Source organism: Hoplias malabaricus, chromosome 17 (assembly GCF_029633855.1).
Source record: "Hoplias malabaricus isolate fHopMal1 chromosome 17, fHopMal1.hap1, whole genome shotgun sequence".
NCBI classification, from domain to species: Eukaryota; Metazoa; Chordata; class Actinopteri; order Characiformes; family Erythrinidae; genus Hoplias; species Hoplias malabaricus.
Genome location: NC_089816.1, coordinates 20,220,978 through 20,363,733, shown reverse-complemented (window position 1 = coordinate 20,363,733; position 142,756 = coordinate 20,220,978). Strand labels below are relative to the sequence as shown.

General features: G+C 42.5%; 6 protein-coding genes and 1 long non-coding RNA gene across 14 annotated transcripts; 3 read left to right on the top strand and 4 right to left on the bottom strand.

Annotated features, from left to right (window-relative positions):
- Positions 1-40,268: 40,268 nt before the first annotated feature.
- On the bottom strand, positions 40,269-56,520 carry ids (iduronate 2-sulfatase). Of its 2 annotated transcripts, XM_066648763.1 has the most exons (9): positions 56,374-56,520; positions 55,820-55,956; positions 51,924-52,101; positions 51,530-51,618; positions 50,764-50,964; positions 46,291-46,461; positions 45,158-45,284; positions 44,067-44,240; positions 40,269-43,231 (listed from the first exon to the last, which is right to left on the bottom strand). In XM_066648763.1, the coding sequence occupies exons 1-9, from the start codon at positions 56,444-56,446 to the stop codon at positions 42,720-42,722; spliced, it is 1,662 nt and encodes a 553-aa protein (XP_066504860.1). In that variant the 5' UTR covers positions 56,447-56,520; the 3' UTR covers positions 40,269-42,719. The 2 variants fall into 2 exon arrangements, with proteins under 2 accessions (XP_066504860.1, XP_066504861.1); XM_066648764.1 differs by lacking the exons at positions 51,530-51,618; positions 56,374-56,520 and having other exon boundaries at positions 55,820-55,953.
- Positions 56,521-57,827: 1,307 nt separating this feature from the next.
- LOC136673358 (lysozyme g-like) lies at positions 57,828-61,697 on the top strand. Of its 2 annotated transcripts, none has more exons than XM_066648766.1 (5): positions 57,828-57,961; positions 58,889-58,972; positions 60,207-60,403; positions 61,036-61,174; positions 61,332-61,696. In XM_066648766.1, the coding sequence occupies exons 1-5, from the start codon at positions 57,958-57,960 to the stop codon at positions 61,463-61,465; spliced, it is 558 nt and encodes a 185-aa protein (XP_066504863.1). In that variant the 5' UTR covers positions 57,828-57,957; the 3' UTR covers positions 61,466-61,696. The 2 variants fall into 2 exon arrangements, with proteins under 2 accessions (XP_066504863.1, XP_066504864.1); XM_066648767.1 differs by lacking the exon at positions 57,828-57,961 and adding an exon at positions 58,264-58,356 and having other exon boundaries at positions 61,332-61,697.
- A 1,176-nt stretch (positions 61,698-62,873) lies between these two features.
- On the bottom strand, positions 62,874-70,069 carry LOC136673989 (uncharacterized). The gene is made up of 4 exons (XR_010795988.1): positions 69,979-70,069; positions 65,373-65,444; positions 64,923-64,980; positions 62,874-63,502 (listed from the first exon to the last, which is right to left on the bottom strand). It is a non-coding gene; the product is annotated as an uncharacterized lncRNA (long non-coding RNA).
- A 12,348-nt stretch (positions 70,070-82,417) lies between these two features.
- Positions 82,418-87,048, top strand: LOC136673434 (lysozyme g-like). 2 transcript variants are annotated; one of them, XM_066648900.1, is made up of 4 exons: positions 82,418-82,519; positions 85,597-85,793; positions 86,425-86,563; positions 86,721-87,048. In XM_066648900.1, the coding sequence occupies exons 1-4, from the start codon at positions 82,516-82,518 to the stop codon at positions 86,852-86,854; spliced, it is 474 nt and encodes a 157-aa protein (XP_066504997.1). In that variant the 5' UTR covers positions 82,418-82,515; the 3' UTR covers positions 86,855-87,048. The 2 variants fall into 2 exon arrangements, with proteins under 2 accessions (XP_066504997.1, XP_066504998.1); XM_066648901.1 differs by lacking the exon at positions 82,418-82,519 and adding an exon at positions 82,830-82,913.
- A 1,303-nt stretch (positions 87,049-88,351) lies between these two features.
- zgc:66433 (uncharacterized protein LOC321250 homolog) lies at positions 88,352-121,939 on the top strand. 3 transcript variants are annotated; one of them, XM_066650054.1, is made up of 14 exons: positions 92,596-92,889; positions 95,920-95,976; positions 103,083-103,165; positions 106,319-106,487; positions 108,085-108,217; positions 109,464-109,634; positions 110,833-110,898; positions 115,966-116,121; positions 116,206-116,317; positions 116,477-116,862; positions 117,273-118,641; positions 119,138-119,250; positions 119,690-119,777; positions 120,397-121,939. In XM_066650054.1, exons 3-14 carry the CDS (start codon positions 103,099-103,101, stop codon positions 120,558-120,560), a joined length of 2,994 nt encoding a protein of 997 aa, XP_066506151.1. In that variant the 5' UTR covers positions 92,596-92,889; positions 95,920-95,976; positions 103,083-103,098; the 3' UTR covers positions 120,561-121,939. The 3 variants fall into 3 exon arrangements, with proteins under 3 accessions (XP_066506150.1, XP_066506151.1, XP_066506149.1); XM_066650053.1 differs by lacking the exons at positions 92,596-92,889; positions 95,920-95,976 and adding an exon at positions 88,352-88,389; XM_066650052.1 differs by lacking the exon at positions 95,920-95,976.
- A 279-nt stretch (positions 121,940-122,218) lies between these two features.
- Positions 122,219-128,677, bottom strand: si:dkey-74k8.3 (voltage-gated monoatomic cation channel TMEM109). Of its 2 annotated transcripts, XM_066649788.1 has the most exons (4): positions 127,887-128,677; positions 126,797-126,856; positions 124,135-124,237; positions 122,219-122,825 (listed from the first exon to the last, which is right to left on the bottom strand). In XM_066649788.1, exons 1-4 carry the CDS (start codon positions 128,070-128,072, stop codon positions 122,464-122,466), a joined length of 711 nt encoding a protein of 236 aa, XP_066505885.1. In that variant the 5' UTR covers positions 128,073-128,677; the 3' UTR covers positions 122,219-122,463. The 2 variants fall into 2 exon arrangements, with proteins under 2 accessions (XP_066505885.1, XP_066505886.1); XM_066649789.1 differs by lacking the exon at positions 126,797-126,856 and having other exon boundaries at positions 122,224-122,825.
- A 1,901-nt stretch (positions 128,678-130,578) lies between these two features.
- Positions 130,579-139,611, bottom strand: rnf20 (ring finger protein 20, E3 ubiquitin protein ligase). 2 transcript variants are annotated; one of them, XM_066648986.1, is made up of 22 exons: positions 139,477-139,611; positions 138,227-138,386; positions 137,726-137,794; positions 137,542-137,640; positions 137,299-137,446; positions 136,659-136,841; positions 136,449-136,570; positions 136,212-136,358; positions 135,966-136,040; positions 135,762-135,881; positions 135,467-135,646; positions 135,011-135,146; positions 134,797-134,918; positions 134,554-134,710; positions 133,923-134,205; positions 133,680-133,797; positions 133,127-133,276; positions 132,604-132,816; positions 132,336-132,461; positions 131,826-131,966; positions 131,369-131,470; positions 130,579-131,253 (listed from the first exon to the last, which is right to left on the bottom strand). In XM_066648986.1, exons 2-22 carry the CDS (start codon positions 138,380-138,382, stop codon positions 131,077-131,079), a joined length of 3,024 nt encoding a protein of 1,007 aa, XP_066505083.1. In that variant the 5' UTR covers positions 138,383-138,386; positions 139,477-139,611; the 3' UTR covers positions 130,579-131,076. The 2 variants fall into 2 exon arrangements, with proteins under 2 accessions (XP_066505083.1, XP_066505084.1); XM_066648987.1 differs by lacking the exon at positions 139,477-139,611 and adding an exon at positions 139,392-139,469.
- Positions 139,612-142,756: the final 3,145 nt, after the last annotated feature.

The following is a 142,756-nucleotide window of genomic DNA, read 5'->3' as shown; positions in this document are numbered from 1 at the left end:
AAATAACCCACTCCAGGGAAAGAGACGTTCTGTGTCTTCTGCGAATGAAGCATGTAAATATCTCATCCACACAGAACTCAGTCCATTAAAGATCTTCCAAAACCCGCGCCGATGAAGAGACAGCATGCACTGTGATGTTCTCCACGATTGGCAAGGATGAAATAACTGAAAAACCAATAAAACCATTAAAACTGTTAGTGAGAAAGTAGCTTCACCTGCCATTCATGGACATCAGAATCTGGATTTATTGAAGGCCATGACCTGGGCAGGCTTCAGAGATCAGTTTCTAACTTCATCAGAGGATTCAGTTTGATCTCCATTTGTTTTATTCTTTATTTTGATCAGAAATGCCTTGTAACTAAAGAACGTACATTTGTAAAAAGGAGAAACTATTCGCAGTCGTGTTCAGTCTGGTTTTGTCTCATGTACAGTACTGAGTGGTGCTCCATCAGTCGTGTCTTTCAATGTTAAGGATTGTATCGGAACAAGGTGTAGCGTTTGACTTTACTCGATCTGTTGCCTTGAAACACTGCGGATTAAAAGGTAATCTCTTGTCCCCCCCGCGGCAATTTTTATTATTCACAGCCCTTTCCTTCACATTTCACTTCCGGCGCTCCATCGTCGTCTTCATCCGGAGCTCCCATCACTTTATTTCCTTTTGATTTCTGTAAAGCCGAGTACGGCTTACTGACACTAAAGGGATTTCCGAAGGAACGGCTTTTGCTTTCACTTATCTTTCCTACTTAAAGGGATCGTTTGACATTGTTTTATCAAACAAATCTAGAAAAAGAAACAGACTTTGTTTATATATTATTATATTTATTAACAGTCAGAGCATCCAAGGCTTTATGAAAGATACAGCGGTGGTTCTCTAAAGAACCATGGCAGAGAAGAGAGATATGAAGAACTTTAAAAGTCTTATTCTGAAGAGGATGTCAGTGTAAAAACAGATCCTGTTATAAAAGTCCACTGTTTTATAGGTTCTCTGTTCTTCATTGGCACTGTGTAAAGAACCCAGAGCTTGTTATTTATAAAAAAATATCTGTACAGTAACATCATCAGTTTTTTCTGTTATGTAATCGTATATAAATGGAGTTCACCCACTTCTTTTCCGAGGGCCTGTTTTCATTACGCTAAGTGCTGTTGACTCTGCACTGAGAGGGAGAAATTACCACTTATGAATATTTCTCGTTGAGTCTGTGTTAAATACAAAACGGGTGATGAAAAAAAAGTTGAACCGTCCCTTTAACGTGGATAGATAATGGCCATTAAACAAAACCAAAAGGCACAATAAATAAAAGTGATGTTTTAGCATGCGAAAATCCCACCGAAATTCCCGATTCTGCTGGGAATCTCTCTGATCAAATCTGGAGCAAGCCTTATGGGAATGATCAGAACAACACGGATGTTGGTAAAGCTCTCGCTTCTAGAAAAGCGTAAAACATCTGTTCTTCGGGTGAACGTTTGACGTCATGTTTCGAGTGAGAGCGACAGACGGGCGTTTGTGAATGTAGGTTTTATACAGATACGTTAACGTCTGGCCACGTGTTTACATTTGTCAACACTTATATTCATCCTCACCTTTTCAGCCCACTTTTAAATTCACGGCTGAAAAATAAAAAAAATCTGTGAAGCTTCCCAGAAAAGCTTCATTGCTACCTATTGCCTAAAAGCGAAAGGGTTTCTACTCCAAGTAAATCGCCTTTATCTCATTGGGGTACAGACCATTTCAAACAGACGTTTGTTGTACACAGTAACTGCAATGACAGAAGATTTCAGTGTTCTGGCATGCTGTAGACTTTAGGGGTTTCTGATTGTTTTATTTCCTTTGTACAGAGCAGGGCACCTGCAGTGCTATGAATTTATACATGTATAGTTGTAAGAATTCATTTTAAAATGCATTATGTATCAAAGAATCTTCCTGCCTGGTTAGCTTTGTATTTCAAATGTGTTGCACAAGTTTGGCGATTTTTTTATCATTCTTTTTTGCCTATTGTATGTTTATTTTATAATAAAACTGTCAAATGTAATGAAGAAAAATCTGAGATGTAGTTCTGCTGTTTTTAAATGTTTAATGTCTGTATAAAAATGCTGAATAAAACTGGTATGAGCCAAACAGGAGCGTTGGAAGGTTGCTTTTTCATTTGTTTTTTTTTTGGTCTGCGGATCCTCAAACGTGAGCAGTTATGAACGCAAAGGCAGAAACAGGTTGCATCTGACTGTGTGGTGATGCTTATTAAAGCTTTATAGAGGGAGTTCCACCGAGTATTAAAATCAAAACACAATATCATTATTATCATTGAACAAATCACGATAGCACCCCCTTGTGGAGAAGTCCCTAAATCTGAGCGAGTATGTGAGAAACACTCCCCTAAGTTGCAGTTCCTAACTGTAAATGAGTGGGTGAGTTTTGTATGGAAGAAGAGCAATAAAAAATAAGTCTGAGCGTATATTAAACTCTGGAGTCTGGTTCTGATCCTGACCACTGTAAAAAAAAAAAAAAAGCCTGAAAATGTCAGTACATTTCTCTAGAACAGCATCACATTGTCACATTGTTTACATCTTAACCAACTAAAGTAGAACCTTAACAATATCAGTGGCATTCCCCTTTAAAGCCTAATAGAGAGCTGTAAGATGCTGCTGGTGACTTTGTTCCTATGTCTCCAGCAGGACAGACGGAGGAGAAGAGAAAAATAGGCCCGTGCTTATGCTGATGTTAGCATAAAGTCAGCAGGGACCTTGAATTTAATACATGCATTCCGCTCCTCTAATAAATCCCTGTGATCACACACACTCCACACGCTCCTATAAATTAGCCTGTGGTTACTGGCCCTTATTACAGCAGCTTCTTTATGAAACTAATGGCTCCTTATTTATTCATCACTCAGAGAATTTGTAAGCTCAAGCATGTCTGGTTAATTTATGCGCTTCTTCGCGCACGAGCATCACCCACTTCCGGTTCCTTCCTTGTGGCCGGTTAAGATCCGCACCTGCTAAACAATGTCCCAAATGATGTGTCAGGAGCCTTTTATTTACTGAATCAGAGCTTTTCATTTCTGCCTGGCGTGAGGCCAGCGAGCTGACACTTCAGATTTATTGATTTAATTGCCTAAGGTAACCAAGCAATAAAATCATCGCTAAGATAAATTTCCATGGCACCGTGAGCCACGAAGGTAATTTTTCAAGCGCCGCAGCTCCATGTCTGTGGGTTACAGGTGCAAATTTATAAGTCAAAGTCTCTCATTAACATGACGCCTCCGAATCATTTGAGTGGTGAGATGTGTAATGGTTTCATGAGCAGGATGTGAGCGATCGGCCCCTGAGCCGGGCCCTTCACTAATTGACAGCTCCAGGAATAACAGCTCCTCCACACACTCAGGGGTTTTAAGCTCAGCTTCTGTGACCGTGCGGTCTTGTGGCACATGGGAAGCACTCAGAAGTGACCACGGCATCGTCTGGATGCCATCATCTAACTACTATTTAAACCTGTCGAGTGATGAGAATGGATGAGTGTGAGAGTGTTCTGGGTGAGTGTGTGAAACTGCTGTCAGGTGTGAGTGTGAGAGTGACTGGGTGAGTGTGTGAAACTGTTGTCAGGTGTGAGTGTGAGAGTGACTGGGTGAGTGTGTGAGTGTGAGAGTGACTGGGTGAGTGTGTGTGTGAAACTCTTGTCAGGTGTGAGTGTGTGAAACTGTTGTCAGGTGTGAGTGTGAGAGTGACTGGGTGAGTGTGTGAGTGACTGGGTGAGTGTGAGAGTGACTGGGTGAGTGTGTGAAACTGTTGTAAGGTGTGAGTATGAGAGTGACTGGGTGAGTGTGTGAAACTGTTGTCAGGTGTGAGTGTGAGAGTGACTGGGTGAGTGTGTGAGTGACTGGGTGAGTGTGAGAGTGACTGAGTGAGTGTGAGAGTGACTGGGTGAGTGTGTGAAACTGTTGTCAGGTGTGAGTGTGAGAGTGACTGAGTGAGTGTGTGCATGACTGGGTGAGTGTGAGAGTGACTGGGTGAGTGTGTGAAACTGTTGTCAGGTGTGAGTATGAGAGTGACTGGGTGAGTGTGTGAAACTGTTGTCAGGTGTGAGTATGAAAGTGACTGGGTGAGTGTGTGAAACTGTTGTCAGGTGTGAGTATGAGAATGACTGGGTGAGTGTGTGAAACTGTTGTCAGGTGTGAGTATGAGAGTGACTGGGTGAGTGTGTGAAACTGTTGTCAGGTGTGAGTGTTAGAGTGACTGGGTGAGTGTGTAAGGGACTGGGTGAGTGTGTAAGGGACTGGGTGAGTGTGAAAGTGACTAGGTAAGTGTATGAAACTGTCGTCAGGTGTGAGTGACTGGGTGACTGTGTGAGTTTGTAAGGAACTGGGTGAGTGTGAGAGTGACTGGGTGAGTGTGTGAAACTGTTGTCAGTTGTGAGTGTGAGAGTGACTGCGTGAGTGTGTGAGTGTGAGAGAGACTGGGTGAGTGTGTGAGTGACTGGGTGAGTGTGAGAGTGACTGGGTGAGTGTGTCAGTGACTGGGTGAGTGTGAGAGTGACTGGGTGAGTGTGTGAGTGACTGGGTGAGTGTGAGAGTGACTGAGTGAGTGTGTGAGTGACTGGGTGAGTGTATGAAACTGTTGTCAGGTGTGAGTGTGAGAGTGACTGGGTGAGTGTGTGAGTGACTGGGTGAGTGTGCGAGTGACTGAGTGAGTGTGTGAAACTGTTGTCAGGTGTGAGTGTGAGAGTGACTGGCTGAGTGTGAGAATGACTGGGTGAGTGTGTGAAACTGTTGTCAGGTGTGAGTGTGAGAGTGACTGGCTGAGTGTGAGAGTGACTGGGTGAGTGTGTGAAACTGTTGTCAGGTGTGAGTGTGAGAGTGACTGGGTGAGTGTGAGAGTGACTGAGTGAGTGTGAGAGTGACTGGGTGAGTGTATGAAACTGTTGTCAGGTGTGAGTGTGAGAGTGACTGGGTGAGTGTGTGAGTGACTGGGTGAGTGTGAGAATGACAGAGTGAGTGTGTGAGTGACTGGGTGAGTGTGAGAGTGACTGGGTGAGTGTGTGAAACTGTTGTCAGGTGTGAGTGTGAGAGTGACTGGGTGAGTGTGTAAGGGACTGGGTGAGTGTGAACGTGACTAGGTGGGTGTATGAAACTGTCGTCAGGTGTGAGTGACTGGGTGAGTGTGTGAGTTTGTAAGGGACTGGGTGAGTGTGAGAGTGACTGGGTGAGTGTGTGAAACTGTTGTCAGGTGTTAGTGTGAGAGTGACTGGGTGAGTGTGTGAGTGACTGGGTGAGTGTGAGAGTGACTGAGTGAGTGTGTGAGTGATGGGGTGAGTGTGAGAGTGACTGGGTGAGTGTGTGAGTGACTGGGTGAGTGTGAGAGTGACTGAGTGAGTGCGTGAGTGACTGGGTGAGTGTGTGAGTGACTGAGTGAGTGTGTGAAACTGTTGTCAGGTGTGAGAGTGACTGGGTGAGTGTGTGAAACTGTTGTCAGGTGTGAGTGTGAGAGTGACTGGGTGAGTGTGAGAGTGACTGGCTGAGTGTGAGAGTGACTGGGTGAGTGTGTGAACTGTTGTCAGGTGTGAGTGTGAGAGTGAATGGGTGAGTGTGAGAGTGACTGGGTGAGTGTGTAAGGGACTGGGTGAGTGTGAAAGTGACTAGGTGAGTGTATGAAACTGTCATCAGGTGTGAGTGACTGGGTGAGTGTGTGAGTTTGTAAGGGACTGGGTGAGTGTGAGAGTGACTGGGTGAGTGTGAGAGTGACTGAGTGAGTGTGTGAGTGACGGGGTGAGTGTGAGAGTGACTGGGTGAGTGTGTGAAACTATTGTCAGGTGTGAGTGTGAGAGTGACTGGGTGAGTGTGTGAGTGACTGGGTGAGTGTGCGTGTGACTGAGTGAGTGTGTGAAACTGTTGTCAGGTGTGAGAGTGAATGGGTGAGTGTGAGAGTGAATGGGTGAGTGTGAGAGTGACTGGGTGAGTGTGTGAAACTGTTGTCAGGTGTGAGTGTGAGAGTGACTGGCTGAGTGTGAGAGTGACTGGGTGAGTGTGTGAAACTGTTGTCAGATGTGAGTGTGAGAGTGACTGGGTGAGTGTGTGAAACTGTTGTCAGGTGTGAGTGTGAGAGTGAATGGGTGAGTGTGAGAGTGACTGGGTGAGTGTGTGAAACTGTTGTCAGGTGTGAGTGTGAGAGTGACTGGGTGAGTGTGTGAAACTGTTGTCAGGTGTGAGTGTGAGAGTGACTGGGTGAGTGTGAGAGTGACTGAGTGAGTGTGAGAGTGACTGGGTGAGTGTATGAAACTGTTGTCAGGTGTGAGTGTGAGAGTGACTGGGTGAGTGTGTGAGTGACTGGGTGAGTGTGTAAGGGACTGGGTGAGTGTGAAAGTGACTAGGTAAGTGTATGAAACTGTCGTCAGGTGTGAGTGACTGGGTGACTGTGTGAGTTTGTAAGGAACTGGGTGAGTGTGAGAGTGACTGGGTGAGTGTGTGAAACTGTTGTCAGTTGTGAGTGTGAGAGTGACTGCGTGAGTGTGTGAGTGTGAGAGAGACTGGGTGAGTGTGTGAGTGACTGGGTGAGTGTGAGAGTGACTGGGTGAGTGTGTCAGTGACTGGGTGAGTGTGAGAGTGACTGGGTGAGTGTGTGAGTGACTGGGTGAGTGTGAGAGTGACTGAGTGAGTGTGTGAGTGACTGGGTGAGTGTATGAAACTGTTGTCAGGTGTGAGTGTGAGAGTGACTGGGTGAGTGTGTGAGTGACTGGGTGAGTGTGCGAGTGACTGAGTGAGTGTGTGAAACTGTTGTCAGGTGTGAGTGTGAGAGTGACTGGCTGAGTGTGAGAATGACTGGGTGAGTGTGTGAAACTGTTGTCAGGTGTGAGTGTGAGAGTGACTGGCTGAGTGTGAGAGTGACTGGGTGAGTGTGTGAAACTGTTGTCAGGTGTGAGTGTGAGAGTGACTGGGTGAGTGTGAGAGTGACTGAGTGAGTGTGAGAGTGACTGGGTGAGTGTATGAAACTGTTGTCAGGTGTGAGTGTGAGAGTGACTGGGTGAGTGTGTGAGTGACTGGGTGAGTGTGAGAATGACAGAGTGAGTGTGTGAGTGACTGGGTGAGTGTGAGAGTGACTGGGTGAGTGTGTGAAACTGTTGTCAGGTGTGAGTGTGAGAGTGACTGGGTGAGTGTGTAAGGGACTGGGTGAGTGTGAACGTGACTAGGTGGGTGTATGAAACTGTCGTCAGGTGTGAGTGACTGGGTGAGTGTGTGAGTTTGTAAGGGACTGGGTGAGTGTGAGAGTGACTGGGTGAGTGTGTGAAACTGTTGTCAGGTGTTAGTGTGAGAGTGACTGGGTGAGTGTGTGAGTGACTGGGTGAGTGTGAGAGTGACTGAGTGAGTGTGTGAGTGATGGGGTGAGTGTGAGAGTGACTGGGTGAGTGTGTGAAACTGTTGTCAGGTGTGAGTGTGAGAGTGACTGGGTGAGTGCGTGAGTGACTGGGTGAGTGTGTGAGTGACTGAGTGAGTGTGTGAAACTGTTGTCAGGTGTGAGAGTGACTGGGTGAGTGTGTGAAACTGTTGTCAGGTGTGAGTGTGAGAGTGACTGGGTGAGTGTGAGAGTGACTGGCTGAGTGTGAGAGTGACTGGGTGAGTGTGTGAACTGTTGTCAGGTGTGAGTGTGAGAGTGAATGGGTGAGTGTGAGAGTGACTGGGTGAGTGTGTAAGGGACTGGGTGAGTGTGAAAGTGACTAGGTGAGTGTATGAAACTGTCATCAGGTGTGAGTGACTGGGTGAGTGTGTGAGTTTGTAAGGGACTGGGTGAGTGTGAGAGTGACTGGGTGAGTGTGAGAGTGACTGAGTGAGTGTGTGAGTGACGGGGTGAGTGTGAGAGTGACTGGGTGAGTGTGTGAAACTATTGTCAGGTGTGAGTGTGAGAGTGACTGGGTGAGTGTGTGAGTGACTGGGTGAGTGTGCGTGTGACTGAGTGAGTGTGTGAAACTGTTGTCAGGTGTGAGAGTGAATGGGTGAGTGTGAGAGTGAATGGGTGAGTGTGAGAGTGACTGGGTGAGTGTGTGAAACTGTTGTCAGGTGTGAGTGTGAGAGTGACTGGCTGAGTGTGAGAGTGACTGGGTGAGTGTGTGAAACTGTTGTCAGATGTGAGTGTGAGAGTGACTGGGTGAGTGTGTGAAACTGTTGTCAGGTGTGAGTGTGAGAGTGAATGGGTGAGTGTGAGAGTGACTGGGTGAGTGTGTGAAACTGTTGTCAGGTGTGAGTGTGAGAGTGACTGGGTGAGTGTGTGAAACTGTTGTCAGGTGTGAGTGTGAGAGTGACTGGGTGAGTGTGAGAGTGACTGAGTGAGTGTGAGAGTGACTGGGTGAGTGTATGAAACTGTTGTCAGGTGTGAGTGTGAGAGTGACTGGGTGAGTGTGTGAGTGACTGGGTGAGTGTGAGAATGACAGAGTGAGTGTGTGAGTGACTGGGTGAGTGTGAGAGTGACTGGGTGAGTGTGTGAAACTGTTGTCAGGTGTGAGTGTGAGAGTGACTGGGTGAGTGTGAAAGTGACTAGGTGAGTGTATGAAACTGTCGTCAGGTGTGAGTGACTGGGTGACTGTGTGAGTCTGTAAGGGACTGGGTGGGTGTGAGAGTGACTGGGTGTGTGTGTGAAACTGTTGTCAGGTGTGAGTGTGAGAGTGTATGAGAGCCTGGGTGAGTGTGAGAGTGACTGGGTGACAGGGTGAGTGACTGTGTGAGTGACTGGGTGTGTGTGTGAGTGACTGGGTGAGTGGTGGAAATGTCTTCTGGTGTGTGTGTGTGTGTGTGTGTGTGTGTATGTGTGAGTGTGTTGCTCTGTTCAGGGTCTGTTTGTGCCTTGCTCCCAGATCAGAATCGATGAATGAATGAATCCACACAGACCCATAAAGCCCTCTTTGATACACAGTGTTAAGTGTTTATTGTTCATTTTCACATTAGTCTAAACCCAAAGGCCAAATATACGCCACGTCAGAGACTGAGACTCAGAGGAATCAGGCCGAACGCTCTCTGCTCCGTCTGCTGGAGGAGCGAGGGGCCGTGATTTCCCCTCAGCAGCACTGACTCCAGTGTGTTAAGCGCTTAATTAAATGATTCTTGATTAAAGCCAGGGCCTGGTGAGAGGAGCACATCACATTTCACTGCTTTGTAATTGGCTCCTTGTTAGATTCCCTCAGACTGTGATGTGCAGAAGGCACAATTTATTAGATTTCCATTTCACTCGCGTTCCTTTGCCGAGCAATTAGCCCGGCTCTTTAAGTCCTGCCCCACATGGCTCTTCTCCATCATCTGGAAAAGTGAGGGATGTTTTGACAGAGTTTACAGCCTCGGTTTTAGACACGAGTGAAAATGAAGGAGAGGATTAAAGGCTGATAATGTAGACCATAAAAAGTTTGGTAAACCTACTCCTACCAAGAGTAAACAGCTCGACGTAGAGAGAGATACAAGGAAAAGAAACAAAACACAGGGAACAACAAGAAGAACATAAAAGAAAGGAGGTGTGAGAGGTTTATTACGATAACTCATCCATGCAGATCTTCTTTATGAACGCACACTGTTTGTATAACCTTTGTAGAAAAGCACTGGCCAATAAAATGCAGCCTAAAGTCACCAAGCCCCAAACTTAAAAATAAAGATACTACAAAAGGTTCTCTGTGCGATGCCATAGAAGAAGCACTTTTAGATCCATAAAGAACAATTTTTGTGATTGCTTTTTAAACTTTAAAATGTTTCTTCACACATCTCTTAAACAACACGGTTTTTATGGAACCAAAAGTGGTTCTTCTATGTCATCGTTCAAAGACCCGTTTGTAGCACCTTTATTTTTAAGCGTGCAAGAGTCTGCCGTAGAGGGATATAAAGCCCTGCAGCACTGGTCTGTGAGGCAGTGGAACTGTGTTCTCTGGAGATCTCTCCATTCAAAGCTCTGAAAGAGTTGGAGTGGTGTTTATGATCCAGAACTAATCACTGGACATCGGTGTCTGACCTCACTAAGATTGATGCGGCCAAATGCCGTAAAGACCTCACATTAATATTCTACACCGTCCGAAAGAGGAACACACTCCTGATTAACCCCCTAAAAATATTGGGTGAGCATTTGTCCTAACAACATAAGCCCCGAAGCGTGTGTTCTTGTTAAAAGCTGAAGTCCACTGTCTGAGCGTCTGTCAGAACACAAGCGCCCCTCGCTGTAGATCAGCTGGGCTTTAGGCCGTGAGATTCTCCTGGCGTTTACGACGCTGTGCACTTGACAAAGAGCAGCTTTCTCCCCAGGAATCCACCGCTGAGCTTCCCCAAGGTTAGAATAAGAATTTATCCCCCCTCCCACCCTCCGGCGGCACACGGAGGCAGGAGGATGATGTATGAGCCATCGCCTGTTATTTATTTGCCAAACTCTTCCAGATGTGGAGCCATCATTTATCTACTGACAAATCAAACCCTGTGACCAGCCTCCGGTGTGACCCTGACCAGGGCAGAGTATTCTCTCTTTCTTTCTTTCTTTCTTTCTCTCTCTCTCTCTCTCTCTCTCTCTCTCTCTCACACACACACACACACACACACAAAACAAGCTCTCCCTGACCCCAACAAGAAAAGCAACAGCAGTAAAACCTAGTGTAGATACACAGGTCTCTGCCTCACCCTCATCAACAACATAGACTTCAGCAGGAGCTCTACATATCTCCATTTGTTACATGAAAATAGCAGCTCATTTTCACACAATTTCAAGATTCACCCGGAGGAAACCCATGCGGACACAGAGAGAACACACCCCACTCCTCACAGACAGTCACCCAGAGGAAACCCACGCAGACACAGAGAGAACACACCCCACTCCTCACAGACAGTCACCTGGAGGAAACCCACACAGACACAGAGTGAACACACCACACTCCTCACAGACAGTCACCTGGAGGAAACCCACACAGACACAGAGTGAACACACCACACTCCTCACAGACAGTCACCTGGAGGAAACCCACACAGACACAGAGTGAACACACCACACTCCTCACAGACAGTCACCCGGAGGAAACCCACACGGACACAGAGTGAACACACCACACTCCTCACAGACAGTCACCTGGAGGAAACCCACGCGGACACAGAGAGAACACACCACACTCCTCAGACAATCATCCGGAGCAGGACTCTAACCCACAACCTCCAAGTCCCTGGAGCTGTGACAGAGACACTACCTTTTCCGTTTCCCAAAAAGCTGCTCTGTTGTAGATATGAGAATTTGTCTCAAATTAACACATACACATCTTCAGAAATGCACTAATTCTGACATACACATTAGAGCAGAGTTATTGTGTTGCTGTGGGTCACACAACTGAGGTTCAGCTTTAGCTCACACCAGAATGATCCAGAAAGAGAAGAACAGGGCAGACCACAGCACACTCACTTTTCTCTTCAGGAGCTTAAAGGGACACTAGGTAAGATTTGTGTTGCTTTGCTCCTGGGGCTCCCCCTAGTGTAATTCATATTTACAGCACTGTACTACAATCTATGGGAGGGGATTGGTTTTCTACCCTCCTCCAAAAGTTACGTAGTGCAGTTTCTCCAGTGCTGAGCCCAGAGTAGTAGGGACAGAGGCTCTATTTTAGCTATTACAGCTCAGTGTAGCAGCCCCGTGATTTTGAAGCTGTAAATTTAAATATATTACACAGTGTTTCTTTAAAGCAACTGTAAGTAGTCTTTTTATCTTAAACATACAGCTTCGAAATCATTGTGATGCTCCACCAAACTGTAATAGGGAGAAGAGAGCTTCTGTCTTTGCTACTCTGTGCTCAGCACTGCAGAAACAGCACCATGAATCCCTTGCGATAGTCTACAACTGTAATGGAAGCCCAGGATCAAAAATATCTAATCTTACCTAGTGCTGCTTTAAAGAGCTCATATATTAGTTCTTCCACTTTTATAGGGGTCATTATTTTACCCGTGAAACTGTATTTTACTGGAGGATGAGTTTAGGAAATTCACGCTCTCTGAATAATAATATACGGTTATTTATGAAACAGGCTTTACTCCTCGCTCTGTGTTTACTTCGGGAAGAGGATCAGTCCGCAGTTCCGGGAGCGCAGAGAGACGGTGTATTCATCTTTCTGCTGTTTCCTCCACTCCAGCTGAGTCAGCTTTATCACCACACAGCATCGGGACGTTCGGGAACCGTCTCTCAGGCGGCAGAGCGGCTGGGTTTGTGCTGAATGAGCAGGTGGAAAGTAAGCAAACTGAACACACACTGACCCCTAAGGGCCGGACACACCCTGGGCACACACTCAATACACTCCCCCAGCGCAGGGCAGAGCAGCAAACACAACACTGTTCACACTTCTCCTATGCACGGAGTGAGTGATATGTCCAAGGACAGATAGAGCACACTCTAAGGTCAAAGACCACCCATAGTTTGTGTGTGCACTGTCAAAATGACCATTAGGTAAACATTATTAATGTTCAGCATCAAGGGAAAAACAGGACAAACACTGATTAGCCACAAGATTAAAACGACTGACCGGTGACGTGAATAACACACTCAGTCTGGTTACAGTGCCCCCTGTCTATGGAGCACGGGAACGGTCAGTTGTTGAAGTTGTTGCTGGAAGCAGGAGGGTCTGAGCAACTTTGACAAAGGCCATACTGTGTCTATATTTTGCTTTGATTGCAGCTTCCAGGAGAGTCACTTTCAGTTTTTTCAAACAATTCTGTAGTCACACTTCCAAAGTTCAGTTTTAGAAGTTGGCTGGATTATCTACAAGTTAATCCCAAACACATTCAGTGATGCTGAGGTGTGGGCTCTGGGCTCTAAAGGTGATCAGACCAAATACCGGACAGCTCTTTGTTTAATATTTTCTTTTGTCTCTACTCCCTTTTCAAAGTAAGGACTTTTTGTTAGCTCCATGTTCTTTCAGACCCCCAATGCTGATCTGTGATTTTCTGTGAGATGTGCTTTCTTTATTTTCCAGGTGATGAAAAAGGAGAAACTTGTATTTAATGACCATTTTAACTGGAAATAAAATAAACAAAAGCTTATAAACTGCACAGTATTTTTCTGTGTTCCTATCAGCTGTGGACCTTTCAGCAGGTGCAGTAAAGTGGAACTCTTGCGCACGGTCTTGTGATTTTATCTGCACTTTCTAAAAGAGGCTGTTGAGATTTCTTCAGCAGATACTCACTCTATTCCTCACTCTCCTTTTTCTTTGGTGAATGGCTCAGTTCAGTTCTTTCACATTTCCGACACCACTGCAGAATCCCAGACCGGACTGGACGTGTGCCCACGGCTCTGGCTTCATAAACAAAACATTTCTTTGGTTTTATGACAGCTGGATGGACTGTTAATCCAAAGGAATGCAAGCTAAGGGGCCTATAGTGTCTGCAGGAGAGATCCATATGCCTTACATCCAGAAGAAATGAGACAGGTTTAAATCACAGCTCACCTACTTTATAATAACCAAGAGCTTTTGCATCATTATTCATATGTGTGCTCATTTTGGACACTAAATTATAGGATATTTTTTCCACACTTCCAAAGCTCAATCCTAGAAGTTGGGTTTTATTTTCTGCCTTGTCTTCTATCTCATTTTCTTCCTTCCTTCTATTTCTCTTTCTTTGTCTGTTTTCCTCTCTCAGACCCATAGTGTTGAGTTGTTCTACTGACAGTGGACATATGGTCACAAGCAGGTTTGTGCGTGTGTGTGTTCAAATCTGAAGCCACAGTACAGCTTGATGTTCCCCTCTCGCTCAAAGTTGCAAGCTTTAGGTGAATCTTATGTTATCGTACCTTTTCCATCTAGTTTAAGTGATTCTGCTCCAACCCAACATTCAGCAGCACACGTTTAACTAAATTGCAGCATGAGGTCTTGTGTTACTCCATTTCAAGAGTGCCATCACTAACCTGCTGTAATGTTCAAAGCCGAGTTTAAAATTTCATTATTGACTGCATAATCTAGCGGCAGACAGCCCTTCCTCTGGAGTCTTATTCCAGTAATAGGTCTCTGAAGTCCACAGAAAAAGAAACTCCTTAACACATCTAATAGAAAATGAGAAACTAAACGGGGACAGAGGTTTCACTGTGAGGGTCCATTTTCACTTGTAGCACATTCAGTTTTCACTGGCTTTTTCTACACTATGTTTAAGATATTTTTCTTTTTCTGTCTTTTAAATCTTCAGAATCTTTGCGGAATTGACTGAATAAATAGCTCAGCTATTTATAAATTCATTATTGGTAGTAATTTTTCTAATAGCTGTAGAAGCAATAGTAATTCATTGATTCATTCATTCATTATCTGTAACCGCTTATCCAGTTCAGGGTCGCAGTGGGTCCAGAGCCTACCTGGAATCATTGGGCGCAAGGCGGGAATACACCCTGGAGGGGGCGCCAGTCCTTCACAGTGCAACACACACATTCACTCACTCACACCCTCACACCTACGGACACTTTTGAGTCGTACTAGTAATAGTAGAATAAAATTAGTAGCCTTAGTAGAAGTAGTATTGGTAGATTTGCAAGTAATAGCAGTATTAGCAGCAGTGGTGGTGGTAAAAGTAGCTATAGTAGCATTAGCAGTAGTAACAGTAAAGGTATCAGTAGTCATAACAGTAGTATCAGTAGTAGCAGCATAGGGTTAGCAATAGCACTAATGGCAGCAGTAGCAGCAACAGTACTAGCAGTACTATCAGTAAAAGTAGTAGTAGCAGTAGTAGTAACAGCATCAATAGTAGAAACAGCACTGTGGTAGCAGTAGCAGAAGCATTAATATTAGCAACATCAGTATTAGTACTAGTAGTAGCATTATTAGCATTAATAACAATAGTAGCAGTAATGCTAGGTGGTTTATACAACAGTGCTAATAATCATGGTAGGAAACAGTGGTGGTAGTAGAGCTAATAGCAGTAGGGTTAGCATGTTTAATTACGAGTTGTTATTAGCTGCAGATGTTCGGGTAACAGACTGAAACATACCTGTGTATTTCTTCCTGGCAGTTAGATGCACGTTTTCCCAATGTCAGGAGTGAGTGAGTGTTTTATTCAGTCGGGAAAGTGTGAGTAAAACATGAAAGGCTCACTAGTAAACTACTCTTGAACTACTGAGGTCAAATGGCAAGAGAGGTCATGAAGAGGCCTCTCTCTCTCTCTTTCTGGCCGAAACTCAAATGGCTCCCTACTCACTGTCTAGTGCGCTACAGAGTGCACCTTTTTATCTTGTGAACCACATGTGATTAAAAAACACACCAGACTTTAACAAATAAACCTTGCACAAAATGTTGAGTAGAGAAGTGTGAGGCTTGTGTCTGAATCCCAGAAGTGTCTCTTGGATATATTCAGTGCATGCTTTAGACGCTGAAGCTATTATTTTATGACCTTCCCTGCGCACTGTGCAGGAAGTAGGGAGCAATTTGAGATTCAGTCAAAGAAAGGTTTAAAGAAAAGCATTTAATGGTTTCAAATGAAAAGTGTAAACATGAGAACCTTCATGTGGAGCTGTATTTCCCACTGACGGCTTGAGGACAGTGCTGAGATCTGGATTCATCAATATCTCCGTTGCTGTGAATCAAACCTGAATTATTGTGATGGCTGGTAGGAGCAGGAATTACACTAAAAGGTGATACAGCGTATTAAAACAAAAAAGCAAAGGACAAATGAGGAGAAAAGCTTTAAAATTGTGACAGAGGAGAGGGGCTAAGTGTGTTGTCCAAGAGTGTGTGTGGTGGGCTGTGTGGAGCTCTAACACTGCCCCCAAATGGTCTTTGTGCAGTCCTGCATCTCTCCTGGGGAATATAAGGCCTCACCTGTGGTCAGTGAAGCGGATGATTGAAAGTGCTAAAAAAAATCAGGAGCATCAACAGAAACCTTGGTGCATGAGGCTTATTTTCTATCAATTTACAAATCCAGTGGATTTCAACTTATTTTTCTGGAGGGTGCACCAGGCCACACCGATTTAAAGCTCCCACAATGTGCACCAGTCTGTAAATATTCAGACAATTATAGTATTTTATTTTTATGCCTCTGCACTCCGTACAAGGCTTTACCTAAAAACTCAAGGAACTGATTATCCTCCAGGACAGAAAAGCCTGGTTGCAACGGGCTACAAAATTCATTTTTACTTTAACCTAAATATTCACACTTCAGATTCAGATGAAAAAAATCTAAACTCAGGGAACAGAGCTTTACTTCACATCAAAACCATTAAAGTAGGGGGCTGTAAAACCAGGTGATACCTCAGACCTACAGAGCACCACTGGCCTCACTCTCCTTTTCACTCTGCTTGCTACTACAGCAGTCTCTCGGCTGATTTGACAGATCTGGGCAGTCTGCATTCCCCTCCAGCTCATTAAAATGTTCCAAATATTTATGGTCTCCACTGTTTAATTTAGCACATCTACCATGAGAATCTTTAGGTGCTGGTGAGCAAAAAAAGAAAAATGCTCAAATATGACTCTGTATCTGTACAGTGAGTCAGAAATCACAGCTACGCAAAAGTTAGTTCATTCCTGCTGAACCAAAGTGATTAAACATGTTAGAGTTAAGATTTTTCATCCATTAGCCCTCACAGAAATGTGGCAAGCTCTTCGTCCACCACAGAGATTCTAGGAAATGAGCTCCTCATTGGTAATGAAGCAGCTTGAGCTCCAGAGTCTGAATTACCCTTGATGAGAGTGGGGGAGATTTCTGGAGAGTCTTCTTTCACTCAAACGACACTAACGAGCCGGACACGGGTCATTAAAAGAGGATCATAAGCATCATGAGACACACAAGGCTTTCTCCAATGTCCAGTTCTGTGAAGAACACTCCAGTCCAGGCCAAAATGGCATGGAGAAGTTGGCATTTGTTGAGCAGCAAGAGAAAAAATGAGTAAATAGTTTCTGACACCGCAGCATGCCGGGCCCATGATGCACTTAGATGAAATGTGCTTTTTCTTTGTACTAAAAACACAAACAAAGCAGCTGTAGCACTCACGGCCAAACTCAATATTTTTCTTCTGCGGAACCGGAGCGAGATCAAATGTGACCCCGGAGTGGAGCCGCTCCCTTCAGAAGAAAACAAGCATTTTTCTTTTAATTTGCTGAAAGAGCCAGGAGCCCAAGGTCTCGTCTGCGCCGGTGAGGAGAAAATATGAATCGGAGGTCGCTCACTGAGAAACTCGCTGAGAAAGGGAACCTATTCCTTTTTTTCTCTGTGTTTATTTATTTATTAAGCACCTCGAAGCCAAACTGAATTTTCTGCGAGAATTTCAGCCTGCAGCCTCCTGGTATTAGAACCAGAAATCAATTACAAGCAAACGCTCAAGCCTTTGTTGTTAGACTTTTCCAGGAGCCGCAGAGTTACTCTACAGACACCAACACAAACACAAAACACTGCAACTCTTATACTCCCTTATATTAATGTTTTCCAGGAGATAAAGTAGGATTTTCCTGGACGGAGCGGTGTTCCGATGGCCCATCTGCCCGAGTCAACACAGAATGAGGAACAGCTTCATTCAAACACAGCAGATGCTTTTACATGAAAACAGTCTGAGATCAGTGGAACAGAAGGAGAGAAGCTAGACATCTTCATATTAGCCAAAGGACTGTTATTCTAATCATGTTTCTCTTGTAGCTCGAATTGAACCTTTAACACATGTTTGTACAGAACTGCACTTCCCATGTCCATCATTTCTCAGGGGGAAACTGCTATTAGATGATGCTTCTGCATAAATAAAAGAGAAAACATTTTTTGAAAATTAGTTAAAAAATAACATTTCCAAAATATGAGACTCTTAACAACCGCACAATAAAACCATCCCTGTCAGATAAACAGCTGCTAGACTTCATCATCTTTAAGAGAGAGGAGAACATCAAGCTCTAATCTCTACTGTTGTGTCCATCCTTCCACTGTGAGAAGAAGGGTTCGGCACCATGGGTCTGAAAGGATGTGAGTCTGGAGAGAAGGAGCCCACACTGAGAAGAGAAAATAGACACAAAAGAAGAATGTAAATCAAATAAAATTAGGAACTGCTGTTGTGTCTCAGTGCCTGGGGCCTGACCCCAAAGACCAGACCTCAACATCTTTAAACGTTTGATATGTGACTTTTTAAACCAACTTCTGGGACTGAACTTTAGAGGAGTTGACGTCTCTTCAGTTTTGGTAAAAGCTTTCACAAGTCGAAATAAAACAGACGATAAGACAGGACTCTGTACACCAGCAGGTGGCGCTACACAAGGCGCTGTAACTGAGGTGTGGTTCACAGATGCTGCGCTGCCCCAGACAGCCTTCAGCCAGCAGGCCTCTTAACTCTCCTCCTCAGGACTGAGTAAAGCCAACTGTGAGTGGTGTGGGACAGACAGCAGTAAATGGGCGTCAGTGTTTGTGAGGGTGCGATAAATGTCCTCGCAGGGACTTAATTTTGTCGTGAGTGTCCCACGGCGAATGAGACGTCCCTCCTCGGACGCGTGTCTCCGCTCCAGACGCTCGACGATGACAACAGCGTTGTTGGAGTATTAAGCTGTCACTCAGCCTGTCCCTCGTGGAGCCACATAAAAGAGAGACTGACGGAATTATACCCTTCAGCTCCCAGAGAGACTGCCACACACAAAATCATCATGTAGTTGGAGAAGAGTGCGCCCCAGAGTTATGATTAATTCATCTTCAACCTACATGAGTGCCGTACAGCACAACAATCTAAACGTTTCAGTGCGGCATTCAGAGGAGGGCAGCTATTAATTCAGCGGAAACAGGCCTGGTGCCGTCTAATCAGCGTACACGACTGGCATCTGTCTTTCTGAGCATTTAATGGAACAAATGTAGGAGAAAAGTGTCTCCAGAGCTCCATCAGTCAGTCACTCACTCACTCACTCACTCATCCTTGTCTTCTTTCCAGAGGTTCCTCACAATGAGAGCTGTGTCACTTAAGAAGATACCTGTCCAATATAATACCCTCCAGTCGACACTTGGTAATGGACACGGTGAGCATAGGCTTAGCACATGTGCAACTGCTCCAAAGCATCCCATTTCAGTTCCTGCACTTCAGTGGAGATCATACACAACCTCTGTGCACCGCTGCACCTTTGCACCTCTGTTTTTGTAGTGTGTGGGTGTCCACAAGCTTTAACTACACACGTCTGTGCGAGATGTATAGCTCTTCAGCACTGCCGAGAGAATCACACTGACAGATCCCTCCTATGGCGCCGTGCCTCATCCTCAAATCAAATTTGAGGCTTTTACTTTTATTGCGGCATGTATTTCACAGGGATTAGGAGTTAATCAAGGAGCCCTGGCTTATAAATGTATAATAAAGCAGCCAGTGGCAGCAGGAGAACCTCTGTCACTGTGATAATAAGCGGATGAGACGTGTGATAGGGCAGAAGCTGCTGTTCTTTCTGCTCTGACGCACCTGCTCTGAGCTTTAACTCTGAGAAAAACACCGTGGAATGAATTGAGATTGAGTTCTGCAAGGACGTCTGGATCTCACACGCTTTCAAACGGGGGATCTATACCGGAGTGAATTTCACTGAAGGAAAAATACAGCCTGAATGGCAGGAGCGAGCCCTGAGTTATAGCATGACATTGCATGGCATTTACCATGTGTTTCAAGCTGAACATCCCGCTTTATATGTGAAAAAGGATCTGCTCTTTCTCCAAACAAAACAATCCTGATAGACTCTCAATAAAGTTAGGGGCAAAATCACAAAGTGCTCCTGGCACTGGCAGGTCTGTCATTTCTGAGATTTGGTGGGTTTTATTGTTGACATTGTTTGCTAAACAAGAATGCACAGTGTCACTGTTGCGAAGCTCTGAAGTGCGCTCACTGCTGAGCATTTCCTAAACGTAAGTGACAACATATGAGTGAGCGAACCACAAGCCAATTCCATGTGGTGCTTGGCATCCAAAATCAGAAGTGCTTTATAATGCTCCACTATGTCCATTAGATCCACAGCACAGCAGCCATTTTGACAGAATGCAATACACTACAGGAAGGGTAGGGGGCGCTATAATTTCTATAAATTATAACTTCTATAATTTAATTTACAACTATCTCTGTGGTGTTTTAAATGTTCTTATGATCCACTCAGTTTCTCCTGATCTGTGTGATATCTGTGTTAAATTAAATATTTCCTTATTCAGCAGACAACAAAACAAAACAAAGCTGCATCAAAGTGAGGCGAGGAATTGCATTTATGTATTTATTTATAGTAATACGTTTTTATGCTTGATTTATACCACTTTTATTAACACTACTGGTCGTGTACAGCATGTTCAGGTGTACATGTCCATCGAGGTATCTTTAATTAGACAACAATTTTGTAAAAAAAAATGGGAAAACACACCACACTCAGGACCCTGGAGCTGTGTTAAGAAAATGGGATATTCATCTTAATATTTGAGCTACTCTAAACATGTTTAGGATGATTTATAGACACCTTTTTTTTCTTCACAAAAATTGCTGGAAAATGCCTGCTGACTGAATAATGATCACCAACTTTCAAGATAAAACTATGAGGATAAAAAAACAAAGAGCTACTTTTCACAGCAGTGGTCAGTGATTCAGTCTGTTCTCTTCTTTGTGGTTTGTAGTTTGGGCACTGGAGGCAGGACAAGCTGGTATCACTGGAAAGCAGAGGAAGCTGACTTTGCAACACAATCTGGAACACACATCCAGGAATGTCCTTGACACATACATTTCTATGATTCAAATTGAAAAAAAAAACAACTAGATGCTTTAGCCTCCGCAAATGCCTCTACATGAACAATAAGGGCAATACAAAACATAATGAGGGACATGTGCATCAGCCGAGGTGGGTGTGTACAGTGTGTGTAACACAAATTTTGCAATTGAATGGAGTCCAATTGGAACAGCGGTGTGGCTTTGTTTGAAGCAGAATCAACAAATGATTCAAGAAGTTGCGATGCCTTTAAATCACACTTTACAAATTTAGAAAAGCTGAAATGTCTAGAAAGGTGAACGTCCCCTTTAAGGACTGTTACAGCTTTGATAAGCAAGAGGACAGTAATCCAGCATCAGTCCATTCATCCGTCCCCCTCTGTCTCTCCTGAACGTGTTGTTGTATGAGAGTTAAAGGAAACTGAAGTGAACGTCCAGAGTCTCTGCGTCTGGATGCTGGGGCTGTGGGACGTTCCTGAGATGAGGAGTGTGTAATGGAAACAAATGAAGGGCCACACACACCTCGACAAATCCATATTTCTCTGTGGCCCGTTCCCTGTGGAACACCAGCTCCCTTCATGTGTCTAATCAATCATAACCAAGCGGCAGGAGTCAGCAGCGTCTTTCAAGACCCTGACAACACTTCACTTGCCATTCTGGGTCTGCCTCCAACTGCACTGACAACAGAGGACACACCCTAGACCCTCTCCCTCACAGTACAGCATCGTATCATTGCTGCTGCTACAGAACCTTGTGTCTCCACATCATGGAGAAGGGAGAAGGACAAGGGGACGCATCCTTAAAGGAACACCATGTAAGATTCAGGGTTTTTGCTCCTGGGGCTCCCGCTAGTGTAATTTTACAGCACTGTTCTGAAACTAATTATGAGGGGCAAAGAGAGGGGTGGTTTCCTACCCTCCTTCAAATGTTACACAGTGCCGTTTCTACAGTGCTGAGCCTGGAGTAGCAAAGACAGAGTCTCTATTTACCATATTACAGCTCAGTGAGTCATCAAATTAATTCCGAAGCTATAATTTCAAGGCAAAAATATTACGTAGTGTTCCTTTAAGTAATTTAGAACCATTTATTATATGACTTTTCATTCTAAAATGAGCACCAATAGCAACTGACATTTGTGTCATGTGAGATGTGTTCCTTCACTAAGTATATGCTCTGAATTTTGAGTGGAATTTCAGATTTTTTACAATCTGAGCTGTAACTATTAGAGCTACACTCTTAAAAGCAATGTTCCTACAAGGGTTCTTTAGTAAAGAAAATGGTTCTATATAGAACGCTGAGCAGGTGAAAAACCTTTAGCATGATTAAATGGTTCTTTGCATCATCAAGGTCTTCAGATTGATGGAGAATGTGCTGTAGATGGTTCTATAAAAATGTTGACATTGTAACAATAAAGGAACTGTTTCTGGTGCCGTATAGAACCCTTTATAGTACATTCTCCATCAATCTGAAGAAACATCTCATGATGCAAACACCCTTTAATGATGCTTAAGGTTCAGGTTTCTGTATAGAACCATTTCCTTTAATAAAGAACCCTTGTAGAACCATAATTTTTAAGTTTAGTGGCCAGTGAATATCAGTGTTTCTGCTCACACTGTGTGTAGAACTGTAATGTTATACTAATGCAATAATACTCTTTGGCTGCTATGAATGATTACAATGTGTTCCTCACTTTCACATGAATCCGCAGAACTCTCCCCCAAAGAGAATAAGCTCTACACAGGTCAAAAATTAATGTTTTTTTACCCATTTTTGAAGCATAGATCAAAGTAAATAATAAATAAATCAAGGTTAATTAAGGGAGCGCACTAATCAGCTGCAGAGAAACACTCTCCCTCTCTTATAGGTTACTATCTTTCAGTCTGTTCTCATCCGTCTTTAAACAATGCAAAACACAGAGACTCAAAGTGTGGCACAAAAAAACACAGTGAAGCTTTCTAGTGCGTTTCCATGACAACGCAGTGCATCTACTGTCTCCAGGAAAACCACATCCAGATCCACGTCAATATTCAGTGCCTCAAAATAAAGGCACTCAGACCCTATCTCTCTCTCTCATTCTCTCTGTTGTTCTATCTCCTATTTCTTTGTCTGTATTACTCATTCTCTCCCTCTTTCTTAATCTCTCTGTTCATTTTGTTACTCCCTGTCTCCCTCTTTCTCTCTCCATCCCTTACTCTATCTCTGTTACTCTCTCGTATCCCCCTTTCTCTCCCTCCATCTCTGACTCCCTCTACCCTGTCTTCTTTTTCTCATCTTATCTCCCCTCGTTCTCTTTGTCTGTATTACTCCTTCTCTCCCTTTCTTACTCTCTCAGTTCACACTGTTACCCTTTCATCCCTCTTTCTCTCTCTCCATCTCTTTCCCCATCTTCTTTCACTCATTCTGTTATTCTCTCTCCCCTCTTTCTCTGTCTCCATATCTTTTACTCTGTTTCTCTCTCTCTCTCTCTCTCTCTCTCTCTCTCTCTCTCTCTCTCTCTCTCTCTCTCTTTCTCTCAACAAAGATATGTTTCTTTAGCATCAGGTTAAAGCCTTCACAAACAAATGTGACATTATTGATTTCACCATTTCCTGTGTCCACCCTTTCTCTTTACTGCTGCTGTTTTTAGGCCATGTCTCAATACGAGTGTCTCTCAGCCTCAGGAACCTCATAATCAATTCTGCTAGATATTACTGAACAGCTCTGCACTGGAGAGGGAGGATAGACGAAGGATAATCAAATATAAATGACTTCTTTCCAAACTATCTTTTCAAAAAAGGTGCTGGGATCCGTCCTGCTGCTGTAACTTTACTGAAGCCCACACTCCAGCTGTCTTCTGCCTCACTCTCTCCTCCCCCCAAACTTCACCACATCCCTCTCTCCTTTTCTTTTCATGTGCTCTGTTATTCCGAGAGCGAGCTGGGAGTTGTACGTGGTGTGCGGTAAATGTTTAATGCTCAGTCTGGTCTCGTCAGTGTCTCATTACACTGCTGTATGACTCTGACTGGGCCTAATTACTCTGAGGAAGATGAGGAGGAGGAGGAGGAGAGAGAAAGAGCTCAGGCCCATCATTATAACACTCACTCATCTTCACTTCTCTAACTGAGAATCAGGCATCACCAGTGCCGCATGCCCAGAAGAAACTGTTATGCCTCAGAAGTTGCTGGTGATGTCTCAGAAGACTCATCGGTGATGTCTCCAGGAGAAACATCAGAAGAAAAGGGAGTTATGAGTCACAGTTGAGCTGTCTTCAGTTCAGCTATAGATAAACAGGAGTGTTATCATCTCAGCCCTGACCCCAGCGTGAGGCAACACTGAGACCTCAACTTCAACTCAGGAGAAACATCTGAGCAGAAGGAGACACAAGATACAGCCTCCACCCTCTCGCCATCAGACCTCAGTGTCATCCAAGAGAAACTACATAGATTTTAAGGTGGATCTGCAGCGATATTAATGAGACACTACAGAGACATTAACAAGGAAATACAGTGGTATTAAAGTGGAAATACTGAGCTCACGATGACACCATTTCAACAAGAATTCTTCTTCCAGAGTGAGACCTTTTTCTCTCTGTGGCTAAGAGCACTGAAAGTTTTCCTGGTAGATCACCTGCACTCTGTCTGATGTGCACACACACACACACACACACACACACACACACACACACTGAGACTGCTGAAAATCTCTACTGTAAATAGTTAAATAAAAGTTCTACTTCTGGGCGATAGCTCACATAAAAGTAAAGTGTTAGTAAAATAATCTATGGGTAAATTACAATATAAAGTTGCCTGTGTAACTCCTTTGCAGTGAAGGGCCCATATCCTCTGGAAGATCTGACCGATGAAGCCACAAGAGTGCTAGGACTGTCCATCAAAAGCTTCTTTACTGTGTGACCCTTTTTGTTGTTCTGCTTTGAAGGAAAGTCTGTGGATGGCCAGGAGCTCACCTGTTACTGTCTTGAGACTGGAGGCTAGGTGCCAATATTCTCTCAAGCACCGTATCATATTTTCCTCTAATTATGAACATATCCCCATACAGATGAATACAAACACAGCTGCGTTATCACCTCAGTCCAACAGGGGGCCATATTACATATTACATCTTAAATAGAGGCATTAAAACACCACGTCGCATGAGTGAAACACAGTGGTTCAATCCCAAATCACTCCATCCTCCCTCTGTAGTGCACTACACATGTCCTGAAATGACTAAATCTAGATATTAATAGTGCAGTATATATTTCTAACACACATCATTTCTATTTCTTCATCTTTGTGAATCTGAACTCTTGTGCTCTCTGTGTGTACAGTGTAGTTTGTGACTGATGTAGTTCACTGTAGAAGGACTGAGGAGCTGTGTGTGTACAGTGTAGTTTATGACTGATGTAGTTCACTGTAGAGGGAGCCAGGAGCTGTGTGTGTACAGTGTAGTTTGTGACTGATGTAGTTCACTGTAGAGGGAGTGAGGAGCTTTGTGTGTACAGTGTAGTTTATGACTGATGTAGTTCACTGTAGAGGGAGCCAGGAGCTGTGTGTGTACAGTGTAGTTTATGATGTAGTTCACTGTAGAGGGAGTGAGGAGCTGTGTGTGTACAGTGTAGTTTATGATGTAGTTCACTGTAGAGGGAGCCAGGAGCTGTGTGTGTACAGTGTAGTTCATGACTGATGTAGTTCACTGTAGAGGGAGCCAGGAGCTGTGTGTGTACAGTGTAGTTTATGACTGATGTAGTTCACTGTAGAGGGAGCCAGGACCTGTGTGTGTACAGTGTAGTTTGTGACTGACGTAGTTCACTGTAGAGGGAGTGAGGAGCTGTGTGTGTACAGTGTAGTTTGTGACTGATGTATTTCACTGTAGAGGGAGCCAGGAGCTGTGTGTGTACAGTGTAGTTCATGACTGATGTAGTTCACTGTAGAGGGAGCCAGGAGCTGTGTGTGTACAGTGTAGTTTATGACTGATGTAGTTCACTGTACAGGGAGAGAGGAGCTGTATGTGTACAGTGTAGTTTGTGACTGATGTAGTTCACTGTAGAGGGAGCCAGGAGCTGTATGTGTACAGTGTAGTTTGTGACTGATGTAGTTCACTGTAGAGGGAGCGAGGAGCTGTGTGTGTACAGTGTAGTTTATGACTGATGTAGTTCACTGTAGAGGGAGCGAGGAGCTGTGTGTGTACAGTGTAGTTTGTGACTGATGTAGTTCACTGTAGAGGGAGTGAGGAGCTGTGTGTGTACAGTGTAGTTTGTGACTGATGTAGTTCACTGTAGAGGGAGTGAAGAGCTGTGTGTGTACAGTGTAGTTTATGACTGATGTAGTTCACTGTAGAGGGACTGAGGAGCTGTGTGTGTACAGTGTAGTTTGTGACTGATGTAGTTCACTGTAGAGGCAGTGAGGAGCTGTGTGTGTACAGTGTAGTTTGTGACTGATGTAGTTCACTGTAGAGGAAGTGAGGAGCTGTGTGTGTACAGTGTAGTTTGTGACTGATGTAGTTCACTGTAGAGGGAGCGAGGAGCTGTGTGTGTACAGTGTAGTTTGTGACTGATGTAGTTCACTGTAGAGGGAGAGAGGAGCTATGTGTGTACAGTGTAGTTTATGACTGATGTAGTTCACTGTAGAGGGAGTGAGGAGCTTTGTGTGTACAGTGTAGTTTATGACTGATGTAGTTCACTGTAGAGGGAGCCAGGAGCTGTGTGTGTACAGTGTAGTTTATGATGTAGTTCACTGTAGAGGGAGCCAGGAGCTGTGTGTGTACAGTGTAGTTCATGACTGATGTAGTTCACTGTAGAGGGAGCCAGGAGCTGTGTGTGTACAGTGTAGTTTATGACTGATGTAGTTCACTGTAGAGGGAGCTAGGAGCTGTGTGTGTACAGTGTAGTTTGTGACTGACGTAGTTCACTGTAGAGGGAGCGAGGAGCTGTGTGTGTACAGTGTAGTTTGTGACTGATGTAGTTCACTGTAGAGGGAGCCAGGAGCTGTGTGTTTACAGTGTAGTTTGTGACTCATGTAGTTCAATGTAGAGGGAGCCAGGAGCTGTGTATGTACAGTGTAGTTTGTGACTGACGTAGTTCACTGTAGAGGGAGTGAGGAGCTGTGTGTGTACAGTGTAGTTTGTGACTGATGTAGTTCACTGTAGAGGGAGCCAGGAGCTGTGTGTGTACAGTGTAGTTTATGATGTAGTTCACTGTAGAGGGAGCCAGGAGCTGTGTGTGTACAGTGTAGTTCATGACTGATGTAGTTCACTGTAGAGGGAGCCAGGAGCTGTGTGTGTACAGTGTAGTTTATGACTGATGTAGTTCACTGTAGAGGGAGCCAGGAGCTGTGTGTGTACAGTGTAGTTTGTGACTGACATAGTTCACTGTAGAGGGAGTGAGGACCTGTGTGTGTACAGTGTAGTTTGTGACTGATGTAGTTCACTGTAGAGGGAGCCAGGAGCTGTGTGTGTACAGTGTAGTTTGTGACTGATGTAGTTCACTGTAGAGGGAGCAAGGAGCTGTGTGTGTACAGTGTAGTTTATGACTGATGTAGTTCACTGTAGAGGGAGCGAGGAGCTGTGTGTGTACAGTGTAGTTTGTGACTGATGTAGTTCACTGTAGAGGGAGTGAGGAGCTGTGTGTGTACAGTGTAGTTTGTGACTGATGTAGTTCACTGTAGAGGGAGTGAAGAGCTGTGTGTGTACAGTGTAGTTTATGACTGATGTAGTTCACTGTAGAGGCACTGAGGAGCTGTGTGTGTACAGTGTAGTTTGTGACTGATGTAGTTCACTGTAGAGGAAGTGAGGAGCTGTGTGTGTACAGTGTAGTTTGTGACTGATGTAGTTCACTGTAGAGGGAGTGAAGAGCTGTGTGTGTACAGTGTAGTTTATGACTGATGTAGTTCACTGTAGAGGCACTGAGGAGCTGTGTGTGTACAGTGTAGTTTGTGACTGATGTAGTTCACTGTAGAGGGAGCCAGGAGCTGTGTGTGTACTGTGTAGTTTGTGACTGATGTATTTCACTGTAGAGGGAGAGAGGAGCTGTGTGTGTACAGTGTAGTTTGTGACTGACGTAGTTCACTGTAGAGGGAGTGAGGAGCTGTGTGTGTACATTGTAGTTTGTGACTGATGTATTTCACTGTAGATGGAGAGAGGAGCTGTGTGTGTACAGTGTAGTTTGTGACTGATGTAGTTCACTGTAGAGGGAGCGAGGAGCTGTGTGTGTACAGTGTAGTTTGTGACTGATGTAGTTCACTGCAGAGGGAGCGAGGAGCTGTGTGTGTACAGTGTAGTTTATGACTGATGTAGTTCACTGTAGAGGGAGCCAGGAGCTGTGTGTGTACAGTGTAGTTTGTGACTGATGTAGTTCACTGTAGAGGGAGCGAGGAGCTGTGTGTGTACAGTGTAGTTTGTGACTGATGTAGTTCACTGTAGAGGGAGAGAGGAGCTGTGTGTACAGTGTAGTTTGTGACTGATGTAGTTCACTGTAGAGGGAGAGAGGAGCTGTGTGTGTACAGTGTAGTTTGTGACTGATGTAGTTCACTGTAGAGGGAGCCAGGAGCTGTGTGTGTACAGTGTAGTTTATGACTGATGTAGTTCGCTGTAGAGGGAGCGAGGAGCTGTGTGTGTACAGTGTAGTTTGTGACTGATGTAGTTCACTGTAGAGGGAGCGAGGAGCTGTGTTTGTACAGTGTAGTTTGTGACTGATGTAGTTCACTGTAGAGGGAGAGAGGAGCTGTGTGTGTACAGTGTAGTTTGTGACTGATGTAGTTCACTGTAGAGGGAGCGAGGAGCTGTGTGTGTACAGTGTAGTTTGTGACTGATGTAGTTCACTGTAGAGGGAGCGAGGAGCTGTGTGTGTACAGTGTAGTTTGCGACTGATGTAGTTCACTGTAGAGGGAGCAAGGAGCTGTGTGTGTACAGTGTAGTTTGCGACTGATGTAGTTCACTGTAGAGGGAGCGAGGAGCTGTGTGTGTACAGTGTAGTTTGTGACTGGTGTAGTTCACTGTAGAGGGAGCCAGGAGCTGTGTGTGTACAGTGTAGTTTGTGACTGATGTAGTTCACTGTAGAGGGAGCAAGGAGCTGTGTGTGTACAGTGTAGTTTGCGACTGATGTAGTTCACTGTAGAGGGAGCGAGGAGCTGTGTGTGTACAGTGTAGTTTGCGACTGATGTAGTTCACTGTAGAGGGAGCGAGGAGCTGTGTGTGTACAGTGTAGTTTGTGACTGGTGTAGTTCACTGTAGAGGGAGCGAGGAGCTGTGTGTGTACAGTGTAGTTTGTGACTGGTGTAGTTCACTGTAGAGGGAGCGAGGAGCTGTGTGTGTACAGTGTAGTTTGTGACTGGTGTAGTTCACTGTAGAGGGAGCGAGGAGCTGTGTGTGTACAGTGTAGTTAATGACAGATGTAGACTTTCATCTGGACGGGAGGCCAAAACACAAACAAAACCTTTTTAAAAGTAAACAGATTTGTGTGGACAGGGCCTCAGATTCAGCTTGAGAATAAGGCAGTGCAAACTGTGCTAATGCCACAGACACAGTATTAAACACATGGCAGTAAACATGGAGTGCCCTGATTTGCTGAGCCATTAACAGCAACTCAAATAGAAACCAAACGCTGACGCTCTCATGAAATGAACCAAACCCGCACTAAAGCTTATATAGAGTTTATGGCTTGTGTTCTTAGTAAAAAACAAAGAGCAGTGCTTCCCATCTAAATGAATAAGCATTTTTGACAGGTTTGTGCAAAAAGAGAGGGTAGATATTAAACCAGAGACTGATTACAGATTCTGCTTGAACGGTTCACAGCAGCCAGTTAGTACATGAAATTGTACAGTTTGAAAAATAAAGCCTTCGTAAATCAGATATTATTTTCAGATTCACTGTGAGCACATGTTGTGGTCACGTTAAGGCAAAATAATGGACTAAGATATGTTAGCATAGTTCCATTAGCCTGATCCTTCCAGTCCAAAGCTCTCAATCCAAGCCCACCAGAAACCCAAAGGGGAAATGTATTATTTTTTTTAACATTAAACTCCCGCTTTAAAAGAGTGACAGGGCACTGCGTGTGATCAGAGTCATGTAGCCGAGCCTGGACCAAAGACATGACACACTCAATGAAGGTCTGTTCAGTAGAAATGTTGAAGAAATGCTTGTTCAGTTGTGTTTGGATCCTGAGCTGTGAGCATTAAACCACGGCGACTCTTCATAGATCAACACAGTCCAAGTCTTTCTGGTAAAAGCCTGTGCAGTAACTACGGTTCACCCCAACAAAGCTCTCCTCTTCCAGACCGCAGGGATCCAGTCTGAGGAAGCAGATTTTCCAGCGCAGCCATCCAGCAATCACAAAACTTTCAATTCCAGCTCAGACAATACGAGTGTGGGCCAAGAGCTCGGTAACCCACAACCTCAAAACGTCAGGGCAATTACTGCTCTGTAATAATATGAGAAATAGCACTTGCATGATGCAATCTCATGGGGAATGGAAATGGAAAGGTTGCAGGGAGGTTAGCCTATGTATCACTCTAATAGATTACCGCAAACATCTACACAATGTTTTTCTTATTCCACTTATTCAATATATCCCATTGCCATTTCAGTTTTCCACCTCTCCTCATCCAAACCTCTGAAACCTGCTCACCCTGTGAATGCGAGCGCATTTCAGACTAATTTATTGGCTAATGATAAGTCCCGCTTCAAGCCATCCACAGTGAATTAAAGCAGCAATTACTTCTTCTTCCTTTGATGCTGAGAACATGAACATGAGACGGAAAATAACCGAAATTCAGAGATAACCAGAATTAATTAAACACTGGAAATGTAAAATATATGGCCTTCAATTTGACCCTGAGATGCCAGTTTGAAATCTTGACTGTTAGCCTGTGAGATAATGGGGCAGGGAGCATTATCCTGCTGAAAGAGGTCAGTGCCTTTTGGGAATATCGAAGCTATGAAGGGGTGGACTTGGTCAGCAGTTCATAGGAAGGTGGTAAACGTCCAAGAACACCAAGAAGAGGTGTTCCCAGCAGAGAATCGCCCAGAGCCTCACCCTGACTCCACCTGTTCGCCTTCTTCACACAGTGCATCCTGAGGCCCTCCCTTCCCCAGGACCCAACCACAAAAGAGGTAAAAGGTAAATATACTCAGAACAGGTCTCCTTCCACTGCTCCTTAGTTCAGTTCTGAAGCTCACATACACACCCAGGTAGGTGCTTTCAGTGGTGGACATGAGTCTGATGTATCCTCCCCCCTCCTCTGACAGGGGCCATTGTAGCCAGATCACTTGTGCTGTTTTAATCAGTGGTTTTAATCTTGTGGCTGACCAGTGTATATTCTTTAACATTTTGGACAGGAGCATTTTACCATAGACTTACATCACCTTTCTTTTCAACAACACTTAAACTTCTGGGCCGAAAGTTTTGAGACACGCTGCAGGCATCGATTTCAGTCTCAGTGTAGATTTACACACAATGAACATGATAAACGTAATGGTAGACAGACATATTAGACAGACAGATACTTTCTGTTTTAAAGTCAAAATCAAAGAGGATTTGCCAATTACTGCTTATTTTCATCTCATCTCAACATTTCTGGGGCTCAGTTTCTATTTCATACGAGAGATTTAGTTTCTTAAAAAAATGGCTAATCATCTACAAAAGCCTAAGCGATGATGTGCAGAGTGCTTTTAGCGCTGTGTTGTGAATGTCTGTGTTTTACTCTCAGAGACCCGAGTTAAAAAGCCCAGAGGACAGTAAATGTGTTCTTAGTCACAGTTTTTTTCACTGGCCACAGCTTAAAAAGAACATTTAGAACTGCATTTAGACTCATTCATTCATTGTCTGTGACCCTTATCCAGTTCAGGGCGGCCGTGGGTCCAGAGCCTACCCAGAATCACTGGGTGCAAGGCGGGAACACACCCTGGAGGCGACGCCAGTCCTTCACAGGGCGACACACACTCACACATTCACTGACACACTCACACCTACAGACATTTTTGTGTCTCCAATCCACCTACCAACGTGTGTTTTTGGAATGTGGGAGGAAATGGGAGCAACTAGAGGAAACCCACGCAGACACAGGGAGAACATACCACACTCCTCACAGACAGTCACCTGGAGGAAACCCACACAGACACAGGGAGAACACACCACACTCCTCACAGACAGTCACCCGGAGGAAACCCACGCAGACACAGGGAGAACACACCACACTCCTCACAGACAATCACCCGAAGGAAACCCACGCAGACACAAGGAGAACACACCACACTCCTCACAGACAATCACCCGGAGGAAACCCACGCAGACACAGGGAGAACACACCACACTCCTCACAGACAATCACCCGAAGGAAACCCACGCGGACACAGGGAGAACACACCACACTCCTCACAGACAGTCACCCGGAGGAAACCCACGCAGACACAGGGAGAACACACTACACTCCTCACAGACAGTCATCCGGAGGAAACCCACGTGGACACAGGGAGAACACACCACACTCCTCACAGACAGTCACCCGGAGGAAACCCACGCAGACACAGGGAGGACACACCACACTCCTCACAGACAGTCACCTGGAGGAAACCCACGCAGACACAGGGAGAACACACTACACTCCTCACAGACAGTCACCCGGAGGAAACCCACGCGGACACAGGGAGAACACACCACACTCCTCACAGACAGTCACCCGGAGGAAACCCACGCAGACACAGGGAGGACACACCACACTCCTCACAGACAGTCACCCGGAGGAAACCCACGCAGACACAGGGAGAACACACCACACTCCTCACAGACAGTCACCCGGAGCGGGACTCGAACCCACAACCTCCAGGTCCCTGGAGCTGTGACAGAGACACACCTTAGGGATGAGTTCGAGTGGTGTTTGAGGTCCAGAACTATTCGTCCATCACCAGCCCCTGACCTCACTGATGATTATTTGGCTGAATGCCACACACTGCGTGTAGTTTGAGGCATGTCCAGATGAGTAGAGACTGTCACTGCAGCAAAGAGGGGGATCTTACTCCCAATTAATTCCCTTCGATTGAAAAAAATAAGAAGAAACGATGCATGAACAATTCTCAGAAAAGGATTTGATATAAAACATATATCAGCATCATTCTACAGTTCTTATGTCCTTAAAGAGAATGGCCGAGTCATGAAATATTTAAAAGGAAAGGGAGAAAGATCTAATGTAACTGAGATTGGAACACAGTCCCGATTCACCCACGGCAATTAACCAAACACCGGCGAAAAGCACAGTGGATCAGATACATCCACAGAGAGGGAGAGCTAATTAGGCAACAATTAAAGGCCCTTAAAGACCCAGTCAACACCCTCACCCCCACCCCCACCTTCACTCTCCATCTACACTCAGCCCCCCAGCTCAATAATAGATGACTAGCTTTCTGTTGGGGCCTAAGGGCACATCTGCTTTGTCTCCTTTTTATTATGAACTCATTTTGTACGTAATAAAGATAATAACAATGTTATCTACTGTGAAACACTTGTCACTGAGATTTCACAGTTAAACACACGCTCAAACCAAAGGCTCAGCATCGACCCATGAGTTATTACTGTCATAGCGGAGTATTTCATAACGACATACAGGTCTTTATTTACGTACATACAAGCGGATGCACTTATTTATTTATCTATTTAAATTCTAATCAAAACAGCCAATAAATATAAATAATTAATTTTTCATGTTCAGGAAATTACATAACATTTTTGCTTAATCCCTTGTGCAATCAAAAGTAGCTCCTATAAAATGAACAATGGGAGTCAATTAAATGAAGGGTGGTCTCTGAATTTTGCACATTATTGTAGTTAATTATGTCATGTACAAATTAAATTTGTTCACAATTTATGAAGAGGTTGGAGTCCGTATTTCTGTTTTTTTTTTGTTAAGAAATGACGAGTACACTGTAAAAAAAGGTAAATGCCGTGCAATCAAATCCTCACAGCAATGTTCCAACACCTAGTGCAAAGCCTTCCCAAAAAAGCCAAGATGCAAACAGATCAACGCCCTTCATTTCAGACGAACTGTCTACAAACTTTGACCTTTTAGCGAAAGGTCAAACGTGTTTTTGTCGTCATCAAACCTGTCATCCGTATTTAACCCATTTGTTACAGTGAACACACACACACACACACACACACTAGTGATGAGGAGTACAGAGCTGTGTGAGTTTAGGTGCCTTACTCAAGGTCGTCTCAGCTGTGGAGGAAGCGCAGTTCTTATCAGACAATGGCTTTTGTTAAAGCTGATCTTCTAAGGGTTAACTGTGCTGTGTGATGCAGTTTACACGGATATAGAATAATATAATGGAAATATGTCTCCTTTCATGTCAAAATACAATAATAAAAATATATTATCAGAATGTTTTTAAGACAATTTACTGTACTTTTACAGAGTTGACTGTAAATATGCCCCTATAATATTAATTATTCTTATTTACAAAGATGATATTATGCTCCACAACTCAGTAACTCGCACATTCAACCCAAACCCACAGCTTCTCCACTTCTGCAAAAAAAAAAATAATGAGCTATTTCAACCCATTTCAGGTCATTTCATCAGGGCAGCTGCAATGTTCAGGATCTTGATTTGGTCAGGAGGAGCACCGATGTATAAACATTACATTATTATATTTTAGAGAATGACCACCTTGGCAAAATTGAACCAAGCCCTAGGGACAGGCGCTCACAAATTCCTCGAATTTTATCGCCAGTGTTGCCAGATCCTGCCCCTCATCCCCACTTCATTCCAGTAAAGCCTGAGTGATAGAGAGTGCTCTGTGCGGCAGCTCTTACTTCCCAGCGGTCGTTACCCTTCAGTTTTAGCCTCGCTCTTTATCCCAAGGATGAGGCCTGACTCGGCCTGGTCCAAACAGATGGCTCTTTACCATCAGAGATGACACACCATCAGAGCAGATGGCCATCTGAAGGCCACCAAGCCCAAGATCAGCAGCAAGGAGAGAGAGAGAGAGAGAGAGAGAGAGAGAGAGAGAGAGTGTTCTGTAAAAGACTGCAGAAGAATAATCTGCAAAACGGGCTGCAGTTCAGCTGGAATCTGGTCGTGCTTCACAGGGGGCGAAACGTTACCTTTAACATGTAAAAAAAGATCTTTGTCTGGGCTCTGTGAGCTGACTAAGGAGCTGCTTCACATTCCCGAGCCAATTACCACTGATTCAAACACGTCTGGAGTTCAATATGCAGATCACCATGTGCTTAGATTCTGGAGACAAGCTGGTCTCAGACGCTGATAATCAGATAATAATCATATTCCACTCTCTTTGGACAAATTTGCGTGTTCAATTAACTCATTCGAATTGGTTTGGGCGCACTGGCCAAGCGCGTGTTTCACGTTGCTTCTCCAAGGATGTCTCTCCAAGGAAATAATTGCAACAGAAATGTGGCATCCGCCAGCTGTCACTCGAAAAGGAGGTCAAAACAGATAAATATGCATCTTTGAAGTTAGTACTCATTAGTCCAACATGAGCTGGGGCTGGGAGACACACCGAGGGTGGGGTGGGGGGGTGTAGGGTGGAGGGGGACTTATGCAAACTACTTTCAAAGAAAGTGACCGATAAAGCCGTGATTAGCAGCGCTGAGGGTAACGCAGCATAAAGTAACATACTACAGTGGTGTGATAAATGTGGAATTTATATTTATGCCCATACTCATTTGACACATGATTTCAGCTGCTCAACACACGTCTAATCTCCGTCATCTGAGTCTCCTCTCAATGATGAAGCTCACGTTTTCAATAGGAGACAGATCATAGTAATATTTATCTTGTTGAGGGTTTTAAAACATACATTTCCTCTATAAAGAGTCTGTAACTGTCTGATTCGTGTGTGAATGTACACAGTTGTGATTGTGTGATTTATATTTTGAACAGCAGCATCTAATCACAACATGAAACTGATAGATAATGATCTGAAGCAGAGAGAAAGAGAGAGAGAGAGGTTTGGAAGCTTCTTGTAATAAATAGAGTCTTTGATAAAGGTGAGATTAAAAAAAATAAGGGAAATTGGGGCAAACAGTGTCTTAACATGAGAGAGAAACCCTGCCCCTAACATGAGCACGAAACAGAAAGGAATAAATTATATTTAACAGCTTTTTTCAATGGGCAACTTGACAGAAAATTAAATCAGTGCAGGGTGGTCTCTGAGTCTGTAAGTAAACATCTGCTGCACAACACTTAGAAAAGTTCAAATCTCTCTGAGTTAAATTTGAATAAATTGAAGGAGTTTCTCCTCACCATTGTCTCCAGTGCTGTATTAGGGAGATAATGAACATGAATATTCCCCGAGCTTGTGTTTTGCTGAGGCAGGCCAAGTGGGCCGCTGTCTCTCTGCATTTTTCTTTCCAGGCCTCAGTGCTGTGGCTGAGAAAATGACATTAGTAAAATGCCAGGGCAGTGCCAGGGGAGCGTTGTGGGGGCAATAATGATGGAGTGGCAGTGCCCACAGGTCTAGGGCTGCTCCCTCGCTGCGGCAGATGGAGGGCATCAGTTCCTGGGCTATTATCTGTGCCACACTGGGCCTTTCTCTTTCTCTCTCTGTCTCTCTCTCTCTGTCTTTCTCATCTGCTGTCTCCCCACCGGACCTGCACAGTCATTAGCAGCCTCTCCACTCCTCTCCTCTCCTCTCCACACCTCTCTATGCTGCCAAACGCCATCCAGAACTCCCAGCATTCACAAGGCCCACAGGAAACTAGATGATACTCCAACTGTAACAGAGGGAGGTGGTGTTAAGTTGGTTTATTCGGTCCTGATCTGCCTGTGATGTCGCCTTCTTCAGTGCCCAGAGCAATGCCAACGGTGGAGAGGAATTAATTCAAGCTTCTCAAGTTTAACTTTGATTGATTTGGACTTTTCTAAGCAATTTCACTTGATAGAGCACTGTTCTAAAATCATACACCACCCAGGCATTAACTATTAGCGGAAAAATCAGAGAGTTATATATATTTACCAGAAACACAACTAAAAAATGGAGAGGAATTTATGGCACACTGAAATGCAGTCACAGTCGGGGTCTTGTTTTCATTCTGGAACATAATCTGCATGTTGCTACTGAAAAGTAATGTCATGTGTAACTGCAAATCATGTTTTTCCACTGTAGAGACTGTGTTTCAATGTGGCACATGTTCCTCTCCATATAACACAAACCCTTTGCCTTCATTACATATTAATACATGACAGGGTGCAAAATAATGGCAGTCCTTGTGTTTATCTGTGTATTTATCGTGCAGCTGGACTTAACGTACAGTTAAAGTAGTTAAAGGTGACATTCACAATTCAAATCTAAAAACACTTTTTATAAAAGAAGTTTCCTCTCCATGTGCTACTCTGTGTTTGCCCTGGAAACCGCTCTAATGTGTTTTTAACGAAGCCCCAGTGTCTGTAAATGAGTAAAAATGGGTTCGGTATGCTAGGCATTCTCTCTCTCTGCTCACGGCAGAGAAACGCCATCTGGAGGTTTTTAAACAACGGAGAGACTCCAAACGCTGAAAAGCACCAACCGAGAGGATGTTGCTCTATTCCTGCTCCATAGGGGGGTAACACTGACTTATTTTTGCTGTTTCTGATCACTTAAGGTGGAAATGTCTCCACACTCAGGAGATAACTAACTGCATTAGCAACGGTGCTTCAAAACTAAACAGCTCGAGTTACACATGAGTTTCTGTTAGAATTCAAACAGTGAATAAACACAGATAAGTTACACTTCAAACAATGAACAACAGTCTTTATTCTCATCAAACCCTCTATTCCATCTTAAAAGATGCAGTGCTGCTGAACGTAAACAAACCATAGAGAACTGTGTTTCCCCACAATCTTAGACAATCCCTTCAAGGCTCGGGATAAATTTAATCACTGATAATATCAGAAGTGACATTAAGAAGACCTCAGTAAACAAACCCATCACTCCTCCGCTTCCACACAAGCTGATGAGACTTCTCCTGAAACCGGAGATCTGCTTTGATCCAGAGACTCAGTTTCCCGATAGCGCGGGTTTCCACTGAGCTATTAAGGCTGAAGTTTCAGAGTGGGTTTGTTTTGCTGGATGTTTGTGAGCCGTGTCGAGTCTGGAGACGCTTCCCTAAAGAATCTCTGACTTAATCACGAAAGCCCTGTGATCAAAACCTCTTTGATTGCAAAAGTAATAGGTCACAGACTATTTCATAATACAGCCCAGCTGTCTTTTATGGCTTCCATGTTAGGCCTAGCGTAAACACGTACCCGATGCTTTTTATCCCGAGGCCAGGGGCCCGAGCTGGGCCTCAACACCGCCGATTCTGTGGCTTCTAGGCTGAGGTCATGATGGAACGACTGTACCTAATGAAAACAGTCCGTTCCTCTTTAAAATACATGTTATGTGGCTGTAATACTCAAAGGGCACAATGTGAAATGACAACTGAACACAAAACTCACTCCAGGATCATCTTGTTAGTTTATTAATTGAGTGAACACACACACACACACACACACACACACACACCACATTGTGAGGGAAATTCACACTGTGAAACGAATTTAACATTTTTAATCATTTACTCACACAAGCTCAAGAATCAAACTGCTCTATGATCCCTGAATGAACGAGTTTATGCTCCACACAGAGGGTCCCACTGCAAAATATCTGATACACCCTGGCCAGTAGGTGTCAGTATAACAGCTGTTTCACAACATGAAGAAGAATCACTGGGAAAAAAATGGGTTACAACATTTCAACACAGACACAATGAAGTAGTGTCACTTCAGAGCTAAAAAAATCTATTTCCATTCATTCATTGTCTGTGACCCTTATCCCGTTCAGGGCGGCGGTGGGTCCGGAGCCTACCTGGAATCATTGAGCGCAAGGCAGGAACACACCCTGGAGAGGGCGCCAGTCCTTCACAGGGTGACACACACTCACACCTACGGACACTTTTGAGTCTTCAATCCACCTACCAACATGTGTTTTTGGAGCGCGGGAGGAAACCGAAATACCCAGAGGAAACCCACACAGACACAGAGAGAACACACCACATTCCTCACAGACAGTCACCCGGAGGAAACCCACGCAGACACAGGAAGAAAACACCACACTCCTCACAGACAATCACCCGAAGGAAACCCACGCGGACACAGGGAGAAAACACCACACTCCTCACAGACAGTCACCCGGAGGAAACCCACGCAGACACAGGGAGAACACACCACACTCCTCACAAACAATCACCCGGAGGAAACCGACGCAGACACAGGGAGAACACACCACACTCCTCACAGACAGTCACCCGGAGGAAACCCACGGAGACACAGGGAGAACACACCACACTCCTCACAAACAATCACCCGGAGGAAACCCCACACAGACACAGGTAGAACACACCACACTCCTCACAGACAGTCACCCGGAGGAAACCCACACAGACACAGAGAGAACACACCACATTCCTCACAGACAGTCACCCGGAGGAAACCCACGCAGACACAGGAAGAAAACACCACACTCCTCACAGACAATCACCCGAAGGAAACCCACGCGGACACAGGGAGAACACACCACACTCCTCACAGACAGTCACCCGGAGGAAACCCACGCAGACACAGGGAGAACACACCACACTCCTCACAAACAATCACCCGGAAGAAACCCACGCAGACACAGGGAGAACACACCACACTCCTCACAGACAATCACCCGGAGGAAACCCACGGAGACGCAGGGAGAACACACCACACTCCTCACAAACAATCACCCGGAGGAAACCCCACGCAGACACAGGTAGAACACACCACACTCCTCACAGACAGTCACCCGGAGGAAACCCACGCAGACACAGGGAGAACACACCACACTCCTCACAGACAGTCACCTGGAGGAAACCCACACAGACATAAGGAGAACACACCACACTCCTCACAGACAATCACCCGGAGCGGGATTCGAACCCACAACCTCCAGGACTCTGGACCTGTGACAGAGACACTACCTGCTGCAGCCCTGCGCCACCTTCAAACTCCATAGAAATGCAATAAACTTTTCTCTTATTTACATATTCTTCAGCTACATCTTTAACATTCGCAATATCCTGAGAAATCCATGCTGTGTGTCACGATCATGATAAAATATCCTCATAGCGCCCACTTCTGTTAACCACTGCTCTTCCCCCTTCTCTAATGTTAAAAACAAAACCTTGTCAATTGCAAATTAGATTCAGAAGATGAATTCAGGACCTCTGCAGCTCCTCAGACGTCCACACCCCGTCATTAGTTAGAGCTGCTCTAGTCCAGAACTGGTTATGGAAATCGATGTTTATTATCCAGAGCACTGATCCCTGACTATGTCTGCATTGATTCTCTGTTAGGAATCATGCTGAAACTAATGTGGTTAATACAAATCATTAATCATCACTAAATCAAACTGTGTGTATGTGTGTGTGTGTGTTTGTTTGCCTTCTTAAGGATAATTCCATTGAAGAGAAGCATGGCAAAATATGTTCAGTAAATAATTCATTACCAAGATACACCCTTCTGCCACAAGATTAAAACCACTGACACTGATCTGGAAGCAGTGCCCTTTTCTAACTAATCACTCAGGTTTGTGATGGATGAATGAATAATGTTTGGAGATATTTAAACCCTTAGATGTTAAAACACCTTTTATATGTTCAGAGATGAGTAGTAAAAACTGTATTTATTGAAGTACAAGTGATTTTCCTTTTAGTAAAGGATCGACATTCAGTTCATATTTGTTCACATTATGAACATGAGACGAACATGAGATATGAACATGAGATGTTCACATTATTCCAAGTTCCTGAAAACTAGTATATAACGGAGCAAGGAAGAGTCTGTTCTGACAGTGACCACTTAATTTATGTCTTTCACAAAATGTATATGTCGGTGAGATGAAATTATACTACTTTCCTGAAACCTGGTACAAACCCAAACCTCCTTCAAAAAAAAAGTGGACTTTTATCAGTGGCTTTCAGGATTCGAATGCAAAGCTAATTTCATGTGTGCTGTTAGAATATCAGCTTCAATCAGCTGCAGGATCCATCTCCTCTGCCCTCACCTTGCTTTCAGACAGACTGAGAGAGAGAGAGAGAGAGAGAGAGAGAGAACAGTGGAATTTTCCGGACCAGCTGGCAGTGAAGCCTGTCTGCTGGAGTCGTATACACCACCGTTCCCTCAGGATCTCCCCACCACAGCACTCCTGCTGCACATTTAGAGGAATATATTTGGGAAGGAAGATGTGGAGGAAGGTGTGAGGGGGTGGGGGAGGGTTTAAAAAGGGACAGACACACACACACACACACACAAACACAGCCTTGGCTCATACTTTGTGCTTTTTCAGAGAGAAGAAAAATATATATTTATTTGATTCCACATAAATATTGAATAGGTTCTCTCAAAAATTATTTATACTTGGTCGGAGTAAACAGTGTGGCATCTTACATGAGAGAGACAGAGGGTGAGAAGGGAGAGGGAGAGAGAGAGAGAGAGAGAGAGAGAGAGAGAGAGAGAGAGAGAGGGGAGAAAAACAAAACCTGAAGAGAAGAGGGTGAGTTGGGAAGGTCTTACAAACAGAAAGCAGAGGGAGAGTGAGGCTCAGGGTGAGTGAACATTGTGTAATTTAACAGCAGGATGCTACAGTCACACCTGAAAACCCCTTTCCCTTTTTTATTTTTGGACATCAGCCACAACATTCCTCAGCATTAAAGCCTTCTCCGAGGTGTATCCGAGCTGTGGCATATGCAGGTTTTCACATTTAAAGTCTAATTGCCTTGGCAACTCCGCTGCGGGAGAGAGCGCGCCTTGAAATTCTATATTTAAAGCTGATTTTCATCGCAGCGTCTCGGAAAACATGAGTTTAGCACCGGGAAAGTCTCTGCTGGCCTTCGAGAGAAAATACAATTATGACTTAGTGACCTGATAAATTACCAAATCACAGCGTCGCCTCGGAAAAGCTTTCCATCCCTTAGTTCTCCTTATTTTTCTCCCCTCTGTGTTCAACAACACATTACAAACTCTCTGCATTAGCTCACATTGTACAGCTCTCAGTAACGAGGCACGGTTTCCTCTCTCCGATGCTGTGAGGTTAACAGGCTCAAATCCCTTTCTCTGAACAGTAACAGAGTCGTGCGCACGCTTGACCCCTTCCCCTGGTCAAATGATGACTTTTATTGACTTATTAGGTGAAATACTTTGAACACATTAAATTCTGGCCCTTGTCAAACAAAGCCCTAATCAGGGCTTTAAACGTTTTGAGCAGTAGTTAAAATAATATAAGATTTGATATTTTTGCTCTAGAGCTCCCTCTACAGTCGCAGAGTGTAATTCACTTTCACTAAAAATACTACCTTGTGTTGTTTTTATGTAACATGATTTATGTCCGATCAGTTTTGGACTGTTTCTATTGCAGAGTTCCACATGAAATTTTGTTCTCATAACTCTCTGGTGTATAACTCTCTTTTCATTCATTCACTGTCTGTGACCCTTATCCAGTTCAGGGCGGTGGTGGGTCCAGAGCCTACCCGGAACCACTGGGCGCAAGGCAGGAACACACCCTGGAGGGGGCGCCAATCCTTCACAGGGCGACACCCACTCACACATTCACTCACACACACACAGCTACAGACACTTTTGAGTCTCCAATCCACCTACCAATGTGTGTTTTTGGATTGTGGGAGGAAACAGGGGCACCCGGAAGAAACCTGTGTGGACACGGGGACAACACACACACTGTGACAGAGACCTGCTCCACCGTGCCCCTGTGTTTTCACATGTTGAGAACAAATAAAAGCAACGATAAAGTGACTTCCCTCTCAATATGTCAGTTCTATCAAATATTTGACCAATATCAAATAAATCATAACTGTTCATAAAAATGTGCAGAAGTGTCCTCTTGTAGAGGATGTGTTCATTTACTTTCACTTAGAAAATCAATAACAGCATGTTATTTGACCGAGGAGCACCAAAATTTTGAAATATGACCATGTTTTCATAGAAATAAGCGCTACAAACCATTTTCAAAAGACTACAGCAAGGCATAATGCACATAGTACTACAGTCAGATCAGTGTAACAAAGACTAACAAGAAAACATTCCCTTGTGTTTGGCTCCAGTGAAACGTACGGAGGATCAGACAGTCCACTTGGTTTTAGAAGCCGCTCTGAAAAACATCAAGTGCTGTTTGAGGCTCTCTGTCCACTGCGGATGGAGGCTGAATTTCTGCAGCAGCTGAGCGTAAGTGAAGTCATAGAAGATGTTGTTGTCTTGTCCCGGGTCCTCACTGAGGACGTACAGCTCTCCAGCGTGGAGGTCCGTCTGGTTCGCCTGGAAGTGGACAGGGTCAAATCCCACCCAAAGTGTGAAGCGGTAGTCATCGGATCGCACGGAGTAGCCCATGATGCGGATATCGGCAAGGTCAGGGAGGTCCGAGTTGATCTGAATGCTGTCGGAGGGGCGTGGATACTGGCTGAAAGCAACCGCCCGGTGATCAGTGACGAGCGTCCGAGACAAACTGTAGCCCTCCGTACACAGTGGGATGCTAAAGGAAGGGACGGGGCAAGAGGGAGGGACTGGTAACTTGGCCAGGGAGCACAGTGTGGGGAAAAGGTCCACCAGCTCCACCATACTGCGTACCGAAAAACCTGGGAAACAGATATACAGAGTATACCCGTAATTTAAATATACACTTTATAGACACAAACTCTTAAAAGGACATATGAAAAATAACATCCCTCTTTCAATGTAGTATGTGCACATTAATATGGGGATCTGGAGCCCACCAACCCACACACTGTGAAACAAGACCACCAACGAGCCGTTCTGATTGATCTCCACTTCTGACATCAAGTCCAAAGACTATAGAATCACCCCGCCCCCTGTCAGAGTCTGTCCAATCACAGCACTGGACCTGCGTTTATATGAGAGCGCAAATACGAGGTTAAACACAGCAAAACAGACACAACAAGCACGGAGAAATAAGAGCACGGACAAGAAAGAGAACCGAGTGAAAAGGGCTAAAAACCAGAGCTTCTGCTGCTTGCTCCTCACTGCTGTGCGCTCGGGGTCGGGGTGAACAGAGAGCGGCTCATTATCATTTAAAGGAACAGGTGCTGAAAGTGGGCGTTCTGAACAGGGCTGTTTACACAGGGGGAGAACATTGCTGTGGGGCTCGTGGGGTTTGGACCAAAGCAGGTCACAGACGTTTCATTAAGAAACAGAACTGTGTTCCACATACAACATTCTAAAAGCTTTTTAGATAAGAGCATTTTAAATGATTCCATCCTGCCACTAAAGCATTCCTCCCTCAGTTAAACATCTCCTAAACCTTTCTGCTCAATAAAAACTCAAAGGGCCGTTAATGTTCCAGCAAACTGTGATCAGATTTTGAAGAACTGACTTCAACGAACTGTGTGAAGCATTCTCCAAGGAACCTCGCTGCAGTCAGGAGAACCTGACGGATGATGCGAGAACATTTACCTTTGCCAAACGGCTGCTGCGTGCTGTCAAACACGTCTATGAAGGAGAAGACCTTCTCCCCGGGCCGAGGGAAAGGAGAGGTCACTCCCGGCTTGTACATGATCAACGGCACTCGAGTGGCCACATCAAAGTTGCTGTATTTGGCCCATTCTCCGTGTTCACCAAGGGACCAGCCTGGAAAGAGGAACACACTGGATCAGCATTTCAGCGCTGTCTGGAAAAAATAAATAAATAAAATACTGCTTCTCCACATTTGTTTTTAATTAATGAATTAATTCCATCCTTTATGCTGCATCTGAATACCAAAGTCCCATCTTTTCTGGAAACATCTCTATGAGGATTTGATGGAAGAAAGTAACATTACTCAGGGTTAGGCTGGTGTTTGGTGAAATACCACTCCCACTTTCACCACCACATACTGGGTGAAGCCCTCTAGCCAACTCTTCGTTTTGAACTTGGTGACCTTTGGCTCATGTGCGGCTACTCCTGAGCATCCCACACCATTTAAAACTGTATACTGAACAACCGAGCATAACTGGTGGTTAGACATCTGTAATCAATCTCAGCTCAACTGCGGCGTCCAGCCAATCAATACAGATGTTATTCTGGACAGGACGTTTATGCAAATCATCAGATGTTCCCATGAGCCTTCACACCACTCTGGGAGAATGGTTTAAAAAAACAGTGCTGTAAATGTTATGTATATCATAAAGTTTGAGGAAGACAAGCAGAAACCTCATGTCTCAATACTGCCATCTGGTGGAGACCAACAAAAACAACAGGGCCCTATGATATCATCATCAGATCCCACATTAAAGGTAGGCAGTTTGAGCGGAATATAACTTAATATCATTACAAAGTATAGTACAATAATGCTCAAAACAACACCAGAAATTAAAAACAGTTGCAAATAATATTAGAATTGTTTGAACTTGCTGTGTTTAGTAAAATTGAATATGTAAAATGTAACATCTTTCAACAAGTTTTCAGAGTGTGCGCAAATCATTCAACAAAAATGCACAATTAAATTCACAGATTACAAAATACAACTCATAATGACGAACTACTCCTGAGCTGTTAGACTTACTGACCATGGTCTGAGGTGAACACGACGATGGTCTTCTTAGATAAGCCCAGATCATCCAGAGCCTGCAGGATCTTTCCAACCTGAGCATCCACATACGACACGGCCGCGAAGTAGTGCTGACGAATATGGAGCTGCAACAGAGATAACAATAACAATAGTAATTATAATACTGCTACTACTACTGCTGCTGCTACTACTAATACTACTACTAATAATAATAATAATAATAATAATACTGCTGCTACTACTACTACTACTACTACTACTACTAATAATAATAATAATTGCTACTGCTACTACAAATAATAATACTGCTGCTGCTGCTACTACTACTACTACTACTACTACTACAAATAATAATACTGCTGCTACTACTACTAATAATAATAATAATACTGCTGCTGCTACTACTACTACTAATAACAATAAAATAATAATACTGCTGCTACTACTACTACTAATAACAATAAAATAATAATACTGCTGCTACTACTACTACTACTAATAATAATAATAATAATAATAATAATAATAATACTGCTGCTGCTGCTACTACTAATAATAACAATAAATAATAATACTGCTGCTACTACTACTACTACTACTACTAATAATAATAATAATAATTGCTACTGCTACTACTACTACTACTACTACTAATAATAATAATAATAATGCTACTATGCTACTATCACTACTATGATCACATCAGTAGACATGGGCATAACAGTGGCTGTATGCGGTGGCACAGTGACTTTTTTTTTTTTTTTTTTCAATAATTTGTAGGTAGTTTGACCAGAGGGAGATAGGTCCCCGTGTGAGCCATGGTTCCTCCCAAGGTTTCTTCCTTCAGCTCTGAGGGAGTTTATACTTGGCACTGTCAACCCTGACGTATTCACCTCATGGGTTTTATGTTTCATGTTAAAACTTCGGTCTTTACTGGATTTCTGTGAAGCTGCTTTGTGACAACATCAGGTGGAAAAAACGCTACACCCGAACACATTTGATTTGAGTTTTACTTGCAGTACGTGCTGATCCAAATTTTCCTGATAATAACAGATCATTAAATATTTTATCCTTAAGTAATGCACACTACAAAATCAGACAGTTAAGGAAGCATTTGATATGACGCTCTACCTGAAAGTCTTTGGGAACCGGGCCGTACGGAAAGCTGATGTTCAGAGCCTGGACGTCCTCTCTCTTACGGATGTCCATCCAGGGATTATAAGCCACATTTGGAAGCTTCTTAGGAACATCTGGATCGGGAGCCAACGTCATGTTCTCAATTGGATAGAGCTTTAGGTACTCCTACAACAGAGTAGAACAGGTGGGTTCTTTAGGTACTCCTACAACAGAGTAGAACAGGTGGGTTCTTTAGGTACTCCTATAAGAGTGTAGAACAGGTGGGTTCTTTAGGTACTCCTACAACAGAGTAGAACAGGTGGGTTCTTTAGGTACTCCTATAAGAGAGTAGAACAGGTGGGTTCTTTAGGTACTCCTACAACAGATTAGAACAGGTGGGTTCTTTAGGTACTCCTATAAGAGAGTAGAACAGGTGGGTTCTTTAGGTACTCCTACAACAGATTAGAACAGGTGGGTTCTTTAGGTACTCCTACAACAGATTAGAACAGGTGGGTTCTTTAGGTACTCCTACAACAGATTAGAACAGGTGGGTTCTTTAGGTACTCCTACAACAGATTAGAACAGGTGGGTTCTTTAGGTACTCCTATAAGAGAGTAGAACAGGTGGGTTCTTTAGGTACTCCTACAACATATTAGAACAGGTGAGTTCTTTAGGTACTCCTATAAGAGAGTAGAACAGGTGGGTTCTTTAGGTACTCCTATAAGAGAGTAGAACAGGTGGGTTCTTTAGGTACTCCTACAACAGATTAGAACAGGTGGGTTCTTTAGGTACTCCTATAAGAGAGTAGAACAGGTGGGTTTTTAGGTACTCCTATAAGAGAGTAGAACAGGTGGGTTCTTTAGGTACTCCTACAACAGATTAGAACAGGTGGGTTCTTTAGGTACTCCTATAAGAGAGTAGAACAGGTGGGTTCTTTAGGTACTCCTACAACAGATTAGAACAGGTGGGTTCTTTAGGTACTCCTATAAGAGAGTAGAACAGGTGGGTTCTTTAGGTACTCCTACAACATATTAGAACAGGTGGGTTCTTTAGGTACTCCTATAAGAGAGTAGAACAGGTGGGTTTTTTAGGTACTCCTATAAGAGAGTAGAACAGGTGGGTTCTTTAGGTACTCCTATAACAGAGTAGAACAGGTGGGTTCTTTAGGTACTCCTACAACAGATTAGAACAGGTGGGTTCTTTAGGTACTCCTATAACAGAGTAGAACAGGTGGGTTCTTTAGGTACTCCTATAAGAGAGTAGAACAGGTGGGTTCTTTAGGTATTCCTATAACAGAGTAGAACAGGTGGGTTCTTTAGGTACTCCTATAAGAGAGTAGAACAGGTGGGTTCTTTAGGTACTCCTATAACAGAGTATAACAGGTGGGTTCTTTAGGTACTCCTATAAGAGAGTAGAACAGGTGGGTTCTTTAGGTACTCCTACAACAGAGTAGAACAGGTGGGTTCTTTAGGTACTCCTACAACAGAGTAGAACAGGTGGGTTCTTTAGGTACTCCTACATCAGAGTAGAACAGGTGGGTTCTTTAGGTACTCCTACAAGAGAGTAGAACAGGTGGGTTCTTTAGGTACTCCTATAACAGATTAGAACAGGTGGGTTCTTTAGGTACTCCTACAACAGAGAAGAACAGGTGGGTTCTTTAGGTACTCCTACAACAGATTAGAACAGGTGGGTTCTTTAGGTACTCCTACAACAGATTAGAACAGGTGGGTTCTTTAGGTACTCCTACAACAGAGTAGAACAGGTGGGTTCTTTAGGTACTCCTATAAGAGAGTAGAACAGGTGGGTTCTTTAGGTACTCCTACAACAGAGTAGAACAGGTGGGTTCTTTAGGTACTCCTACAACAGAGTAGAACAGGTGGGTTCTTTAGGTACTCCTACATCAGAGTAGAACAGGTGGGTTCTTTAGGTACTCCTACAAGAGAGTAGAACAGGTGGGTTCTTTAGGTACTCCTACAACAGTGTAGAACAGGTGGGTTCTTTAGGTACTCCTACAACAGAGTAGAACAGGTGGGTTCTTTAGGTACTCCTATAAGAGAGTAGAACAGGTGGGTTCTTTAGGTACTCCTACAACAGATTAGAACAGGTGGGTTCTTTAGGTACTCCTATAAGAGAGTAGAACAGGTGGGTTCTTTAGGTACTCCTACAACATATTAGAACAGGTGGGTTCTTTAGGTACTCCTATAAGAGAGTAGAACAGGTGGGTTTTTTAGGTACTCCTATAAGAGAGTAGAACAGGTGGGTTCTTTAGGTACTCCTATAACAGAGTAGAACAGGTGGGTTCTTTAGGTACTCCTACAACAGATTAGAACAGGTGGGTTCTTTAGGTACTCCTATAACAGAGTAGAACAGGTGGGTTCTTTAGGTACTCCTATAAGAGAGTAGAACAGGTGGGTTCTTTAGGTATTCCTATAACAGAGTAGAACAGGTGGGTTCTTTAGGTACTCCTATAAGAGAGTAGAACAGGTGGGTTCTTTAGGTACTCCTATAACAGAGTATAACAGGTGGGTTCTTTAGGTACTCCTATAAGAGAGTAGAACAGGTGGGTTCTTTAGGTACTCCTACAACAGAGTAGAACAGGTGGGTTCTTTAGGTACTCCTACAACAGAGTAGAACAGGTGGGTTCTTTAGGTACTCCTACATCAGAGTAGAACAGGTGGGTTCTTTAGGTACTCCTACAAGAGAGTAGAACAGGTGGGTTCTTTAGGTACTCCTATAACAGATTAGAACAGGTGGGTTCTTTAGGTACTCCTATAACAGAGTGGAACAGGTTGGTTCTTTAGGGACTCCTACAACAGAGAAGAACAGGTGGGTTCTTTAGGTACTCCTACAACAGAGAAGAACAGGTGGGTTCTTTAGGTACTCCTACAACAGATTAGAACAGGTGGGTTCTTTAGGTACTCCTATAAGAGTGTAGAACAGGTGGGTTCTTTAGGTACTCCTACAACAGATTAGAACAGGTGGGTTCTTTAGGTACTCCTACAACAGATTAGAACAGGTGGGTTCTTTAGGTACTCCTATAACAGAGTAGAACAGGTGGGTTCTTTAGGTACTCCTATAAGAGAGTAGAACAGGTGGGTTCTTTAGGTACTCCTACAACAGAGTAGAACAGGTGGGTTCTTTAGGTACTCCTATAAGAGTGTAGAACAGGTGGGTTCTTTAGGTACTCCTACAACAGAGTAGAACAGGTGGGTTCTTTAGGTACTCCTACAACAGATTAGAACAGGTGGGTTCTTTAGGTACTCCTATAACAGAGTAGAACAGGTGGGTTCTTTAGGTACTCCTATAAGAGAGTAGAACAGGTGGGTTCTTTAGGTACTCCTACAACAGAGTAGAACAGGTGGGTTCTTTAGGTACTCCTATAAGAGAGTAGAACAGGTGGGTTCTTTAGGTACTCCTACAACAGAGTAGAACAGGTGGGTTCTTTAGGTACTCCTACAACAGAGTAGAACAGGTGGGTTCTTTAGGTACTCCTACAACAGAGTAGAACAGGTGGGTTCTTTAGGTACTCCTACATCAGAGTAGAACAGGTGGGTTCTTTAGGTACTCCTACAAGAGAGTAGAACAGGTGGGTTCTTTAGGTACTCCTACAACAGAGTAGAACAGGTGGGTTCTTTAGGTACTCCTATAACAGATTAGAACAGGTGGGTTCTTTAGGTACTCCTATAACAGAGTAGAACAGGTGGGTTCTTTAGGTACTCCTATAACAGAGTGGAACAGGTTGGTTCTTTAGGGACTCCTACAACAGAGAAGAACAGGTGGGTTCTTTAGGTACTCCTACAACAGAGAAGAACAGGTGGGTTCTTTAGGTACTCCTACAACAGAGTAGAACAGGTAGGTTCTATGTATCTAAGTGAAGTAAACAGCCCTAAGTACTGCACTAAAACTCTTTAGACATGAGTTATAACTCCCATGTTAAAATCTGTGGTGTAGTAACAGCAAGTGTCACAATAAACCTGCACAAACATACGGATTAAGGGCAGCTGTTAATGATAATACCACCTTACTTTATATAAAAAGGTATGGTACGCCTTTGGTGTGCATGGGGGATCTGTTCCAGGACCGGATGCTAACGTCCCTTATATAAAATGGGGAAGTATTTCCATATAACCTTTACACACCCTCCTGTACACTTTAAATCATCTGTAGATCACAATGTAAACGCTGTGTAAATGTTATTGATATAATCAGAAGTAAAGGATGCATGTGAACAACGTGCTGAAGAGAGACTGAGGTTCTGTGAAATGACGAGGAGAACTGGGACTTTTCTCAGTAGCAATGTCGCATTTTTGATGCTTTGGATGAGTTTACGCGAAAACTTTGTGTATTACAACCAATCAGAAACACTGCTTTCATCCCAGTTTCTGTTCTAAAATCATAAATGTTACATCTTCTATTTATTCCATAAAACCCTGAACTACATCGTAACACAAGACACCAAATTAAGATCATCTCCATTGTTGTACTCACTTGTGGGATCCTGAAGGGAATGTGAGGTTTGTAGAAGCCCACTGCCAGAAAAAAGGGACCCCCTGAGTGTTTCATGGACTTGAGCAGCTTAATGGCCTGGGCGGCGTTCTCGAGGTCCGGCAACGTTCCCAAAGGCATCTCGGATACATTCACCGCACACAGCAGGTTACTATGAAGCGTCCCGTCTTTGTCTTTGCAAACCTAAGATAAAACAGGACTAACATGAGGAGTCCCTTCCACAACCTACCAACGTGTGTTTTTGGACTGTGGGAGGAAACCGAGCACTCGGAGGAAACCCACGCAGACACAGGGAGAACACACCACACTCCTCACAGACAGTCACCCGGAGCATGAATCGAACCCACAACCTCCTGGCCCCTGGAGCTGTGTGACTTCGACACTACCTGCTGCGCCACCGTGGCAATTTTAATTATATTTAATTTAATTAATTAATTATTATTTAATTATATTTATTCAAAACTTTGTAAATTTGTAAATTCATACATTTTAAAAGTTGGTATAAAACATTTAACCCTAAACAGGAGCAATTGCGCAGCATCTTCTGACATAACAGACATTATACTTACACCTAGTGGCTTTGACACAGAAAACAAATAATTACTTTTATTAATATTGTTTCCTTTCTGGTGATAAAATGCTCACTTACTTCTTTAAAAGAGTTTTTCACTGTTCAGAATTAAGAAAGAGAGAGAGAGAGAGAGAGAGAGAGAGAGAGAGAGACAGACACACACACACACACACTGACCTTCCTCTTTTCAAAGCTGAAAGAGGGGGGATGATAGGGAGGTACAGACCAGCTGTAAGGATAATCATCCGTGTGATTGGAGGTGATGCCTTTAGGTCAAGCAGAACACACACACACACACACATACACCATTAGAGCAACTTTAGACAACACAGTTATAACAGTGTGTAAGATAAAGACTTGTGTACACACAAACACATATAATTACCAAGTACTGCTTGCCTAACCTTAACCCCAACCCTAACCTTCATTTATGTTGCTGCGACAAACGTGTCGTACCCTCATGCATGACACGGCCCCATATTGTGAGTGTGTAAACTGATTCTGTAACTGAAGTCTGGTATACAACACACACACAGATCTTCAGTCTAATGCCATACTGATTAATCTTCACCTGGATGGAAGACCTTCCCCACGGAAAAGGTGTGGTATCCATTCTCTTTGAAGTGCTGAGGGAGAGTGGTGTAGTTTCCTGCGCTCTCTCTCCAGTATGAATTAAAGTCATACAGTCTGGTGGTGTCAGGCCGCCGACCCGTGAGGAAAGAGGTTCTGCTGGGTCCGCATACGGCTTGCTGAGATAGTGGAAATATAAAAGAAGCATGTGAAATTACAGACACTTCTGGTCAAATCACATGCTTTGTTGGTTTTGTGAGAGAAAGTGTGACATCCTCCAAAGAGAACAGTCTGTAATTTTCATCGCAGTCTTTGTTTATTTCCTGATTCTGAAATAATGTGGAAATAATATAGAATATAATTTGGGCCACAAGTCACGTCTCTGCAGTAATCATCCATTTTTTAACAAAGTTCGGACAATGCAGCTGTGGTCAGATCACACATTTTGCCATTTTCCGCATCCTTTTTTTTTTTCGCTGAGAGAAACACTAGAAATAAAATGCAATGGAAAATCAGAACATGCCAAAACTTTGTATAATTACATCTAATTACAAAAGTTTACTAAATGTATATTATCAGAATCAGAATCAGAAATACTTTATTGATCCCAGGGGGAAATTGCAATTATTACACTAGCAACCAGTTGTAAAAGAATAAACACTCTAATAAAAATTTAACACAAAAGATGTGTTAAACAATATGTACACATCTATAATAATAAATACAGATATACTGTATACAGCAGTATGAGTATTGCACATTTGAGTTGTTACACTCATAATTAAAAAATTTGTTCTATTGTTATTACTGTACATGTGAAAGGTGTCGTGCTTTAAGTGTGGAGTTATAAAGTCTGGTAGCCACTGGTAGGAATGACCTCCTGTGGCACTCTGTAGTGCATTTTGGCTGAATGAGTCTTGCCTGCAGTTTAGACAGCATCCTCCTCTCAGACACTGCCATCAGTGAGTCCAGCTCTACACCCACAACCTCACTGGCTCTACGGATCAATTTATTAAGTCTGTTGGCATCTGCCACCCTCAACCCGCTGCCCCAACATGCAACAGCATATAGGATGGCACTGGCCACAACTGACTCATAAAAAATCCTCAGCATAGTTCTGCAGATGTTGAAGGACCTCAGACGCCTCAGAAAATAGAGACGACTTTGGCCCTTCTTGTAAAGGGCGTCAGTGTTTTTAGCCCAGTCCAATTTATTGTCAATGTGTACGCCCAGATATTTATAGTCCTCCACAATGTCCACACTGACCCCCCTGATTGACACAGGGGTCACCGGCGTTTTGTCCCTCCTCAGGTCCACCACCAGCTCCTTTGTCTTTGTCACGTTGAGCTGCAGATGGTTCAGCTCACACCATGCAACAAAGTTGTTCACCATCTCCCTGTACTCATCCTCATCACCCCTGCTGATACATCCAACAAGTGCAGAGTCATCAGAAAACTTCTGGAGGTGGCAAGTCTCTGTGCAGTAGTTGAAATCAGTGGTGTAGAGGGTGAAGAGGAAGGGAGAGAGGACAGTTCCCTGTGGGGCTCCAGTATTGCTGACCACTCTGTCTGACACACAGTGCTGCAGACGTACATACTGTGGTCTGCCAGTCAGGTAGTCAACAATCCAGGACACGAGGGGGGCGTCAACCTGCATCACGTTCATCTTGTCACCCAGAAGAGCAGGCTGAATGGTGTTAAACGCACTGGAGAAGTCAAAAAACATGACCCTCACAGTGCCGCCTGGCTTATCCAGGTGAGCATACGCTCGGTTCAGCAGGTAGATGATGGCATCCTCAACCCCCAGACGAGGCTGGTAGGCGAACTGGAGGGGGTCTAGAAGTGGCTGGACCATGGGCCGGAGGTGATCCAGGACAAGTCTCTCCATGGTCATGATGTGGGACGTCAGTGCCACCAGCCTGTAGTCCTTGATGTCACTGGGCCGCGGAGTCTTTGGCACAGGAACAATGCAGGACGTCTTCCACATCACCGGGACCCTCTGGAGACTCAGGCTCATGTTGAAGACATGCTGCAGGACTCCACAAATTTGGGTGGCACAGGCTTTAAGCACCCTGGGGGGGAACACCATCAGGGCCTGCAGCCTTGTTCATGTGGAGTCTCTGTAGCTGTCTTCTCACCTGGTCAGCTGTGAGATTCACTGTAGAGGTCCCTGGTGGGGGAGGAGAGGAGGTGTGATGTGGACTATCACAGGAGGGGGTGAGGCTATCAGGAAGGGGAGGGAGGGGGAGTGGAGTGGGCTGTTGAGGCCCGACAGCAGAGGAGTCAGGGAGGGGGAGATCAGGGCTCACAGTGTCAAATCTGTTAAAAAACAAATTTAACTCGTTGGCCCTGTCCACATTGCCCTCTACTCCCCTGTTGTTGCTGGACCTTAAGCCAGAGATGATCCTCATACCACTCCAGACCTCCCTCATGTTGTTCTGCTGGAGTTTCCACTCCAGCTTCCTCCTGTATCTTTCCTTAGCCTCCCTGATGGTTCTCTTCAGTTCCCTCTGAATCGTTCTCACCTCCTCCCGGTCTCCAGCTCTGAAAGCCCTCTTCTTCTTGTTGAGGAGTGCTTTAATGTCTTTTGTTACCCACGGCTTGTTGTTTGAGTAACATTTAACAGTCCTAGTTGGGACAGTGGATTCTACACAGAAGTTGATGTAATCTGTGATGCACTCTGTGAGCCCGTCAATGTCCTCTCCATGAGGCTCATAGAATGCTGTCAGTCTGTGGTCTCAAAGCAGTCCTGCAGCACTTCAGAAGTCTCCACTGACCATCTCCTCACTGTCCTCATGGTCACAGGCTGACTCTTCACCTGAGGCACATACTTTGAACTAAGGTTGACCAAGTTATGGTCAGATCCACCCAGAGGGGGGAGGGGGGAGCAGCTGTATGCCTCCTTAACATTTGCATACAGCAGGTCCAATGTTCTCTCCTCTCTGGTAGGACAGTCCACATACTGAGTGAAGTTTGGTAATGTCCTGGCCATAGGGACATGGTTAAAGTCACCTGATATGGCAATGAAGGCAGTCGGGTGTTGAGTTTGGAGACGCGCTATGGTGGAGTGAATGACGTCACACGCCGACGTCGGGTTGGCAGAGGGGGGGGGATGTACACAGCGACCACAACAACATGGGAAAATTCCCTCGGCAAATAATATGGCCTGAGTCCAACAGCCAACAGCTCAATGTCCGGACAACAGATACGCTCCTTGATGATAATGTGACCAGAAGAACACCAGCGGTTGTTCACCAACACAGCAACAATTAAACTACACTGCCGATACTCCTTCTGACTCATGGCTAACGCTGTTAGCTCGTCCATCTTATTAGCCAGCGATCTAACGTTGCCCATGACGACGGTGGGAAGACGCGGCTTATATGCCTTTTTCTCCATAAGCCTCCGTCTTTTTGCCCCCGATTTCCCCGAGCGCTGGTTCGTTCCTCCTCTACATCCCCTGCGCGTCCGTCTCCAGAGCTCGTCTGGGATGTTCGCGGCCCTGATCTCCATGCTGGCCGGCTTCAGCGCGATCAGCTGATCCTGGGTGTAAACAAAGGGACCATGCTCCTGCGCCGCGGTGCACCATGAAAGTAGAACTTTCACAGCGAAAAAAACGTGTTGAATGGACAGAAACTAGTAGATTCTGTTAAAAGGCACAAAATTCTGTTTTCACTTAGAAAATCAACCCAAACATGTCATCTGAAAAGTGGGGTGCTCCACAGTGCAGGAGTAGGGGTTTGTCCATCAGGAATGTCCCTCAACTTCCTGTTGGACCAGCAGACAACTTTGTGGAATACCCCCAGGAGTGAATATGATGTCTTTGACCTTATTTCAGACAGGAAAATCAAGCCTTACGAAAAGGTATAGTGAGTTATGTGTGAGTTAAGTGAATTACCTGAGCATAAGCGTTAAAGAACACAGTGCTTTTGGAGGCGAGCAGATCAATGTTTGGTGATTTGACAAATGGATCTGAATAGCAGCCCAGAGATGGTCTTAAATCATCTGCTGTGATAAACAGTACATTAAATTTCCCTACGAGAAAAAGAAGGTTGGTGGTGAGGATGCGGCATACAGAATAACAGTACCAAAAATATCCATGAGAAATTTCCCGTTCCACCTTAAATGGTGCCACCTTAAATTGTAGCAGTTACGTTCTGTTTACAAGCTTTCTATTAATAAAAGTAATTAGTGGTATATTTTCCTTTCCACCTTAAATCCTATGCGGTTACATTCAGACTCGTAGAGAATGAAGCGACTGCTGCACTTTGTTTAAGGTGGAATGGTGAATTGGAAAAACAGTCCTTTTCAGGTTCATTGGTAGGCGTAGCTATCTTTTTAAAATAAGAGTTAATACTGAAGCTGGAGCCCGAGTGCAGCTTTATCTACTGGGTCATTTAAGGTGGAACGAACTATTCGAGTAAAACCCAATAAACAAAGTTAGCTGTTTACCTTTAGCGGATGTAAACGGCTCCGTGAAGTGTAACAGAAGGACAGAGAACCAGAAGTGTGTGTTTGGGCGCATCTTGGAGCTGTTACAGTTGTAAATAAATAAAATCCCCTCTCTGCCTCCCCACACCCCACAGAGCCCTGAGCATGCTCTTCTGTTTTGTTTCCGAGTTTTAAAACCCCGCCTCTCTGCTTCAATCCCATTGGTGGAGACTGTTAAAGCTGCCGACAGTTATTTTAGGAGACCTTAAAGCAACACTAGGTATATTTTTTCCTTAAAATTATAGCTACAAAATCATTGTGATAGTCCACTGAGCTGTAACAGGGAGAACAGGGCCTCTGTCTTGGCTAAAAGAAATTACACTATGTACTTTTTGGAGGAAGGTAAGAAACCACCTCTCTTCATTGACCTTGAGTTCAGGTCAGTGCTGTAAAAGTGAATTACACTCTGAAAATGTAGTTGGAGCCAAAGAGCAAAAGCATGTTGCGGAGTCTATGCTGTAGCCTGTGCAAGTGTCCAACACTGTTGTGAGCGTTTATATGTAAGCATTGGTGTGTCACAATGTAATTACACCGCCAGAAAACTAGGACTGAACCGCAAATATATTTTTCCACCCTTTGTAATGCACAATATAGGTCATAACATAATGGTTTCTGTATTCACAATGTGAGATAATTATTTTTTTTTAAATGGGATTTTTAGTGGGATTTAGGCTTCAGCACATATGAGTTACACTTCATGGAAAACAAAATAAAAATATTATAAATTCATTCATTCATTCATTATCTGTAACCACTTATCCACTTCAGGGTCGTGGTGGGTCCAGAGCCTACCTGGAATCATTGGGCGCAAGGCAGGAATACACCCTGGAGGGGCGCCAGTCCTTCACAGGGTAACACAGACACACACACACACACATTCACTCACTCACACACTCACACCTACGGACACTTTTGAGTCACCAATCAACCTACCAACGTGTGTTTTTGGACTGTGGGAGGAAACCCGCGCAGACACGGGGAGAACACACCAACTCCTCACAGACAGTCACCCGGAGCGGGAATCGAACCTACAACCTCCAGGTCCCTGGAGCTGTGTGACACTACCTGCTGCGCCTCCGTGCCGCCCTAATATAAATTCACTTCCCTAAATATTGCATTGATAAAAATGACTCATTGTTCCTCTAATGTATGGTGATGAAACTACTGCCTCTTTTTGTATGTTACATAAAACCAAGGTCCTGACTCATAAAAGACACCTGGGCGGAGTCAAGGGCACTCCATAATCTCTCAAAGAATGTGAAGCATTTTGGTGTTGTAGAAAAACGCAGTATAAGGGTAGCTATAATTAAAATAACAGTGTAATAAATGTATGTCCACGCCGCTGTGTGATCACTGTACTGCTTGCACTCAGAAAGATTACAGGGAAAATCCAGGTTTTACAATGTGGCATTTTACACTGTTCCTTTTAGAGGAAGTAATCACAGCTTCAGACACGAACACAGTTCTCAGTCCTGACTCCTGAGCAACAGGAAACGGTGTCCGTCTGAGCTGTTATCTCAGCAGAGAAGAATTTAGAGCAGAATCATGGGTGAGTTACTTCTTTCCCTCTTTCGTATGTACTGGATGGAGAGCCACCAGTTCAGCTCCAATGATCCACAGCCCAGTGCTGGGGGGTTTATACCCCATTAGCCTACACCTGACACAGACACACACTGCTACAGAACAGACTTTATAATTCCCCTAAGGCCTTGCAAAGGCCCTGTTTAACTTCAACGCTCCTCTAATTCCTGCTGTGTTTCAGTGTAACTCCTTATTCATGGTAGTGTCTGTAATGTAATGTGATATTGCTCTTAGAGAAAAGCCTTCTGTTTATCCACTCCTCTGTAATTTAAAGGAAGTGTTTTTGGGAAGTAACACTCAAACGGTTCTCTGATCATTCGTCTTTAACTCTTTGATCTTTGTGGATCCATAGCGTGAAGATGGGTGAGTTTGTTCTCTGAGAATTAATAACTAATAATAACTTATGTTTTGTGCGCTGATGCTGTAGGACATATTCATAATTAAACTGTTCTGTGATTGTTTGCTGTGAATTGAAAATATATTTCTTTAAAGAAAACAACATCACATTTAAACCTGGGCAAAATCTGTCAAATTACAAATTTACAGTTATTGATTGTCTGAGATTTTCATTAATACACACTCACTGAGAGAAATTATATACAGCTTGCCCAGTGTTTTAAACATATAAAATAAACAGAAATGGTATACAAATAAAATAAAAAATAAGGTTTCCTGGTGAAACATGAACGTGAGAATCAACCTCATTGTTGTGAGATGTAATAATACAGTGATAATTCCGAGAGACTCTTCGAGTTTAAACAAAGAAATGACATATTTAAATGAAGGAAAGGTGTCCCAAAATGGATCATATATGTGATATAGAAATGGCATAAATGTGCCGTAAACAGCGCCATTCTTTTAATTCTGCTTCACTCTCTGGACTGTCTTATTCTAGCCTGTGTTTTTGGAGACATCACTAAAATCGACACGACTGGAGCATCAGAGAGAACAGCTCGTCAGGACAAACTGACTGTGAAAGGTAAACCCCATGGAACTGGCTTTTAATTCACTCACTCAGTCACTCACCCATTCACTCACTCACATAATTACTCACATATAAACATACTCACTCACTCACTCACATAATTACACATATATAAACATACTCAGTCACTCACTCATTCACTTACTCACTCAGGGTTAGGAAATGTTCCACACATGGCACAGTTCTGTGCTTGGCATCAGAGACTTTATAAATATATTATAATTTTCAATTGCTCAAATATGGTTAAAAATAAAGGGATTCAAACTTGAGTGTCTGTAAACACACACACACACATTGTGTGTGGGTGTGTGTGTGCTGTTTACATACATTCATTCAGTCACAATATTACAATGTTGTAACGACTGTGTAAACGGTCACCGGTTGCATTTTGCAGCATGTGGCAGATGATATTTTATTTGAATAAATATATGACATTATTTATATTTCAAGTCTTACTTTCACTTTTATTTTTGATTTATTTCATTCTATGAAAGTGATTTATTTCACAATGAAAGTGAAAGTGTTGTAAAACGAAATGAAAATGAAAACCTCATCACTTGTATGAACCACTGATTTTTCTCATTTCAGTTCCACATAAAGCTCCCAGATTTCAATTCAAACCCCATTTCCAGGAGCATACAGATGTATTTTAAAATGTTATAAAAACCAGAATCTGTGATGTATTCATTCTCTTTAAGCGTTTTGTTTTAACTGATAAAGCACATAGAAAACTGTGTTATTTTTATTGAACATAAACACATTTATCTTCATGCACTGAATACGTACCCTTGAAGGAACCATCACAAAGACAGAAAAGATCGCACCACAGTGAGTCTCAGTTTTTCTGAGAGTGTATGGTGCATCAGAAGATTATGCAGTTGAAGCCTTTTATCAAACAAAAATTTTTCAAAATTGAACAGCTGGTATCTTCTGTTCCTAAATGATTAAACAGAGTAAATAAAGGCTATGGTGGTGTAACACAGTCTTAAACATGACTCTGTCCCAATATTTTGAAGTCTGTTACAGGAAATTAAATTCTATATTTGTTCAGATTTATTCAGGGAAAACAGTGGAACATATTCCTTTGTGCTTTAGGAGAATGAACACATCACAGATTTCCTGGTTTAACTGCATTTTACACAATGTCCAAACGTTTCTGGAAATGGTTTGTATATATGTGTCTGTCTGTGTGTACATGACTCTGTTGTCGGTCGTGTCTGTGCTGAAGGTGTGGAGGCCTCGTACAAACTGGCAGAAACCGATCTGAAGAGGATGAATCAGTACAAGCCCATGATCACTAAAGTTGCCCGAGCGAAGCAGATGGATCCAGCGGTGATTGCTGGGATTTTCTCCAGAGAGTCCAGAGCCGGAGCCGCCCTCAACAACGGCTGGGGAGACCACGGCAATGGTTTCGGACTCATGCAGGTACGTCCATCACCAGCGTCTCCCATGCTGGTTCAGGGGTGTGTAGATTCTCCTAAACACAATCATACACTGTTGTAATGATGAGTGTGTGTTAGAGCAGAGAGGGCAGGTACATGTTCTGGGCTGGGTTTGGGGTGCAGCCTGATTCACTAATCTATTTGTGAAGTTAAAGATTAATGCAAGAGAAGTTTCTCAACAGTGAAGGTGTACACAGTTTAAACTGCAGCAGAAGCACAAGTTAGGACAGTGTCAGGGTGTATTTTTATTTTTATTATTATTATTATTATTTGCTCGGTTAAAGAAAGGGGAAGAACGCTTTCAGAGGCAATGTCAAAGATTACACTTCCACACACCTGGCTCCATCCATTAACCGTTTTCTGTTGTGTAATTTTGTTGGTTACAGTTGTCTTTTCCCTCTTACACCACAAATTTCACCAGCTCCACTGTGTAGCAACAGATGTTCTGTAAACGCTTTTCAGCAAAGATGTTGTATCCTGTTAAAAAAACGTTGCCTTCTATAATGGCATTAGATTCATGTGCAACTGCTCCAGAGAGTTAAATTTGTTCATGCTTTTCTGGAGATTATAAAAAGCATATGGCTCTGAATCTGTTCGTCTGCCTGTGGTTGTCAGGTTGATAAACGTCACCACACTCTGAGAGGAGCCTGGAACAGTGAGGAACACGTGACTCAGGGAACTGAGATTTTAATCGATTTCATCAAACAAATTCAAAAGAACTTCCCCAGTTGGTCCCGTGAACATCAGCTTAAAGGTGCAGTCTCTTCTTTGGCTGTTTCTTCTATTCTCTCGCTTTCTTACAGTCATGTCCTACCTGCCATTGACACCTACTGTATAAATATAATCACAGCTCTCAGCACTGCTCAGCATCTCCCAGATATCTCAGACTTGTTGCTGTTTTTGTTTCTCAGGAGGGATCTCAGCCTACAACGCTGGAGTGGGGAATGTTCGGACGTACGAGCGGATGGACGTCGGGACGACGGGAGACGATTATGCTAATGATGTGGTGGCCAGGGCCCAGTGGTACAAACGCCAGGGATACTGAGAAAAATATTCACTGATGTCTCACATATATCTCACTTATCCTTCTCATGTCTCAGTTATGTGTCACTTTAATCTCAGACAGATATCCGTGTGATGTTATGTGCTGATTTGTGTGAGTGTGAAAATAATCTGCTGATATATGATGATCAGACAGCTACTGCTGGATATTACACTGTGGGTTTCAGAAATAAACCATTAAAATAACAGTAATAAAGTCCTTCACTACACTTTCCATTTTATTGAATATACTGTATATCAGCCTGGAAAGAGTTAAAAAATGTAGTTTGTCTGGGACATGATGCAGCCAGAGAGGGCGCTAGTATCTACAAAAAGAGAAGCCTACTAACAGTGGTGAAATTTTTCAGGATCCTTGGTCCTGCCAGAATTACTCACAAATATTCATTCATTCATTCTTTCATTATCTGTAACCTCTTATCCAGAGAAACACACTGTTGCAGGGCGACACACACTCAAACATTCACTCACATACTCACACCTACGGACACTTTTGAGTCTGCAATCCACCTACCAATGTGTGTTTTTGGAGCGTGGGAGGAAACCGGAGCACCCGGAGGAAACCCACGCAGACACAGAGAGAACACACCACACTCCTCACAGAAAGTCACGTGGAGGAAACCCACGCAGACACAGGGAGAACACACCACACTCCTCACAGACAGTCACCCGGAGGAAACCCACGCAGACACAGGGAGAACACACCACACTCCTCACAGACAGTCACCCAGAGGAAACCCACACAGAGACAGAGAGAACACACCACACTCCTACGCGCCAGTTATCTCCTGTGCAAGATGAGAAAAGAGCCGTTTACGCAAAACCCCCCAGAACAGGCCGAGAGCTGTGCAGTGTAAAATCTAATTAGTTAACCTTACTTAAAAAAAGCATGCAAACCGATTGCCTTAAAAAAATGTAAATTGGAATAGGGACTGTATGTTGTATTAACAAATGCTTATTTAGTATAGTTTACTTACACTTTGGTTTAATTTACTTAAAAAAAACTGTATATACTACTTAATAATGTTTCATATGTACTTCAGATTTAGTATAGCCTACTCAGAATTACTATTTCAAACAGCTAAATAATTTCAATTAAAATGTACTATGTACTATAAATGTACTATAATCTACTGTGTATATTCAAAATAACTCATTAATCAAAGTTGGGCTAACTACAGTGACATTTTCTGCAACTTAGAATTTGTCAGTTGTGTTTACTTGAACAGCAATCTGAATTACTTATTAAAACCATGCAAACTGATTGCCTTAAAAAGACCAAGTAAGTATTACTTGTGTAACTTAAGTACTTTACACATCCATAAAACATGAATGAAAAGCAGATTCCGTACACTTTAAAATAAGTTCATTTACACAATAAATCAAGGTACTGAGATTTTAAAGTTCAATTATATGTGTTTTTATTTGTTTTTGTTTTTTTTTAGAATAAGACCAAAGGCTTAAAATAGGATTGGCATTGTTTTACAAGATGACAAGATGTGTACATACATGCCAGCAATTCAATAAATAAAATAAAACTACAAAATTAACATATACAGACATAAACATAAATTGCTGGTAAACCCTGGGCTGTTTATTTGAAAGGAGAGCCTTAATTTAGTTTAAACATTAGAAACGACATTAGAAAAAAAAGAATCCACTTAAGTGAGCTGTCCTAGACTCACACTTGATTAGCCTTTTAACTCAAGAGGAGATTTTTAAGAGTTTGCAGCTTAGGTGGAAGTTTGTTCTCTCCCAAGCCAAGCATCGCTCTTTGAATGAAACTGAACGTGTTTTTCATGGCTTTAGGGTAATCTAAGTGCAAAGCATATGCCAACCTAAACAAGAGGCACATGGCTTGAGGCAGATTCTGTAGATTGTCCATTACAATACCTCCCTCAACAATGATGGCAGTAGACACTGAGTCAAGGTGGAGATGATTTGGAGAGGAAGGCATATCTTCACTGATGACAGTCAGCACCCCAACAGACACTTGTGCCCAAGCCTCATCACTGTCAGAATCCTGTATAAAAAACAAAGAAAAAATAACATTACATCAGGGAAATGTTGATAGGCATGGCCATTTCTCAAAATATAAACTGCCTTGCCAATACAGCCTTCTAGCCTTTCCCATGAAGTTGTCATAAGCTTAGCACAGTTTAGCTCAGCAGTGCAGAGTTAAGCAGTGTTAAGGGCATTACACACCAAATGCGACATAAATAAACAAGACAAAAAGCAAAACATTTGGACACTTATGTTATGACCAATACACCACATAAGATGATGGGACCATTTAAGACAGGGCTGAAAATCTGCTCCTCACAAAGCATACAAACTATGTTTTGAAAAGTAAAGAAGAATGGAGTTTCAGGGGCACTTCTGCAAATTGTTCAGTTGGCTGTATCTGATTTTGAGTCGTTTGTGAACATTTAATTTTTTATTTATTATATTATCAAATCAAATCAAATTTATTTATATAGCGCTTTTCACAACTGATGTTGTCACAAAGCAGCTTCACAGAATTCCAGTAAGACAAGATTTGACATGAAATGTGAAGACAAATGTAAAACCCTCAAGTGAGCAAGCCAGTTTTTTTTATATTAAAAAGTGTAGTCATGGTTCTGTGGGAGTTTATGTCTCCAGTAAAAATTGCTAAATTAAAACAAATGGCAAATTTTGTTGCATTTTCACTAGCAAGTCATTATATTGTTATAATTTGTTTGAATTTAATTATTGACGTACACTTAAAAAATCTTGCTTTATATTTAAAGGCCTTTAGTTGTAATAAGGCTAATTTATCATACGCGTGTTGCTACGGGCCAAGATTATGTGAAGTGAGGAAGACATGTCACCATCTCCATATGCATCTAAAAGATTTCTGAGGGGCATTTCTGCTTTATTTGATAGTAACAGCAGAAATACAGGATAGGTAGGGTAGAAAGCGGCAATAACATGCAGCAAAGGGCCCCCTATAAATCAAACCTTGTCTGCTCTGGAATGGACTCAGCTTTGACATGTGATACTACTCTGCCAGGTGAACTATCAGGTACCTACATTTAAATTTACATTTACAGCCTTTAGCAGACTCTCTTATCCAGAGCGACTCACACAATGCATCAAATGCATTTAAAATTTGCTTATGTTTGCTTGCTTTTCATTTCATCATAAATATACAAGGCATAGAATTAAATAACTTAATTTTGGAGATACAAGCTGTATTTCTTTCACTTCATTTTAACCAGGCTGGTAGTGTCACCCAGATACCATGCAGCCAATGCCCATCTTTGTACTGAACTCACAGGGATATATATGACATTAATAATTTTATCTGACTCTCAGTAAGATAACGCAAAGTAAATTTCCCCACAAGTCTGTGTGCTCTTTTAAGATGCAACTATGAGAACTTATGAAGCAGGTGTTATAGACGTTTCTGGGGTCATCACCAAGTAGAACAGGTAGGCCTCGTAGTACAAGGGTGCGCATTGCTGTCACATCTGGTTTCTAAAAGTGGATAATGAACAAAAGAAATTTCAAGATTAAGCAACATTAAAATGTAACAACATGTAGCAACATAAAAATATATAAAAATATACAGCGGTGCTGAAGCAGTTGTGAACCCTTTATGTATTTCAATATTTCTGCATAAATATAACCTAAAACATTATTATATTTTCAAACAAGCCCTAAAAGTAGATAAAGAGAACCCAAAAAAACAAACGTGAGGAAAGTATACCTGGTCATTTATTTATTAAAGAAATTGATCTAATATATATTTAACATAAAGTGTCAACTGTATTTGAGCATTTATTTTCAGTGGTATGACCCCCTTGTGCAAATCTGATGATAATTTAGGTCAAAGTTTTGTCCGGAAATTTTAAAAGGTTCAATCTTACCTTCAGTGTGATATGGCCAACTTCAAACCAGCTTTTCAGTGAATAGCTCACCAACTGCTGCCACATCCACTTCTGAGAAGGACAGAAAATGTTTTGGTTAAAACACGTACCACTTGTAGTGTTGTAATTTGTAGATTAGTCACACATTCCTTGATCTGTGCATGCTTTAAAAGTGCTAGTGAAAAATAAATTTTTTGATATGAATGTATATTTTTAAAAATATCTATTCAAGGTCATAAAAAAATATTAAGTAGCATTTCACTTGTTTCACCAGTACACAAAATTAGCAGTTCAGGGAAAAAAGCAACATAAAAGTTAAAAATTAAACTTTTTATTTACATTTCAGATGCTAAGCTTAGCATGTTGCTAACAGTTTATTTACTTTTACATTTACAGTATTTAGCAGACGCTCTTATCCACAATGACTTGCATTTTATGGCTGAAGGCAGGGGTTCCCAAATTTTTCATAAGACCAACCTGTATCCAATTTTACTCACTATATTAATTATAATAATTAATATATATTTTAATTATTTAAAAAATAATTATTATATTATTAAAAAACAACACTTCTGTTTTGTATTCAGCTCTAATCTGCACTATGAATATATTAATACAGTTCAGTAATAACTGTATTAATACAGTTCTGATCTGTGTTATTCAGCTACAGGACTGAACCCTCAGCACTTATTAAAGATGATCTGATCTACACACTATGAAGCTATAGAGAAACTGAGCTGTTCAGATGACCGTTACTGTCAGTACTGCTTTATTACTGGTTTGGTACTGAGGGTTCTGACCTGCGTTCAGCAGCACGGAACGGCTCACAGCACAACTGGACTTTCATACAGTCATGTGCTCCAAACACGGTCCCGCGCGCCTGATTTCCAGTGCCAGCAACCGTTAGATGGGTTTATCGCGCGTGACCGTGATTGCGACGCAGGTCGTAGATTACAGGAGAACTTTGGAAGTGCGGCTAACCAGTTTTAAGGTGGAACCCCCGTACAGTAACTATTCGGGACGAATACACGTTGCGTTGTGAATAACTCTGAATAAGTTGCGAATAAATGTTGCACCTCCCCATGGAAAACTCATTGAGCTTAAGCCTTACAGGTCTTCTCAGTCTGTTTCCCTTGGCATATCTATAAGACCTGCTGTTGAAACTGAATTTAATATTGAAACTAAAATGTTTTTCATAGCTAATCGTACTCTAATCAGTGGCGGACGGCGGCGGGTAAACAAGTTATAGGCGGCTAACGTTTAGTGAATTTACTATCACTAAGTCGCATATATGAGAGCTTAAATGGTTTCGCTTTATAATGTACAATATTCAATTGTTTCCTAAAATATAGTAGATCTTATGTGAATAAGCGGATGCTGGAATCTAGCCTGTAAAGTATTTTAAAGCAGTTTAAAAAATGACCAACTTCACAGTCTGGAGGAAGTTTTTCTTTAAATTTGGCTAAATGTATTCTCCGACTAGACTCCAGCATCTTCTTATTCACAGGCAATCTACTATACTTAACTTTAAAATGTGTATTTTTCGTTTTATATACTAAAGTGCGACGATATAGCTAAACCCGTTTACGCTAGCTAACACATCCACGACTAGTTAGATACTCCGGTAAAGTTGGTTTCATATTCGCATATTCAGATTTCTTTCTTCAATAGCTCTCAAACGGTGCATGCAAATGACTTAATACTTGCAAAGTATTGTTTTTGGGATGCAAGACAAGCAACTACAACCCAGTTTATGTCAGAAATGTTTGCCATTTAAAAAACACGAAATATATTGTTTTCTATGGGCTGCCGCCATCTCCGCGAGAGCTAAGGGACCGTTTACAAACTACACTACACAGTAAAAACGAAGGTGACGAACCTCACACATGATGTATGCTACATCTCCTACCTTGATAAATTTAACCATTACTGGCCCGTGGTGATACATTTTTCATTACAAATTTCAATAGATTTTGAACCTTTGATGATATTGTTTTTAAACAAATTGTATGTGATCAAGTGCCATCCACATGACGTACTACACCTGTTATTTTGGTAAATTTAACCCTTACTGGCCCGTGGTGATACATTTTTCATTATAAATTTCAATAGCTTTTGAACCTTTGATGATATTGTTTCAAAACAAGTTGTATTTGATAAAATGCCACCCACATGACGTACTACACCTGTTATTTTGGTCAATTTAACCCTTACTGGCCCGTGGTGATACATTTTTCATTATATTTCAATAGATTTTGAACCTTTGATGGTATCTTTTCAAAACAAGTTGTATTTGATCAAGTGCCACCCACATGACGTACTACACCTGTTATTTTGGTAAATTTAACCCTTACTGGCCCGTGGTGATACATTTTTCATTATAAATTTCAATAGCTTTTGAACCTTTGATGATATTGTTTCAAAACAAACTGTATTTGATCAAGTGCCACCCACATGACATACTACACCTCTTATTTTGGTAAATTTAACCCTTGCTGGCCCGTGGTGATACATTTTTCATTATACATTTCAATAGCTTTTGAACCTTTTATAATATTGTTTCAAAACAAGTTGTATTTGATAAAATGCCACCCACATGACATACTACACCTGTTATTTTGGTCAATTTAACCCTTACTGGCCCGTGGTGATATATTTTTCATTGTACATTTCAATAGCTTTTGAAACTTTTATGATATTGTTTCAAAACAAGTTGTATTTGATAAAATGCCACCCACATGACGTACTACACCTGTTATTTTGGTCAATTTAACCCTTACTGGCCCGTGGTGATACATTTTTCATTACAAATTTCAATAGCTTTTGAACCTTTGATGATATGGTTTCAAAACAAATTTTATTTGATCAAGTGCCACCCACATGACATACTACACCTCTTATTTTGCCAAATTTAACTATTTCTGGCCCGTGGTGATGGGTTTTTGAAAATAAATTTCAATAGCTTTTGAAACTTTGATGATATGGTTTCTAAACAAATTGTATTTGATCAAGTGCAACCCACATGACATACTACACCTGTTATTTTGGTCAATTTAACCCTTACTGGCTCATGGTGATACATTTTTCATTATAAATTTCAATAGCTTTTGAACCTTTGATGATATGGTTTCAAAACAAATTTTATTTGATCAAGTGCCACCCACATGACATACTACACCTCTTATTTGGGCAAATTTAACTATTTCTGGCCCGTGGTGATACATTTATCATTACAAATTTCAATAGCTTTTGAACCTTTTATGAAATTGTTTCAAAACAAGTTGTATTTGATAAAGTGCAACCCACATGACATACTACACCTTTTTTTTTGGTCAATTTAACCATTGCTGGGCAGTGGTGATGGGTTTTTGAAAATAAATTTCAATAGCTTTTTAACCTTTTATGATATTGTTTCTAAACAAGTTTTATTTCAACAAGTGCCACCCACATGACATACTACACCTCTTATTTTGGTCAATTTAACAATTAATGGCCCATGATGATGCATTTTTGAGAATACATTTCAATAGCTTTTGAATGTTTATTGAAATTGCTCAGAAAGAACATGTAGCTGTTTGAATGAAGTAATGGTGGGGTAGGCAATAATTTGAGCAGCTTTTTTAACAGGTTTAAAAATATTTTTATTGACCAACTGTCAATATTTTGCAGAATGTAAGTATATACACACAAAACAACAGCAATAGTTATAATCCAAAAAAATTACTTTCAATGTAAAAATTAAGTTGTCTGACTCATGAGAGACATAACTTTTGCCAGAGGTGTACATACAGTAGGTGTATGCAAAATGTTGGTGTTTCCACAGGATTCATTTAAAGAAAGCTGGAGCAGACATTCCCAGAAACAGAGACTGTTTGTCTGTAAAGGGCCATTGTGGATCTAGAACATTGTTCAAGACAAGTAGCAACACATCTCATGTTATGCATTACATAAGGTAGTCTTTGATGATATTGAAACAATATCATCAAAGGTTCAAAAGCTATTGAAATGTATAATGAAAAATGTATCACCACGGGCCAGTAAGGGTTAAATTTACCAAAATAACAGGTGTAGTACGTCATGTGGATGGCACTTGATCACATACAATTTGTTTAAAAACAATATCATCAAAGGTTCAAAATCTATTGAAATTTGTAATGAAAAATGTATCACCACGGGCCAGTAATGGTTAAATTTATCAAGGTAGGAGATGTAGCATACATCATGTGTGAGGTTCGTCACCTTCGTTTTTACTGTGTAGTGTAGTTTGTAAACGGTCCCTTAGCTCTCGCGGAGATGGCGGCAGCCCATAGAAAACAATATATTTCGTGTTTTTTAAATGGCAAACATTTCTGACATAAACTGGGTTGTAGTTGCTTGTCTTGCATCCCAAAAACAATACTTTGCAAGTATTAAGTCATTTGCATGCACCGTTTGAGAGCTATTGAAGAAAGAAATCTGAATATGCGAATATGAAACCAACTTTACCGGAGTATCTAGCTAGATAGAGCTATGGGAGTATTCAGAAATAAAGTCACACAATTTTATTTCGTTAAATAAATGAAAAACAATAAATACATTTAAATTCGTTGCTTGCTTGACAACTTACCTTACTTCAAAAGACAAAAGCAGGCCCCACCGAAGTCATCCACCGGCCATTAAACCAGTTCTGGGCGGGAGACTGAACGTTGAGTCCTGCGCATGCTCACATCGCAGCCTTTATTACTACTTGATTGTTTTAAGCTGTCTGCACTCAAGACAATAAGTTAATTGTTTTTTTCTCTCTACAATTAACGGTAACTTACAAAAAACTAGTAAGAAGTGCATTATCTTCATAACCAAGTAAAGTTTACTAATTAATTTAAGTCATCACGGCTATTACATTTTACAGTGTTGTGTATCTGTGTTAAAAGCTCTGTGTGTGGTGGTGGATGGGTGTTCCCCTCAATAAAGAAAAGCCCCCTCTCTGACTTTAATGGGACGACAATAATCAGATAATTATCATTATTATTTTATCTATTCATTGTATTTTTATATATATTTGTTTTCTAATGGAAATTAATGATTATTTGCTTAAATAATCGGTTAATTAAGTATTTGTTTTTTTCCATCCATTCCATCCATCCATTATCTACCGCTTATCCGGGTCCGGGTCGCGGGGGAAGCAGTCGGAGCAAAGAAACCCAGACCTCCCTCTCCCCAGCCACCGACGCCAGCTCCTCCGGGGGTATACCGAGGCGTTCCCAGGCCAGTCGAGACATATAGTCTCTCCAGCGTGTTCTTGGTCTGCCCCGGGGCCTCCTCCCCGTTGGACATGCCCGGAACACCTCTCCAGGAAGGCGTCCAGGAGGCATCCGAACCAGATGCCCGAACCACCTCAACTGGCTTCTCTCGACATGGAGGAGCAGCGGCTCCACTCCGAGTCTCTCCCGGATGTCCGAGCTCCTAACCCTGTCTCTAAGGGAGAGTCCAGACATCCTGCGGAGAAAACTCATTTCAGCCGCTTGTACCCGCGATCTCGTTCTTTCGGTCACTACCCAAAGCTCGTGACCATAGGTGAGGGTTGGGACGTAGATTGAACGATAAATCGAGAGCTTTGCTTTTCTGCTCAGCTCTTTCTTCACCACAACGGACCGGTACAGAGCCCGCATTACTGCTGACGCTGCACCGATCCGCCTGTCAATCTCACGCTCCATCTTTCCCTCACTCGTGAACAAGACCCCGAGGTATTTAAACTCCTCCACTTGAGGCAGGATCTCACTTCCAACCTGGAGAGAGCACTCCACCCTTTTCCGACTGAGTACCATGGACTCGGACTTGGAGGTACTGATCCTCATCCCTACCGCTTCACACTCGGCTGCAAACTGGTCCAGCAAGAGCTGGAGGTCCCGGCTCGATGAAGCCAACAAGACCACATCATCTGCAAAAAGTAGACATGGGATCCTGAGACCACCAAACCGGACACCCTCCGCCACTTGGCTACGCCGAGAAATTCTGTCCATAAAAATTGTGAACAGAACCGGTGACAACGGGCAGCCCTGACGGAGTCCAACTCCGACTGGAAACCAGTCGGACTTACTGCCAGCCATACGAACCAGACTCCTGCTCTGTTTGTACAGGGACTGGATAGCTCGTAACAAAGAGCCCAGTACCCCATACTCCCTGAGCACCCCCCACAGAATACCCCGAGGGACACGGTCGAATGCCTTCTCCATATCCACAAAACACATGTAGACTGGTTGAGCAAACTCCCATGCACCCTCCAGGATCCTAGCGAGGGTAAAGAGCTGGTCCTGTGTTCCACGACCGGGGCGGAATCCGCATTGTTCCTCCTGGATCCGAGGTTCAACTATCGGTCGGACTCTCTTCTCCAGTACCCCCGCATAGACCTTACCGGGGAGGCTGAGGAGTGTGATCCCCCTATAGTTGGAACACACCCTCCGATCCCCCTTTTTAAAAAGGGGAACCACCACCCCAGTCTGCCAGTCCAGAGGCACTGCCCCCGATGTCCACGCGATGTTGCAAAGACGTGTCAACCAGGACAGCTCCAGAGTGAAAGAGTATCCAGCCCCTCTCGAGGAGATTGGTTCCAGAGCCCATACTGTGTGTCGAGGTGAGCCCAACTATATCTAGCCGGTACCTCTCAACCTCGCACACCGGCTCAGGCTCTTTTCCCACCAGAGAGTTTACGTTCCATGTTCCAAAAGCCAGTTTCAGTAACCGAGGATCAGAACGCCAGGGCCCCCGACCCCGACCACCACCCGATCCACAATACACCGGACCCGGATTACTACCTCTCCCACAGGTGGTGGGCCCATGGGAGAGTGGACCCATGTATCTCCTTCGGGATAAGCCCAGCCGGACTCCATAGGTGAAAGTCCGGCCACCAGGCGCTTGCCAAGGAGCCCCTCCCCCAGGCCTGGCTCCAGGGTGAGGCCCCGGTAACCCTGCTCCGGGCAAGGGAGGCTGTGTCCTCGTTATTATCTTTTTCATTCGTGTCTTTATGGATCAATCTTTGTCCGGCCCATCACCTAGGACCAATTTGCCTTGGGAGACCCTACCAGGGGCTATTGCCCCCAACAAAATATCTCCTAGGCTCACACAGGCACGCAAACGTTAAGGTGGTGATCCAAGGAGGAGTGTTTTTTTCCAAATACATAAAAAATATATGTTCAGTGTAATTTTGTTTATGTGCTTTGGCAACATTGTTACTGAAACAGTCATGCCAATAAAGCCAAGCTGAATTAATTGCGCCTTGCATTTTACAGTGTTTGCGCTCTCTTTTTGGTGAGACCCCTTGGAGCTCATTAAAAAAATGGTCAAATAAAAAGGTGCTTTACAGGACAATGGGCTTGGCGAAAAATACAAAAAAGCAGTGTTTTTAATTAACTTTAAATAAACTAAACGACAGAGAGCACTGAATGATCTGAAAATAATCTGCGATGCACACGATCATGGCTCCAAACTTTTTAAAGACCCAAAGTATCAAAGACTTGTCCTCTGTTTTAATCACAAAATAAAAGTACAGTTTTGAGGTGGTAACTGCTGTAAAACTGTAAAGACACACCTTTCACTCCTCAGTCCATATATAAGCAATAAAAGCTTATTCTAACAAACTTCAACTCATTTACACACACATGTCCCCATCAGCCTCATGTAGATCAGCCCTGTTCATTTACTGTGAAGTTATATGCAGTGTTTTAGTCCTGATCCTGATGAGGCACAGAATAGAGCTCATTTACAAACATCACACATAAAGGTACAGGACGTTTTATACATGGACCTAAAACATACGGGACATGTAGATTACTGGCACTTTTTAACCTACAACTTTTCCTGACTAGACGTCTGGTTCCATTCACCACCGCTGTGAATATTTCTGACAGTATACATTTACCTCAAGTGCAGCATTTCACACCAAACCAAACAAAGCCCACTCTCCATCACTATGTTTACATCTTAACCACTTAATCCTGGAGAAATGATAGAAAATAGGTGGAGTTCCCCTTTAAGATATCACCAGCCCTATGTTTTTGAGTAGTTTATGGAAATAAATGCTGAGATAGAGTGGTGTAAAGCAGCTTAATTACCCCTTTAAGTTCATAAGCTATGCATTCCATGGATTTAGATAAAGTTGTAGGGCGTTATACACATTAAGAATCCCTCTGAGAAAAAAAACAGTCTGGCTGTCACATTAAAACTGCTCACACTGAGCCTCATCTTGAATTAATCTAAGTTGAAACTGGGAGTTTTGACACTGTCCTCCACTTTCTTAATCACAGCTGCTGAGAAGAAAGATAAGAAACGTCCGAGCGGGCGTCTAAACCCTAAGAAACACAACGGAAAGGGAGGAAGATGATCAAGTCTGCTCCTAAATCAACATAAAGTCATTACAAGCTGAAGTGGAAATGGTAAAATAGTCTTTATTCGCCAAAATCGGGAATCTGCCTCGTCCTGAACACGTTACAGACCGTTTCCGAGGAAAAAAACGAACTGAAAACAAAGGAAAACGGGATTAAAATAAGGGAAATACTCACAGACTCAGAGAAAGTGCGGAGTTTGGTGCTTTTCCATCAAAGAGAGGAACATCAGTGATTCACCCATTCACTGACAGTGAGAAAATAACACACTGAACAGCGCCCTCTTCCGGACACACACAGCTACAGGCATTTACTGTTTACACACTTTAGGACGTTTATAGAAACATGCTGCTGTCATTCCCCTTACAGTAAAATTAAGGCGTGCGAATGACTTCACAAAACATGAGAATTAAATGTTTATCCAGCCTTATTTAGTCCTTGTAATAACTCACACCTTAAGTCGTTCTGTATATTATATGAAAACAGTTATAGTAGCAATGGCATCAGCTCAGTGTTTTAAAGAAAAGCTGTTTGACAAACTGCCCTCCAGACCAGAGTGCCTGCCTTTGTTGTTGTAGTTTGCAGTGCATTGTTTTGAGGTTTGTGAGACCTCACATAACACAGAAAGGTGCTGTGGTGAAATGGACTAGGGCACCTTTAATATATATACCTTCATTTTTATTGTTTTTTTATTTATTTCACTCACCACAGATATTATCACTTCAAGACAAAAAAACTGGGTAAACCCAATTTGATCCAAATAAGTCTGTGATGTGCTGGGAAAAGGGAAAATAGCATGTTTTTGTATTTCTGTTTGAGAAGGGCCACATAAAAACCTTATACCCCAGCAATGTGTTTGATTTAGTTAAACCAATTTAACATTTAGGCAGCACAATGGTGCTCCAGGGTCCTGGAGATTGTGGGTTCGAGTCCCACTCCGGGTGACTGTCTGTGAGGAGTGTGGTATGTTCTCCCTGTGTCTGTATGGGTTTTCTCCAGGTGAGTGTCTGTAAGGAGTGTGGTGTGTTTTCTCTGTGTCTGTGTGGGTTTCCTCCGTGTGACTGTCTGTGAGGAGTGTGGTGTGTTCTCCCTGTGTCTGCGTGGGTTTCCTCCAGGTGACTGTCTGTGAAGAGTGTGGTTTGTTCTCACTGTGTCTGCATGGGTTTCCTCAGGTGACTGTCTGTGAGGAGTGTGGTGTATTCTCTCTGTGTCTGCGTGGGTGTCCTCCGGGTGACTGTCTGTGAGGAGTGTGGCGTGTTCTCACTGTGTCTGCATGGGATTCCTCAGGTGAATGTCTGTGAGGAGTGTGGTGTGTTCTCCCTGTGTCTGCGTGGGTTTTTTCCGGGTGACTGTCTGTGAGGATTGTGGTGTGTTCTCCTTGTGTCTGCGTGGGTTTCCTCCGGGTGACTGTCTGTGAGGAGTGTGGTGAGTTCTCCCTGTGTCTGCGTGGGTTTCCTCCGGGTGACTGTCTGTGAAGCGTGTGGGGTGTTCTCCCTGTGTCTGCGTGGGTTTCCTCTGGGTGACTGTCTGTGAGCAGTGTGGTGTGTTCTCCCTGTGTCTGCGTGGGTTTTCTCTGGGTGACTGTGTGAAGAGTGTGGTGTGGTTGCGCCCAATGATTCCAGGTAGGCTCTGGACCCACCACGACACTGAACTGCTTAAGGGTCACAGATAATGAATTAATATTGACAAAGTCTATAGGATTATGATTGATGGTGATGTAATGTTTCTTGTTTGTCCATATCATCCAGGTCAAGGTGTGAAAGTGTTCCCTGACTAGAGAGAAATCCTGATTTCTGTCCTCACCTCATCACGCTGATGTCTCTCTCATCAGTGAGGAGTCTGTGTATGGTTTGGGCTGTGACTAATAAACACAGGAATGCTCCCACTCGCTCCAAAGGCCTCTTCAGTTAAACTGCACCCTGATAAAGGGCAGAGCACCCTGGGAAAAAGACTCTGGAGGAAAAACACTGTGGAAGAATTACAAACCGGATTCCAAAAAAGTTGGGACATTAAATATATTGTAAATAAAAACTGAATGCAATGATGTGGAGATGGCAAATGTCAATATTTTATTCGTAATAGAACATAGATGACAGATCAAAAGTTTAATCTGAGTAAATGTAACATTTTAAAGGAAAAATATGTTGATTCAAAATTGCAGTGTCAATAAATCCCAAAAAAGTTTGGATAAGTAGCAATAAGTGGAAAAAGGAAATTGAGCATATAACGAACAGCTGGAAGACCAATTAACACTAAATACGTCAATTGTGTAAGAGCCCTGGGGTTGGGACGAGGCTGCGTGCTAAGTCACCACCAGTCACTAGAGGGAGACAGAGACACTCTTAATTTGGGGTAATTGGTTCCACCTGGGCTACTCTTACTTAAGCCAACACACACCTCAGTGCTCAGTCTTGGGTTTCTCTTTTCAGAGTGCCGTGCAAGTCTAGCCGGTAATTTGGTAAAGGTTTTCTTCTGGGTCTCTCCGGATCTTCTTTTTCTCCACCAGAGCTTTCCCTCTGAGTTTCTCTGGTTTTCTCTTGGGATTCAATATTTTCTTTTTCTTTACCATTTTTGGTATAAATAAATAATTAGAAATAAAATAAGTTCTATCTTTAATTTCTTTTGTCTCGTCTTGTCCCTCCCTTTTGTTTTGGGAAAGTTTCTTGCCTTTGTTTTCTTTTGCTTAATTTTGAGCTGATCAGTTTTCCCCTGATATCTTAAGTTTTCCTCTCTTGTGTTTCATTTTGTCTTGATGTCTCTTAACATCCAGAGGGGTTGTTTGTGTGTCTCTGCACTTGAGGCCTATTTTTCTAGTGCTCTGTTGGTGGCTTGCCCTGTTCCAATTCACCCCTGGGTGAGCTGCCACATTACAGCAAGACTGAGCCGTTACCATGGACTCAGCAGAGTCACCAGACATAGAGCAGCTCAAAACTGCTTTGATGAGTCAGGGTGCTGCCATTGGTAGACATGAACAGACCCTTCAACAAATTCTGTCTCAGCTGCAGGGTCTTACTACAGTCCTTCAGGCTTTATAGATTCTGGCTTAGCTACAGCCTTAAAATTGCCACTGGTTTCTTTAGAACATCCTCTACCAATTTCAGCAATTGATGGGCAGTCTCTTGAGCCAGGGGTCATTTCACAACAGACACGATCACTCTCTTTGCAAATTGGCCAACACACTGAACTGATCACGTTGTTCTTAATCAGTACCCCCCATTTGCAGCTGGTACTGAGATTTCCCTGGCTGCAGTGTCATAACTCTTGCATTGACTGGGCAACTCAGTCGATAACAGCCTGGGGACCTCAGTGCTAGGGGTCCTGTTTGCAAAAACACCCCGCTTGTCCTGGATTCACTTCATTTCGAATATTCCAGGTCTATCTCAAGTTCCTTATGAGTACCTCAACTTAAAGGAAGTATTTAGCAAGCAAAAGGCCCAGATTCTGCCTGCTCATTGGTCGTATGATTGTGCCATTAACCTCCTCCCAGGTACCAGTTCTCCTCTGAAGATTTTCTCTCTCCGGCCCTGAGCGGAAAGCTATGGAGGAATATATCCAAGAGGCATTAGCTTTAGGCTTCATCTGGCCTTCCACCTGGGTTCTTCTTTGTGGCGAAGAAAGATGGGGGTCTTTGTCCCTGTATAGACTATTGGGGTCTGAATAAAATTACAGTGAAAGACTGCTACCCCATGACCTCCACTTTTGAAGCACTCCAACAAGCCTAAGTTTTCACTAAACTGGATTTGTGTAGCGCCTACAACCTCATCCGCATTAGAGAAGGTGACGAGTACCTTGTCATGCCATTTGGATTGATTAATGCTCCGGCTGTCTTCCAGCACTACAGCAATAAGGTCTTGAGGGAGGCATTAGACCAATATGCTTTTGTGTATCTGGATGACATTCTCATCTATAGCCAATCTATGGAAGAACATGTACTTCATCTGACGAGTCCTCCAGCTACTCCTGGAGAACCATCTCTACGTGAAACTCGAGAAGTCTCTGTTCCATGCATTTTCTGTGTCATTCCTTGGATTTGTTGTATTCAAGGGCCAACTATGCATGGATCCAGCTTAGATCAAAGCAGTTGCTAAATGGCCACGCCCCACTTCTCTCAGACAAGTTCAGCGCTCGGCTTCACTAATTTCTTTTGCCGTTTCATCCGAAATTTTAGCACTGTGGCTGCTCCATTAACCTCCCTAACAAGAAAATACATAGGGAGGTATCTATGGACTGAAGCAGCACAGAAGGCTTTTGAGGAGCTTAAACATCACCTGGTCACTACTCCAGTATTACAACTTCCAGATCCTGATCTCCATTTTATGGTTGAAGTAGATGCTTCGAATATAGGAGTTGGGGCAGTGTTATCACAGCGTTCTGGAGCTGACCAAAAACTGCACCCTTGCGCATTCTTTTCTCATCGCCTTATGCCTACTGAGCGGAATTATGCTGTGGGTGACAGGGAGCTCTTGGCTGTGAAGTTGGCCTTGGAGGAATGGAGGCATTGGCTGGAGGGAGCAAAACATCAGTTTCTAGTCTGGACAGATCACAAAAAACTTGGCTTACATCCAACAAGTCAAGCATCTGAATTCCCATCAGGCCAGATGGACATTGTTTTTTGCCAGATTTGATTTTGTTTTGTCATATCAACCAGGTTGTAAAACACTAAGCCTGATGCCCTCTCTCGCCAGTGAGACCCTCCAACCAACTGAACCAATGATCCCTGAGACTCACATCATTGCTCCCCTATGCTGGGGACTAGAGACTGCAATACAAATTGCCCTCCAGAATGAACCAGATCCAGGTGTGGGGCCCCCAGAGCAGCACTATGTCCCCATTTCAGTCCGGCCAGAGGTTCTACAATGGGACATGCGTCTCCAATTACTTCACATCCAGGGGTTATCCGTACCCTGAAGTTTTTGCAGAGATGATTTTGGTGGCCTACCATGGAACCAGATGTCTGGTCCTATGTGGCCGCCTGTCAGATGTGTTCCCGAAATAAAGAGCCCAGGACACAACCGACAGGCTTACTCCACTCACTTCCTATACCTTCATGTCCATGGTCCCACCTCTCCTTGGAATTTATCACAGGTTTGCCCAAATCCCAGGGCAACGCTGTGATATTAGTCATAGTCGACAGGTTCTCTAAGGCCTGTCAATTTGTAGCACTCCCCAAGCTCCCATCAGCCAAGGAAACTGCCAAACTGGTGCTACAGCACGTGGTCAGGGTCCACGGGTTCCCCACTGATTTGGTCTCTGATAGGGGCCCGCAGTATCTTAGCAGGTTATGGAAGGCCTTTTGCCAACTACTAGGAGCCTCGGTGAGTCTAACATCGGGTTTTCATCCGCAGTCTAACGGCCAAACAAAGGGTCAATCAAGACCTAGAACGTACCATCCGGTGCCTTGTCTCCTCCAATTCGTCTTCCTGGGCTGATCACCTGATCTGGGCGGAGTACGCCCACAATACTTTATGGCACTCTTCCCTGCGTATGTCTCCTTTTGAGTGCCAGTTTGGTTATGACCCTCCAATATTTCCAGAGCAGGAGGTTGATGCAGGAGTCCCAGCTGCTGAGCAATTTGTTCAGCGTTGCCGTTGGGCATGGCAGAAGGCCTGAATCCCCGGGCTGCTTCAACAATCCAAAAGAAAGCAGCAGACCAGAGAAGACAACTTGGGCCCACCTTCCGGCCAGGCCAGCAGGTCTGGTTATCCACCAAAGATTTACCCCTCCATGTTGAATCCCAGAAGCTGGCTCCACGTTATGTGGGTCCTTTCAAGATCCTCTGCAGAGTGAATGCGGTCTCTTATCGTTTGGTCCTCCCTCGTTCCATGCGTATCAACCCCACATTCCATGTTTCACGCTTGAAGCCTGTACTTTGCAGTACCCTTGCCCCTACCTCTAATCCCCCGGCATCACGCATGATAGCTGGTTTATTTTGGATTCGCGTCGGGTTCAAGACTCCACCCAGTACATTGTGGACTGGGAGGGATATGGACCGGAAGAACACTCGTGGGTTTCGACTCGTCACATCCAGGACTTCAGACATGCTCGTGCTGCGTTTTTGAGAACGTCAGGTGCCGTTCCTAGGAGGGGGGGGTCCTGTGAGAGGTCTGCCTGGGGCTGGGGCAAGGCTGCCTGCTAAGCCACCACCAGTCACTAGAGGGAGGGCTACTCCTGGGCTACTCCTACTTAAGGGAAGCCAACACACACCTCAATTCTCAGTCTTGGCTTTCTCTTTTCAGAGTGCCATGCAAGTCTAGCCGGTAATTTGGTAAAGGCTTTGGAGTTTTCACCTGGGTCTCTCTATCTTCTTTTTCTCCACCAAAGCTTTCCTGAGGGTTTCTCTGGTTTTCTCTTGGGATTCAATATTTTCATTTTTGGTATAAATAAATAATTAGAAATGAAATAAGTTCTATCTTTAATTTCTTTTGTCTTGTCTTGTCCCTCCCTTTTGTTTTGGGAAAGTTTCTTGCCTTTGTTTTCTTTTGCTCAATTTTGAGCTGATCAGTTTTCCCCTGATATCTTAAGTTTTCCTCTCTTGTGTTTCATTTTGTCTTGTTATTCTTAACATCCAGAGGGGTTGTTTGTGTGTCTCTGCACTTGAGGCCTATTTTTCTAGTGCTCTGTTGGTGGCTTGCCCTGTTCCAATCCACCCCTGGGTGAGCTGCCACATTACAAATTGACAACATGATTGGGTATAAAAAGAGCTTCTCAGAGTGTCAGTGTCTCTCTGAAGCCAAGATGGTAAGAGGATCACCAATTTCACCATTGTTGTGCAGAAAGATACTGCAGCAGTACCAGAATGTTGTTACCCAGTTTAAAATAGCAAATACTTTTAAGTGATCGTCAACCGTGGATAACATCATCAAAAGATTCAGAGAATGTGGGACAATTGCTGTGAGTAAGGATCAAGGCCGTAAAACTCTACTGGATGCTCCTTAAACGTTACTGCACCTCAAACAGGAATGCCACTGTCAATGAAATAACAGAATGGCCTCAGGAATACTTCCAGAAAGCATTGTCAGTGAACAAAATCCACCGTGCCATCCGCTTTTGCCAGCTGAAACTCTACAGTGCAAAGAGGAAGCCATTTCTAAGCAAGCTCCACAAGCTCAGACGTTTGCACTGGGCCAGGGGTCTTTTAAAATGGAGTGTGGCAAAATGGAAGACTGTTCTGTGGTCAGATGAGTCACGATTTGAAGTTCTATATGGAACACTAGGATGCCATGTCATCTTGACCAGAGAGGACAAGGATAACCCAAGTTATCAACGCTCCGTTCAGAAGCCTGCATCACTGATGGTATGGGGTTGCATGAGTGCTTGTGGCATGGGTAGCTTGCATGTCTGGAAAGGCACCATTAATGCAGAGAACTATGTTCAGGTTCTAGAACAACATATGCTCCCATCTAGACGTCATCTCTTTCAGGGAAGACCCTGCATTTTTCAACAAGATAATGCCAGACCACATTCTGCAGCAATCACAACATCAGGATCCGGGTACTGAAATGGCCAGCCTGCAGTCCAGATCTTAGACCTAAAGAGAACATTTGGCGCATCATAAAGGAAGGTGCGACAAAGAAGGCCCAAGACGATTGAACAGTTAGAGGCCTGTATTAGACATGAATGGGAGAGCATTCCTATTTCTAAACCTGAGAAACTGGTCTCCTCTGTCCCCAGATGTCTGAGTGTTGTAAGAAGGGGGGATTTTTTGATGCCATAATTTTGAAACATTTTTCCCTTAAAATTATACATTCTCTCAGTTTAAACTTTTGATCTGTGATTTGTGTTCTATTCTGAATAAAATATTAGATGTTGACACCTCCACATCATTGCATTCCGTTTTTATTCTCAATTTGTTTAGTGTTCCAACTTTTTTGGAATCCGGTTTGTAGGAAAATACGACTTGGCTTGAGTCCTCTGCTTATTTAATAATGGAGTGAGTATAATAAAGTGGCTTGTTGGTGCTGCCGACTGGATTAACTTGGACTCAGAGGGCTTTCAGACACTGTGAATTGATTCAGCTTGTGTTTCAGCTTCAGTCAAATCGAAAATAGAAAAAGCATGTTTTGTTTCTTATAGAGGCTCTGTGTTATAACAGTAGGGCTGCACATTTTGGGATTAAGTTCTGGATATTCGGTTTCTGCCATTCATTTTCAAACTTCAACAACAACCCGGAGGTTTCTGCTAAAAAGATGATTGTTTTTGTTAACTTTGTTGTAGTAACTTGAATGATTAAGGCCTTCAGTCCTGCTCCTGAAGCCCTAACCAGTGGAGTGTGGCTGTATGTATCAAGATGCCCCAGAGAACAAATGACTCTTTTGCATATAATTATTAATTCATGATGTCAAATCCAGTGAGGCTCTGTGTAACCTGTTGAGCTCAGTGAGGAGATGCTCTGGGGGTTGAATCAACCGTGTTAGAGCAGGAAAAAACCTTCAGTCTTCACTAGTGAAAGCTCTTGCAATGAATCTATGTATTTAACCCTTTCTGATCATGGCCTTTGTTTTAACAGTCTGTCTCAGGGGAGTGGAACTGAATGAAACTTGCTGCTGACACCGACTCTCGTCTTGGTGCTCACTTTTAACAGATAAACACATGGAGGAATTCGAGGCATGTTGGAGTGATAGCAGATATATCGACACGCAGCAGATTCTCAGGGAGTACGTTTGTAGGTTTCGTCAGAGATCCCGTAAGGGATCACATACACAGTTCTCAGTCCTGACTTCCTGAGCAACAGGAAATGGCCTCCATCTGAGGTGTTATCTCATCAGAGCAGGATTTAGAGCAGAATCATGGGTGAGTTACTTCTTTCCCTCTTTCATATGTACTGGATGGAGAGCCACCAGTTTAGCTCCAATGATCCACAGCCCAGTGCTGGGGGGTTTATACCCCATTAGCCTACACCTGACTCAGACACACACTGCTACAGAACAGACTTTATAATTCCCCTAAGGCCTTGCAAATCCTGTTTAACTTCAACGCTCCTCTAATTCCTGTTGTGTTTCAGTGTAACTCCTTATTCATGGTAGTGTCTGTAATGTAATGTGATATTGCTCTTAGAGAAAAGCCTTCTGTTTATCCACTCCTCTGTAATTTAAAGGAAGTGTTTTTTGGGAAGTAACACTCAAACGGTTCTCTGATCATTCGTCTTTAACTCTTTGATCTTTGTGGATCCATAGCGTGAAGATGGGTGAGTTTGTTCTCTGAGAATTAACTAATAATAACAGATTTTGATGCTGTAGGACATATTTATAATAAAGCTGTTCTGTGATTGTTTGCAGTGAATTGAAAATATATTTCTTTAAGGAAAACAACATCACATTTAAACCTGGGCAAAACGTTGGGGCAAAATCTGTGAAATTACAAAATTTACAAAGTTATTGATTGTCTGAAAAAATAAGTGAGATTTTCACTAATACACACTCACTGGGAGAAATTATATACAGCTTGCCCAGTGTTTTAAACCTAGAAAATAAACAGAAATGGTATAAAAATATATATTTAAAAAAAAAAAAGTTTCCTGGTGAAACATGAACGCGAGAATCGGCCTCATTGTTGTGAGATGTAATAATACAGTGATAATTCTGAGAGATTCGAGTTTAAACAAAGAAGTGACAGATATTTAAATGAAGGAAAGGTGTCCCAAAATGGATCATATGTGATATAGAAATGGCATAAATGTGCTGTAAACAGCGCCATTCTGTTCATTCTGCTTCACTCTCTGGACTGTCTTATTCTAGCCTGTGTTTTTGGAGACATCACTAAAATCGATACGACTGGAGCATCACAGAGAACAAACTCACTCAGCCACTCACTCACATATTTACTCATATATAAACATACTCACTCACTCACATTACTCATATATGAACATAATCACTAACTCACTCACTCAAATACTTACTCATATATGAACATACTCTCTCACCCATTCACTCACTCACATAATTACTCATATGTAAACATACTCACTCACTCACATTACTCATATATGAACATACTCACTAACTCAAACACTAATTCACTCACTCACTCACCCATTCACTCACTCACATAATTACTCATATATAAACATACTCACACACTCACTCACATTACTCATATATGAACATACTGACTAACTCACTTACTCACTCACATAATCACTCATATATGAACATACTCACTCACCCATTCACTCACTCACATAATTACTCATATATAAACATACTCACTCACCCATTCACTCACTTGCATAATTACTCATATATGAACATACTCACCCAGTCACTCACATATAAACATACTCACACTCACCCAATCACTCACTCACATAATTACTCACATATAAACATACTCACCCACTCATACTCAGCCAATCACTCATTCACATAATTGCTCATATATAAACATACTAACTCACTCACTCACTTACTCACTGACATAATTACTCATATATAAACATACTCACTCACTCACTCACATAATTACTCATATATAAACATACTCACTCACCCACTCACACAATTACTCACATACAAAAATACTCACCCAGTCACTCACATATAAACATACTCACACTCACCCAATCACTCACTCACATAATTACTCACATACAAACACACTCACCCACTAACATAATTACTCATATATAAACATACTCACTCACATAATTACACATATATAAACATACTCACTCACTCACTCACTCCCATAATTACTCACATATGAACATATTCACCCACTCATTCACTCACATAATCACTCACATATAAATATTCTCACTCACTCATTCACTTACTCACTCAGGGTTAGGAAATGTTCCACACGTGGCACAGTTCTGTGCTTGGCATCAGAGACTTTATAAATAGTATTATTTTCAATTCCTCAAATATGGTTAAAAATAAAGGGATTCAAACTTGAGTGTCTGTAAACACACACACACATTGTGTGTGTGTGTGTGTGTGTGTGTGTGTGTGTGTGCTGTTTACATACATTCATTCAGTCACAATATTACAATGTTGTAACGACTGTGTAAACGGTCACCGGTTGCATTTTGCAGCATGTGGCAGATGATATTTTATTTGAATAAATATATGACATTATTTATATTTCAAGTCTTACTTTCACTTTTATTCTTGATTTATTTCATTCTATGAAAGTGATTTATTTCACAATGAAAGTGAATGTGTTGTAAAACGAAATGAAAATGAAAACCTCATCACTTGTATGAACCCCTGATTTTTCTCATTTCAGTTCCACATAAAGCTCCCAGATTTCAATTCAAACCCCATTTCCAGGAGCATACAGATGTATTTTAAAATGTTATAAAAAACAGAATCTGTGATGTATTCATTCTCTTTAAGCGTTTTGTTTTAACTGATAAAGCACATAGAAAACTGTTATTTTTATTGAACATAAACACATTTATCTTCATGCACTGAATACGTACCCTTGAGTGAACCATCACAAAGACAGAAAAGGTCGCATCACAGTGAGTCTCAGTTTTTCTGAGAGTGTATGGTGCATCAGAAGATTATGCAGTTGAAGCCTTTTATCAAACAAAAATTTTTCAAAATTGAACAGCTGGTATCTTCTGTTCCTAAATGATTAAACAGAGTAAATAAAGGCTATGGTGGTGTAACACAGTCTTAAACATGACTCTGTCCCAACATTTTGGAGTCTGTTACAGGAAATTAAATTATATATTTGTTCAGATTTATTCAGGGAAAACAGTGGAACATATTCCTTTGTGCTTTAGGAGAATGAACACATCACAGATTTCCTGGTTTAACTGCATTTTACACAATGTCCAAACGTTTCTGGAAATGGTTTGTATATATGTGTCTGTTTGTGTGTACATGACTCTGTTGTCGGTCGTGTCTGTGCTGAAGGTGTGGAGGCCTCGTACAAACTGGCAGAAACCGATCTGAAGAGGATGAATCAGTACAAGCCCATGATCACTACAGTGGCCCGAGCGAAGCAGATGGATCCAGCGGTGATTGCTGGGATTTTCTCCAGAGAGTCCAGAGCCGGAGCTGCCCTCAACAACGGCTGGGGAGACCACGGCAATGGTTTCGGACTCATGCAGGTACGTCCATCACCAGCGTCTCCCATGCTGGTTCAGGGGTGTGTAGATTCTCCTAAACACAATCATACACTGTTGTAATGATGAGTGTGTGTTAGAGCAGAGAGGGCAGGTACATGTTCTGGGCTGGGTTTGGGGTGCAGCCTGATTCACTAATCTATTTGTGAAGTTAAAGATTAATGCAAGAGAAGTTTCTCAACAGTGAAGGTGTACACAGTTTAAACTGCAGCAGAAGCACAAGTCAGGACAGTGTCAGGGTGTGTCTTTTTATTTTTATTATTATTATTATTTCCTCGGTTAAAGAAAGGGGAAGAACACTTTCAGAGTCAATGTCGCAGATTACACTTCCACACACCTGGCTCCATCCATTAATCATTTTCTGTTGTGTAATTTTGTTGGTTACAGTTGTCTTTTCCCTCTTACACCACAAATTTCACCAGCTCCACTGTGTAGCAACAGATGTTCTGTAAACGCTTTTCAGCAAAGATGTTGTATCCTGTTAAAAAAACGTTGCCTTCTATAATGGCATTAGATTCATGTGCAACTGCTCCAGAGAGTTAAATTTGTTCATGCTTTTCTGGAGATTATAAAAAGCATATGACTCTGAATCTGTTCGTCTGCCTGTGGTTGTCAGGTTGATAAACGTCACCACACTCTGAGAGGAGCCTGGAACAGTGAGGAACACGTGACTCAGGGAACTGAGATTTTAATCGATTTCATCAAACAAATTCAAAAGAACTTCCCCAGTTGGTCCCGTGAACATCAGCTTAAAGGTGCAGTCTCTTCTTTGGCTGTTTCTTCTATTCTCTCGCTTTCTTACAGTCATGTCCTACCTGCCATTGACACCTACTGTATAAATATAATCACAGCTCTCAGCACTGCTCAGCATCTCCCAGATATCTCAGACTTGTTGCTGTTTTTGTTTCTCAGGAGGGATCTCAGCCTACAACGCTGGAGTGGGGAATGTTCGGACGTACGAGCGGATGGACGTCGGGACGACAGGAGATGATTACGCTAATGATGTGGTGGCCAGGGCCCAGTGGTACAAACGCCAGGGATACTGAGAAAAATATTCACTGATGTCTCACATATATCTCACTTATCCTTCTCATGTCTCAGTTATGTGTCACTTTAATCTCAGACAGATATCCGTGTGATGTTATGTGCTGATTTGTGTGTGAAAATAATCTGCTGATATATGATGATCAGACAGCTACTGCTGGATATTACACTGTGGGTTTCAGAAATAAACCATTAAAATAACAGTAATAAAGTCCTTCACTACACTTTCCATTTTATTGAAAATACTGTATATCAGCCTGGAAAGAGTTAAAAATGTAGTTTGTCTGGGACATGATGCAGCCAGAGAGGGCGCTAGTATCTACAAAAAGAGAAGCCTACTAACAGTGGTGAAATTTTTCAGGATCCTTGGTCCTGCCAGAATTACTCACAAATATTCATTCATTCATTCTTTCATTATCTGTAACCTCTTATCCAGAGAAACACACTGTTGCAGGGCGACACACACTCAAACATTCACTCACATACTCACACCTACGGACACTTTTGAGTTTGCAATCCACCTACCAATGTGTGTTTTTGAAGTGTGGGAGGAAACCAGAGCACCTGGAGAACACACCACACTCTTCACAGACAGTCACCCAGAGGAAACCCACGCAGACACAGTGAGAACACACCACACTCCTCACAGACAGTCACCTGGAGGAAACCCATGCAGACACAGGGAGAACACACCATACTCCTCACAGACAGTCACCCAGAGGAAACCCACACAGACACAGGGAGAACATACCACACTCCTCACAGACAGTCACCCGGAGTGGGACTCGAACCCACAATCTCCAGGACCCTGGAGCACCATTGTGCTGCCTAAATGTTAAATTGGTTTAACTAAATCAAACACATTGCTGGGGTATAAGGTTTTTATGTGGCCCTTCTCAAACAGAAATACAAAAACATGCTATTTTCCCTTTTCCCAGCACATCACAGACTTATTTGGATCAAATTGGGTTTACCCAGTTTTTTTGTCTTGAAGTGATAATATCTGTGGTGAGTGAAATAAATAAAAAAACAATAAAAATGAAGGTATATATATTAAAGGTGCCCTAATCCATTTCACCACAGCACCTTTCTGTGTTATGTGAGGTCTCACAAACCTCAAAACAATGCACTGCAAACTACAACAACAAAGGCAGGCACTCTGGTCTGGAGGGCAGTTTGTCAAACAGCTTTTCTTTAAAACACTGAGCTGATGCCATTGCTACTATAACTGTTTTCATATAATATACAGAACGACTTAAGGTGTGAGTTATTACAAGGACTAAATAAGGCTGGATAAACATTTAATTCTCATGTTTTGTGAAGTCATTCGCACGCCTTAATTTTACTGTAAGGGGAATGACAGCAGCATGTTTCTATAAACGTCCTAAAGTGTGTAAACAGTAAATGCCTGTAGCTGTGTGTGTCCGGAAGAGGGCGCTGTTCAGTGTGTTATTTTCTCACTGTCAGTGAATGGGGGAATCACTGATGTTCCTCTCTTTGATGGAAAAGCACCAAACTCCGCACTTTCTCTGAGTCTGTGAGTATTTCCCTTATTTTAATCCCGTTTTCCTTTGTTTTCAGTTCGTTTTTTTCCTCGGAAACGGTCTGTAACGTGTTCAGGACGAGGCAGATTCCCGATTTTGGCGAATAAAGACTATTTTACCATTTCCACTTCAGCTTGTAATGACTTTATGTTGATTTAGGAGCAGACTTGATCATCTTCCTCCCTTTCCGTTGTGTTTCTTAGGGTTTAGACGCCCCCTCGGACGTTTCTTATCTTTCTTCTCAGCAGCTGTGATTAAGAAAGTGGAGGACAGTGTCAAAACTCCCAGTTTCAACTTAGATTAATTCAAGATGAGGCTCAGTGTGAGCAGTTTTAATGTGACAGCCAGACTGTTTTTTTTCTCAGAGGGATTCTTAATGTGTATAACGCCCTACAACTTTATCTAAATCCATGGAATGCATAGCTTATGAACTTAAAGGGGTAATTAAGCTGCTTTACACCACTCTATCTCAGCATTTATTTCCATAAACTACTCAAAAACATAGGGCTGGTGATATCTTAAAGGGGAACTCCACCTATTTTCTATCATTTCTCCAGGATTAAGTGGTTAAGATGTAAACATAGTGATGGAGAGTGGGCTTTGTTTGGTTTGGTGTGAAATGCTGCACTTGAGGTAAATGTATACTGTCAGAAATATTCACAGCGGTGGTGAATGGAACCAGACGTCTAGTCAGGAAAAGTTGTAGGTTAAAAAGTGCCAGTAATCTACATGTCCCGTATGTTTTAGGTCCATGTATAAAACGTCCTGTACCTTTATGTGTGATGTTTGTAAATGAGCTCTATTCTGTGCCTCATCAGGATCAGGACTGAAACACTGCATATAACTTCACAGTAAATGAACAGGGCTGATCTACATGAGGCTGATGGGGACATGTGTGTGTAAATGAGTTGAAGTTTGTTAGAATAAGCTTTTATTGCTTATATATGGACTGAGGAGTGAAAGGTGTGTCTTTACAGTTTTACAGCAGTTACCACCTCAAAACTGTACTTTTATTTTGTGATTAAAACAGAGGACAAGTCTTTGATACTTTGGGTCTTTAAAAAGTTTGGAGCCATGATCGTGTGCATCGCAGATTATTTTCAGATCATTCAGTGCTCTCTGTCGTTTAGTTTATTTAAAGTTAATTAAAAACACTGCATTTTTGTATTTTTCGCCAAGCCCATTGTCCTGTAAAGCACCTTTTTATTTGACCATTTGTTTTTAATGAGCTCAAAGAGGTCTCACCAAAAAGAGAGCGCAAACACTGTAAAATGCAAGGCGCAATTATCTGATTATTGTCGTCCCATTAAAGTCAGAGAGGGGGCTTTTCTTTCTTGAGGGGAACACCCATCCACCACCACACACAGAGCTTTAAAGGGCCGGAGAGTAGGGGGAGGTAAATTTAAACGCCTCAGACGGACGGGAAGGGGGTTGGGGGCGATTGATCAAGCTGTGCAAACCCAGCAGGGTCCTTTTTTTCATGCAGAAGAAGAGCTTAACACAGATACACACAGCTCTTGGCCTGTTCTGGGGAGGGTTTTGTGTAAACGGCTATTTACTCATCTTGCGCAGGAGATAACTGGCTTGTAGGAGTCCAAGCTTCACCTCCTTATCTTCCACCCTCACTATTTAGGAAAGGTTCTAATGTTATGGCTCATTTATTTGATTCTTAGCTCTCAGGCCTCTCTCCACGGACTCAGGGGAACTGTTGCTTCTCAGTTATTTACAGTTCGACGTACATGGCCTTAATTAGAGCGTGGGCCAGAGGAGCTGCCTCCTAGAGATGTGTTCCAGATGTGAGCAAATTCCGAGAGGCTTTGTGAGGAAAAGCACAGCGGCGCTCTGCAGGGGATTGAGCGGAGAAAGACAAGGGGACTCAACGAGGCCTCTCGCATGGCCCTCTGGGAGATGATCACACTCTCTCTCTCAGATGGAAGTGTCATTTCTGTACAGATTCCATCTGATAAAACACAGTCAGGCCTTGAACCTTTGTGCTCAGTTATGCCTTAAAGGGGCGGTATGAGGGAAATCCCTTTTGAAATATGGTTTAAAATGGGGCGTAAACGTTGATAGTGTCACGTGTGGATACTAATGTTTTCAATTCTCTTCATTGCGATGTCATTAATGTCATTTGCATATATCAGCCTCTTTAGCCCAGAGCCGTTGAGCCCCTCGCACTCAGACTGTTGCTTTAAGGAGTATTCTTCCAGGTTTCTGCAGAGGTTTGGTGATGTTTGAAATGTTTAAATGTGGAGCGGAGGAACATTTCACACATTCACTGTTTATGTCTCAAATGTTTCATTGGATGAGAGGCATTCTGTAAGCTCTCAGTACAGGCATGAAGTCAAAGACGTGAAATCTGTTATATTTTTATTTTTCTGTGTAATTGCCCTTAACTTGGATACACTCTTTCCACTGAGAAGTATGTAAAAATGACTCAGAGCTGGAGGCTGGAGGACTAATGTCGTGGAGTATACCACCGCACCCAGTGGCAGGTTCAAGATTTGTTTAGAAAGGTTTATATCCCCTAAGAGAATGTCACTTCCTAGAGCCGTTATGAAATCACCTGCAGGTTCAGTAGATTTTATCAGTTTTGAGAATGTCCTCAACACCCCTCGTAAAGAAATTCTGTAAAACTAGTTGATATTCTCCTTTTTAAAATGCTTGGGTTCACATTTATTTTCCCACATTGTCCCTTCTGTGGCTGGTCCATGTTTTTAAATTACAGAGAACCTCCATAAAGTGAAAAAGGCCCTTGGAAGCTGAGCCGAGACTCACTCAGCTTTGTTTTTAAAAGGGAACCTGAGCGCTGAGGCTGGGTCTTGAAGCGGAGTGCGCTCGGCCTCTGTTCGTTTACATTCCTCAGTTCTGCTCCTGGAGAAATGTAAATGTGGATCAGAACGTGAACGTATGGGCCGTCAGGGGCCGAGGAGGAATGGTTCAGGAAATGCCAGGTTTTTTTTTTTCTCTGGCTCACATTCCTCAGAATGCTTCTTAATAAAAACATGTTCTGATGAATACAGACTGAGACTCTGCTGATATATAGGTTCTGCTCTGTGCCTGAGATTCTGTCAGCCAGATTCCTCTCTATGGAGAATGTATTCATTTATAAGGGGTGTCTACAAACATGTATTGTATGTTATTGCTTTAGTTAAAGTAACACTAGGTAAGATTTCGAGGAGATTAAGAGGAGAAATCTGCGCTCATGTTCCAGCCTTGTTGCACAGAAAAATGGTTCTGTCTGGTCTTGAAGTACAGTGTTTGAAAGCAGGAGAGACATTTATTCCATGATTTTGTGTTTTCCCCCATTATATTTTTCCAAGAAAATAGGGCATTTGGACAGCTGCCTAGAAGGTCTGTCGAGTTGAGTCCAGATTTGCCAAATCCTGCTCTGTCTGGAAAATGGAGCAGGCTCCTTACTCACAACGAAAACAAAGATGTGTGGTTTTTCTGCAGTGGAGTCTGTAGAGTCTGTACGGTCTGAGTTAGTGGGTTCACCAACTTCACATCAGATGAAAAGCATAAAACACATCTGGTTTTATATCTGTGTCATTAGAGCTGCAGCTCTCCGGTGTTTTATTGTCTTAAACAGTGCATCCAAAATGTTTAGAGGGGATCTTTCTGAGGAAATGTAATTTACACCTTGCCTAGTGAGAAGAACAGCTGGACACTATGGGTCTGAAAGGACGTGGAGCTGTCAGGGCACCTTTAGAGTCAAAAGGAGCAACCACAAAAAAGAACATTTTCATTAGAGACACTGAAACTGGAGATCCGTGATAAGAACTGATGAGTCTAAGTTTGTGAATGGTGTTCCTGTTCCTAACAGTGTGTTAGTCTGAGTATATTTTGGACACTAATCTATTTATTCTGGCAAGAATGCGTTCTCTAAGCAGACAACAAAGCATTTTTGTGATTCTCTGTGGAAAGGAGCATCTGCTAAATGCTGTAACTGTAAAAACGTAATGCATTCTGGCTGCTTTCCTTCGGTCTGAAGGGACAGAATGTGTCTTCAGCCACAAGGTTGGTGTCTCCTCAGACTCACCCCCCATCTCATTATCACACACTCCTCGAATAGACTGAGGGCTGCTGAGTTAAAACAATAGCAGGGATTAGGCGATGGAGTGAGGGGGGTAGAGAGAGAGAGAGAGTGAGTGAGAGAGAGGGAGAGAGAGCATGCTCACTGTCTGGGAGGCGTTCTGCTGGAGGAGCACACTTCTCACTTCTACCTTTCCCTACAAGGATATCACATTCTTTCTGAAAGAAGACCCCTCTCTGAGTGGACCCTTATCTCTCTGTCTGCCGACGTCTCTCTTAGATTATGCGTGTATTTCTGCATTGAGCTGAATTATTAATCTATGAGGATTTAAAGATTTTTCTTGGAGGGATCTCTGTCCTTTTAATTTCTTACAAAGGATGCAGTAAGGATAAAGATCCTCTCGTGTCTCCTGTGTCAACACCATGGCTGCGTTTTACAGCTGCCTGCGAGGAAAGAAGTAAGTCGATTGAATCAAAAGGCTCTAACGAGGCTGTTTCTGTTTTTAATTTGATGCAGTTTAAAGGAAATTGTTACTAACTTTCTTCCAAGTGGAGAGTTTTGAAACTGTTAACCTTTAGTGATTATAGGGTTAAATGAGTTAAAGAAGACGCTGCACTAGTGACTCTTTCTGCTTTTCCCTGAAAGAAAAATGAAGACATTGTACAGATGATGAGGCTCTTTGTTTTAAAGAAAACTAGTGAGGGCTGTAGTGGTCCCTCAGATGAATGACTTCAATAAGGGTCTGTTTCAGGAGTAATCCTCTGTCCAGTGGTGTCATGGCTTGGCAAACAAAAACCCTGCTGCTCTCCAGACGACTCTGAGAGAAAGTCTTGTTTATCAAGTTGAATTGCTTCTTTCTACAAAACAAACTAAAGACTTGTTGGTTTTTTCAGCACTGGTTACAGCACTGTCCCTGGAGAAGTACAAGACTGTGAAAACCCTGAATTAAACTGTTGATAGTAAATTAAACCCAGACTTAAACGTGAACTATGCCCTAGTGGTTTATACTTAGTACTGAGTTTAATCTTAAAGTATAATGTTAAGACTAATGAAGCCTGTTTGTTCGATGCTGGTCTGATGCTTCCCTGTGAAATATTGTTTATAGCTGAAACACTACTCCGAGGACTCAAAGGGGTTAATAGTATCTTGGATTAACAAGTTCAGAAATGCTGAAAGAAATAAAGCAGCATGTCAAACCAAACGCTTTCTTCTGCAGAGAGAAAGTCTTGATTACCACGTTTGTTTTTATACTATTCCCTGTGAGAAAACACGGCAGTGAAAATATCTGCTGCAAATTCCTTGAATGTTTCTAGGTGTGAACTAGTCGCCTCTTTCTTCTCACCAGCTCCTGTCGTCCAGCCTTTTATGGTCCTTTTATACTTCAGTGTTGACTGACCCACATCGTGCCCACTTTGGCAGAAGGTCTGGAGACAACATCTCCTGGAATTGAATTCCTCTGAGATGGAGTCTGTTGATGTCGCTCCTGGGGTTTGTTTAGAGACAGAGTCTGGTTTAATGAAGGGCTGGTTTAGAGTCAGGACTGGTGTTACCTGCAGAGAACATATAATTATTAGCAGTGATCACTTTGATCTGTGTCTGTCTTTTAATGGACTGTGTGGTTCACATTTTTTTTTCTGCTATGAAACAAACGGTAGAAATAATTGTGTTATATTGATCCTCATGTTAAATGCTATTATCTCCTGTATGAAGACATCTCTGACTGCTTTTCCAAAGGGTAGAACTGATTTATTGTGCATCTCTGAACATTAAAACATGTTAAATAACAGAAGAGTGTTTATTTTATGCAGCAGCACTGACTATTTGCTGTAAATTTCCAACCAAACAAAGCTGCTCCCAGCTGTGTAATTTATTCCAAAATGTTCAGGACCACGACTAAACTAATCCTGCCTAGAGGGCACTTAAGGCTGCACATCTTTTGACACATACTCTCTCATGCAGTACTTTAGCTTTTAGCGTCTGTCCTCGGTGCACTGCTCAGATAGTTTTGGTTTTGCAGAAGTATCGAAAGTTCCCCGAGTCTGGCGGCCAGATTTATGGACTTTAATTTTCAAAACCCGACTTAGCTTCTCATCAGCTTGTATTTTGGGGTTGGTCTGTAGCCATAAAACAAACAAGCCTCAGCAGGGCATGTGGGTCTAGCTCCATTGAAATAGTTGAGGTCTCCTTTTGTCTAAATCCAACATCATTGAGCTTCATTTCACTGGAAACCGCGCACACACCACAGCTCCTGTGTTCTTGCAGCTCCACACACTGACGTGTAAATACTACGTTGGATACCGCGCTCTAATTTCGCTGCGAGTGATTCATTCACGTGGGCTGTGTAATTTTAAAATGCCAGAACCTTTTGTAAAGCCACTGAAATTACAGACTCTTGGTAACTGGGTCAAGAGGTGGCTCAAAAACAAAAATAACAACTGGCACGAGAGCACACAAAAATGCTAATGCTAGAAGCTAGTTTTGCTGGTTAGCTTGATCCCTGCTGGATGCGGTGGTGAAAAACCTAATTTACTGTTGAAATGTACAGGCCAATGTGGGACATAATCTAAATGGCAGTGTTTCAAATTGTGATTGTGGTTTTAAAACTATTATGTTGTTCATCCCTTTTGCATTTACAGCTCTAACTGTCGTATCCCATGAGGAATACTCCACATTGTTGGGGTAATTGAGTTTGGTTGCACATGGCCATGAAGGCCTTCCCTGTGGAAATAAACCCCAGCTTAGTGCTTTCAAAGCCCTCTGACTCCAAGGAGTTTGTCCTAGCTGCTGTAACTGAGAGAACTTGTTGGGGATGGCCACCACTTTAGATAATCTCATAAAGTAACTGAATGTTTTGTTCATTTCATGAATTCCACGTTTTACTGCAGCCCAGAAAAATTAAATGGCACTCGGTGATGTTGAAGTCTGGGACCTGAGGCAGCCATTCCAATGTTTTGAGAAACACTAGCAGCTTCTTTGTTTTCTTCTTCTCAGTAAATGCTCCCCGAATGTTCCACGTTCTTTTGGACGCACAGGGTTAAGCTGTTCTTCTCACAGTGGAAGAATGCATACAAACAGCTTTGGATGTGTCCAGATCAAAAAAAATAAATCAAAAAGTGAGAGTGGAGGCTGGTTTTCTCATGGCTCTCAAAGATGAACGTTTTAATGGTTGTTTATTTGATGGGGAGAGTTTGTGGGGTGGCCCCAGGTCTTGCACGGTTGTTAGGAGACCCATTTTATGTGTTTCTTTTAACTGTAAATTAAATAAATTAAATGTCTCTGAATTTTGCAAGGCACTGTCCATTTGGTTTATATCATAAGGATGGTTCAGTTCTGGGTGCATCGGTCCTAACACAATTAGCATGTGTATGATTCGCTTCTCTTTTTTTTTCTTTCCCACCACTTCACCACCTCACCTTCACCCTTTCTGCCTGTCTTTCTTTCTCTCTTTCTTTCCTTCCATCTCTTTTCATTCCAAATGCTGCGAAAGCTAAGGCATGAGGCAGCGGAGGTGGAGGGTCATCTCTAGCATCTGAGGTGCTCTAAGGTCAGTGAAATAGAGGCTGGAGGACAATGAATCTCTTTCTGTCACACACACACACACACACACACACACACACACACACACACACACATGTCCAGACACTCGGGAGACGAGGGAGAAGTCCTAAGAATATTCCGAGAAATACAACACTTCCACAGAACTTTTGGACTCCTGATTATCCAACATCTTTTGAAATGAATGAATAATCAGTCCCTGGAAGACTTTCTCATTAGATATTATAACATTGCTGTGAGGGTTTGATGGCATTCAGCCACAAGACCTTCAGTGAGGTTGGGTGTTGGAGTTGGAAGATCAGTTCTGGATCACAAACACATCACTGCCAGCATGACCCAGAGGGGTAGGATGGAGCTCCATCACTTCAGATGACTGCACCACAACTCATTGCTGAGGGGTTTATACACCTCTCCAGTCTACACTTGGCATTGGGCAGGGTAAATTATTAGGCTCATGCGCAGTTACTCCAGAATGTCACATTTTGTTTTGGACTTGATTATGAAGATTATACACAACGTGTCCACTTTAAAGTCACTGACTGCACTAATTTTAAGTGGTGTCCATGACTTTTAGACACAGTGTAGTGTAACTATAAAGTGTGGTGTACCACCGTGGACCTACAGTTTTTAACCAGTACATTCCCAGGTTAAAACTGCACACCAGAGTCATGTCGTTGTGCTGGTCATTCACTTCCTCGTTAATGTTTATAAGAATCTGTTTTGGTTCTGACCCCAAACTGTCACTGCAAGAGAAAGCAAGGCCAGCTGTGTGAACTGTCCTAGATGGTCGTTAAACTCCAGGTCTTCAAATCAAATCAAATCAAATTTATTTATATAGCGCTTTTCACAACTGATGTTGTCACAAAGCAGCTTCACAGAATTCAGGTCTTCAGGCAGAATACACAAGGGGCTGGTGTGCTCCCTTTGGGTCTGTCCTATTCCCTCAGCTACACATCTAACTAAAGGGTGAATATGGTGTAGATAATCAGGTCTGTATGGATTTACTGGTCCTGCTTTATTGGGTTGTCTTCTGTAACGTACCAACAGACAGTCCAGACTAGCTTTAGGATTAGAAGCATGTTTTTATTCAGATTATAATGAGGTTTTGGGTTATAATAAGATTTAAAGCAATGTTGATAGATGTTTAGTTGAACGAACAAAGCAAGGTGAGTGTCAATGCAATGCTATTGTTAAGTGTGTTAAAAAATGAGAAAATACATACATAATTCAAAATGCAATTTAAAAACATGTAGGAGAATAGACAGAAAGTATGAGTAAAATATGATCAACATTTAAAACAGTTCAAACTTTTTTATTAAAAAAGTCTGTAGTCGACAAATAAAGCTTGGAATACCGTACGGCTGGACAATGATTCAATATCAATATTTATCGAAATATAAAATGTTTCAATATCAATGATATGATTTTTAAACAAATTTTCAATATTTCAATATACATTATTTACAGCATCTGTCACTAAGTGTCATTAGAGGGTGCTATCATCAGCCCTCAGTTTTAAAGTTTGATTAAAAATATTAATATTGATAAAGGGCGGCACGGTGGTGCAGCAGGTAGTGTTGCAGTCACACAGCTCCAGGGACCTGGAGGTTGTGGGTTTGATTCCCACTCCGGGTGACTGTCTGTGAGGAGTGTGATGTGTTCTCCCTGTGTCTGTGTGGGTTTCCTCCGGGTGACTGTCTGTGAGGAGTGTGGTGTGTTCTCCGTGTGTCTGCGTGGGTTTCCTCCGGGTGACTGTCTGTGAGGAGTGTGGTGTGTTCTCCCTGTGTCTGTGTGGGTTTCCTCCGGGTGACTGTCTGTGAGGAGTGTGGTGTGTTCTACCTGTGTCTGCGTGGGTTTCTTCCGGGTGCTCCGGTTTCCTCCCACAGTCCAAAAATACAAGTTGGTGACTCAAAAGTGTCCGTAGGTGAATGTGCAAGTGTGTGTGTTGCCCTGTGAAGGACTGGCACCCCCTCCCGGGTGTGTTCCTGCTTTGCGCCCAATGATTCCAGGTAGTGCTCTGAACCCACTGCGACCCTGAACCGGTTAAGGGTCACAGATAATGAATGAATGAATATTGACAAAGCCTATGGGATTATGATTGATGGTGATGTCATATTTCTTTTTTTACCATATCATCCAGCTCTAGAATGCACCTATAGCAAAATCATTATCATCATTCTGGATCATTGAAAGGAGCTTTAAAACATTTCCTAGAACAAGGAATTAACATTAAACCAAGAATTTTGAAGTTGACAAGAAGGGACGTGAAATGAGTTTTTCTTTAGTTTCTGAATAAGCTCCTGTTCAGCACATTGTGTGTGTCTTGTCTTGTGCTGATAGGTTGTTGCCGTCTTGTGTTTTCATGTGCCAGCTCTGTGAGTCAGTCCTGTGTGAATCCGTGAACCCGGTGAGTGTTTCCTCTGAGACAGACTCAGGAAATGAAAGGCTCTTATCAGATGGTAAAAGTCAGGGGATAAAAGTCACCCATTTGTTCTGTGCTCTGTCCACTGTCCTCCATCCTGGACCGTAACAATAAAATGTAAAAAAAAAAAGGTGTGAAAGTGTTCCCTGACCAATGAGAAATCCTGATTTCTGTCCTCACCTCATCATGCTGATGTCTCTCTCCTCAGTGAGGAGTCTGTGTGTGGTTTGGGCTGTGACTAATAAACACAGGAATGCTCCCACTCGCTCCAAAGGCCTCCTCGGGTAAACTGCATCCTGATAAAGGGCAGAGCACCCTGGGAAAGAGACTCTGGAGGAAAAACACTGTGGAAGAATTAGGAAAATACGACTTGGCTTGAGTCCTCTGCTTGTTTAATAATGGAGTGAGTTTAATAATGTGGCTTGTTGGTGCTGCTGACTGGATTAACTTGGACTCAGAGGGCTTTCAGACACTGTGAGTTGATTCAGCTTGTGTTTCAGCTTCAGTCAAATCGAAAATAGAAAAAGCAAGCTTTGTTTCTTATAGAGGCTCTGTGTTATAACAGTAGGGCTGCACATTTTGGGATTAAGTTCTGGATATTCGGTTTCTGCCATTAATTTTCAAACTACAACAACAACCAAAGGTTTCTGCTAAAAAGATGATTGTTTTTGTTAACTTTGTTATAGTAACTTGAATGATTAAGGCCTTCAGTCCTGCTCCTGAAGCCCTAACCAGTGGAGTGTGGCTGTATGTACCGAGATGCCCCAGAGAACAAATGACTCTTTTGCATATCATTATTAATTCATGATGTCAAATCCAGTGAGGCTCTGTGTAACCTGTTGAGCTCAGTGAGGAGATGCTCTGGGGGTTGAATCAACCGTGTTAGAGCACGGTGAGCACTAGTGAAAGATCCTGTCATTAATCTATGTATTTAACCCTTTCTGATCATGGCCTTTGTTTTAACAGTGTCTGTCTAAGGGGAGTGGAACTGAATGAAACTCGCTGCTGTTTTTGACTCAGACTCTCGCCTTGGTGCTCACTTTTACCAGATAAACACAGGGAGGAACTCGAGGCATGTTGGAGTGATAGCAGATATATCTACACGCAGCAGACTCTCAGGGAGTACGTTTGTAGGTTTTGTCAGAGATCCCTGACTGTAAAAGCTGGCCTCAAAATAATGTGAATCTCCAGCACTTTTAAAAGCATAGATCACATGGTTTTGTTTCTGTAAATATAATATACAATCCCTGGCAAAAATTATGGAATCACCAGTCTCTGAGGATGTTCCTTCAGTTGTTTAATTTTGTAGAAAAAATGCAGATCACAGATATGACAAAAAACTAAAGGCATTTCAAATGGCAACTTTCTGGCTTTAAGAAACACTAAAAGTAATCAAGAAAAATAATTGTGGGAGCCAGTAACAGTTAGATTTTTAGAACAAGCACAGGGAATAAATTATGGAATCACTCAATTCTGAGGAAAAAAATATGGAATCATGACAAACAAAATAACACTCCAACACATCACTAGTACTGTGTTATGGACCATTTTCTTTAACTTTCACCACAGATTTTCAATTGGATTGAGATGTGGACTGTTTGCAGGCCATGACATTGACCTTATGTGTCTTACTTCAAGGAATGTTTTCACAGATTTTGCTCTGTGGCAAGATGCATTATCATCTTGAAAAATGATTTCATCGTCCCCAAACATCCTTTTGATAGATGGGATAAGAAATGTGTCCAAAATGTCAGCCATCTCCCCAGTGCCTTTACCTGACATGCAGCCCCATATCATCAATGACTGTGGAAATTTGCATGTTTTCTTCAGACAGTCGTCTGCATAAATCTCATTGGAACAGCACCAAACAAAAGTTCCAGCATCATCACCTTGCCCAATGCATATTCGAGATTCATCACTGAATATGACTTTCATCCAGTCATACACAGTCCACGATTGCCTTTCCTTAGCCCATTGTAACCTTGTTTTTTTCTGTTTAGGTGTTAGTGATGGCTTTCTTTTAGCTTTTCTGTATGGAAATCCCATTTCCTTTATGTGGTTTCTTACAGTTCGGTCACATGACTCCAGTTTCCTCCCATTTGTTTCTCATTTGTTTTGTTGTACATTTTCTGTTTTCAAGGCATATTGCTTTAAGTTTTTTGTCTTGATGCTTTGATGTCTTCCTTGGTCTACCAGTATGCTTGCCTTTAACCACCTTCCCATGTTGTTTGTACTTGGTCCAGGTTTTAGACACAACTGACTGTAAACAACCAACATCTTGTGCAACACTGCTTGATGATTTACCCTCTTTAAGGAGTTTGATAATCCTCTCCTTTGTTTCAATTGACATCTCTGGTGTTGGAGCCATGATTCATGTCAGTCCACTTGTTGCAACAGCTCTCCTTTTTACCTGCATACTAACGAGCCGCCTTAGTCTGATGCAGGTTTTAGTGTTTGTAATGAAAATTTTCAGGGTGATTCCATAATTTATTCCCTGTGCTTGTTCTAAAAATCTAACTGTTACTGGCTCCCACAATTATGTTTCTTGATTTCTCTTAGTGTTTCTTAAAGCCAGAAAGTTGCCATTTGAAATGCCTTTAGTTTTTTGTCATATCTGTGATCTGCTTTTTTTCTACAAAATTAAACAACTAAAGGAACATCCTCAGAGACTGGTGATTCCATAATTCTTGCCAGGGGTTTTATTTATGTAAACAATGAAATCTAGCTGCACACACTCTTACATTCTGTGTATGAGAAGATAGAACACCACTAATCTCTACACAGTGTGAGACAGGACTGCAGATAAGACGTGTCGTTAGTGTCTTGTTAGTAGTGTGTTAAGAGTGATAGTAACTGAAACAATAGGAGCTCTTAAGAGTAGAGTTGTGGTGTTGACGCTGTGTCATCCAGAACAGGACGTGGATTTCCTGTCAGGAGAAAACAGAGCGGGATGGAGAGGATAGAAGGAGGGGGAGTGAGGGAAAGGCTTGGAGAGGAAGATTACACAAGCAGAGATGATGGACGGATGGATGCATTGATGGATGTTGTCTTCCAAAAGTTTCCAAAACTAGAACTTAAAAAAGAAAAACTTTAAAAGTGATAGAGATTTTGGGATGTGGAGTTGCCCCGAAAAACTGTCTCCCATCAGATAAAGAGCACTTAGAGCTTTCGTCTTTTTCCAGAGAGTAGAAAATCAAGCTTCAGTGTTGCTTTACCTCTGCACAGAACCTCAGCTGTCTGTGTCCATCCTTCCGCTGAAAATATATGGAGCTGGAGAGAAGGACAGAAAAAATAACAAATAACCTGCAGGTGATCTCAGAACAGTGGACTGACCACACATGAGCACACCTCCACATCTTCTAAGCACGAACTTCGGAGCTGTGGGTACAGATGCCCTTGAGACGCAGAAGGAATGGAGGGAGATGTTGTATGTTGATCCTGAAATGAAGGGTGGTCTCTGACTTTTGCACAGTGCTGTATATGTACACGCCATTATTTCAGGTCATAAACTACAGCTGATGTCATTTCTATAATTGCCTCCCATCAGCCCTGAGGCGAATGGGTCAGAGACGTATTTGGGGAGACATAATTGCGGCGAATTTGTCCGTGTCCAGACTCTGACTGTCCTCTCTGTGTCAGATTCTGCAGTAAATTACCTCCACATTGTGCTCAGCTTCTCCTGAACAGGGAGATTATCCCTCACAAAATAACCCTCCACACTCTCTCCTCCCTCTCCTTAATAAGGTCAGGATATCATCACTGCCAGAGCACAACCACGTATCTCCAAACGGCACATTCACAGGAGGATTATGAGAGTTAGTTAATACAAGAACAGCTTAGATTGTAGATTCAATTCAGTTTGAATCAATTCTTTAAGAAAATGGCGGCAGTTCTTTTCATTTTATGTCAGAAAAGAAACAGATGATTTTTGGGGTGGAGCTACACTCTTCAGATAGACATTGTATTATTTAAGTGTGTTCCCTGTAGAGAATGTTTTGATGACTGGTCTGTGCTGGAGCGGTCTTGGTGTAATGTGTAGAGAGTGGTGTGTGGTTATCAGTGTGTGTGCAGGAGTGTTTTTAAGCCACTGTGAAGGGTGTAGTCAAACTCTTGTAATGAGCAAAGCCAAAAAATGCCATGTGTCAGGCTTAAACTGCGCCCCTCTCCAGGACAGAGGCTGGGTGAGCACTGGGCTGGTTAACTGTGAGGGTCTGTGACGGCATTGTCTGCTGAATACTAGAGTACAGGTTGTAAAGATAAGGGATAGTGTTATTTTCTCACAGTGTGTGGTTATTTTACTGACTGTTGACCCTTGATTAAGACAAAACCTCTGTGTTAACTGGGAAGATGTGTGTAGATTGACATCAAGTTAAACTACAGTGCCGTTTGAGCTTGATTTATTTCATAAGAGCAGCTTCTAATTTGTCATTTGTCTTGTTTAATAAATAAACTCAGTGATGTAGAGGTCTGTGTCCTGGAGTGGTCAGTTCATTGTCCAGAAAGCACTTGCATTTTTGTTGTGTGATTTAGCATTTTGTGTCTATTTCCTTTTCTTATCACCGACACCATAGTATTATATTATAGTAGTAGTCCCTACTAGCTTCTGTAGTGAGTTGTTTCTCCTCACCGTGAACATGGCTGTGATTGATCTCTTTTCTTCTTCTGGTTCTCAGAAGTGATTGTGGCGGGATGGCATCAGGATCTATAGACGTCGCCGCAGCCCACGAGCCGACAGATGCAGCAGAGGAGAGCTCAGGTAAATCTCTCTTAAAGCTTTACCCCCTTCCCCCGAGAAACTCCAGTGGGCCTCGTAATGGATGGAAGCTAATGGGAAGCACTCGAGTAACTGAGATCTATCCGGTCTCCATTAGCATCATTCATTGTTAACTACAACTGCAGCTATGTTTAAAAGGGCCCTTTAGTCAGAGCTATTCAGCCCTAGGCTTGGTCCCACACAGTGGGGCAGTTCATTTGACCTCATTTAACTCCTCAGATTAAAAGCCAAGCCTTTAATAGTCAAACCAACAGGAGCACAGAGCAGTGCCGGCACTGAGCAGTTACGGTTAGCCCCAGCCCTTTATTTTCTTGGCTCACAGAATATGAATATGAAGTTTAATTTCAGTGCTAAGATGGTATTGCCCTGTCATTTGATGAAAATATGACCTCTAAATTCCACCAGCCAATCGAAATACAAGTTTAAAAATGAGTATAAATATAATTAATGAAACATATTAATGTTTATAATTTGCAAAATGTATGTTTCAGTGTACAGTTTCAGTGTATGGGGGGTCCTAAGGATGGACCACCAATGAACTGGCACATACTGGTTTTAATCTTCTGGATGATCCTTGTATATTATATCATAACTATATATATTTATTTAAGTATAAAGTGAGCCCAAATATAAAAAGCCAAATAGTCTAACTGTACACTTTGGTCTGACAAAGGGGAACGGACCCAAAAATATAAACTATCCCTGAATTTCCATCTCCATTTACTAACACTGCACCCACTTAACAGGGGATTTGATGGATTCCACCTCTAAGAACACACACAAGATTCACGTTCTCACTGGACATTCATCACATTTGCAAAGTAGAGAATAAACAAAGCCTTTTTTTATTATTTCTATCTGGCCAAGCTTCTCCTGCCCCACACTTGACCCATGCCCCAGAGCACTGTGGGAAGGAAGAGGTCCTGTTTGTGTGGAGACGTGGATTAGCCGTTTCCCCGCAGAATGACGAGCTCGGACCAAGAGGATAATCCTTTTTATCGGATTGCAGGTCTAAAGCAGTCCTTTAAGATCCAGAATGTGTCGATAGATGAGGTGTGTCCGGGCGCAGGCCACTGGACTAATCCTGAAAGTGACCCTCCTCAACATCAGAAACATATAGAGCTTTAGATAAGTGAGCTGTGCGTTTACGCCCCTCAGCATTCATCAATGGTTAATATCTGCTTTAGTAATTTATTGTTATTCTGAGCTGCTCTCACTCAAGATATTAATCCAAAATCTAGTAATTCCAATCAAAATGGCTTTTAATTACAGCTTCTATATGTGTAACATTAAGACTTTAAAAATCTGGCAATAGCTCAGGGATAAACCTATGAAAACATTAGTTAAAGATGTTGGCTTAGTCGTGGATATCAACCAAAATCCTTGCTTCTTTTTTTTCTCATAAATATCTTGTCTGCTGGAGACATGTGGAGGCTGAGCTCTAACATGAAGAGAGCATGTCATTTGACCAGGGAAAGTGAAGGTTCCAGTCATGTTTGGATATTTGTGCCGTCCATCAGTTGCTTTGGGCTGGAGTTTACACTAAAACATTAGAGTCCTGCATTCCTGAGCTGTACTCGTCCCTCTCTCACTCAATGGACATCTATGTTCACTCAGGCTCTTCTCAGAAGCCCATATATAGTCTTCATTGTAGAGTAATCAGATGATCGAGTGTGTGGAGGGGGTAGATAGAGTACTTTCTGTGTGTGTGTGTGTGTGTGTGTGTGTGTGTGTGTGTGTGTGTGTGTGTGTGTGTGTCCAGCTGTGGTCTGTCTAAGACAGTAAACAACACACACTCACACACTCAGACAACACCACTGCAGCATGTGATTCTCCCCCAGGATATGAGAGAGAGAGAGAGAGAGAGAGAGAGAGAGAGAGAGAGAGAGAAGAAAGTCAAAAAGCAAAAACAGAGGGAGGGACAAAGAGAGAGTGTAAAGGAGAGACAACGTAATGGAGGCATAAAGGGGGAAAACAAAAGTCATGCAAAAAGGTAGTGAGAGAAAACCGTAAAGAATGGAAAGAGGGAAAAGGAGAGTAGAAGGAAAGAAGGGGAGAGAAAAACTGAGCAAGAGAAAGAAAGAGGGAGAGCTCCATTAGAGGGATACTGATCTCTAAAGGTTTAGATGAGAGATGGCTTCATTTTTCTGTGAGAATTCAATATAATCAATATATTACTGAATCAATAATGAATAATATTAATTAACAATTAATATCCCACCCTTCAGGCGTCATTGTCAGAGCAGGCCATGCCAAAACTCTGTGCTACCGTTCTAATATTGACTTATAAATAATCATAACCACTCATTATCGGCTTGTCCTAGGGTTTCTGACCATGCAGTTTATTCTTAAAGGGCTTCTCGTCAGAGTCAGTGTCTGTTGGTTTGTAAACTGTAATTAAGGTGTAGTCCAGGTGAGTGATTGATTGCTGGGTGGTGTTTAGAGCCACACAGAAGTGTCTAGAATCTAAATATGGCTTTTACCAGCTTTACTGCCACACTCCAAGCCCTCGTTAGGCACTGGACCCAAAAAAAAGTAAATAAAAGCCTCGTCCAGCAGCAAAAGGTCTTTGTCCCATCATTGTGTAGAAGGAACTTTTAAGTGGTGTTTTGACCTTTTTTGTGACCTTTATTATTAATAGTACATTGTTTTTGAAATAGTGTACAGTTGTCTGCAAATGTAAGGACCCCCAGGTTAAGTTACAAGTTAAATATAATAATGGGTGTAACATTTGCAGAGTCCATGTTTTATGTTTCATCTGATTCTCCAATATAGAGTAATTATGTGTGTTTATTTAAATTGAAAACCTGTTTAGTATGAGGTCACAGCTTCATGGTCTCAGGGTCCTGGGTGTGATCCACTGTGTGGATCACTGTGGTGTATTATCCATGTGTCTGTGTGGGTTTCCTCCGGCTAATCCACGTTCCTCCTCATGTCCAAACACATGTTGGTAGATGGAGCCCTGATCAGGATGAAGCAGTTACAGAAGATGAATGAAAAATGAAGGAATGTTATGTATGAAGTTAGTTTAGAGTTCATTGTGTGGCCAAAACTTCATGCTCAGATTTGCATTCCTGTCCAGTTATGCTCTAAACATCTTAAATAAAACCACATGCTTTTTTCTTTATCCTCCAGGGAAGAAGAAGTCGAAATTCCAGACGTTTAAGAACTTCTTTGCAAAGAAGAAGAGGAAGGAAGCTGCTGCTCCTGTGGGGGAGAGTGTGCTAAAGTGCAGCCAGTCCAGCGATGACCTGAACACTCCTGAGTCCTCCCCCATGCCCACGGAGAAGCACACAGACTCTGGGTAAAGGGGAAGTTTATGTTTTGAAATGAAATGTCTATGATAAAACCCACACACTGTGAAACAAGACCCACCCCCCAAGTCAGTTTCCTCTGAGCTGTGAGTCTGAAAGCATGGGATAAAATGAGATGCTCTGATTCTGCTCCGCTTCTGACGTCAAGTGCAAGGACTTTAGAATGGACCCGCCCCCTCGTCTGAGTCTGTCCAATCACAGTGCTGGACCCGTGTTTAAGTGAGAGTGCAAAGATGAGGTTAAACGCAGCAAAACAGACACAAGGAGCGCGAAGAAATAAGAGCACTGAGTAAAATCGGAGAAAACGAGAACGGAGAAGAAAGAGAACCGAGTGAAAACGGCTAAAAACCAGAGCTTCTGCTCCTCGCTCCTCACCGCTGTGCGCTCGGGTTCGGGGTGAACAGCGAGCGGCTCATTATCATTTAAAGGAACAGGTGCAGGCCTTTTGAAGAACTGAGCTGTGTGTTTGATTGTTTCTTCTTCTCCACAACAAGACGACCCAGAGCTGAAAGGGAGAGAGCCTGCACTGAGCCTGTCTCGTGTTATTTTAAGAATGTGTTATTTACTCAACTCTATCTCTCAATATTGCTTAGTCAGCACATGCCAAAGTCTGCAGTCATTTCAAGAGGAGCTCTGTGGGTTTATCACAGCAGTCTTTAGTCAGTTTCCACACCCAATTTCACCACAGTCAATCAGAGTAAAGTAGAGTCAACCCCACCGACCCCCCCCACCCCCCTGCACTGGAGAGGCTACAGCTCCATGTAAGGCTCATTTTGTGCTGAATTCAGATCTGCAGCAGGGAATTAACCAACACTCTGCTGATGGTATGATGAGCTCCAAACAAACATGCAGTATTTCAGAGAGGGGGGAGGGAGTGAGAGAGAGAGAGATATAGGCCTCATTTCAAGATAAAAGTCCCATAATGCTTTTGACCGTCTTAGATGCAACTCTGCATTTTCATATACATTATTAAGTAGGAACAGGTCTATGAAGATGCAATTTGTCCCAGCCTCAATCTACACCCACCCCTCAGCTATTCAGTTCTGGCGGGAAAAGCCCTGTCCTGAGCTGATGGGATTGGTTCTTCAAGTGTGTGAGGTATGAAGCTCTGTTCGTCTGAATCTGTTTCCGAGACTGTGTTTGGAACTGTGTTTGCAGTTTCAAAGTGGAAATGTTTAAAAACAGGGAATCACTTATTCATTCAGGGTTCACCTTCTACAGACACACACACACTAACATGCACAAGGCTTAATACTAGATTACAGTTCTGAAGTCAGTTTCATGTCCATTTAAGGGACTACAGATTTAATATGGTTTTCTCTGTGAGAAAAATGAGTGTCAACATGAAATGACTATAAATGGGTGTCACATGCCAGGCTGCACATGGCAACCAATGAGAGCTGAGCTATTATTCATAGGCTTAAAGGAACAATGACAAATACTGCTGCTTTAATTCTCAATGAAATTTTAGGCTTTAGATCCACACAAACGTGACGAGTGAACCTCATGAGAAACACTAGAATAATAAAGTTTTTTTTTTTTTTTTACCAAATTTGTCCTTAACCAATCCACCTCCCTGTTTAACAGATCCAAGATGAACCTGGGGGGCAAGGCTCTGTCACATGACAGTGTTTTCACCTCTGATTCACCATCGCCTGAGAATAACGATGCTCTCAGAGACTCTCAGGACAGCATCCACGGAAAAGTCAAGTCTCTACAGGTACAGCAGGATTTCTGTGTGTTTGCCTGGATTATACATGTGGTTTCAGCAATGTGCAGTGTGTTACAGGGTTTTCTACCACAAGATTAATTCATGTTTACCTGTAAACATTTATTACAAAACACTTCTACACAATTAATTTGATAATTAATAGTATGTAAGCACTTTTTATATTAGCAAATGATTAGCGGTATTTCCACTTAGCAAATCCACAAAACAGATCATTTTAGGAGCTGAATTAAAACTAAATATGAGTGACCGGAGTCGAAATCCTGTTACATGGGGATTGTCTTGTATCTGACAGAATGGGCTCAGATGTGTCCAGTGTGTGCATCTCCTCTTCAATCCTCTTCACTTTAATCGCTATTAGACCTGGCACTCCACTGGTCCTCGGTATAAAATTAGCAAGTCAGTACATAAGCCCCCAGACACAGACATGATGTGTGGGGTTCTGACATCTCTCTCGTCCAGCTCAGTTCAGACGGAGAGGAGAGTGTTCAAGGTGACCAGTCAACAGAGAACAAAACAAGACCAAGGGAGTGGTATAAACAATGACGTTGCTCAGAGGGATTTGTCGTCTGTATCAGACTCAGAATCACTTTATTTTACAGAGAGTTTGACGAAAGGCATGTGCCTGAGATTGAAGAGAGTATGAGACAATGAATAAGAGAAATCAGTAAGAGAAAATGGGATTTATAGCTACAGCTCAAGACCTTGTAGTTTGAAATCATTTGGATTGTCACTGGGAGTGAGGCAGGCAGAACATAAGGGGTGTCAGAAATAATATTACAGAATGTTTCCCAGCGTGAAAAAAAGGTTAAATATTGTTGTATTTACAGTTGCAAGTCCACAGGATTTACAAAACCGATATTTTTAGCTATTTCTGCGGTTTTAACTTAATTAGAACGGTCATAACCCCCACCCAGTGACACCACTCCCCCCCCCCCCCCCCCAACCATTGTAATTTGAACCAAGCTTAGTTAGATTTCCTTGTAGAACTGAAAGGGAAAAAATACACAATGTAATAAATGCAAAGAGTGGGTGCAATAAACAGTGAAAAATGCTAAATGTTTATTAAATGTCTAATTTAACTGGAAACTTAACCAATGAAGGGTAACTAAACTAAAAATGTTTTCACAGTGGTGTACATTTATTTAGCTCTGTATTAATTATTTCAGCCCGTGTGAGGAATCTTTTGTCCTGGAAAAGTGCATTAAATTCTGTAAAAACAATGATCTCTCCACAGATGCAGCTAAAGCAGGCGATCAGGGTGGGCTCCCCCATGGGCTCCCCAGCTGTGGGGGTCTCAGTGATAAAGAGTGAGGACTCTGCGGCTCTTTCAGAGGATGATGGTCTTCCCTGCAGTCCACCAGAGTTCTCCACCCTCCACACCATTCTGAACACTTCTTCACAGAGGGTATGAGGCTGCAGCAGAATTCCATTACAATTGAAAGATTTTAAACCTCTGTATTTAGTGCTCAGCAGTTTAATACACAGCTGCTTTCTATAATACAAATATAGCTGATCAGCTCAGGCATATTTTGTGTAGTCTCTCATTGCCAGACTCTCTAGGGAGGGTCTGGTACCTTTCGAAACTAAACGTGGCCAAGAACTGCCTGCAGGAAGAGAGATTTGATTGACAGGCAAAAGGGCCAATCGCAAGTCTGCTATTTTGGCATGCCGTGTAGAAGGGGGCAGAGAGCCAGTCAGAATGTAGCTGGCAGAATCCTGGCAGTGAGGCCAACTTAACACACTGAAAGTATCAGACTGGCTGTCAACGTGTGGGTTGTCAGACTCTCACTAGGAACAGTCCCAAAGAAATGCTCCACAAATACTTGGAAAAAAATCACATTACTCAGTTTGCATTAAAAGTTTGGAGGGGTTTTGCATCTCCTTTAAAGTTACGTTTTTGTGCTTTTTGGAGTTGGTGTAACTTTCATGTTTGTGAAGAGTTCTTTTAAGTCAAAGCAGGATGTATAGAAGCACCCATGATGTGAGAGGGTCATGCTCTGGGCAGCGTGGGAGAGTGTGTGACATCATGAAACAGGAAGCTCCCCGCTGACTTGTCTAAGTGGATTAAGCCTGGTGCTTGTCCTGTCTTAGACTCTGCTCTCTTTCTACTAACTCTCTCTCTCTCTCGCTCTCTCTCTCTCTCTCTCGCTCTCTCTCTCTCTCTCTCTCCATTCATGTCCTTCCTGTCCTGGACACAATGTCCCTCTCTGCCCTCCACAATTCACACGCGATTCATAACAGATAAATGCACTTTAAATCCACAGGGAATAACCTTAAAACAAATTAAGAATTTGTTCAATTAAAGCTATCATTCATTCTACTTTTAAAAATGCCATACATTCTCATTCTTAAAAAGGTTAAAAGGCATGTATTTGTCCCCCACCACTCCATCACTCAAGAGAATACAGTAGCACTGCTAGTCCACATTTAAACTGAGCGTGGTGAGATCTGGTTCATGTGCGTCTGCTCCAGAAAGGGTTACAGTCCTTTCTATTGGTCAGTGCTCTTTTATAAGGGGTTCTGTCTGTCCAGATGCAGGTGGGATTAGGAGGAATTATAAGCAGCTGGAGTAATGTTCTGCTCGTTCTGCTTTTTCTCTGCAGTCGTCTGGTGTTGTCCAGAGGAGCAGCTCTCTGAGTCTGGAGGGAACGGACAGTGATGATGACCAGGTAACACACACTTTTTCAAACACTGAAATATAAATGAACCTAAAGAGTTCCTGATGTTGTCTGGTGTATAAAGCCTTTAAAGTCAGACAGAAAACATTAAACAGGACACTGAGAAAGAGCTACAGCTCAGTCAGGCCTGTGCTTCCATCAGCGTATCAGTTTTCAGCGTATCAGTATTCCATCAGCACAAGTTTCCTATGAGAAACATGAGGCCTGTCCACTGCTTCTTTTCAAACTAACACTAACACACCAAACTGAGCACCTTAACACAGCGGAGGGGAATGAACGCTGCCCAGCCCTGTCACATCAGCCAGCAGGTATCTGTCCTAGATAGCCCCAGGAGAAGAGAGATGGGGAGATGAAGCGCCATCACACCCCCACAGAGAGCGAAGGCAGTTGTGCTCTCTAGGACTACAGGCCTCCGACAACTGAGGCTTGAACTTGTAACAAATATTTATTTAATTACACTCCTGAAGCCCAGTGTCCAGCTTTTAAAGAAACAATGCAGCACTCACAACACGCAGGTTGTAGACTTTAAATCATTTTACTCTCTGCAGTGGAAACATAGCTCATCCCACAGTAAATGTAAATAAGCTTTTTGTTTGTTTGTTTGTTTTTGGTGAAGTGTTGGATTCCTGTGGAGAAGACTGTGTTTATAGGAGTGTACAAACACACAGACTCTTTAATGTCTGAGAGGATATGGTTTACAGCACTTTGGTATTGAGATCATTTGTCTTTAGAGCAACCAAAGCATTTTTCTTTAATGCCATTGCAACTAATGATTAACATACTTGACTTTACTAGATACTAGAGCTCCCCCTAGTGTATTTCACATTTACAGTACTATACTGAAATAAATGGGGAGAGGGAAGGAGGCAGGTGGTATCCTACCCTCTTCCAAATGCTACATAGTGTAGGTTCTGCAGTGCTGAGCCCAGATTAGCAATGACAGAGGTTCTATTATCCCTATTACAGCTCAGCGGAGCATCAATAATATTTGGAAACTGTTATTTTATAGTAAAATGTTGCATAGTGTTCCTTTAAGTATCATTATATGACATGCGTGTAAACCCAGACTGTAAACATAATGTAGCACTCGATGTGGCTTTATTTTATACACACACACACACACACACAGAGAGAGAGAGAGAGAGAGAGAGAGAGAGAGAGAGAGAGCACCTACAGTGCTCTGAACAGTTCCAGACTCTCAATGATGCGACTAAACTCTTTGACAGAGCCGAGTGGAGTGTGAGGTCGCCTTTCGTTCACGAATCACTGATGAACAGCGAGTAAGCTGCAGAAGAAGAACCCAGCTGCGCAAAGCCTGTTATTATGTGGTTAATGGCTGTAGCGACATGTGGTGTAATTATAAAGCATTAAGGAACGCTGGTGGGAGAGAAACCTGGATAGAAAGTCGAGAATCGTAAACACAGTGGAGATGTTTAAAGCAGCAGTCTTCTCTCTTCTATGGGGTTTACTGCCTGAGTCATTGTTCTCAGATAAAACATCTACGGCCCAAATGTGGGCCTCCATCTAAATGCCTCACATTCACAGACAATAAACTTCTCGTTGATTCCCGAGGTGATTTACACTCCTTAATGATGCACCTAACAGTGGATACAGACCGTGTCTGACTGTTTTTATATACATCCCCTTATTTAAGAGCTTGTTTTATTTGTGTATTCCCTAATCATTGAAGGGAGGGAATTTGGCATCTGTGTCACTTCTTGTTTGTACTCCAGTGAAAAAAGAACACGTGGATGATCACTTAAGAGAAAAATACTTGGAAAAGTAACTTAAGAAAAGACTTTCTAGTGGCGCCCTACAATGTGTGATTTAAACATTGTAGATAACGTGTCAGTGATAAGAGTGTACCCTTCCAGTCCATGCTTGGCATTGGGTATTATGACTTTAGCCTCTTGTCCAGCTGTTCCAGAGCGTTCATTTCATGCTACTTATTGAAGCATGGTGTATGCAGGGAGTGAACTCCAGCTTTGAGAAGACTGAAGTGCCCTTTAATCTCTGCTCTGTTTCTCTGGGTTTTATCGTGTGCTGTGGTTGTGGTTTTGAGCAGAATTCCAGCGGCTCTCTGTGCAGTCGATCTGTCTGCTGCTTCACTAAAAAAAGTAGTTATTTCAGCTTTCAGAGGAGCTGCGGACACCAAAATAATCTGGACACAGCCCAGACGTTTTAATGTGCTACAACCATTAGAAAGTTTCCTGACCCCTGTGTACACTCTCACACTTACAGTACAGCACTTACTGGTTGCTGCATATTAAAAAATATGTTAGACATATAGAGTCGTGTAGATATGTTTTAGCAGCATCGCTGATCCAGTCATTCCTTCATTCATTGTCTGTAACCCTTATTCAGTTCAGGGCAGCGGTGGGTCCGGAGCCTACCCAGAAACATTGGGCACAAGGCAGGAACACACCCTGAAGGGGGCAACACACACTCACAGTCACCCAGAGGAAACCCACGCAGACACAGGGAGAACACACCACACTCCTCACAGACAGTCACCCGGAGGAAACCCACACATACACAGGGAGAACACACCACACCCCTCACAGACAGTCACCTGGAGGAAACCCACACATACACAGGGAGAACACATCACACTCCTCACAGACAGTCACCCGGAGGAAACCCACACATACACAGGGAGAACACATCACAGTCCTCACAGACAGTCACCCGGAGGAAACCCATGCAAACACAGGGAGAACACACCACACTCCTCACAGACAGTCACCCGGAGGAAACTCACGCAAACACAGGGAGAACACACCACACTCCTCACAGACAGTCACCCGGAGGAAACCCACACAAATACAGGGAGAACACACCACATTCCTCACAGACAGTCACCCGGAGGAAACCCACGCAGACACAGAGAGAACACACCACACCCCTCACAGACAGTCACCTGGAGGAAACCCACACATACACAGGGAGAACACATCACACTCCTCACAGACAGTCACCCGGAGGAAACCCACACATACACAGGGAGAACACATCACACTCCTCACAGACAGTCACCTGGAGGAAACCCACGCATACACAGGGAGAACACATCACACTCCTCACAGACAGTCACCCGGAGGAAACCCACACAAACACAGGGAGAACACACCACATTCCTCACAGACAGACACCTGGATGAAACCTACGCAGACACAGAGAGAACACACCACACCCCTCACAGACTGTCACCCGGAGGAAACCCACACATACACAGGGAGAACACATCACACTCCTCACAGTCACCTGGGGGAAACCCACGCATACACAGGGAGAACACATCACACTCCTCACAGACAGTCACCCGGAGGAAACCCACACAAACACGGTGAACACACCACACTCCTCACAGACAGTCACCCGGAGGAAACCCACACAGACACAGAGAGAACACACCACACTGCTCACAGACAGTCAGCCGGAGGAAACCCACACATACACAGGGAGAACACACCACACTCCTCACAGACAGTCACCTGGAGGAAACCCACGCAGACACAGAGAGAACACACCACACTCCTCACAGACAGTCACCCGGAGGAAACCCACGCAGACACAGGGAGAACACACCACACTCCTCACAGACAGTCAACCAGAGAAGAATGGCAAATTTATGTTGATTTTATCAAAATATGTCCTGAGAAAAGAGGTGTTTGACGTTTAAAGTTGCCTTTAAACTTGTGTGTGTTAATTTGACCCTCATTTCACAACTTCTCCACTCCCCTTCAGTCTCATGGTTCTCACTGAGCGCAGTCTGTTTACAGTCTTTTAAAGTGCTGTTTTGTTTCCAGGACTGGATGTGACATCACACGTGTCACTCATTTGAATACAATGAAGGAGACTGTGGCATCTGAAAAAGTATGAAAGAGCCAGGGATGATTAGTTTCACTGTTAAAGGAGAAATACGTGGAAATATCAGTCAGTTTTACTCTTTAAGATCATAACATGACTCTGATTACAGTGCAGTGATTGAATTATGCAGAAATTTTGTAAAATGCGTGGAAATCCACTTGAAGTAATAGCATTAGTTAGAGCAATGTAAAGGTTCTGTATGAACCACTACACGCCTCCAGTGTCTCTGAGAAAACTGCATTCGTTTATGTATTTTTTGCATTTGTTGGGGAAATGTGAGCAGTGTGGGATCATGGCGCAAGCTAAACTTTGCAGGTTACAGATATTAGAGCTGTTTTCTGGAGAAAAACAAGTCTAGTCACTGAGACCTTTGCATTTACAGAAAAGTCTCCTCTCATTGCAAGCCAGAGCTGATGATGTTGAACCACAACAATGCAGCCGTGTCTGTTTACGCAGTGTTTACGCAGCTGGAGGGAGCTTTCTGGTTTTCCCTTTTGTTTCACAAGAGGAAATAACTGCAGACTGCACTCAGGAAAGAGTTAGAAACAAAGTCTGCTTTCTGTCCATTTTCTTGAATATTCTGATTTCATATAAACAGCTGGATGATTAGACGAAAAGACATAGAGCACTTTTACACCTTTAAAAGCTATTTTTTACCAAAGTGTGACCTTAAAACACAGTGAGCTGGAAAGGCTTGGCCCGGGGTTTCTCAGGGTGTTTCACTTTGGGAAGGAAACGAATGAAATGCCAACTTATTCCTCACAGAGCGGTAAAGAAAGGCCACTTGCTGAAGGATGGGAAATGGTCAGTAATCACTGTTAAATGAGATTTGATAAAAGATAATCCACTTGCACCAGAAAAATTAATGGGAAAATAATTAAAACACACTGAGAAATGGAACGGCGCTGGACCTGGTGTCGCACTAAAAGCATTTTATTCCTGAGAGAGGCGAACCTCAAGCTCCACTGTCACATAAGCTCCACATCCACAGCTGTTTGTGTCCATCCTTCCACTGTGAGAAGAACAGCTCCGTGATACAGGTCTGAAAGGATGTGGAGATGGACAAAAAGGAAATAGACACAAAAGAAGATGGGAAGGAAATAAATGAAGAGTGGTCCCTCTTTCTCTTTGCTTTATCTGGTTGTGAAAGGTGTGTAAGAAGTGTTTTCCTCTGGTTCTTGTTTGTAGCTGTCTAACTGCACCTCGTCAAGGCCAGGGATGCCACAGTTAGTCTCCGTGGACTTCAGTCTTCCCCCGAACTCTCTGTCCTGCCTCGACAACTCCGCCGCTCACCATCGCATCGCTGTTAAAACCAACGCCTGCATCAAGAGGAAACCTGCCAGTGTGAGACACCATCCCTTCACAATGAGATGTCGTGCTGAATTTATCCCAGAGTTTTAACCAAACCACCTCTTTGCTTGTGTTTAGAAGGAGATGTTACAAAACAAGAGAAGAGATCTGAGAGAGAGAGTCCTGCTCAGAGACACGGAGGACAAACTGAAAACTGTCAGAACGTGTGCTGAGGTGGAGGAGAGTCAAGGTATTCTAGACTGATTGCTCTGTTTTATTTTCATATTTAAGATACCAAACAGTTCTGGTTAAACTTTAGGCCACAACTAAAACCGCAGCTCCACTGTGACATCGATTTAATGCACATTTGTGTCTCAGTCCTGAAACTAACACCCACTTTCTCCATCAGCTGACGTTTGCGAGGCCGTGGAGGAGGTGGATGAAGAGTCTCAGAAAATCCCTGCAGAGGAAAAGGAAGAGGATCTGCAAAATTCTTCTCAAAGAGCATCCACAACATCCGCCGCATCTGCTGAGACATCGGAGGAAGAGGAGGAGGAGGAGGAGGAAGAACGTTTCTCTGACAGAGATCACTTCCCCAGCTCCCAGCTCCCAGAATCCTCCTGGGACACAACCATGACTCTGGAGCTGCAGGGGGATGACTTCCTGCTGGACGCCAGGTGTGAGGTTGTCTCAGAGGAGCAGGGGTCTCTGTTGGAGGAAGTTCTTAGTTCTCTTAAGAGCCCCCTGACGTCAGCCTTAGCTCTGGAGTCTGAGGACGAAACTCGAGGGCATGAGGTGAGAACTTTTGTAATAAACTTATGTTGAAAGTTAAGGAGCAACAGGTAATGTCCAGGGTGTGTTCTCCCTGTGTCTGCATGGGTTTCCTCCACGCTCCAAAAACACATGTTGGTAGGTGGATTGGAGACTCAAAAGTGTCCGTAGGTGTGACATCTAGTGATTCTGGGTAGGGTCTGGACCCACCCCCACCCTGAACTGGATAAGGGTTACAGAAAATGAATGAAAGTTAAGGAAGTCATTTATTTCTCCTAAAATGTTTCTATTTTTTAGAAATAAGTTTTTATATCTAGTTTTTCCTGACAGTGACTAATATTAAAATACCAAATGAATAAACTGACTTGACTAGCTATCTTAATTTCCAATTGAGTCTTGTGGGTGCACACAAATCTTCTCCTGTCTAATCTCAGGTGGAATCTGTTCTGGAAAATGAGGCTCCAGAAGACTCAGCAGATCTCCCTGAACCCACAGATCAAGATTTAACCATGGAGGAAGATATAAAACCAGTTATAAACACTCTCTCTGTGTCAGATCCACATCTGGAGGACACAGAAGGGCCTCCAGAGCCTCTGAAAGAGGATCCTGCTGAAGAAGCTTCACCTGAAGAAGAGCAACAAGTGCCTGAAGCCGAGGTAGAGAAAGAGGAGTGGGAGGATGAGGACGAGCGGGACGAAGGGATGGAGGAAATGGATGAGACGCTGGAAGACGTTGTGGAAGAAGTGGGTGTGGAGCAGAAGGAGATGGAGGAGAACAGGGACGAGGGAGAGGAGACAGAGCATGTGAAAAACACTGTTGAAAATGTGGAGGATGCTGAGACAGAGGAAGAGCTGGTGGAGGAATTCACTGACGAAGATGCTGGAGAAGTGGATGTAGATGAAGCAAAAGCGGCGGAAGAAGATGAGAGCAAAGATGAGACATGTCCACTAGAGATGGAAGAAGAATGTGACGTCAAAATGAACTCTGAAGCTGAAGTTGAAGTCGAAAAGGTTCATGAATTTGGAGATTTGGATGAAAATAAAGAAGTGGTTTCAGTGAAGACGGTGGTCCAGCCTCAGGAGACCACGGAGAGGCCTTGCTTTGTGGTGACCACTTCTCTCGATCTCAGTGTTCCCAACAGAGCCTCCAATATCCCAAAGCAAGAAGAGGAAGAGGAGAAGGATGAAGATGATGAGCAACAAATTCAACCAAAGGAGGTCAGAGAGGAGGAGGGGGTCACTTTTAAGGGCCTTCGAGAAGACTCTGGGAGCAGTCAATTGGCTGATGACCATCTTGAAGTCCAGGAAACATTGAATAAACAGGACCAACCCAATGCTTCTGAAACTCGCCCTCGCTTCACCGTGGCTCCTGCCTGGCAGAGATCGCTCTCAGGTGGTTCCGCCAAGGAGGGGGCCCAGGACTTCAACGTCTCATCAACAGAAGAGGAACCCGCTTTCAAAGCGTCTCCGGACTCGAATCAGCAGTCCGATGCTGTAAAACCCGAACAACCCTCAAGTCCAGTCCGTGCTCAAAGTGTCCCGTCCACCCCCGTCCAGAGAGAGATGTTCCAGGCTCATGAGGAACCCACTCCTGAAAACCCCTTTGGAGTTCGCCTCCGAAAAACCGCCATGCTCCACATCTACACCTCTGAGGGAGACGTTCCTGGTATCATTTCCTCCACAGAACCAGAACCAGCAGAGACACACAAGACTGTAGAACCGGAGCATGTCGCCAGAAAGCCTGCCCTCCCTAAGAAACCTGATCAGATCCTTGACGGTGCTGTGAAGCCCATGAGAACATCAGGTAAAACCTAGATTTACATTTATTTTATTTACACTTCTTCTAAAGTGAAGGTGAAAGGACTGGGAAGGTCTCATCTCAAAGGTAAACGATGGAGCTCCATTAATCACTCTGAGTTTATACTCCTCTACTCCACACTTGGCATTGGGCATGGTGACCTTAGGCTCATGTGTAGGTGCTCCAGAGTGCTCCAGTTCATTTCGTGCTTTTCTACAGTGATTATACACGGTTGTATTTTTTATTTCTGCAGTGGATATCTTGTCAATAGTTTGTCTTCTTGGTTTAAGACCCCAGATATATTTTGTCCTTAACACATTTTTCACCTAAATGTCGCAGGATGCTCTGAGATTGTTGAGCAGTCAGAATATGATTCGTACGAATAAGAACATCCAAGCTGCAGTGCTGAACATACCTTCAAACCTTCACTGGGTTTCACTGGCTAAGTTTGAGCAGCTTACTCTTGATGCAGTGCTTATTTTGGTCATGTTTTTCTTCACAGATGTGGTGGTGGGTAAATCGACGGCGGAGTGCTCAGAGTCTCCGAGCTGGATCTCTGTGGCTCGTCAGAAGCAGAAGCTATTCAGCTCCCTGGAGGAATCCCCTGAAATACAGGTGGGTGCTTTTATTCTCACCTGCCTACTTCGGGAATTCACATTCACATCTGAATGGACCTGCAAGTCCTGCTCTCCACTGAATCCACACAGAGGGGTTTTCTTCTGTTAATACCTCGTGAATTATGAACTGATCTCTTAGACTTATTGCTGCTAACCTGCAGTCTTAAATGTTTGTTATTGCACTAAAGACAGCAGTCTCACTGTTTATATCACAGCCGTTCTTTCCGTGTTGTCACTTGGGAAATATGTGGTGGGGCTGTACTGGGAATGCACCTCAAATCTTTTTAATAATTAAACTAAAAACATGGGGAAGGTCAACAGTTTGTGTGTGAGATATTGCTTATTTTTTCAAGCTGGATTGTGTACACCAGACGAATATTAACGTGCTTATGAGACTATACTCATTTTGTGAACATGTTTTCATTATTATTTTGCAGGAGGAATTCAACAAAAAAGGTTCACTGCCAGATTTATCGAGTCCCGTCACCAAAGATCAGCTGAAACCTGTAGCTTCACCTGTTAAAGGTAAATAATTCATAGCAGAGTGAGGTCTCAAAGAAAGGGCTTGTGTTAACTGAAGGTTGTTTCTACTTGGACCTGAAATAAAACCAAGAAAACCAACTACAACCGCAGCGCGCAGTGTTTAATCTCGTTGAGACTGATAGAGAAGAAGTGAAGTCGATACAATGCTGCCCTCTAGTGGTCAAAAGCAGTACAGTAATTTTTGGCTGCACTATAGTCTCAGTGTTGATTCGTCGTTTTCTTCTCGGTTATATCAAAAGTGGGGGCGAATTTATCGAGTATAATTTATGTTTATTTATAATTTATAATGATCTAAGCCTAGGATAAATATATTACTGTTGACAAATATTTACTTGTGCATATAAATAAAACATAAAATATATGTGATTTAATTTTAACATTAACATAAGCCACATTTTATGTTTTTATTACATTTTTCCCTATTAAAATAAATTTAGTAAATAAATAGTAACAGAAAAATGTGCAGGAGTGTGTTCTTGAGGATGTGTATCACTTACTTTAATTTAAACCTATATTATTTAGTCATTTCACCTGAGTTCTGAAGTCATCCCATGGCATGTGTCTTATAACTGCACCACCACGGTTTCTGTCTTGTGCCCAGTGTCCTGCTCGTTGGAGATTGCAAAGCCTGGTTTGGTTGAGAAGGAGAGCAAGCGCAGTCTCAGTCACTCGGCTGCTCCTCTGGCTCAGGACGAACCTCCGTGGCTGGCCCTCGCCAAGAAGAAAGCCAAGGCCTGGAGCGAGATGCCGCAGATCGTCCAGTAGACGCAGCTGAGGTCATGAACGCCACGCTTCTGCTGGACTTGTGCACGCAAATACAGAGGAATACAGAGGCCTGGCCACCTTGGCCACCTCTAGTCAATGGATGTGTTTTGTTAACACTCCCTCTACAGAGAAGTGCACGTTTCACCACACAGTTACTGTTTATGTGCTGTATTTAACATTATACAATATCTGCTAAAGTGCAGCTTTACAGGAGAAGGCCACATACTGCTTTACCTACAATGTGTGTTTGTGTCAAGATTACGTTTTTTATTCTTTTTATTTTTTAATAGGTTATTTGGAGCATTTTTATCTGTCATTTCTTCAGGTTTTACTCAGTGCAAGTGTAGATGATTGAACACGAGAAATGTGACATGCATAAAATATATTTTACCCCTCTGTGTTAAAACCAGCAAATAAACAGAACCTGGGCGCTATAATATTTGCAGAAACGCTAGGATTGAATTCTCTGTAAAGGAATATTTTCATGTTAAATAAATAGACTTGTAGCGGACTAAGGGTTGACCCTATATTTGGGTGACAACCAGTGATGGCTCAGCCCCCAAAAGACTGTCCAAGACAGGAAGGTCAGTTGTCCCTCATTACAAAAACACAGTGCTAGCAAGGGCAGGTGTCTGTCAACTGATGTGACAGATCTGGACAGTTACCGTTCCTGTCCAGTGCTTTGGGTTGTGCAGTTTTATTATATTGGCTGCAGTCCCAGTGACTGGAGGAAACATAGCAATCAGGGTGAATTTGGGATGTTATCTAAATAGTCAACAAACTTTTTTAAGGCCATTAGTTATTTGGCCGGGGGCACTCAAACTTTTGCACACTGTATCAAATCATGGCAGAGCTCCAGATGTTTCCTCACACAAAGCAAAAGAATTAAACAGACTTGTGGTGAGTGTTTGGGCTTTAGTCTGAGGCTGTACACTTTCGGCGGAATGGATTTGAATGAAGGACAATAAGAGGTGGTTGTGGAGGGATTTGTTCTTTCATCTTTCACACCTTCAGACCTGATAAAGAGGAAGAACACCATTTAAATGTTGATTCAGGTTAAGGACTTGATCTTGTCTCAATTATTTTTCATTTTAATGCAGCAGTACATTTTCTAACTTGTAAAAAATGTTTTTTTTTTTTCACAAAAATTAGCTGCATCTTTGAGACATTTTCATTAAAAAAAACACTACCTGCTCTTATTAAGGAATAAACCTGATCATTAATCCAGAAGCCTTCCTAACTGTGGTAACTGTAATCATTTGGAAGAATCTGAAGGTGTCTTTCTATTTATTTTGTGTAATTTTGTTCTATTTTTGTATTAACTTTACCTGCACAGTTTTGTGACTTGTACATAAACATCTTAAAGAAATAATTTCCGCCTCCTCTCTATTTGCTGCTAGAAATCTGTTACACAGTGGAGCAGTGGCACACAAACCTAAGCCCTCACCCAATGCCAGGTGTGAACTACAGGGGTATTCTTCTCCATCTGATCCCTTTGGGACGAGTTTGAGTGGTGTTTGTGATGCAAAACTGATCATCCGACATCAGCCTCTGAGATCAGTGAAGTTAATGCGGCCGAATGAAATCAAATCCTCACAGCAATGCACAAAGTTTTAATGTAAAGCCTCTCCTGAAGAGTAGAGTCTGTGCAGCAGCAAACCCCTGATTAATGCCCTTGAGTTCAATGTAACAAAGATAAATAAGGAGCTTTCCTACTCAGCATCGTCCCAAACCGGTTTTATTGCAGTTTAAGAAGTCCTGTGTTTACACTGTCATCCACATCTTCAAAACAACTGCTGTTTTACTCTTCTCCATCAAACCATGTCTCAGATCAGCAGAGTCCTGTTTACACTGTCACTCTATTCTCCGTTCAGCCAAATCTGCTGTTTTATTTAGCTATCCATCACTCTGTCTTCTTCTTCTCCATCACTTTCACCTTCCCCTCCAGGGTGCTAAGGCGGTTCTCCAGGCTGGCTGTGTTTGACTCAGCGACACCCGCTGTGGCCACAGTGAGAACTGCGCATAAAATCACCAGGACACACACTCGAACCGTGGTGATGTCTGCACTAGCGCTGGGGTCGGTGACAATCCGAGCGAAGATCCAGAGGACCACAATGCTCTTCAGGATCCAGAACACTCTCCTCAGCAACGCCACACCAACACGAAGAACCACACACAGCAGCCAGTAACCGAGCAGAGCCAGCAGAGCGTACTTCACCACAGAGGACACACCCTCGGTTGTGAAGTGGGGGACAGACACTGGATCTGCAGCACAACACAGAGAGGGACACAACCTGTAACTCATATAGCCATAAAGGAAGAATAAAACAAAGGTGTACAATTGCCCTTGTTTAAAATTTGAGTTCCAGAATCCACCTCAAGGGGTCGCTAAAAACTAATATCAAAACCTGTAAACAGTAATCTAAGTTTGTTCCTTGTAGAAGCTTGTTTTTACTTATGAATAACTTAATTTCATTTAGAAAACCAGCAAATTCAGTCAAAGGAAATGCTGCCCTCCCCTGCAAAGGCGAAAATCGCAATATATTTTTCATAAACAGTTTTCTCCCACTTGATACAAGTCACAGGGTCAAGGGGATGGGGTCAGAGAGAGTGCTGGAAGTGTGCTGTAAGTGCCACGTTAGACATTACTAGTGCCTTATACACTACATGTCCAAAACATTTAGTAAATTCAGCTGGACACAGACATTAAATTGTCCACAGTTTGTACTATATCCAGTGCCAATACCTGACACCAGTCCAAAATCTAAACAAAACTTGCTTTTCTTGTATTTTACCCATCTGTAGCAGTGAACACAGACAAACACACACACAGACATACCCAGAACACCAGCGGTCTTAGATGTCTTGCTCAAGAGCATCTCAACTGTGAAGAAAATTATGTTCTTTGGTTTGAAGGCCACGGGCCGAAATTCATAAAGTAAATAAACAACAAACAGTTCACAAGAAATAGAACCGACACTGGCAGATAAAAAAATTGTGGCTCCTTTTTTCTGTGATTAAATTAGCCTCGTAAACAGATCCTGAGAGACTGAGCGCTCCTGTTCAGACACAGTCTCACAGAGAGAGAAAGAGCGAGAGAATGAGAAACAAAGAGAGAGACAAGTGAAGAGAGAGAAGAAAAAACACTCCCTCTTTTCTTACGCAACTTTGGACCCTGGACCCGTCTGACTGCCACTTCAGCTTCACTCTGCAACATGTTTAAAGTGCTCTGGTGTATTTTGGTCAAAAGTTTGCAGTCATCCCTTATATTAACCTGAATCCAGTTATTTTAAAAAGCACCCACCGGTGGCCCTCATATGATGGACGTGTGTCTCATTACATGGGACCAGTTGGAGTAGTGTTTGTGATCGTTTGTAATCAATCTGTTGAAAATGCAATCAAACCCTCACAGGAATATTCCGAGATCTAGAGTAAAGCCTTTGCAAAAGAGCAGTGGCTGTTACTGCAACAAACGTGGATCAAACTCATTTCATTAATGACGACTTTTGGAAATCTACTCAGATCCAGATGAATGATTGTACTTTGATAAGAAAGAAGCTTATGACCTACTCACCACCCAATCCGGTCGCTCGGAGGATCTCAGAGACATAAACAGCAATGACGTTCAGTCCACTGGCCGCACCCTCCGCCACAAACTTAAGCACCATCTCCACAAACTACACCGGGATAGAGAGAAAACAGCAGAGAGAGGGGCAGTGAGAAACAGAGAAGTGGGATCAGATCTGAGGTGTGTCAGCTGGTCTTTAAGAGCATGTTGTGAGTGCAGTGTTGTGAACGAGGTGGTCTTTATCCACAACAAGATAACAGTGGAGCATCAGAAATCATTAACCAGGTCTTGCTGCATTCACACAGAAGCCAAATGACATTCACTCCACTCCAAACCAGCAGCTGCAACAGATTTGTGGGAAAATACAAGATAGAGTGAGTGTCTAAGGAATATAAGTCTAAGACAACCCTTCCTTTACTCTATCCTAGTCAAAATATATATTAAATATAGGTTATTCTTTTTTTAAAGACATGTCTGAGGAGATCACACATAAGATGCACTCACCAAAACTCTCACAGACAGATAAACAACATTTAAAGTCTTTATCTTAGCGCTCTCTTCTCAGATCTGAAAAAGATCTACATTATGTTCCGGTGCCAAAAATGCATAAGATAATTTAATGGCTGTTTTGACTGGTCTCTGATTTGTCACTGTATTGTATGTGGCACCTGATACAACAATAAGTGCACCAAGGTGCGTCTACTTAACCAGCGACTCAACTAATGTGTGCAAAACGTACAGTCGAGCCCGAAATTATTCATACCCCTGGCAAATTTTGACTTAAATTTACTTTTATTCAACCAGCAATTTTATTTTTGACCGGAAACGACACAGACATCTCCCAGGAGATAATACGATGATGTACAAGAGGCATCATTGTGGAAAAAAAATATTTCTCAGCTTTTATTCACATTTGAACAAAAATTGCATGTCCAAAATTATTCATATTCTTTGCAAACTGTCACAGTCTATGGGAAAATCCAAAGTTCCATACCATTCCAAATAGTCCAAGCTGTTTTAAAGCATCCTAATTATCCTGATTCATTGGGAACAGCTGCTTTAATCAACTCAACAGGTGAAAAACAGCAGTTCTCTGCAGTTGGTCTGTGGACAGTCATGGCTAAAACAAAGGAGCTCACTAAGGACCTGCGGCTGTGCATTGTGGCCGCTCACAAGTCAGGAAAGGGGTATAAGGTCATGTCAAAATGTTTTTCAAGTTCCAGTGGCTACAGTGCAAAGTTTTATTAAAAAATACAAGTAGTTCCGCACTGTGGAAAATATCAGAAGATGTGGTCGGAAGCCAAAGGTGACACCTGTACTGGCCAGGAGGATAGTGAGAGAGGTGAAGAAAAATCCAAGGATCACCACCAAGGCCATCCTGGGCTCTGCTGGTGGTAACATCCCAAGGCAGACATTCCAACGGACACTGCACACTGCAGGGTTCCACGGACGCAGACCAAGGAGGACGCCACTTCTCCAGAAAAGGCACACAAAAGCACGCTTGACCTTTGCAAATGCTCATGCTCAAATGTGAATAAAAGCTAAGAAATATTTTTTTTCCACAATGATGCCTCTTGTACATCATCGTATTATCTCCTGGGAGATGCCTGTGTCGTTTCCGGTCAAAAATAAAATTGCTGGTTGAATAAAAGTAAATTTAAGTCAAAATTTGCCAGGGGTATGAATAATTTCGGGCTCGACTGTATGTAAAATTCCTCTGTGTGTGTTTTGAGGAGTGTGATCACAATGAGGAGTGTAAAAGGACAGTTGTTTGACAGCTGAGCACCCCTTTACACCACACGCACTTGACAATTACAAGTACACTACCTTTTCTCATACAAGGTCAGCAGCTTGCATGCTATTTAACACCTGTTACACACAAACACAGACACACACATAAACACATCTATGGTCCAATGACAGATGGCCAGCTGTAATAAATAAAAATTGTGCACAAGACCCCACTGTGTCTGTTTCAGCACAATGTAGAGAAACACCTGCTGCTTTCAGTTCGCACAGAAACAGAGCAAGTGGCTGCACGCTAAACATCAACTGCTATATGAGAGTCATACCATAAGGGCCATGCAGAACTGACAAAGGCTATTTTAATGTTTGGGGCAAGAAATTACATAAATAATACATACATTAATTACCTTTTCATTTACATACTGACCACTACATTCCCACATTTGTTTCTGTACATTTTTCTAAATACTACATTACAACACAACTAGTTTTATATAAACCTCCTTAAACATCATTAATCATTAACATCATTAATCATTAACATCATTAATGTTTAATAAAATAAACAGTTTTTCAGAATGCATAAATGTGTCATGAATCACTAATTTTTGCCTACGATCACAGCACTATTAAGTGCATCAACAGTCCAGAATTCAGTTGTTTTTTACTCCTCTGGCCAACTCTGAAACATTGAACATGGTAAATTTAAAATAATGTGCAGGTGCTCATTGAGAATCCCAAATTTTAGGAAACAGGTTTTACTACACAGTATGTATATACAGTGTATTTATTATAGTTTATTCCTTCCTGTAGCAACAAAAGAGCTCGAAAAACTCAGAAATTTAGAGTTTTGTCTCTTACACAAGGCAATAAATGCACAGAACTTTCTTCTTGGATCGACTACTGGCCGCTTTGCTCTTACCATGGATATAGCATCAAGGCTGTCTTTCCCAAACACTGACTCAAGGAACTCTACTGCTTTCTGGGTCAAAAAGAGAAGCAGATGAAGGAGGTAGGGAAGGACAAAATTAGGGCAAAGGATGAGGGAGGGGTGTGACAGGGGGTTAAAGGAGTATTAGTGGGCAGAAGGGTAAGACGAGGGGCACACAGAGAGGGAAGGGGAAAGTAATGAACACCAAGTTTATACACTCCACAGGGATGAAATAAAAGGCCAGTATTAAATATGTTAATCTGAATCAGTTACGATTAGGAAATAAGAAGACTTAAGTGATTAAAGTCAGAATGGTTAAAGAGGAAACTCAAAATCTATTACATAATTATAAAGTGGTAAAATCTGAGTGCACATAAAGTGCATGGGAATGTGCAGTCTCAAAGATAGATTTAAGTTTTTCAAATACATTTTAAAAATAGGGCTTCATATTTTTGCTATTTAATGTCCAGCATGTACAGCCCAATATAATAGACATATACAATTTGAAACATAATTTTTAAAGATTAAAATTGTGTGTATTCAGATTCAATAATAACTTTCAGTGAGTGAGTGGGCTTCAGATGTCTGGTTACTATTACCACCACTGTTAACAACTATATTTCTGTAAATTTCTCCCACAGGGAGCATTTAATATCTAAACTCTCTTAGTGAATAAGTTTACTTAAATTTTCTTAAAGTTTAATTGTGTGGCAAGTTTGTAAAATGTTTGTAATTTTCATTTAACCGAGAAAATGAGATTAAAATTGGGAAAACATGAAAACTTTTCGTTGCACCTTAAACGGAGCAACGGAGATATGTGAACTGCAGACTCGTTTAAGATGGAATGGCGAATTCAAACAAGAAACTGGCGAATCAACTCACCACTGTTTAAGGTGGAATTGAAAGTTTGAGCAGGAAGATACGTATGAGAACTAGACTTCAGCTGAACTGAGCACAATTTAAGATGGAATGGAAAATTCGTAGCTAACACAAAGTGAACTTTCTCAGAAGTAAACATTGTGAATTCACTGTATAACATTTTAATCAATAACACTAGGACTGTTTTGCAGTTAAAACTCACCTCGCAGAGTGTTTTTAAGACCGGAGTTCCGACTACGGACTCCATGTATCCGAGCCCCAGGTTCAGATACTCCGTTGGGGACACGGAGCCGAGCGAAGCGGGGCTGGGGTGCTCCTCGGTCGGGCGAGGCTTTTCACAATACCCCGCTGCCACCAACAGCAGAACTATACACATTCTAATGTACATGGCTGTTCTCTTTGTTTTTAACCACAAAAAATGCCTTTAATGCAGCAATAACTAAAATAAATTATACTTAAAAAAATATACAGGTCTGTAAATAAATGTTTCAAATATAGCTAGCTATAACTTTTGAGGTATACACACATCATAGACATACAGCAAATTAAAATTATTTTGATCTGTACTATATTGATTTTACTTCAAATTATTATTATCTAATATTATTTAGTACAAGGTATAGAGTTAATAATAAGCACACCAAGGCCACTTCAGTATAACCCCCCTCTGACTATATTAGGTATTGAAGGAGTTAAAATTAGCTCCAAGTCAGAATAATAATCCTTTTGTCTTGAGTAAAAAAAAGGTCAATAATAAATACTTTTTGCTCTAAAAAAAACTGCAGATAATTTCCAAAAGTAGTCACTTTGTAGGAAATATCCTTTTAAGCTGCTCAAGCAAATCTCTGCTTGTTCTGTAGTCATAAACAGCTTTTTTCCAATGAAAGAACAATCTTCTGGTGCTTTTCTTATTATCCACTTCTGTCCTCTTTTATTAAGCTGAGTGTAGGTCCTCAAAGCTTTCTTCAGGTTAGAAGCCTTCTTACTGCAGCTCTACGAACATGAATACAGAGGGGGAGGCATATGAAGGATTACACCCCAAACAGGGAGGAGGGATCTCTCAGAGGAGACCATACTGGGAGAGAACCACGTTTTGACGTGAAATATAGTTTGACAGAAAATGCTTTACCAACAATAAGCCAAAACCAGAGTGGTTTGATGGGAGATTATTTATTATGAAGAGTTTTATTTATAGAGGTTGTGAGAGGAACAAGGTACAATGTCTAAAACGCATAGACAGACATTTTTGTTCATCACCACCATTCATTCATTCATTATCTGTAACCGCTTATCCAATTCAGGGTCGCGGTGGGCCCAGAGCCTACCTGGAATCATTGGGCGCAAGGCGGGAATACACCCTGGAGGGGGCGCCAGTCCTTCACAGGGCAACACAGACACGCGCACACACATTCACTCACACCTACGGACACTTTTGAGTCGCCAATCCACCTACCAACGTGGGAGGAAACCGGAGCACCCGGAGGAAACCCACGCGGGGAGAACACGCCAACTCCTCACAGACAGTCACCCGGAGCGGGACTCGAACCCACAACCTCCAGGTCCCTGGAGCTGTGTGACTGCGACACTAACCTGCTGCGCCACCGCCACCAATGTGGTTATGTTAAAATAGCAGAAAATCTAAAAAAATATGTGGACAATTGCCTATGACGTGCATGTAGGTTGGTACCATTAATAGGTTTATTTTATTTTTCTGTAAAGAAAAAAATTACCTTAAAAACCTAGGCATCGTACAATGAATGTAACAGAAATGTAGAACAGTTTAAATTAAAATTTTATCAAAACTATTGGTTGTGCTCCAAAATGTATGTAAGAAAATTAAACTCCAAAAAGGGTGGAGCGATCACTAAGAGAAGGGAGGAAATCAAAATCTATTACATAATTATAAAGTGGTAAAATCTGAGTGCACGTAAAGTGCATGGGAATGTGCAGTCTCAAAGATAGATTTAAGTTTTTCAAATACATTTTAAAAATAGGGCTTCATATTTTTGCTATTTAATGTCCAGCATGTACAGCCCAATATAATAGACATATACAATTTGAAACATAATTTTTAAAGATTAAAATTGTGTGTATTCAGATTCAATAATAACTTTCAGTGAGTGAGTGGGCTTCAGATGTCTGGTTACTATTACCACCACTGTTAACAACTATATTTCTGTAAATTTCTCCCACAGGGAGCATTTAATATCTAAACTCTCTTAGTGAATAAGTTTACTTAAATTTTCTTAAAGTTTAATTGTGTGGCAAGTTTGTAAAATGTTTGTAATTTTCATTTAACCGAGAAAATGAGATTAAAATTGGGAAAACATGAAAACTTTTCGTTGCACCTTAAACGGAGCAACGGAGATATGTGAACTGCAGACTCGTTTAAGATGGAATGGCGAATTCAAACAAGAAACTGGCGAATCAACTCACCACTGTTTAAGGTGGAATTGAAAGTTTGAGCAGGAAGATACGTATGAGAACTAGACTTCAGCTGAACTGAGCACAATTTAAGATGGAATGGAAAATTCGTAGCTAACACAAAGTGAACTTTCTCAGAAGTAAACATTGTGAATTCACTGTATAACATTTTAATCAATAACACTAGGACTGTTTTGCAGTTAAAACTCACCTCGCAGAGTGTTTTTAAGACCGGAGTTCCGACTACGTACCATTGATAGGTTTATTTTATTTTTCTGTAAAGAAAAAAATTACCTTAAAAACCTAGGCATCGTACAATGAATGTAACAGAAATGTAGAACAGTTTAGATTAAAATTATATCAAAACTATTGGTTGTGCTCCAAAATGTATGTAAGAAAATTAAACTCCAAAAAGGGTGGAGCGATCACTAAGAGAAGGGAGGAAACATTACAGAAGAAGAGGCAGACAATGTATTTTTACAGCACTTTTAATAAACTGCAACACAGTAATTACTCCACCAATAACTAGGCAGGTTTTTAAATAAAAAACAGAACTACAAAAAAAAAGGGGCAACAAGCTTCAAGTGAATCACCCAGCAGTCTGTCAGGCAGTTCTTCCGCACCTATCACTAATAACGTCGAGGCCAACCCCTGTTCCTCTCAGGGTTATGAAACAAAACTAGTTTGAGGTGGAATGGAAATTGAGAGCAGGCTGGAACAGTTCCAATCTGAAGGATGCCACACATTCTTAACTATAAGCAGCAGTTTAAGGCGTAGACACTCAAGAGAAAATAGACTCGAGTCTGTGTCTTAAACCCTCCAGACTTGCTCCATAAGCTGGAAATGTGAGGGAATGTAGAGCTTCAGCTGATGGGGCTTGTGGTTGAATCAACCTTCTCCATCTGAACAACACCTTGTTGAGCAGTTGCTCACCAGTTTAGCAAAAAGCTACACGTGTGACCGTTGGTTTATCCGATGTAGATCCTGTGGAAGTCATTGGCGCCAAAGGCTGCATTACATTTGGGACACTTCCTCTGGCGAGTGTCGTATCGTGTCTTCACACACTCAAAACAGAAAACGTGGAAGCACTTCGTCAACACGGCATCCTTAACGCGGGAGTTACAGCATGGACACGTCAAACGAGCCTGAAAAGAAAAAGATTATATTTTTTAATTCATTCCTTTAATTAGAGGATGTGATAATGCAGATTCCAGTGAGAATATGGGCCTTCAGGAGGAAAACAAAAGCTGCCTGTTGTACCTTGTATTCATTTATTTCCTCGTTAAGTATCTCATCTCCATTGCGAATGTCAGCAGGTTTCTTGGCCTTCTCGATTTTCCGGCGCAGTTTGGAGATGTCCTCCTAATGATTAGAAAAATTAATAATGTTTAATTAAGAAATATTAAGGATTGATTTCTCCCACAAATGCTGCTTTGTTTGCTTGCTTGCTTTTGCAGTAGAGATGTACCAATATGGAATTTTATGACCAATAGAATAACAAATAAATACAATTGACAACAACAACTAACAAAAGACACAATCATAACTGTTGTTATCATTTGCTACATATGTAACATTAAGCAGATAATAATGCTTTTTCATTTATCTGCAAATATATTGTTTATCCTATTAGTGCAGATATCCTGATTGTATCATCCTACATTATTTATGACCAGGCAAAGAACTTCTCTCTCTGTGCACACATTTGTGTTCGTACCTGTGCACGGCGAGCGTTAAAGGATTCTTTCTCTCTGGAGATGCTGTTCTCAATCACCTCCTCTCTCACTGAGGTTAATCTCTGCTGCACTGACTCCAGCTGAGAACGAACCTCTTCAGACAAGAGAGCAGACTCCTGAGCCTGAAACGTACAGACACACAGAGACAGAGAGGACCATATTCATTTGTTAGAGTGGCTCTCAGGGTACAGTTTTAAACTTGTCAGCCGCAGCACAGTTGGGCATTGAGTGCCTTGCTTAAGGGCACTTCAGCCAGAAATGTTGAAAGAAAATAGCACTGATCCTTCACTGCACCCACACCTTTTTCCTGGGTTAAAGGGATTGAACCGGCAAGCTTTCAGTTCCAAGCTCACTTCTCTAAACTTTAAGTTATGGTTGAAGAAAGCCTTTTGATACAAAAGTTTAGATTAAGCCTAAGAAATGGTCGATATCCACTTATGTTCGAAGTCATGATTTAAATATTAAATTTATTATGAGTGTGGTTTTTATACCTTGCGTTTGTTCATGTCTAGAGCCTGTGTACGCAAGGCCAGCTCTCTCTCTGCAGCACTAATTGTGCCCTGCAGGAGGCGCTCCTTCTCCTCCAGCTTCCTCACAACCTGCAGCTGAGCATCCACCTGAGACACAGCGAGAAACATAGTTGGATGTGATTTTTTTTGTGGTAAAATTTTTGTCCACCAAAAACAGCTCAGAAAAACTCATTTTGTTATCCCAGCTTTCACAAAGAAGTGGAATTCAAGGAACCCATTTCGTACAGACCTGGGTTTTGAGCGTGAGAAGTTGGTCCGCCAGCTCTTCTTTCTCTTCCTTCAGGAGCTTATGGATCTGGTTGGATTTTATGCGCTCACTCATCAACTTGAAGTTGGCATCATCTTTCTCTCTGAGCTGCTGCATGAGGCGGATATTCTGCTCTTGCATGTCCTCAAAAGCCTGTCCGGTGACGTCCATCTCACTCAACAGAGCGTCCTCCTCCTGACCAACACACATCACAGCAAAAACAACCATCAACAACGCTAGGATAATGAGAGAAAAAGAAAAGTTGATTTGCCATTTCACGTTTCTTGATGAAGGCTATCTAGAAGGCATTGTTTAACTTCACTAAGCTTTGATGTGCGTTAATAATAGGTTTTTCTATTTCAGTTATTTCCGCTCTGGAGGTTTTAGCTTTGGGCTTTTTGAGATATGTATGGGTTACTTTTGTTTTATCTATTTCTTCATTAGTCCTGCAGCAGTCCTTTATTTTTCATTCATTCATTTCAGGTTCATTTGGGCTGTTACACACCTGCTTGGCGAGGGACAATTTCTTGTTGAGGATGTCAATCTGCTCATCTACTGATCGTATCTTCCTCAGAGCCTCTTCATCTGCCATCTTCTTCCCTTCCCTCCTCTCTCTCTCCTCCAGATCCCTCAATCTCTGCCGCAGTTCCTCCGCCTGAAACAAAAATACGTATTTCATCACATTAAATGCTAGGGGTGTTAAGAGTACCTGTGTTCATGGTTCGTTCCACACAGTCACACAGAGAATACACTGTATTTTCCATGTGACCTTTAGTCCATTAGGGTGAATGTGGTAATTTCACAAGCATTTATACCACCCAGAAACCTTCAACTGCTGTTTAATTTGCATGGCATTATGGGAACTGTAGTGGTTTGGGAGTGTTGCTATAGTAAATGTAGTCTTGTTGATCTCCCAGCCCTCTCAGAGCAGCGTAAAAGAGAGAGAGGCTCATACGCATGTTTTTATCTCTCACCTTTGGACTTGAAATGACTGTTTCGACTCTCAGGGGGACTACATGGCACTAAAAAATGTTGGCAGTTTGTTTGTGTAAGCGTACCTCAGCTTTGGCCTTCTTCTCTGCAGCCATTAGTTGCACTTTGTCTCTCTGCTCTTTTGGTGCAGAGCGATACATGTCCAGCAAGAGCTTCATCTCCCTCTGAGACTCCTGGGCTTTCCTGCATTATCATCAAGAACATTATGACAATGATCATTAACATACACATTTTAACCAAGAACAACACTGCCATCACTGTTCTTTTACCAATTCCTATAATTATAATTAACGACAAGTGTAACTTACTTAAGATCTGTCCTCACAATCTTCAGTTGCTCCATCTCCTTGCGTTTGGGTCCTCCAATCACAGCACAGCGTTCAGCAGGGGGTTCCTCTGATTGGCTAGTGCCCGGCTTCTCTTTCTCCTCTTTGACTGTTCCACTCACGCTGCTCCCACGTGGCGCCCTCTCTCTTTCTTTGTGTTCCTTTTCTTTTTCTTTCTCCTTCTTCTCTTCCTTTTCTTTCTCCTTTTCTTCTTCTTTTACTGTCACTTCAGTTTCAATTCCAGGTTCAGTTTTCACTGACACAACTGGAGGGTGGCAAACAATTGACAAACAGTCAAATGATTGATATCAGATTGTTCAGCGTGTAGGTTATCTATATTATACCTTTATTTACAGTTTCTATTTTCAGGAGACTTGCTTTAAGTATTTGTAAAGAAATCTGCAGCCACACCTCAAAAATACAGCCTCAGAAGTCAGAGGCATGCCCTGTAAGCAATTCATATAATCCCAATAATCCTAAATACCTCCACAGAAGTATTTCCTTCACCCATTTACAGTGCACTTGAGACAGAAACATGAAGGCAGCTGAGGTGTGTTTGTGTGGTTGTTTATATCAAGGAAAAAATACATGATACTTTTCATTTTCGTCTTACCAGGAGCTGTGGGTGTGGCTGAGCCGCTATCTGGCCCTGGTTTCACTGTAACATCTCCTGAGGGAGCATTTGGTAAAGGGGAGGCAGTCTCTTCTTTAATATCCATCTCAGTGCTTGACTGGGACTGGACAGCAGGATTGCCCTTGGCAGCACGGAACTGTAATGAACAGCGATCGTAATATTAAATATTTTACCTTTTTATCCTACTCACTCCCACATAATCCCCTCTTTGTTCTTTCTCACCTGGTTAAGATCTTGCTGGGCCTCTCTTAATCTGAGTTTGTATTTAACCACCTCTCCTTTCATCTGTTGGTTGTGGTTTTGCAGTGTACTGATCAGGTGGCGCATCTCACGATTTATTGGGCCTAATACCGAGGAGAAAGGGAAATTCTGCCTGTCAGCTTATAGACGCAGCGGATCAGGTCACATCCAGCTAATTAGTGAAAGTATGAGTTACCTGCTTGCTCGTTGGCGGCAAGTGTTTGCTCAAACTCGATCCTCAGCATCTCATACTCCTTTCGCACCTGAGCCAGTGTATCCTCCAGCTGAATAACTTCTGTACGAACCTTACGCTGCAGCGACACCTCATCATTCTGATACACACACACCAAATATTACTCATATTCTAAACAACACTGCTCAGTAAACACAATCATGTCTATATCTATGGCTAAGGCTTATATGCGCAATAATAATCATTAGGAAAATATGCCCAGCAGGTGTCATTTATTTCTTTATTAACATATGGTGTTAATGGAAAATACCACATCATCCAACATGTTTATGATCTAGTACTTTCCTATGGTTGGTATGAAATCAATAAAAAAAAAAAATTAAAAGGTACTCAAAGCAGAAGTTAATACGATTTTAAAACCTCTAGCTATAGTAGATAATCAGAGAACATAATCCGTACCTCCATGTGGTCGAGCTGACGGAGACGGGCCGCTCTGGTGGTGTTGAGGCGAGTTCTGGTCTCATCGAGCTGAGCCTTCAGCACCAGAGACTCGTTATAAAGCACAGAGAACTGTGACTGGAGACACCGATACTCTGAAGTTTCTCTCACGACTCCCTCAGCCCTGTTTATGAGCTCCGTCTGAAAAAATAGAACAGATGAAATAATCCACAATTAAAGTCAGAAAAACTGTACATTATAAACACTAAAACCATGGAACAGAAACATTTCTTGGACTTTTGATGTGTATGGATACCTTCATATTGTTGTTCTCCTGGATGACGGTCTGTAGATCCTGCTGAAGTTTCTGCAGCTCACTGAGCCGATTCTCCGCAAGCTCCCTGTTCTCCTCCAACTCGCTGTTCATCTCCTCAAACTGAGAGATGGTGAGAGAAAAAAGTTTGAAAAAGCTAGAGCACAGTCACTCTGGAGTGGAAAGGGACTAACTTCATTCCCTTACCTTTCTCTTGTTGATAGTGATGGTCCCACACACACTGCTGGCCTCACCACACACTTTATAGCCTTTACTGTTCACCTGGAGAAAGGAAATATGCTCTTGTTTGAAATTCACTATGCTCTCCTGTTTTGGTCTTATGATTATTTAGGATGTGGAGTAGAATATCCAAGGCTAAATAAGCTCTCTAGTAAAAATAAGCCTTGATTCTTACAGAAACTGTGCAGCAAGGAAAGAGTCAAACACACTCACCCGCTCCAGCACCTCTCCCAGATGCGTGTTGAGGCGGTTTTCCCGGCGTCTGAATTTTTCCGTGTCCCACTGAAGCTCCTCTATCAGAACTTGCAGCTCATTGATTCGGTTTTCAGCGCGACTGGCAGCTCGGCCCAGAGAACGGGACTAAAACAAGTTCACATCACCGCAGTCACAAACTCAAACAAAACCAGTCTCCCATCAAACAAACTATAAACATCTCAAATGCCTACTCACCTCATTGGTCATGAGAGTGTGTTTCTGCTTGAGGTCATCAGTCAGCTGACGAAGATGTTCGTTCTCAGTGGTCAGCAGTGAGTTGAGTTTGGCAGCAACTTCCCAGAGAGCTGGGTTTCCATCTGTACATTTAATGAAATAAAAACAAAACACAGAGTTATTTATAGTATACACTGATGTCATTTTTACATCGGATGTGGTGCTTCTTACCTGTTCCAGACTCCACGTCCTTCTGCAGCTGATCTACAGTGCTCTTTAAGCTCTCATAAATTTCCACCACACGATTGGCCTGTTTCCGGCTGGATTCCACCCGCTCCTGCAGCTCTGCCTCCATCTCCTCACTGCTGCTACTTGCCAATGTGGCCAGAAATGAGCTTGCTCCTTCCTGTTGACCTGAGAGAATAAAGAACATATTCACCCATTAAGAACTGTTACACCTGTTAAATTCTGCACTGTCACTTAGAGCTTACAGATCAGGGGGAAAAAGCTGTTGAGGGTTTTTTCTTTAATCCGGTTCGATTTCATTTAGATTAACTTATATTTTAAATGTTCATTTATTTTATACATTTTTAGAGTTGAGATCCACTATCACTTGTTGATGTGTCATTTCAGCGAAGACAAATTGTTATATTTGTGCTTCCATTCTGTCAAAAATATCACTGTATTTATTACAGCCCGTTAAACAAATAAATACCATTCACAAAACAGTCCTCAAATTTGCAGATAAATCCTACTGATTCCTGTAAAATGTATAAGTCATTTAAGGCTTTATGAACCATCAGCAGATGATCAAAAAATTGTAAACACAATTAATTACATCTATAATCCCTAAAATAGACGCTATTATTACCTCTGTCCTTCGCTCTCTCCTGATTAGAGTCTCCATCTGGTTCTGGAGTCCCTGGCTTTAGACTCCGCCCCTCAGTAGGCTGGGTTTCCGCAGGCTCGCTCCCTGATTGGTCATAGCTTCGAGCAAGCAGCCGCATGTTCTCATCAAACTGTTAAATGGTATAGGTTTTGTTTCACAGTCAACATTCAAAAACACTACAGCAAGCTGCACATACACACAGTACTAAGTAAAAATGTAACTCACCTGGTTCCAGTATCTGTTGAGGATAAGGAGACTAGCGTCGTCCGTAGCCTGACGGGTCTCTAGCCGCTCCACTCTTTCCCGCAACTCATCCTCAATAACCTTTAAGCAGAAATACAAAGTATATTTAGAATAATTAAAAATGTGTGTATGCATGTAGGGTCACACCTGGTGTTTGTGTGTGTACCTGTCTTTGGTCCAGAGCCTCTCCCAGTTTTCTGTTTTTCACCTGCAGTGCTTTAATATCTTGTTCCTCCTAAAAGAAACACAGACAGGATAATTAATCCACCACCATGAATGTGGTATAAGGGGTCTTGAATATAAAAAAATGGCAAAAATTTCATTTACTTTGGTGTGGTTAATGTTAATATGCAAGTTAATTTCAGTAGGTTTCAATGGAGAAAGAACAATAGAAGAAAAAGGAGAGATACACATGTGAACGTGAAATGAACAGGAAAAATTAAAGCAGTCAACCTTTGTTAATATTGAGAAAACAACAGGGGAAAAAAGACACAGTGAAAACTAATCAACATTTAAACAAGCAGGAATTCTCATTTTAAGCAAAGAGGCCCAAAATCTAGAAACTCTCATGTTAAATAGTAAAAGAGCTTAAAGACATTCCTAGTGGACTGCACTTCATCTTTATGTCTGTAACTTGGCTGATCTGAGATAACTCCTAAGTTCTGACCATGTTGGCGACTCCACCGAGTTTGATGACAGTTTCCACTGCGGTGCTGGCTGCTGCCGCGGTGCTCTGCCCCTGTCCGTCTTCTCCATCTTTTTCTCTGCGTTTCTCAGTTGGACCTGACCCTCCCGACTCACAGGGTCGCTTCTGAGCAGACATCCTTCTGCAACACAGTGAAAAGAGAAAACAGTGAGAAGGAGATAGAGGCAACGCAATGGTGAAAATACCCCATGGGGAAACGTAACAACTTGGACACAGAGCAGGACAGATGTTAAAGATTCAGGCTGCAAAGATAGATGATGTTATTCTAATTCAATTTAATAAACTGAAGTATCATGGTAAACTATCACTACAAAACTTTGAAAGGGTCACTGTTTGCATATGCCAAAAATAAACACTTATGATGAGACAAGAAAATGACTGACTTAAAGCACCACAAATTATCAAAACTCCGGTAAATGGCTCATGATTTAACCCAGCACTGGAAAATTTTCGGAGAGAGTGAAATGTCCTGAAATATATCTGGCGCTGGATCTATCACACGACGATCAGAAGTTTGATTCCAGTTAGTGCGCTCCTACAAGTGTGCTGAGCTCCAGTGACACTGCCCTGGTTATAGCTCCATCTCTCAGATGCCTTGTGCTAGCCACTAAACTTTGTATTATGTACAGAAGGAGTCCCAGCTAAAAGAGAGGAAAGGAACTGAATAAACTTTGGGGAGAGAAGTGAATTTAAAACCCTCAAAATAATCATCCTCACTTTGTAGTGAAACACGCTATTATTTAATGTTCCTCTGACCAGAACAAACTCAGATAATAAGACATTTTCAGAAAAGCGTATATATCAATATTTTGGCTAACAGGAGTCCACCTTAATTCATTTTAATACATACGAAGCGAGTGGGGAACTAGGATTAGAGCGATTTAAAAAGGGGTAAATATAAATTAAACGAGAAAATGCCCCGAAGAGACGAAGAGGAGCTGCGAGCTTTTTCTCCTTTTATTTTTTACCCCTTTTAAAATCGCTCTAAACCCAATTCCTCACTCCCTTCGAATGTATTAAACTGAATTAAGGTGGATTCTATTAGCCACAGTACATCGTTTAAGGTGGAATTGATAATTCCAATTAGAACTGGCCGTAGAACCAACAACAAACAAAACACAATTACGCTCTAACAACAGCCTCAGTACAGAGCCTTCTTCATCAAAAGCGTTAAATAAATACATATAATGATCGTAGTTCACAGTACAAACCTTGTTTCGGAGTATTTAAAGGATAGATCTGTAAATGTTGATGTAGAGCAACATTGAGGCGGAGCTGCGGGCGGCTCTGAAAGGGAATCGAGCTGCGGCTGAACACAACAGCGCCCCCAAGAGCGGGGCGGACCAACACACAGGGCCGGAAAATGGTTTTACACTCCTGTGACACTGCTGTTACATCTATAAGGTGGACCAACGAGGTAGGAGTGTCTCTAGAGTGGACAGTGAGTGGAGACAGGGTTTAAAAACTCCAGCAGCACTGCTGTGTCTGATAAACTCGCACCAGCACAGCTCACACTAACACACCACCACCACGTCAGTGTCACTGCACCCACCACCCAAATCATACCTCCTCCGTGGGGGTCCTTACCAAGCAAGAACAGGGTGAAAGGGGGTTGACAACGTACAGAGCAACACATGGACTACAGTATGTAATTGCATAATTAAAGTTTGCATAGCTTAATGAATATGCATTTAGCCCGCCACCACCTTGACCATCGGCTGCTGCTGGAAAGCCCCATCCCACAAACTGACGGGTTTGTTTTTTTAGGTTTCTGACGTAATTTATTCTGCCTGTTTGATTCCTTGTTTTTGAGACAGTTTCAAAGAAAATGGTTCAGCCCTGGTGTTTACCACTTATTCACTCCTGACACATCTTCAGCAAATAAAAACGTGTTTAAACATTCTTAAAATGTAATACAAAAATAAAAATAAAATTGTACAGCTAAAAATAAAGCCTGTTTGACTCTACAGGTCCATACAATGAATGTCATGTGAGCTTTTTCCACCTGAGGCAGCTGGCAAAGGTGAAGCCATTTCTCACACATGAGCACTTTCAAACAGTAATCCATGCCTTCATCACATCCCGGCTGGATCACTGCAATGCAATGTATTTTGGAGTCAGCCAGTCCTCCCTCAGACGTCTCCAATTGGTACAAAATGCTGCTGCCCGACTTTTAACGGGTTCGTGTAAGAGGGAACAAATTTTAGAGAACATTTTAAGATTATCTTATTTGTTTTTAAATCTTTAAATGGACTCGCCCCACCTTATCTCACTGAGCTGCTACATCCCTATGTCTCTGCTCAGTGCCTCAGGTCAGCTGATCAGCTGCTCCTGGAGGTGCCAAGGTCAAAATGTAAGCTCAGAGGTGATAGAGCCTTTTCATTTGCTGTGCCAAAACTGTGGAATAGCCTACCATTACAGATTAGGCAGGCTTCTTCACTTTCAATTTTTAAAACTTATCTCAAAACCCATTTTTATTCCTTGGATTTCAACCCAGCATGAGACTTTTGTTTTGTTTTATTAGTTTTGTTTTTATTTAAGTTATTTATTTTTCCTTATTGGTTACTTTTTTTATTTTGTTTTATAAACATATTTTGTACAGCACTTTGTTTCAGCTGTTGGTGTTTTTTAAAGTGCTCTATAAATAAAGTTGAGTTGAGTAATACAGAAAATATAAAATATCAGCTAACATTCTATCAGAATAATTTATCAGAAATCACTTATCCAGTTCAGGGCTGTGGTGGGTCCAGAGCCTATGGACACTTTTGAGTCTCCAATCCACCTACCAACATGTGTTTTTGGAGCATGGGAGTAAACCCGGAGCACCCGGAGGAAACCCACGCAGACACAAGGAGAACACACCACACTCCTCACAGACAGTCACCCGGAGTAAACCCACATGGACATGGGGAGAACACACATAACTCCTCAAAGACGGTCACCCAGAGCAGGACTCTAACATCCAACCTCCAGTTCCCTGGAGCTGTGTGACATTTGTATCTTTTAAAAAATGTGCACGGAAAATGTCTGAGCTTTTGTCTTTGAACTATAACTGTAAGTTAAAAATATATGCACTTCAAAATCCAAGACAGGACTGTGTGTGTGTGTGTGTGTGTGTGTGTGTGTGCCAAGCTTCATTCACATTTTTAGGTCAAAAATTTTTAAGGGTTTGAGTCACACTGGTCATTGTGGAAATGATTAGGGTAATTCTCCACAAAATAAATGTAATTAAATGTATTGTCTTAAAAATGGCTAGAAACAAACATGAGAGAGAGAGAGAGACAGATAGATAGATAGATAGAGAGAGAGAGAGAGAGAGAGAGAGAGAGAGAGAGAGAGAGAGAGAGAGAGAGAAGTCAGTGGTCAGTCCTACTGCAGCATTGCACTAATGTGCTCTGAGCATGAATAGCTCTGGTTCTGAACTCTGTCCCTGAGTGTTTTTCAGACTGATGGCCCAAGGTCCAGAGTCCTCATTGTGAAAGACCTCCTCTTTCTGATTTTTTATTTTTTTCAATGGGCTCAGTGTCTGCACGTAAGCATTTACATCATCGCTGAGTATTTAATGTGTTTGCTCATCTCTTTGTTACCAAAACCAAATCAGTTCCATTGATTCTCTCTGCTGATGAGCACATCACTTACAGTCCTCCTCCTCCAAAAATCCTAATCCTAATCTACTATGAACTGCGCTGGGATTCCCAAAGGCCTCATTGTAAAAAATGTTAGAGTGAGCATCACATAAAGCACTCTCTCACTCTCTCTTTTCCTTTTTAGATGACCTTAACATTTAACATGCAATTGAATTTTTTATACAAAGTGTTTGATTAGACTGCAATGTCATCCATGTTTATAATCAACACTGATAATGGAACATCAGTGAAGTTCTGGGTCACAAACTTATTGTAGAATAGTGTCTTGAGGTATTCATAACCATCTCATGTTCTAACTTCCTCTAAGGGAGATTTTTGAGACATTAAACCCTTTGAGATATTTGGTTCTATTCACTATTACTGTGAAACTTTCTAGATATGCAATGTTGGACAGACTATCTCACACCAAATGAATAGCTTTGAACCATTTCATTATGAAGTAATTTGAAAATATCTGTTGATTTCCCCTTTAAAACCCTCAGATCTCCTTCAAATAAGTCAGAGCCCACAGACTGCACATCAGAAAAAAATTCAATCACAACTTATCTGAGGGACCTGTTTATGGCAATCTTCTGACCTTGTAAGGAGAATGGCTCCTGTGTTGCATGATCATTATTAAAACATTAATTTATCACATGTCTATTGCATAACGTTGCCGTGTGCCACACCACCGCTCAGCACACACACACGCGCACGCACACGCACACAAAACCTGAACAGCAAGTCTGTTGTGTGTCTCAGGTCATTGTTCAAACACATGGTAAATGTGCACTTCGCTGAATGACATACAGTACCAGAACATCCTGGATGCTTGTACACATATTTACTTCAGCTTTATAGTATG

Excerpts from the sequence above, each read along its gene's own strand:
- zgc:66433 (XM_066650052.1), top strand. The coding sequence starts at position 92,855 with ATGGCTGCGTTTTACAGCTGCCTGCGAGGAAAGAA. Across the intron at positions 116,122-116,205 it reads TCAAGAGGAAACCTGCCAGT|AAGGAGATGTTACAAAACAA; the intron begins GTGAGACACCAT and ends GCTTGTGTTTAG. Across the intron at positions 119,778-120,396 it reads TGTAGCTTCACCTGTTAAAG|TGTCCTGCTCGTTGGAGATT; the intron begins GTAAATAATTCA and ends TCTTGTGCCCAG.
- LOC136673358 (XM_066648767.1), top strand. Across the intron at positions 60,404-61,035 it reads ATGGTTTCGGACTCATGCAG|GTTGATAAACGTCACCACAC; the intron begins GTACGTCCATCA and ends TGTGGTTGTCAG. Across the intron at positions 61,175-61,331 it reads CCGTGAACATCAGCTTAAAG|GAGGGATCTCAGCCTACAAC; the intron begins GTGCAGTCTCTT and ends TTTGTTTCTCAG.
- LOC136673434 (XM_066648900.1), top strand. Across the intron at positions 85,794-86,424 it reads ATGGTTTCGGACTCATGCAG|GTTGATAAACGTCACCACAC; the intron begins GTACGTCCATCA and ends TGTGGTTGTCAG. Across the intron at positions 86,564-86,720 it reads CCGTGAACATCAGCTTAAAG|GAGGGATCTCAGCCTACAAC; the intron begins GTGCAGTCTCTT and ends TTTGTTTCTCAG.
- si:dkey-74k8.3 (XM_066649788.1), bottom strand. The coding sequence starts at position 128,072 with ATGTACATTAGAATGTGTATAGTTCTGCTGTTGGTGGCAGCGGGGTAT. Across the intron at positions 126,857-127,886 it reads TCTTAAAAACACTCTGCGAG|AAAGCAGTAGAGTTCCTTGA; the intron begins GTGAGTTTTAAC and ends TTTTTGACCCAG. Across the intron at positions 122,826-124,134 it reads CCGAGCGACCGGATTGGGTG|ATCCAGTGTCTGTCCCCCAC; the intron begins GTGAGTAGGTCA and ends GTTGTGCTGCAG.
- rnf20 (XM_066648986.1), bottom strand. The coding sequence starts at position 138,382 with ATGTCTGCTCAGAAGCGACCCTGTGAGTCGGGAGGGTCAGGTCCAACT. Across the intron at positions 137,795-138,226 it reads TCGGTGGAGTCGCCAACATG|GAGGAACAAGATATTAAAGC; the intron begins GTCAGAACTTAG and ends TGTTTCTTTTAG. Across the intron at positions 136,041-136,211 it reads TGGGAGAGGTGCTGGAGCGG|GTGAACAGTAAAGGCTATAA; the intron begins GTGAGTGTGTTT and ends TCCTTTCTCCAG.
- ids (XM_066648763.1), bottom strand. The coding sequence starts at position 56,446 with ATGCGCCCAAACACACACTTCTGGTTCTCTGTCCTTCTGTTACACTTC. Across the intron at positions 52,102-55,819 it reads TCTTTAACGCTTATGCTCAG|CAAGCCGTATGCGGACCCAG; the intron begins GTAATTCACTTA and ends CCACTATCTCAG. Across the intron at positions 50,965-51,529 it reads TCAGCTTTGAAAAGAGGAAG|GTTTGCAAAGACAAAGACGG; the intron begins GTCAGTGTGTGT and ends GTTTTATCTTAG.